Source organism: Mercenaria mercenaria, chromosome 3 (assembly GCF_021730395.1).
Source record: "Mercenaria mercenaria strain notata chromosome 3, MADL_Memer_1, whole genome shotgun sequence".
NCBI lineage: Eukaryota > Metazoa > Mollusca > Bivalvia > Venerida > Veneridae > Mercenaria > Mercenaria mercenaria.
This window is the reverse complement of record NC_069363.1, coordinates 85,354,060-85,498,238: the sequence shown is the minus strand read 5'-3', so window position 1 is coordinate 85,498,238 and position 144,179 is coordinate 85,354,060. Positions and strand designations below refer to the sequence as shown.

The 144,179-nt window shown below is 37.1% G+C and overlaps 2 protein-coding genes and 1 long non-coding RNA gene across 4 annotated transcripts; 2 read left to right on the top strand and 1 right to left on the bottom strand.

The window, feature by feature from the left end:
• The first annotated feature begins 12,218 nt into the window (after positions 1-12,218).
• Positions 12,219-13,580, top strand: LOC123525631 (uncharacterized). The gene has a single exon (XM_045304778.2). It carries the CDS (start codon positions 12,219-12,221, stop codon positions 13,578-13,580), a length of 1,362 nt encoding a protein of 453 aa, XP_045160713.2.
• An 18,151-nt stretch (positions 13,581-31,731) lies between these two features.
• Positions 31,732-90,435, top strand: LOC128555755 (uncharacterized). Of its 2 annotated transcripts, none has more exons than XR_008370327.1 (3): positions 31,732-31,891; positions 52,746-52,796; positions 90,300-90,435. It is a non-coding gene; the product is annotated as an uncharacterized LOC128555755 (long non-coding RNA). The 2 variants fall into 2 exon arrangements; XR_008370328.1 differs by lacking the exon at positions 31,732-31,891 and adding an exon at positions 44,741-45,271.
• A 7,706-nt stretch (positions 90,436-98,141) lies between these two features.
• Positions 98,142-126,488, bottom strand: LOC128555753 (cysteine-rich protein 2-binding protein-like). Its single transcript, XM_053539109.1, has 5 exons — positions 126,451-126,488; positions 124,054-124,153; positions 109,861-109,972; positions 106,604-106,735; positions 98,142-98,325 (listed from the first exon to the last, which is right to left on the bottom strand). The coding sequence occupies exons 2-5, from the start codon at positions 124,151-124,153 to the stop codon at positions 98,157-98,159; spliced, it is 513 nt and encodes a 170-aa protein (XP_053395084.1). The 5' UTR covers positions 126,451-126,488; the 3' UTR covers positions 98,142-98,156.
• Positions 126,489-144,179: the final 17,691 nt, after the last annotated feature.

Sequence of the window (144,179 nt, the reverse complement as noted above, 5' to 3'; positions counted from 1 at the left end):
CTATCACTGATATCTTAAAATCATTTTAATACCATACATTAATTTCTATTTTATGATATCATTAAACGCATTGATTGATATCACAAAATGAATAAGTGATATCAATAAATGAATAAAATTATCGTATATTATAAAATGTATATTACGAAACTAATCAATATTATTACAAAATGAATTTTGTATATCACAACATAGTGAATAAATAGTAAAACGGCAACCCGAACATCTATAAAGAGAAACATCTTTTTTCCGACGCCCTCGAAACCGAAGGTTCCCTCTATCTCTTTCTTCTTTCTTTTGACTAGTCATTCGGCCATACTGTTTTGTTTGTTTTGGGTTTAACGCCGTTTTTCAACAGTATTTCAGTCACGTAACGGCGGGCAGTTAACCTAACCAGTGTTATGCAATTATTGGCGGGCTCATCATTCGCGGAATAAATACGGGTGTGATCAATTTAGTCAATTAAATTTCATTTTTTTGAGAGCAAATGTGTTTCACTGTTTATAAAAGTATAGTTTTTTCTTTGATTTCAGATTTCTATTCTATATACATGATCGTTGGCACTCTGTTTGGTAAGTTTATTTCATGTACACGTAAGTTTATTTCATGTACACGTACTAAGACTGTTTATCACTATTCTTATGTTTTCTATAAATGCTGTTACTTACCAAAAAGCTGAAAGTCTGTTTCATTCCTTCATCCGGTTTTGTGATAATATCTTAAAATCCGATTGTAGTAATTCAGTATTTTACTTCAATTTGATGTGTTTTTCTCGTTATAAATACATTTGTATTTATATTTTGAATTTGTTAATCCGAACTTCTCGTATAGGAGTAACACGATTCCAGAAGTCCAAACACAAACACTTCGCGTTGTGATTTATTCAATGCACCAGATCGTGTCATGTTTATCAATTTTTAAGCTATTTCTGCTGGTGCTACATACAAGAAAGTGTCATTGCCCGAGAAACTAAAAATTGTTTTTGTTTTTGTACACAATAGTATATTATTATAAACTGTGCGATAAATCCTATACAAAACAGGTCTGTCACTGTATTTCTCAGTATTGTTTCCTCATAATTCCCTAGTAAGAGCACGTAAATCCATTTTAAACATGTCTTAGTCACACTTGGCGGAGAAAATTTCTTCTATGATTGGACGCAGAAAGCACAATTTGAAAGATGGAAGCGCTATGTCATTTCCTCTCTGAAGTGTTGCGTGAAAACTAGTAATCTAAATCGTATCCAGTGAATATTCAAACACTTCTGAAAACTTTATACATCATTACTTCTAAAACGTGTCTTCGTGCAGCGAAATGTTTTTGATATTGTTACGAAAATTGATTCTAAGAATAAAAAAATTACCATTCATGTATATACCAATCTGTAGCATTCTAACATTTTGACTGTTTAGGAAAATGAAGAAATCGATTTTCTGTCGTTCAATTGGAAGATCGGCATTCTGCTACAACGCCTCGAGTGATGTTCCATTACATGCGGTAAATCATTAAGACTGTCACAAGATTGTTAATTAACATAACGAAGCCGCAGAGCAAATTGAAAAACAGAATGGAGACAGATTTCGAAGATATGGAACGAAGAGGTTGTTCCTGTATAATATGCATCTAAAAATAGATTCAAATGTCATTTATGGCCTGGTTGCATACGTTGTTTACTTACATGTTTTATGATTGACCTTATTATTCAGCTATCTTTTCGAAACTTATATCTTCATCCAACTTTTGAATACTAAATGAGAAGAGATTGTTGACACTGTTAAGATACTGGCAAGGACTGAAATAACATTAAATGCCAAACATATCAAATCTTTTATGTCTAAGTAGTTAAATATTAAATTAAAATTTGGGTAACCTTGATAAGAACGACTTTGTCCGTCAAAACCAGGTATGATCTCCAAATAGTTGGAAAAGGACAATTTTATGGCGGCAACTGTCAATTTTTAAACGAAATTATTTGAAGTTATGAACATATTTGAAACAAATATTTTGCACGCCTTGGTCAAATTTAGTCAGTGGGGAAGTTTGACAGTATATTCCTGCGGATAAGTATGTATAAAGAAGGGAATTCTTTGGCGCTTGGGTCTATTCTACGCGCTTTTAAACTGCCGAAATTCCATCCGTAAAATGTGATCATGTCATAAATATTCTTACGTACCACCACGTCTAGTCTATACTAGGTTATATTTTCCGAAGCGTAAGCTTAAATAACATTTTCTTTCATGATAGTGAAGGCGAAGAACAGGACAAAACTATCACTTTTACCAAGGACAAGATAACACGACGACGTCACCCTTAAAGAATTGAGAGCATAATTGCATTTAATACAAAATCAAGCTCAGCTGAAGTGTCTAAAATTACATCATGGCAACATCAAGAAAACATGTGTTTAAACCACGAACTCTGACAATGAGTACAAGACATGTTTATGTATACATAACATATTAAAGAAGTTTTCTTATAAAGTCAAGTACGTTGATAATTATATTTATTTATTTGTTTATTTACTTTGTAGGGTTAAGTGTCATATCGGCACAATTTAAATCATATGGCGACATTTCCAGCTCTGTTGGCGGAGGCAAACCCCTTGTGCCCCTCAAGGTTTTGTTTTAGGCATGGGTGGTTACCTGGGTAGAATCACAAGCCTTCCGTAAGCCAGCTGGATGGTTTTCTCACATGAAGAACCCCAAGCGAGGTTTCGAACCAACATCAGTGAGGGGCAAGTGATTCCATGTCAGCGACCTTAACCACTCAGCCATGAAGGTCCAACGTTCATAATTATATGATAAGAACTACTTCAACTCGTGATGTAATTATCACTTTCATTTCATTTCAGTCTGATATCTGTGGACGGGCCGTCAGGGGAGGTAACTAGAATCATGGTAGGGCGACAATTAGTCCATTCAAAAAGTTTAACCCGGACCCAATTTTTAACAAGGCAAGTTATATACCAAAATGTTCGTAAAGGTCTGAAGTTTATAAGGCTGCCGATAGTGGCGATCTGAGAAATCCATGATGGCGTCCAAGATGGCCGCCACAAAAGTAGTGATGACTACAATGTTTAAACATGCCATCATGTCTACATTTTCAAATAAACTTTGAATATTTTTCTGTTTAAATTTATAACGATATGTCAGATTTTATAAGTATCATTTTAACGTAAATTGCCTAAAATTATTATGCAGATTAAAGGACAGTACTCACAGTACCGTGAATACTACTCCGGTAGCAGTACTCACGGTAATGTAAACACAGCTCAGTGAGCAGTACTCACAGTACCGTGAATACTACTCCGTGAACAGTACTCACGGTAATGTGAACACTACTCAGTGAGCAATACACACAGAAACGTGAATACTACACGGTGAGCAGTACTCAGGGTAATGTAAACACTACTCAGTGAGCAGTACTCACGGTGTCGTTAACACTACTCAGTGAGCAGTACTCACGGTGCCGTGAACACTACTCAGTGAGCAGTACCCATGGTGCCGTGAACACTACTCAGTGAGCAGTACTCACTGCGCCGTGAACACTACTCAGTGAGTAGTACTCACGGTGCCGTGAACACTACTCAGTGAGCAGTACTCATGGCGCCATAAACATTACTCTGTGAGTAGTACTCACGGCGCCGTGAACACTACTCAATGAGCAGTAGTCACGGCGCCCTGAACACTTCTCAGTTAACAGTACCCATGGTGCCGTGAACACAACTCAGTGAGCAGTACTCACTGCGCCGTGAACACTACTCAGTGAGTAGTACTCACGGTGCCGTGAACACTACTCAGTGAGCAGTACTCATGGCGCCATAAACATTACTCTGTGAGTAGTACTCACGGCGCCGTGAACACTACTCAATGAGCAGTAGTCACGGCGCCCTGAACACTTCTCAGTTAACAGTACTCATAGTGCCGTGAACACTACTCAGTGAGCAGTACTCACAGTTTCGTGCTACTCAGTGAGCAATACTCGGGGTAATGTGCACACTACTCGGTCAGCAGTACTCACGGTAGCGTGAACTCTACTTAGTGAGCTGTACTCACGGCGCCGTGAACACTACTCAATGAATAGTACTCTCGGTAGTGTGAACTTACAGTGCCGTGAACACTACCCAGTAAGTAGCACTCACAGTGCCGTGAACACTACTACATGATCAATGTTCTGTTAAAAGTACTCAGAGCTGTGATCACTCCACACTCATTAGCAATGATCACTGAGAAATTGTAACCCCAGCACTTCTCACCGAACATTTCTCACCACACTAAAAAGGGACAGGGTTGCAAAAAAATGTGACCGTGCAACCACATACACGCATCACAGGACCAATGCCCCTTTCTCTAACGAAAAAGGGGCGACATTGTTGTCAATCCCCTTTTGGGATAGGTTATCATTCAACTATTCAACAAGGGTTTGAAGAAATAGTTTTCATATGACATCTTTCTTACCTTTAAACAGGGTAATAGTGTCAATTTGTTTTAAAACCGAATTTGATTATATAATTCTTTTGAAAATATGACGATGTTTATTTTTTTTCAGCTCCTGTAAAACTGATTTATTAGACTTTTAATTATTTAAGTGACATCGTCGAAACGTTTCAAAACGTTTGATAATGTTCTATCAAAGTGCATATATTTCAAGTTATGCAAAAATATAAGTTCTATTTTTGTATGCATATCTTTGCTTGAGGCAGTATGCGCACAATAATTGAATAGCATTGAACACCTGTCTATGGATAATACCACATTATCCGTGCCCATGATAACAACTATAAATAAATGTACTAATATACTGAATTTAAAACAATGGACCAAATATGTAGCTATTCTGATGTTCTGACCTCAAAATGGATCCCTATAACACAACATATTGCATAACTTTAGGAAGAAAATTAGACACATGTGTCCATATGTATCAACTTCTACAAATACTCTTGTCACATTAGTATGAGTATCTTTTACAACAGTTTTACTGTTAACATACGACAGTTTTACTGTAAACATACGACAGTTTTATTGTAAAACATCAATAATTGTCATTCTTTATATCAGATAATCCTTTTATGCTGTTCCTTGAATTCTTTCAAAAGGATTTGTAAGTTCTAATTTTCAAAACGACAAATTAGTGATAATTGTAGCAGGAATTTGACCTTTTGACATATTTTTTTACCTTTGAATGTAACAATTTAAATGTTTTACAATTCATGAAAGGTGCGTTGCAATAATTCTACGAAACAATACAAGCCAACAGTTTATTTCATCAAAAGTGAATGAAGAAAACCATATTTTTTACAAAAAAGACCTTTTTCATTTTATGGCGGCCATCCTGGATTTCTCAGCCCGTCGTCATTTACGCCAATTTATGCCGGAGTAACATTAAATATTGACCCCGTTGAAAAGTGACCCCATGGGTCCTTTTCAACGAATGACTGATCCATTTTCAACGATAAAAATTGACCCCGCCCGTTATTTAATGACCCATCCACGCGTGAAAATTTGACCCTCGTTGAACACTGATCAACGGGTCATATTTCAACGTTGATAACTGATCCCATCTGCTATCTCGTAATTAGGACTTCGTAACTCCTAATTAAAAATGATAAAATATTTCAAACCTGGCACTAGGACGCTTCCATACTTTAACTTAAAGAGATATCTTTATAGGAGAGATCGCCCTGACGTCACGCATCAACACCTGTTTATAACTTCTTCGTTCATTTATGGATTTTAAAAATTAAAAATGTTTTGAAATACTTACGACTTTCGTATTTTCTTATTCAAATATCTTTTGAAAAAGAATAACCGTTTTAAATGACATATGATTTTAATAGCGGCGTAGCGATGCTCCAAACTTTTAGAAAAAACACTGGAAGTTAAGCGTTCATAATTAATCCGTTTTATCTCGAAATAATGATTAAAAGTTATCAATAAATTGCTTGTTTTATATCCTTTCCATTGATCAAAATATTATTGATATTATTTGTATTTTAAGAAAGTTTAAGCCGTTAGAAAAACATCACTGTTAACAAAAAAACATGGACGCTGCCCACCCGATCTTTGTCTTATCAGTTCTAAAAATAGAATATACACCGGATTTGTGTACAAACGATAAATGATTTACAGAGATATCCCTTATAAATATCGTACTTCCTGTGTGGAAGTCTTGATGCGCCTGTCGAAGTCCAACCTCACCCTACCCACATGTCAAAAATCATTGGTTAACTTTCGTTAACAGCTCCTGTTCAACATATAGATGATCTCGCCTACCTCGGGGAAGTTAGCGGTTTGAGCCCAGGCTCGGCCTTGTGGAAATATTTTTAAAGAATTAAGCTGTCCAGGAAGTCTGCGATAGTTTCTGGTTCTTTCCATTGTGTTTCTCTTCTACAAAGAGGCGATCTCCGACGTTTAACTTAAATTTAGATTAACGTTAAAAAATGACCCCGTGACTGATCAAAATTTAACGACTGATCAGTTTTCAACGACATTTTGATCAAAATGTAATGTTGAAATTTTGGCCGGGTCAATTCTCAACGTTGAAAAAGGACCCGTGGGATCAATTTTCAACGGGGTCAATATTTAATGTCCGGTATAACATTAAATACTGACCCCGTTGAAAATAGACCCCACGGGTCCCTTTTCAACGTAGAGAATTGACCCCGTCAACATTTCAACATTACATTTTGACCAAAAGGTCCTTTTTCAACGTTGAGAATCGACCCCGTCAACATTTCAACATTAAATTTTGATCAAAAGGTCCTTTTTCAACGTTGAGAAGTGACCCCGCCAACATTTCAACATTAAATTTTGATCAGTGGGGTCAATTTTCAACGGGGTCAATATTTAATGTTACACCGGCACTTTCAGAATCTACAAACTTTTACAAACATTTCGGTATATAACATGCCTTGTTAAAAATTGGGTCCGGGTTACCCCTAGAAATAGTGGACTTTCTTGGCCGAAGTCACCCTACCATCACGGATTGGGACCAGATTAGAATATTTTTCATAAAATAACACGAAAATAACGTGTTGGAAAAGTTCTGAACGCGTTGTTCAAACAAAGAAAAATGTAAAACTGTATATATTTTTTGTTTTGGGTAAAACGTCGTTTTTGTACAGTCTTTCAGTTATGTAACGGCGGACAGTAAACCTAATCAGTGTTCCTGGATTATGTACCAGTACAAACCTGTTCTCCACAAGTAACTGCCAACTTCTCCACATGAATCAGAGGTGGATGACGAATGATCGATCATCAAATTGTCACGGGGAACATACGTCCCGCCAGCGGATCTAACTCGCTACCCCACGGTTCATAGATCTGCGCTTTTCCTATTAGTAGTATAGGCTGGTGATATGGTACCGGTACCATATCACCATGGGGCCGTTGCTATGGACCTAGGTACCATATCACCATCCAGCCCATCCGTTGCTACGGACCGGCATTCAGGGTACCATATCACCATCCATGGTACCATATCACCATCCATGGTACCATATCACCACCCAGGGTGCCATATTGCCATCCCCGTCCGTTGCTAGGTGCCAGATCACCATGTAGGGTACTATAAAACTTTACCAGTAGACAATAAGAGAAAAGGTACTTTCTTTTCTTAAAAAATGGAGTGGCCCTGAAAAGGGCCGTTGTGTTTTATTTGTGTGTTTACTTCTTGGTCTTCTTGTGGTTGTTGATAGATTTCATGTGTGCACCTCTCCCTGTTGATCCAACTCGATTGTTTGGCACTGTCTCATTCTGATCATCCGATAGAGGCCTTTTGCTCGACTGTGTACTGCCATCCTGCTCTTCACCATTAATGTTCTCCTGCTGGGTCGTTATTGGAGAAGTGAAGAGGATAGGTACCGTAAGTTGATCTGCCTTGAACTTCACATCACATTCCGTCCGATGATGTCTTCGGCTCTCCTTGATAGTAGAGTTGAGTCTGACTAGATTAATGTTGACCGTCTTGATTTCTTCCAGTATAGATGTTCCAACCTTACTGAGGTACGCCATATGTGACTGCTGGTGCTGTGACTGTTGCTGAGCTTGTTGCTGTAGTTGTTGTTGATACTGTTGTGTAAAATTCGCCTGTGGTGAGGTATAATATGAATCTACCCCATTCTGCATGGTATTCTGAGGTACCGATGTATACACGGGTTGATGATTCGGTGTATAAGTATTCATCTGTGGTACTGTATACGGTTCAATGATATTTGTTGCCTCCATGACTTCTTCAAGTATCGATTTGGTAGAAGGTAAGATATCCTCCATCCTTCAAAAAAAGTGACCTGGAAGTAGGATGCACCTCCTATATATACCCTGCATAGACCCATGATGCAGATGTAACATGTGTTTTCATTGGCTGATCAAAGACTTAAACATGAGCTAAGATCCACGTATTTTTTACATTTTCTCCTACAGTTTTTTTTCATAGTCAACATTTCCATCATTACATATTAGCATTGTATAGGTAAGGTCTAGACCTTTCTAACAAGGGTCTATTCATTAAAATCGGACGACTAATCAATGAGCAGTCAAGAAAAAACGTAGCGTCAAGAAACACAAATAAGCCATTTTAACGTTACATTTAGTCGTACAGAAAATGTATCGATGACGTCATTTATAGTGCTCTCTATTAGGTTCGCGCGTCTTATATTTATATAGCGCAGTGCTCCATAGGCTTCATTGCACTTTTTGGCAGTACACGATACAATGGAATTCGAAGCCAGAGTTTCTTTCATTGAGCAGAGCTACGACAGGTTGGGGATGGACATCTCGTTACTCCGGCAAGCCATCCAGGAGGCTGAGGCTGAGCGTCTGCAGAGACTGCGAAGCACGGCAACCCAGACCGAGGATAAGGAGGTGGAGGAATATACAGAGATGAGAGTGGAGGAGCCAGCCATGCCAGCAGCGGGTCCAGGCGACAACCCGACCAACCCCATTGTTATTAATGGGCCAGGGAAGGTGGAGTAGGCGGACCAGAGCCAAGCTGCCGGTGAAGGTTCGGACTGGGAGGCGGATGATGAGCCGGCCTTCACGTTCCAAGGCGGTCCTTCCAAGAGGAAGGACCTTCAGTACTGCCCAACCTGTTGTGGGATGCATTAGGTTTTTGGAGATTATTCTCTAAAACCTAAAACAAACAGCCCTTTTCAGGGCTACACATATCTTTTCAGAAAGATACCTTCATTATATTGTCAAAAACGCCTGCTTGTCGAGTGGGACATTTGTTAGCGTAATGTCCTAATTCGTTACAGTTGTAACATCTCAGATTCTTCGTGTAGCTTTGCTCGTTTGGACACTGACTAGCAAAATGTCCTTCCTCCTTGCAATTATAACAAATATCCTTTCCATTGTTGTAGATCAACCAGTTCATAGCTCTGATATGCTTCTTTAATTTCTCCAACAACACATCCTTTGGCTGTTGATAGTAGATGGTATCAGCCCCATCAACTTTCTCTACTGGTGTATAAGTTTTGCTTTCTATCTTGTCTCTTCAGATTTCAGAGATCAACTGATGTTGATGTGCTGACAGTCCCCGTATTTATAGGATTTTTCAAGGTCATCAAGACAGCTTGGTTTCTGTCAGTATAAAAGGACTGTCATCAAGGGATTTATATAATTTCTGCCTAGGCAAAACATGGCATCACCACGTAAATTAGTTCCTTACTCGGATACTTCGAGTAGCAGTGAAGATGATGAAGAAGAACTAAAGAAGCATCGTTTATCATTAACTAAAAAGAAACAAATCTTATCTAGTAGAAAAGAACGGCGTGAAGGTTTAGAGGGAAAACGTAAACAAGCAAGGCAAGATCAACACGATGAGAAACGACACGACCTGGCAAGCAACTACTTTAACATTACACCCAGAATGGAGCGAAAATCAAGAAAATTCAAGACGCAAAGTAAAGTGTACGATGTTACATTCAAACCCTATGACCAGCCGTATGACTTTACCTACGACCTATTCAATGCTATGGTAGACAAGATGAAAGAGGAGTGTCAGACCAAGCCAAGAGATAAAGTTCGAGTCTCAATTGATCATCCCGGTTTGAAACTTGGAATACACGTCCCATTTGACAATGCGTCAGCAGTGACAGGGGAAACTTTGCTTCAAGAAATTGAAAATGTCATGCAAAGCAATGAAGATTTCAAGATTCATGATGGTCAACTGCATGCTGAAATTACTCATATTTCCATGCCCGAAGGATCCGGCAAAGCCAGACGAAATATGCATCATGGATCGCATGTCAGTATAGAGAACATGACTCAACTTAAACGGAGGGTCATACAAATTGACAATCCTAATGACAGCATGTGCTTGGCACGATCCATTGTTGTAGGTATATGCCATGCACAAAAATCAAATACCTAGGAATGGAAAAAAAGATGGAACATGATACGACAATCCAAGAAATCTTTACAACAGAAGGAAGCTCAGACGTTATTGGATAGTGTTGGAATCGGACACGATCAACCGTGCGGAATAGAGGAGTACCAGAACATCCAGACCAAACTCTACCCAGACTACATTATCAAGGTTCACACTCAACATGGTAAAAGTGAACCTTTGTTTACCCCATCCACCATGAGGAAAGGGAGTAAAGTGATACACGTATACCACCACGAAGGACATTATGACACCATCACTTCGATCAAAGGATTCTATGGACATAGTTATTATTGTGAATACTGTAACACTGGCTATAACAATCTGGAACAGCACAAGTGTGAAAACATTTGTCGGTGTTATTCAACGGAACTCTGTGAACCTGGCAGACAGGTTACATGTAGTGACTGTAGGATTACTTTTAAAAGTGTTGAATGTTATCAAAAGCATAAGCAAATCACAGGACACAAAAAGAAAAGTATTTGTGAATCTGTATGGCAATGTCAAACATGTCATAATATTGTTGTAGGTAGGAAGAAGAATCATGTTTGTTCAGGGTCTAAGAAATGTCGATATTGTAAGGACATCGTAGGACCAAACCATGAATGTCACATACCAAAATATGTTTCGCCTGAATCCTTCAGATTACATCTTTTTCGATTTTGAGAGTCGGTTCGATACAAGTGAGCAAATACCAAATTTTTGTTGTGCTCAACGCTTTTGCGATGAATGTATCCGTAAAGACATCACTGAACCGTGCGATCACTGCGACACGTTACCTGAACCCAGGGAAATGTTGTTTAGGGGTGATAATACCGTGGCTGAATTTTGTACTTGGTTATTTAAACCCAACCACAAAGGATCCACGGTCATAGCACACAATTTTCAAGGGTATGATGGTCAGTTTATCTTGTGGTATATTGTCAGGCATACCACAACCAAACCCGAGGTCATCATGAATGGAAGTAAACTTATTTCCCTGAAATGTCATGGACTGAGAATGATTGATTCCTTGAGCTTTCTCAGTATGCCATTGTCAGCTTTTCCCAAAACGTTTGGTCTTACTGAAATGGTCAAAGGGTATTTTCCACATTGGGCTAACAAAGCTGAATTCCAGAACTATGTGGGACATTACTTAGACTCAGAGTACTATCATCCTGGCGGTATTAAACCCGAAGCCCGTGAAGCCTTTTTAGAATGGCATCAGGAAAAGTTCAACACACATTCCATCTTTGATTTTCAAAAGGAGATGGAAAAGTATTGTCGATCAGATGTAGATCTTTTGAGGAGGGGTTGTGGCGAGTTTCAACATCAGTTAATGGCCAGTGATGGTATCAATCCTTTTACCGAATGTGTCACTTTGGCTCAAGTCTGTTATTGTGCCCATCGCAAAAACACATTGCCAGAAAACAGTTTAGGTATCATTTCAGATGCAGGATATCCAAACAAGACCCGTTATTCCATTAAAGCCATACGATGGTTACAGGCCGAGGCAACTACCACGGGAAAACCCATTCGTCATGCACTGAACGGTGGAGAAGTCCGTATAGGTCCCTTTTTTGTTGATGGGTACAATGCAGAGACCAACACAGTGTATGAGTTTCTAGGGTGTTGGACTCATGGGTGTGAAACATGCTATCCAAAGCGTGAGGTCAAGAATCCTTACTCGTTAAAGACCATGAATACATTGTATGTAGAAACCTTTTTTAAGATTTGAAGCTTTGCAAAACCAGGGGTACCGCATTGCATACATATGGGAATGTAAATTTGACCAAAAGTGTAAGGAAAACCCAGAGTACAAGAGTTTGATTGATCGGTTCTATCCCCATATGGAACCGATCAAACCTCGAGATGCCCTGTTTGGTGGACGTACCAATGCAGTCACTCTCTACCATGAAGTAGACGAAAGCACCAATCAAGAGATCAAGTACGCTGATATTTGTTCACTGTATCCGTATGTGAACAAATACAAAGAATATCCCCTCCATCACCCTGTCATTCTAAGTCAGGAGGAAATTGATATGACAAACCTTAGGAAATACAGGGATTTGCTCAAGTGTAAGGTACTCCCTCCTCAAGATTTATGGTTACCCGTCCTACCCATGCATTGCAACAAGAAAATGGTGTACACCTTGTGCCGTACATGTGCAGAGAAAGAACTTGAGACCTGCTCACACTCACAGGAGGAAAGGGTCTTGGTCGGGGTTTGGACTTCAGTGGAATTGAATAAGGCTTTAGATCTAGGTTACAAAGTCATTGAAGTATATCAAATCTGGCACTTCAAGGAATGGAGCGACACTGTCTATAAGGAATACATCAATAAGTACTTGAAAAGAAAACAAGAGGCCAGTGGTTATCCCAACTGGGTTAAAACTCAAGCTGATAAAGACAAGTTCAAAAGCGACTACTTTCAGGCCGAAGGTGTCCTCCTTGAAGATGTAGAGAAGAATTTTGGCGAAAGGGCCATGGCCAAAACCATGCTGAATTGTCTCTGGGAAAAGAATGCCCAAAACAATGTTTTGCCAAAATCGGAATACATTGACAAGTCAGCCAGGTTATACGAGATCATGGCTGACTCTCAGAAAAAAGTCCACTACTTTGACTTCTTTGAACATGATGAGTTTTCTCTGATCAATTATTCCGATTACACGGATATGTCAGAACCCCATGCAGCAGCCAGTCTGGTAGTTGCAGCGTTTGTCACTGCCTATGCTAGGTTAGAACTGTACTCAGTCCTGGAACGTTTAGGGGATCGGGTCTTGTACTTTGACACAGACAGTTGTATGTACATTTACGGCCCGGATAAATACAACATCCCCATTACAGACAGTCGTTTGGGAAAGTGGACGGATGAAGTACCCAATGGAAGAATTGTCAAGTATGTTGCCCTGGGTCCTAAAAACTACGGGTACGAGTACATTGTCAATGGGGAACGCCACACGGTGTGCAAGGTCAAAGGAATTACCCTGGATTACAATACCACCCAAAAAGTCAATTTCAACAGTATGATACAAGCTGTCCAAAACAGGGAATCCTTTTCAGAACTCGTTGAATATCCATACCGTATCAAAAGACACAGAGATAGAAAGGTCACCAGTGAACTCCAGACCAAGACTTTCCGTTCGGTGTATACAAAACGTGTCGTGGTGGATCTATATAAGACCGTGCCTTACGGATATGTTCAGTCGTAGACATGATATCAAATGAGTCGGACGTACATTTTTGAATGAATCAGAATGTTGTATTGATAAAGCTTGGTATTTACTTAATTGAATAAAATGGTATTGACAACAACAGAAGAGGTTATGTTATTACTTAAGACAAACGGATATAATGAAAATATTAGGGTTACAGAGGAGATGATATTCTTTTATGGAAGAGAAACTCTTTTCAGCAACATGTACAAATCAAGTTTTTCTGGCAACAGTTCAGTTAATGTATGTAGTGAGCAATATTTTCAATTTACAAAAATGATGCAATGTCAAGGAAAGGATCGTGCTATGTGTATCATGAAGACGACGAGATGAAGCGTTTGGGAAATATGAAATCAGAGAACTTTAATGCAAAACAATGGGATCAACAATCTAGACAAGTGTTTTTCAAAACAAATTGGCTGAAGTTCACACAGAATGAAAATCTTTGAAACCTTCTTCTGGCCACGGGGTCTAAAATCCTAGTAGAGGCCAACCCACGAGATAGTATTTGGGGTATCGGAATGGATATGTGGAATTCAAATGCAGTCCATCCTAACAAGTGGAATGGAAGAAATAGATTTGGATCCATCCTAATGGATATAAGGAGTTTGCTCCAACAGACACAGTCATTCGGACTTTTGCATTCTAACCATAAAGATGGAAAATAGCTCGGAAGTATTCGAGAACATGACAAATTCCCTCACTGCTGAACTGAAGGACGTGTCGCGAGTACATCACAAAGTATGGGCGTATGAAGCACATTACAGTAAAGTACATCTTGGCTTTTCGTCAGAAGAATTATTCAAAGACTATGTAAGAAAAGAGAGGCCGGATTTAAAAGTAGACTTCTCCATCGTCCACTATGGTGATTCGTATATGGATATGTGGGATAATTTGCCAGAGAATTTTTTGGTAGATATGAAAGTTGCAATTTTTGATTTTCTACTAAAAACGAACTATCTCTGCGTCAGCTACAAGGACATATCAAAAGTAAGGACAGAGTTGGATATGAGTTTCTCTACATGGATGTACATGCTCCGAAAATACATGAGTAAATATTATCCTGAGATCGAACTCGAGTGGTGTGAACACACTTTGCAACCCAATTCGTTTTGTGAATGTGAGATCAGGACGGAACCCAAAATGAAGGATGAAGATGCTGCTGATAAAGTCTACATGCACATTATGACTATGTTGTGTGATCACCATGCAGATCGACAATGGTAAATAGGAGTCACACAACTGACGAAGCATCATTCGTAATCATGATGTCAAACAAGGCAGCTGTGTTGTCTCTCAAACTCAAAGAGTTGATGGAATTGCATGGGGGTGACATTACTCCTAAACATCACGATAAAACATTGGACATAGCATTGATGCCAAAGCATGCTCGCAGTACATTATATCAGTATGTGATGAAATGGTTGTTTTGTCAAGCCAGGGTAAATAAAGAATTCAGACATCACCAGGTCATGCATGGTATCGTACAGATTGTCAAGAAATATTTATTTGTTGGCAAGTCGGGACTATTACCGCTAGCACTTCGGCAAGGAGCAGTCATACAGGGTTTGAACAACTTGACGGAAGATGAAAGAAACGATCTCCTTCACCAAGTGAATCAAATATTGGAACATTTACCAAAGATCAAGTCACTTTTGTGGGTGCATTATATGGTAGCATCAGAATTGCTGTTCCTGAATGACCAGTACAGATTACAACAACACGTCAGACAGTAAAGAGAAGAAAGTATACCAAACGTGTCGTGGTGGATCTATATAAGACCGTGTCTTACGGATATGTTCAATCGTACACATGGCATCAAATGAGTCGGACGTGCTTTCTCCAGATATCTGTCAGCGGATATATCGAGATTTTGTAGAAACACCCTGGATTTCATTGTATCATATTCTAGATTTTGAACTTATGCTGTGGTTTTATTTCACATCCTTTGTGAAGAAGAAAGGACCGGATCAAACCGTCAGATACGTACATGGTTGAACGAACCTGACACATTTCAACGTTTTAAAACTATTGTAACAAAAGCAGTAGAACAAGGAGAAGTGAACATTAACATGGAAGCTATTAACAGCACTGACTGGAAAAATTTCGTTACTGAGAGTGAAAGAGTGCTTTTACATATAGACGACTGGAGAAGGGGCGGTACTTTTTCACAAGAAAAACGTTGGACATTTTTGAATGAATCAGAACTGACTTGTGGTATATAAATGACAAGATAGAAGACATGTATTTGTTAAACAATTGTTAACTATTGTTTTTGTTGTCAACATGGTTATGTATAAATAAACATGTGAAAAAGAATATGTTGTCATTATTCTTGAAACCATCATGGAAGAAAGTAGTTTACTATTTCAACATCCTTGCAATATTTTTATTTCTGGACCAAGTGGTCCTGGTAAAACACAATTTGTCAAACAATTGATTGAGTTTAAAACGGATGTGTTTCAAACTGTAACACAACAAGTGGTGTGTTACAAAGAATGGCAGAGTACCTACGCTATGTTGCAAGAAAGAGAAGGATCTTATATCAAGTTTATCAATGGCATCCCAGACGACGACGAGGAGATTGTCAGCGATACCAGTATTCCTCATTTGGTGGTGTTTGACGACATGCTCGGCGATAAAGATGAAGAAAAAATCAAACTTTGGTTTACAAGAAAAGGACATCACCGTAATGCCAGTGTGATTTATATCACCCAGAACATGTTTCAACAATCCAAAGCAAGTAGAACAATGAGTCTGAATGCGCATTACATGATTCTGCTTCAAAATACTAGAGATAAAGGACAAATCAAAGTATTGGCAAGTCAAATTCAATTGCCACATTTACTCCAAGCCTATCGAGATGCCATTTCAGTTCCTCACGGATATTTAGTGATTTATTTTTATCCAAGAACTCCCGAGTCTTACAGACTGAGAACAGATATCTTTCATCATTGGGTGGCTGGAGGAAATCGAGAACCTGTTGTATACACGGGACTAGTATAAAAGAAATAGACATAGGAAGAAGGTATTCACTTCAAGACAATTCGTCATGGATTACACACCAAAAGCTGTCATCAGAGCCTTGGAATCGCTCAGTCAGGAGAAAAATCTTCAAAAAAGACAACAGTTATTACAAGCGGGTCTGCATGAAATGATCAAATGGTTTACGTTAGCAGCTAAGATCATCATACAGAAAAAGATTCAACTGCCTAAACAGACTTTGAATTTCATGAACAGAAATCAACAAGAGATTCAACAGTTAGCAGACGCCAATGTGGATGCCGACACCAAACGTAAATTGATACTGAAACCAGGAGGTAGTGGATTTCTTGGAGGTGTTATGATTCGAAGTCTACTTCGTTGGGACGGACAAAAGACTTTGAGAAAATTTGACAAGGCTGTCAAGAAAAGATCAGTGCCAGCAGCCAAGAAAGGTAAAAAGAGAACTGTGAAATCGCCAACAGTCAAGAAAAACAGAAAGAGATCTGTTAAAACACCAGCTAAGAAACACAAATCACCGTTGAAAGTCAAAATACAAGTCAAGAAATCATCGGGCAAGACCACAGGCAAGACACTTCCACCACCCATGAGAAAACTCGATGATCGGTTTGTGACTGTCAGACGAAAATCTTCACCAAGACAAAGCTCGCAAATGAGACCACTCAGTCGTGTCTCTGCTGTGATTGATCAGACAACACCAGTCAGATCACCTCTCTCACCTATTAGTATCATGTCTGGATTTCAAACTCCAAGCCCCATGCAATCGAGATCAAGGAGTACGACCCCATCCTCTGTTCTTAATACTCCTAAATCAAGATTTGATAACGTGGTGGTGAATCAACATGGTGGTTTAACCTATTTGACTCCAACCGGTAAATGGACAGCAAGCAAATTAACACCAGGAGAAACTTCGTTCTCGTCTCCGTCCCGAAACTCAACCCCAAGATCGTTCTCGTCTCCATCCCGAAACTCAACCCCAAGATCGTTTCTGTCCAGTACTTCGTCTGGAACTCCATCTTGGACAAGCTCACCATCTTCCTCATTTACAGGGTATCCAAGTGGAATGTTAGCCCGATTTTCACCCCTCAATCGACAAGTATCTACTCTAAGATCAGGTTCGATCAGTGATGCTGCAAAAACAGCCTTTGATGCCCTGTCGCCTATATAAACCCAAGTATTCACAGAAACAACATCATTTTGTTGTTGGGACAGTCACGAAGATGGCATGCAAAAGAACTGCAAAACGTAAAACGCCGTTGATCAAGAAACATGGGGCAATGATGTTAGCTTTAGGCAAAGCACAGCCTCAGTTCAGGAAAAAACTAATCAAGAAAGCGCCTAAAGATCTGATCAAATGTGTGGGGGAGTGCTGTCAAAATGTTTTAAAAGGGAATGTATCTCTATCAGAAGCTCAGAAGAGCCAGTTGCATCCGAGGCGTCAACAACTTCGGGACTTGGCAAACAAAAAGATTCCCATCCAGAAGAAAAAACAAATTTTAAATCAGAAAGGAGGATTTTTACCACTGTTAACTTTTGCGCTAGCACCTGTGCTCAGCAACAGTCTTGGAAAATTGATAGATAAAATATGAAGAAAATGGCCATTGTTCCGTTTAAAATGCTAGAAGAGATGAATCGCTGGAAAAGCAGAGCAACAGCAACGTCCAAGATTACCACCAAACCCTAACATCACACAAACATCGGACCTGCAGAAAGACATGGGGTCTGTACTTCATCGAGAGGATTTGTCTGAAAGTGAAAAAGCTCAATTATACGGGCAAACGTTACAGAAATTTCAACTGGCTCATAAAAAAGCAGTGCAACCGTCATCAAAATTTCAGCAGCAACAGCAAACTGTACAAACAGAGAAAAAGCCTGAGACTTTGCATGATCGTATTATTGATAGTGTGCCAGTTACCATGCGTCGTAAAGCAAAACTTCTTCTTCAAATGTTGGAAGACCATCCGAGCATGAGTTGGAATGCTCAGGGAAATTTAGAAGTCAATGGAAAACCTATTTCTGGATCTAATATGATTGATTTAGTCAATGATGTCCTAAGACAACGTAAAGGATCCAACCCCAGAGGATGGCAAGAATTTTCTCGAGGTCTGAGAGAATCTAATGTCCCTCAGGAATATGTTGGCAACAGACAGCGCTGGTTATGGATGCAGAGAGACGGGTCCGAGGATGAAGAGGATGGGGATGAATTTTTTGAGACCAGTTCCTACTTACCACCTACACCAGCTAAGTCTATAAAACGTGAACCCAGAGCTTCAACGTCCCAGTCGTGGGAGGCTTATTAACATGGACAGTAAAAAGGAGGTAGTGCTTCATAAAACTTACTACGATCCAAAACATCCTGCAGGATTTTCGGGCATACAAAAACTGTATCGGTCAGCTCGAAAACAGATAAAATCTTTATCTTTAGATCAAGTCAAATCATGGTTGCAGGAGCAGAAAACCTACACGTTGCATAAACCTATCCGTCGAAAATTTAAAAGACGTCAAACAAAGGTGGGAGGTATTGATCATCAGTGGCAGGCGGATTAGCAGATTTACAGAGGTTAATGAAGACAATGATCAGTTTCGTTATTTGTTGTGTGTCATTGATGTGTTTTCAAAATACGCTTGGGTTGTTCCAATTTATAATAAACAGTCAAACTTTGATTCAAGCGTTTGATCTATTTTGAAAACTCAGGTCGATCCCCAAAATCCTTGCAAACTGACAAAGGGTCTGAATTCAAAATAAAGACTTTCAAAGTTCTTAAAGTCCAAACATATTCATTTTTTCACTACAGAAAATCCTGAAACTAAAGCAAGCATTGTTGAAAGAGTTCAAAGAAGTTTGAAAAGTCGCATGTGGAAGTATTTCACACATGAAAAAACGCGACGTTACATCGATATTTTAGATGATTTGGTTCATGCCAACAATCATAGTTTCCATCGGAGTATTCAAACAACACCCGCATCGGTCACTGAAAAAATAGAACCTGAAGTATCACAACACTTGTATGGATCAAAAACAAAATCCAAACCTATCTCGGTCAAAGTGGGTGATTTAGTTTGCATCAACAAAACAAAGCGAACTTTTGACAAAGGATATCTCCCAAACTGGACCAAAGAATTATTCAAGGTCATTCATATTCGCCGTTCTTTGCCACCAACAGTTCAGTTAGAAGATTTGGGTGGGGAAAAAACTGAAGGATCCTTTTATTTGCCTGAAATCCAGACTATAAAAGACAAAGATATTTACGAAATTGAATCAGTCCTTGCTCGTCGCACAAGGAAAGTGGGTGGAAAAAAGATCAAAGAAATTAAAGTTCACTGGGAAGGTTATCCAAAGAAATTTGACAGTTGGATTCCAGAAAGTCATTTGGTATAAAAGACACTACATATTGACAGGATGTCTCAGTCAGATTCGGCTAGCGTGGAGGTGACAGACAATACTACGACGCTTTGTAAAACTCGTGAACCAAAAAATCGTCTCACTTACATGTCACAGATTGTTGCCATTTATTTTGTGCTGGTGGTTTCCATCATTCAACTCTGTCTGAAATCTGAAGATAGAATTCGGTTAATTCTGCTCAGTAGCACACTTGGTTACATTTTACCCACCCCAGGTTTGAAATTCATAAAACAACCTACGTTGCAAAATCTAGCTATTGGTCACCAGCGATGAATTCGTTTTACATAACGGTGCTCAGTGACAGCTCTATGAGCATGTTTTCTAACAATACCCAGAGTGAATTCAGGACAAAATTACCCAAACCCATTTATGTCTATAAAGATGATCATGAAATGGCTTTGGTCGAACTCATCATTCCTTCTCAAATTGTCAATGTGACAGAGGAGGAATCTCAATTTCAAGTTGTTACCACCCATGTCAAACTAGGCAAGGAATTTAGTAAATTTCCTTCATCTAATTGTAGGAAAATCAATGATCAGTACACCTTTCATTGCTGTATCAAATCTGGGGTGTATTCTTCCCCAGAGCATCTCATTACTGAAATCGACAATACTATTCAAAGAGAACTTGGAGACATTTTCCATAAAATGTCCATGGTGTTTCATATAGGTAATTCCCAACCAAGGAGACGTATCAAATTCAATACCGATACACAGCATGTAGGTATACATTTCCATCCTAGTTTATTACTTAAGCTAGGGGGAAAAAGTCAACATCTGGGAGATGTTTATCCAGGGGATGAACATCCATTTCCTTACGGTGTGGATTTGAATGTGGGCACTAATCATTTATTCATTTATTCTGATCTGGCAGATTTTACTTTTCTGGGAGATATTGAGGCACCCATCCTTCGTGTGGTTCCATTTGAACCGAGCAAGAAAGATTCAAATCATGTTCATGAAGAATTTGTCAATTTGCATTATGTCCCCATCTCCAAATCCGGTTTTGATGAAATAGGTACTAATATAAGGAGTGACACTGGACAAACCGTTCAGTTTGTTGGTGACAAGTCTATGGTGAAGCTGCATTTTCGAAAGAAATCACGACTAAACTTATGATCACAATGTATCCCGTGTATCGTGGTGTTCCTCGCCAGTACGGTCATGGACTTGGGTCTGTCTTTAAAGCAGCTATCAAAACAACATCTCCTTTGGTGAAACCCATGGTTAGATCAGCACTTAGGGCCATCAAACATGAAGGCCTTGGTGCAGTCAAGGATATCATGTTAGGAAGAAATCCAAGAAAGGTGATAAAGTCTCGTGGAGTGAGGGCGTTGAAGTCTGTTTGAAAAGCAGCAGCTTTATCCTTGGGAAAATCTTTGATCAACACTATAAAAGGTTCAAAACCAAGGCGTTGTCGTCAGTACTCATTCCGCCATCGTGGAAGAAGGGTGGTGGCGATACCGTAACGTGGTCGTGGAAAAAAACGTTCACAAAGAAAATCTAGACCTCTTGATATTTTCGACTGAAATAAATATGATGCAACACGGTTCTTGCGAGTGTAGCAAAACGGAACTTGATGTTTCTGCTGTACCTCCGACCATGTCAGCCATGCAAGATGGACAATGGACGGAACATTATCCGATTTCGGCTTTGAATAATTCAGCGCCCATCGAATTTATTATTCCTCCACAAACAGAAAAATGGACAGATTTGAATCAGTCCTATTTGTAAATCAAATTCAAAGTGACTAAAGCTGATGGAACAGACCTGGAGGCTGGCACTGAAACTTCTGTGGTCAATAATTTTTTCCACAGTATGTTCAGTAGCATTGATCTGTATTTGAACAATAAACTGATTGAGACCAACACACACACCTATCCGTACAGAGGCTACATTGAAAATCTCTTATCCTACAACAAAGAATGTAAAAACACACAACTGCGGGCGTTTGAACTCTGGGATAAAGATACATCCGGTCATATGCAGGCTAATACACGAGGTGGAGCTAATAGTGGATGGAAAGGTCGCAGAACTCGTATTGCTAAAAGCAAATCCTGTGAACTCATTGGAAGATTACATCTGGATTTATTCCTACAAGAGAAATACCTCCCCAATGGAATTGAAATACGCCTCAAGTTGAACAGAGCCTCACCCAACTTCTGTCTCATGGGCACAGCCGAAGGAAAAGTTGATATCCAGCAAGTGGGATTCAACGTGAGGACGGTTGAATTGCTTCCTGTGGTGGCCAACGATTTGAATCAGGCCATTAGCCAGCATAACATGAAGATCCCGATACGACGCGCTGTAGTGAAAACATTCACGATCCCCGATGGACAGAGATCTAAAATTGATGATCACTTGTTTCTTGGACAACTTCCAAAACGACTCATCATTGGTATGGTGAGAAATGCAGATATGAATGGAGATCCCGCCACCAACACGTTTGATTTCAGACATTTCCATTTGTCTAAACTAGAAGTCAGTATCGACGGGAAAACCATTCACAACAAAGCCTTCCAACCAGATTTTGAAAATGGAGAATGTATGCGATCCTACATGTCACTCTACCAGGCAACATGAGCTCTTGGACTCAACAGGTCGATTGGATTGACTATGACAGAATATAAAAGTGGTTACACTCTCTGGGGATTTGATCTCACCGCAGATCAAGGTTGCGAGGAAGGTCAACTTCACCCTATAAAAACGGGGAATCTGAGGATAGATCTTCAGTTCGCACAACAACTTCCTAGCGTCGTGAACGTGATAGTGTACGCAGAATTCGACAATCAAATTGAAATCAACGGATTGGGAGAAGTCGTCACAGATTATTAAACATGGATGGTCATGCCTATGTCAGACAACTCAGAGAAGATGCTGAGAAAGTAAAATACCAGGAACCGATATTTAAAAGAAAACTGAAGAATTTGCGAGACACCCTAAACGAATGTGTTGTGGACGAACTTCAAACACTCATCTTCGATGAAGTACATAAGAACTGTTATGGATGTATTGTGGATCATCCCAGTCAGTTACAGCATCAACTGTGTTTGTTCACATCTACGGACGAGTGGGTGGAGTTGTACATTGAAAAAGCTCTCAATCAACTGAATATTTACAATGTCATGGAAAAATGGTATCCTAAACTAGAGCTTATGGACGTGCATGGCAGTGAGAAAGTACAAGCCCTGCATATGTGGGTAGATATAAGGGACAAGTTAGCCCGTCATCAATCAGATCTACGGGAAAGCTGGATGAGTATATGGGCAGATCGAGTGAAAGACGCCTGGAATCATGAATACCCATGAACTTCAATACATCTTGGATAAATCGTTTTTATTGAGAACACTCAATGGAGAAGTGTATCCTAAGGATCATCTACCGAAACAGAAACCCTGTCATGTGAAAGCTTTCATAGTGAACACACATGACTCAGATAAACCTGGAGAACATTGGGTGGCTATTTACTTCAGAGAAAATACAGCCATCTACTTTGACTCTTATGGATTACCACCCTTAGAGGAAGCTATTCGACCCTTCTTGGACGACAATACCCGAAGCTGGACTAGGAACAACATACGACTTCAAAGTGGAAGCAGTGCCATGCGTGGTGTTTACTGCATATTTGCTTTGGACGCTTTAGCCAGAGGATATGATTTAGAGACTATATTGACTATCAAATTTCGTTCAGAGCCAAGATATTGGCATCTCAATGACAAAGATGTAGGAACTTGGTTCAAACAGTTATATGGACACTTGTATGCAAAAGCTAGATCACTAGCTAAACCTGAACATTGCCAGTGATCAATCTGATAAACTTGCTTTAGCTTTGTTTAAATTGTATGTGCTAGACCATGATTATTTGTATCCTTAATGTTCTTTGTTAATACAGTTACTTGTTCAATAAAAAATGTGTACGCAAAATATTCTTTTGTTATTTTTCCCTATCTAAGTAGTAAAGGTGCCATAACCCCATCCCTCAAAAAGACCAGTAGTCTTGGTCTTTTTTCAACTTAGCCATGTAGATGTTGGTCCTCCATGTAAGAGCTAATCTCATTGGCTAATATATTGATTCTCTATCCGGTCCGCGCGATCCCTATATAAGCAAGTACATTGGCCTACATTCCATCATTTGTTCACAATGGAGTCCATTGCCGAGCAAATTGAAGAGCTACAACAACTCGAAGCCAGAGCTGCTGTTCTTCAGAACAGTATCCTTAATACACTTAGGAGGGAAAAAGAGAGGTGGAGGGACACCCAACGTCGAACGAATGAGGCGTTAAGAATCATCCGATCCTTAAGAGATAGAGAACAGTGGAGGCGGGCGGAAAGACAAAGAATGGTGGAGCGATATATGGGTCGGCGCTATGTCAGAGTGGTCAGGGTTCACCCTTATGTCCAAAGGGCCTCTGCTACTCAGAAACACAACGGCCCTTTTCAGGGCCACTCCATTTTTTAAGAAGGGAAAGTACCTTTTCTCTTATTGTCTACTGGTAAAGTTTTATAGTACCCTACATGGTGACCGGGCACCTAGCAACGGACGGGGATGGCAATATGGCACCCTGGGTGGTAATATGGCACCCTGGGTGGTGATATGGTACCATGGATGGTGATATGGTACCATGGATGGTGATATGGTACCCTGAATGCCGGTCCCTAGCAACGGATGGGCTGGATGGTGATATCGTACCTAGGTCCATAGCAACGGCCCCATGGTGACATGGTACCGGTACCATATCACCAGCCTATACTACTCCTATTGACCTAAGCGGGCGGGCAGCCCGTGTTTAACGACCATTGAACAGAAATTGGAATGGTAAAATATTTAGGTCAGAATGTTTTTCTCTCTCTTTTGTCGTTAAATATTGCGTCTGCGTTGTTTTGCAGCTATAGGATTAAACTTAATTAATTTGCTATATCATCTATTGTATATTGTGCTAGAAAAAGGAATGAAAATGAACTAAGTTTACGTAATACTTCGGGATTTAGGTTAGTTAAGGTCTCTACAGTAGTAAAGTACGATCATTATTATATGACCACGTTCCTGATAGAATTGCCAGTTGCAAATATTACCGATCCTTTCAGACAGGAATAGACTTTCGTCAATCTTCCAGGAGTGAATTCAATTCCGTCAAGGGGACCGAACAAATGTCCCGGTCACATTAGGGTCCACCGAAAAATGCATATACAAAGTCCTTATAGGGAAATTTCGTGGATTCGCGGATTCCCGAAATTGATTGCAAAAATTAAAATTCCTTAAGCCATGTGACATTCCCCTTTTTGACTCCCAACTGCCCCAAAATATTTTAATACTTACTTTGACAGACTTATGACGCTTGCAATACCTCTGGGAATCGAGGGTGTTTTCCAGTTTCTGGTAGAAGGTGGGCTCTGAGGAGTGGGCAGGGAGAGGAGAGTATCACGGTACTCCTCGACAAACGGTGAGAATATATGTAGGTAACCGGTTAGCTTTGTCGGCAGAGCAAGCACTCGCCCTGTAAGCGTATGGTCCCTGGTTCAAACCACGTACTGACTGCACATTTTCTCACCAGGTGGCATAAACATGTTAAAGAAATCTATCGGTGATATTTGGAAATTGAAATATATCATATTGTCGCAGAGGGTACTGGAAATATATTCTACTGAGTAAACAATCATATATATCTTCTTTAGCATTTACACCTCTATTTTGCATGATTTTCCAAAGTGATCGAGAGAAAAATGCTAAAGATTTACCAGAAATCTGGTAGCAACGAGTATGCCACAATGGCGGGGTCAAACTTTGCACTGTATATGTATCATTCTTTGCATTATTTTCTAAATATGAGAAGAAAAGATACTAGTACCCGCCCCTTATGGTCTTAGATCATACATAACTGATCCGATGTCTCAAATTAACGATTCTGTACACAGTCGTATACAAATATTTAACGGCAGTCCTATCTGGTAGGTCTGACTCTGTCTCTGTCTCTGGAAGTAATACATAGTTTCTCTTCATGAATCAGAAATGGAGAACAAATTACTTCAAACATATTACAGTAAGTATGCTTGTTATAGACATACATTGTATTTCAAACATACTTTCCTACATATAAGTCCCATGCAGTTGAATACTTTTATACAGATACATTTTAATGAACTCTATAATCTCCAAGGACCAGATAATGTAACAGAACTGAGTCCAATCCAAGTACGGGGAGCGTTTTACAACCGCCCCACTGAACTTATAAGGCTGTTTTTGAAAAAAAACTAATGAAATCTATCAGACGATTCTTAGGGAGGCAAAATCCGAAATCAAGCAAAATAGCATCAGACTAAGTTGGATTAAATCTGTTCGTAAGAAGTAATGAAATGTGCACTATCAGTAAATATAACGACATAGAGGTTCAAAGGTTCAATAACTACCTGTAATATTCTTCAAGACATTCAAGTGTTTGGTTTACCTTCTTCGTTGATCTAATAGACTTACACAATGTTATTTTACGTATAATTTTAACACCTATTCCCTTACTAAGTAACTATAAATTAAAAAATCTATATATCACAACGATTTGAGAAAATAAATTTCACGGTTATTCAATAAAGTATCTAAGTCAGGTTTCTTCCTTTACTCTTCCATTTATGTCTTGCGTTCAAACTGAGTCCAAGTACATATTAAACAAAGCTATTTTACAACCGATATATAGCCTACAAACCAAAAAATGGAATGACACACTATGAAAGTAATGACCTGTTAAGTCAGTATCGGCATAGTTTCCAGTCTAAATATGCTCTTAACAACCTTAGAAGTACAATAAAATACAATAAAAGAAGATACATCAGAACAAAACGGTGGTTTAAACTACTTTTAAGTCAACAAATTGATGTTACTGTTACAGACTTTGGTAAAGCATTAGGAATGGTTTATCACAATGATTTACAATCCTATGAAATAACGGTGGATTTAGTCGTTCTTTTATACAGTCAAATGTTTTTACGGGTATAAGTAGACATTGGTCAAGGTTGAACACAATAAAACAATTGATAATCTAAATGATAATCCTCTGGCATCACGGTAGATAAGTTCATTCTTTAAGGACCACACTTAAAGTGTTGTAGTAGATGACTGCAGTTCCGATATCTGTCCCATCAGTGGTTCCCCAGGGCTCTGTGCTTGGTCTCTTTAAATTGCTTTTCTGTACAAAAGACCTTCTTATTTCAATAAAAAGTAAAACCAGACTTTTCACAGGTGATATTATTTATACCTTACATTCATGTCACTTCAAACACCTACATTATGATTTCTATTTGCTTTGAATGTGAAGTATTTTTATGCTAAGCAACCCTGCCTATCTGTTGACAAGCCTAATGATAGAGCTTATATAATTGTGTTTAGATGTTTAGTTCTTAAACTTAAATACTTTTTAACCATAATATATCAATCTGTAATTCTCATTTGCCCTTCAATGAATGATTATTGAATTACTCTGTGAATTAGATGCTAATTAGGTCATTTCAAAGCAGATTTGAGTGATCTTTTATTTTTAAAGATACATATATTTTTCTAACTATGGCACTTTTGTCCAATATCCCTGGTCACCTTGTAACTAATTCTTCTTTTAAGTCGTTTTAAACCAAAGTTGGTAGGATTAGCATGTTTCTCGTAGATTTAATGTTGTAAATTATCATTTCTTATTTCTAGCCTATTTACTTTTGTTAACTACACTTGTTACATAATCGGTTAAAAAACTCATGCTTATGTTACTTGTAAAAATTGTCTTGCTGACTCAAAATAAATCTTCTTCTCTCTTCTATGCGCTCTCTTAAAAACTGGGAACAAGATTAGTCTATGGAATTCAATCCTGACTGGTATGGCGTACTGTGTACTACTCGAAAAACAAATCCTGCCATTTTGTATGTCATACATAGCACTGAACTAAGAACCAGCGATGCCAAAAGTGAACTCTGCAAAAGTTGCTGTTCCTTTGTTGTGGAAACCGTAGCCTGAGCACTTACGAAATTGTTCCACTTTTAACCAGTTCAAAACTTTATATATAATATCTTCTTGAATGGTCAAAACTGTAAATATTCGGTATGTAATACCGGTAGCTCATGAAAAGCCAACAGATCATTTAGCTATTTTACAGTTTCTTATTGTGTAAACGTTTCTTATACATTTTACATCGGCACAGGCAAACATATTTATGTTTTAGTTTGTACCTTTATTTCATTCAGTGACTAGTTTGTGAGTGTATCCCGGATGGTACCAGTGGATTACTGGTGAGGACTGGACCAATCATTCGGTATGGCTGCGAGAAATGGGAACAGGAATGGCAGATGTCATTTCATCCGGAAAAGTGTACTGTTATCAGAACACGCACCAACAAGAGTAGAGTGATCAACACTACATACACTCTACAAGGCCAAGTCCTGCAGACCACCGACAGCAGCAAGTACCTAGGATTCACACTTAGTGAAGATCTGAGCTGGCAGAAGCACGTGGACATCACGACCATCAAAGCCAACAGAACCCTAGGTTTCATTTGCCGCAACCTTGGTGACTGCAACAGCACTGCATACACAGCTATGGTCAGGCCAACCCTTTAGTATTCATTCACCGTTTGAGACCCGAAGACCCAAACATTGAAACACAAACTGGAGCAGGTCCAACGTAAAGCCGCCAAATGTGTTTATTCAGCATACACGGACCATACACCAGGTTGCCTGACAAAGATAGTGCAAGACTTAGACTGGGCGTTACCTCGCAAGACTCTCAACGCTATTCAAAATCCATTATCATCTGGTAGAAGTCTCCGGAGCACTTCAGCTTAATGACAGTAGATCCAGAATTGTGAAGCATAATTTTATTAAATTATTTTGACAATGCAATCATGATGCCTGTCCTTGAAACAGTTTTCTTCAATTTCTAAGCAATTTGAAATATTCGGAGTGTCAAAAGTTTAGCAATAATATAATACATTGTCATCCGTGACAGCTATCAATGTAGCAGATGTGACACCCTAGTTCTCTAGAGTAATTAAGCACATGATGTAGTTCTTTAGATAATGCACTAACTTTTGTCTGCCATTTACTTTACCCTAACCCCTGTAATCTAGGTGCCAATTTATGCAAGTGTACCTACAGTATATTGATCTGGCATGTTGGTTTTGGTGTTTGTTGCCAGACTTGATTTGTGAATGTTCTATGTTTGCCATGTTGTAATGAAACTACAGTAAAATTTAGTTCCTTTTATTTTTGCTAGAAGGAAAATATCACCTGTGGTCGGAAATAGGTTGTACATTTTCAGCCTGACTTCCTACTGACAGCTTTCAAAATCATCATGCCAGGGAATTGATCAGTAAGAAACTTGAAACTTAAATGGTGTACTTTTATATCATTTATGCTGATAGAAAGTGTGAGACAACAAACCAAAGACTTGGACTGCATCCGTCCAAAACTGTACAGAAAACTTGTTAACTGGTCGAAAACTGGTTGTGCCGGGATACATATATATTGAATATGTAGGAAGATCAGGAAGGTCTAATACGGGGAGTAGACACTCCGTATAAATCAATACATTTATCTGTATTATGCTGTCGTCCATACCTGTAAATATCGACCAGTCGTTAGCGATCGATATTTTGTTTTCGCCACTATCGATTAGCGTGTAATTAGCATATTACCTCATGTTAATCATGGAGCTATAACACTTTTTGTTCAAAGGGTTTACCAGGCACATGTTAAGTGGCGATAATTAGATGATCCGAGATTGATCTAAAGGGATTCTGAAGGAAAAACAGCATGCGACTGCATGTGATGATATGCTTAATTATTGTGAATTAACTCGAGCTCACTTCCCTGAAGAAATATTTTACCATGTAACTTCAAACCTTTATCAAAGGACCGATTTTTGTTGGATTTGAATAAATAAAATGGGGGAAAAACCAGAAAGCTGACACTTTTCTTAATCTTATAGAGCCATAATTATAATTATTGTTTATAACGTCAGATTTTTACATACAGAAACAAACATTCTTCTTGAACGCAGAGAATGTTTCAAACGAAATTGTTGTTTAAACTCCAACAATTAGTTTGATAAATTCAATCTTAAAACTGATGTGTGAAAAATACAATGTATTTAAATTAAAATAACAATAAAAAATTAAAAAAAGGCCGAGAACGAAGTTACATTTAGTATTCCGAACTTTTAGATAAAACTGCAGAAAATCACCTAGGTTTAACACGCATTTAAGTGGTGAAGAACATAGCAATATCATAAACAAATATTTTCAGGGAACAGTTTACAGTTTCGACTTGCTATTTTCATTAACATATGTCCTAATTTTATTGTTCTAAATACTCTGAATCAACAAGGCAAATATCATGTAGAAAACGACATCTTTCTCTCTGGGTAAGGCAAGCCTAGATTTAGCCATTTTCACAGGGCGAAAAGTAACATTAATGTAGATATTTTCCATTTAAAAACAGATGCAGGCAATAATTTCATGGCAGAACTTTTGTTTTCAACAAAAAATTCAACAAATGCTTTCCCAGATTTTCACTGAAAGGACGAGTTAAACTGTAAGGCGTAAGTGTGTGAGTAATAGCAGAATAACCTACGGCATACGCTTCGATTGGACGACAGCATAAGATAAGATAAATGCCGCTTTCCAGTCCCCGTATCAGTTGTTTCAGGGTAGATGTACCCGCTTCTTAGAGTCAGTAAAAGTAACCCACTAACATTTTGGCTTTGACAGACAGAAAAACGTTCAAATTTGCAGATAGAAAGGCAATTAACTGTACCAAGAAACATATACCTGGCACAAATGCTCCTCTGTAGATCTGCAATTTGTTTTCCGCTTTTTATTTCATTTCGGTTCTTTGGACTAAATATAATACCCGGAAATTTTCGGTATGACTGAATAGCGAAATCTAGTAGATTTCGCGAAATCTAGACATAAAATTTAAACTAATGAATATTTTTAAAAATCGTTTAAAGCTTTTATTAAAGATATAAATTTACGTGTGTATGCCAATTTTCAAGAAAAAATATTTATATTTAAGGTGTTTTTGAAGCGAAAAACGTATACGGGTCTAGATTTCGTCCGATTCTACATGCGCGGAAATCTCAAGTGTCAGGCAAAATCAAGATATAAAATCTATAGTGATGAATTTTCTTTCTAAATCTTTTTAGGTTTTTATTAAGAATATATTTATAAATTTGCATGTCAATTTTCAAGAAAAAATATTTATATATAAGGTGGTTTTGAAACGAAAAACGTATACGGGTGATGATTTCGCCAGAGTTTAAATGGGCAGAAATTTCAAGTGACAAGTAAAATCAAGACATAAAATTTAAAGTAAAAAAAAATCCTTTAAAGCTTTTATTCAGAATATATTTCTACGTGTGCATGTCAATTTTCAAGAAAAAATATTTATATAAAGTTTGGTTTTAAAACGAAAACGTATACGGATGTTGATTTCGCCAGATTTTATATGCGAAGAAATCTCAAATGACAGGCAAAATCAAGACATAAAATCTAAAGTGATGAATACTTTTTAAAATCCTTTTAAGCTTTTATTAAGAATATATTTCTACGTGTGCATGTCAATTTTCAAGAATTTTTTTTATACTAAGTATTAATTAGAAACGAAAAATATATACGGATGTTGATTTTGCCAGATGGTCAGTGACATGCAAAATCAAGTCAAATTTTAGCTTCAATCCGTTTATATAAACCTGTCGTATTTTAACATATGGAAAGTCCCAATCTAAAAATAGCCGAATTCCCGGAAAATTTGCAATGTGTTGATGAAATACAAATAATTAGGACAAAGTGACACGTTTACTTGATTCTTAACAAATGATATGATTTTACAGAGTTTTGTGTCAGAAGTTTGGCATGCCAGAAGTTTATTAAAAGGTATGTTGATTTTCAAATAATATTGTTTACTTAATATTTGTTTACCTTTGATTCGGATAAATTTTCGAAGATTCGTATCAATTCTTCTCGTACTGAACAAAGTCAGTTCGTACCATGTGTGGTTTTTCCTGTTACTGGTACTGATGATAAACCCGGACAGATGATAAAGTCGAACACCTTGGAAATATTCGATTGCAATCGGTTATTTATAAAATTGAACACACCATCTAATAGTTTCCACTTACACCACCAACTGGTGTAAACAAAAACAAAATTGGTAAATATTCTGTATAAATAAATGGCTTACATAAATTTGTATAAAAAAATTATCCAAAATTACTGGGGAAGAGGGTGTTTTTTGCGCATGCTCACTGTCGAAACATGAAGGCCTGACATTTGTTAACTTTTCATTACTTGATCAGGAATGACTGTTGCAGCTTTTTGGGGAAAGTTTCAATATAATAATACCAAGAAAATTTTGTAAATGACAGAGGGTTCGAATTTATCATCAGTCAACGTTCATAAAGTCCCCTTTTCACATAGGAAGTGGCTATTCCTACGGTCCCGTAAGAATAGCCTCACAGGCTATTCCTACGGCTCTCCCGTAAGAATAGTGAAATAGCCCGCAGGTGGCTATTCCTACGGCTCTAAAGACAGTTTTGTATGTCCACCTTGTATTGCATTGTACTGAATTAATTCAACTGGTATATTTTCGAACAAATTGTTTACTTTTCTGTATCACATCCAGAGGAAGTGAGTTCGAATATAGGAAAAGGCTAATTTATGTCAAATGGGCAATATTGTTGTCATCACATAAAGTGTATTAGTTACAGAAATAATAATAGCTATAGCTGAATAACAGTTTTCAACTCTATCCAGTTGAATAGCTGTATTCAACTACATCCAAACCTTACCTCGGGCAGGCGCTTTCAATCATGTATGAAATATGAAATATTAGAATACATATAAGATAAAGATATGCGTTAATGAAATATAGTATATAAGATACGGAAGGATACGTGAATACAAACATGTAATATAAGTATGAAATATGAAATAATGTAATATATAACATACAGATATGCTTTAATGAAAGATAGTACATAAGATACAGAAGGATATGTGAATAACGCACCATTCACTGCATATTCTAACGCATGATGTCCACCAAATAGTTATCACTAATATACGATGTAAAAAACGTATACGGGTCTAGATTTCGCCCGATTCTGCATGCGCGGAAATCTCAAGTGACAGGTAAAATGAAGACATAAAATTTAAAGTGAAATTTATTCTTTTTAAATCTTTTTATGCTTTTATTAAGAATATATTTCTAAGTTAGCATGTCAATTTTCAAGAAAAAATATTTATATATAAGGTGGTCTTGAAATGAAAAACGTATACGGGTGTTGATTTCGCCTTATATTCTATATTAATAATAATTTTTAAAACCCTTTTAAGCTTTAAACAGAAATATAAAATTACATTTGTATGTCAATATTCAAGAAAAAATATTTATATTTAGGGTGGTTTTGAAGCGAAAAACTTATACTGGTAAAAGCTTAAAAGGGTTTTAAAAATTATTCATTACTTTATGACTTTATGATTTTGCATGTCGATGACCATCTGGCAAAATCAACACCCGTATATACTTTTCGTTTCTAATTATGATACTTAGTGTAAGTATTTTTTCTTGAAAATTGGCTTGCACACGTGGAAATATATTCTTAATAAAAGCTTAAAAGGATTTTAAAAAGTATTCAACACTTTAGATTTTATGTCTTGATTTTGCCTTTCACTTGAGATTTCTTCGCATATAAATTCTGTTCAAATCAACACCCTCAAACGTTTTTCGTGAATAAAAGCTTAAAATGATTCTTTAAAAAAGTAAACAATTTGTTCGAAAATATACCATTTGAATTAATTCAGTACAATGCAGTTCAAGATAGACATACGAAACTGCCTTTAGAGCAGTAGGAATAGCCACCTGCGGGCTATTTCACTATTCTTACGGGAGAACCGTAGGAATAGCCACTTCCAAATTGTTATATATAACTCTTTTTTCTTGAAAATTGACATGCAAAGTTCTCTCTCGATGTGATACTGAAAAGTAAACAATTTGTTCGAAAATATACCATTTGAATTAATTCAGTACAATGCAGTTCAAGACAGACATACGAAACTGCCTTTAGAGCCGTAGGAATAGCCGCCTGCGGGCTATTTCACTATTCTTACGGGAGAACCGTAAGAATAGCCACTTCCTTTCACATACCCCTTTCAGGCCCTCACTTCGTGTAGTTTGCTTACTAAATATAAATTTGAATTATGTAAAGTTTTCAGCAAAGGTTAAGCTTTATTTTAATACCGACCATTGATTACAAATTGCAGAAATAAAAAAGTTACAGGTAAAAAACCTCATTTTCTGTTCGGGTTTATCATCAGTACCAGTATCGATTAATTTGACTGATTATGAAAAGTATACGTCATTGTCAGTATGATAAATCCTTTCAGAAACTGGTTCAATTTATGAATTATTTAGGCATTGGCTAGACAAGCTTACTGTCGCTGAGTGGCTGCTTTTTAATTTCTGACTTTTGCAGCCACCGCGTTTCAGTTTGACCGTCACAATATAAAACAAACTGTATACGTCGGATTAGTTCGACTATGGCTAGAGTAGAGAACCGGGACAGAGAACTTATTCATATGGAACCGGTTCTCTAGTCAAAGTACCGTGCATAGATTAGGAAACCGGAATTTTATTTCTATGCATAAAACCGCCGAAATTCATTTTGTTTCTTTTGGTAAGTATCATCAAAGAACAATAAAAATAAATAGATCAGCAACTTGAAAGGCATATAGAGCAAATCTCGCCAAAAAAACGACAACTGAATGAGATCTCGTTTACCGGAAGTGACACGTTCTCAACGCGCCATTTTATATGTGAAAGCAATTATTCATTGGTAAATTAATTATCACAGTATGACCACGCTTTTTGATGGTAACTTGTTTTTACTAAGATAACGCCGATTCACGCTCTGACACGAGATCACGCGAGATTACAGCCAGTTGCCATTCTGTGTATTTTATACTTCTTTGGTATCATGCATGTTAAATTAATTTTACCATTTCAGCAAGCCATGCCCTTTCATTTATCTGTGTTTACAATAGTGTAATCACCGCATACTGTCCGCCATGAATATTGGAATGATAAAATAAACTAGTACGAATGAATGCAGAAATTGTCAGCATTGAAGCAAGCTGAAATAAACTTGAAATTTAAACTTAAAAGGTACAATAAAATAAAAGAAACAATTGAAACAAATTAAGTAATTTCTGTTTATTTGTATTGATCACATATCTTTGAACATGAAATGTCGCGGTGTTACAAACCAGTATTTAAAGTCATCAGAGAATCTGCATGACGTTTTAATGGGAATTGAATTAGTTTGTACATCTATAAACAAGTAATGATGTTAATACAAATCAATATTATTTTATATTTAAACAATTTAAACATAGTACATGTTTAAAGCAAATAACATTTGAAATGGCAAAGTAGTTATTTTAGTTAGAGAACCTGTTCCAGACGAATAAGTTCGCTGTCTAGGGAACCGATTCCAGTTCTCTAGCCACTGCCAATTATTTATTATGCCAGCTACTCACAGTATCACTTTCAGTTTTGAGAATGAGTTTGTGTACTCCAACGTTTATTAGGACTTCATGATACTTTTGACTGTTGCTAAGGGATGGCAACTGTAAAATATCAGATCATAGAATGAGCCATCCCGATAAGCCGCATGAGACAGGCTAGGGTTGGTGCACTTTTGACAAATATGATGCAGGGTAGGCCAAATAATAGGATGTTTCAGGACAGCTTGATAACTTTCGGGGAGTGACTGTGGCTGTCCAAAGGGATGACATCCATCATGACAACTATAAAATAACAGATCATAAAATAAGTCATCCTGATAAGCTAAATAAGTAAGGCTAGATGCAGGGCAGAGTAGTCCTTAGTCCAACAAATCTGACGCGATCCTAGGAAATAGTGAGATAATTTTTTCATATGGGCAATATCTGCACTGGCGTCACTCTAAAGACTAAAAATAGTGGAGGAAATTTGATGCTTTAAATGCAGATTATGTCACGAACTGGCCATAAATTCAAATAAAACATGTTTCAAAAGGGGATTCAATTCCTCATTGATTTTGTAAAAACTATCAAATTGACTGTGTACTGTGATTTATCCTCCATTATTTTGGCCCTTCGAAGCTTGACGTTTACATTGCCCCGTCACAAATATAAAACAATCTAAACGTCGAGTAGTCCTAAATACGAGGCCTTAATGGTGATATAACAGGTGTCATCTTAAAAGACATCTGATGAGAATCTTGTATATTTGACCGAACATAATTATGTCTCCAAAATTCATCAAACTATGCTCCAAATAAACTTGCGAAAAAAACAAACCAACCTTTTGAGCTGGTAGCTTTAAAATTCAATTTCACAAAGATCATGATTAACAGATGCACATAAGTTGCTCTGTTATGTCAAGATTGTGTCACCCCCACCCCTTGACGACAGCCCTTAATGAAACCATTGAGCTTCAAGTTCAAAGTAAATGAATATATAGGACGGTGTAGTCTACTTGGGTTATCCAAATTGATGTAAAACACAAGTCAGTCTAAACAGTTGCACAGTTTAATGAAACCATTGAGCTTCAAGTTCAAAGTAAATGAATATATAGGACGGTATAGTCTACTTGGGTTATCCAAATTGATGTAAAACACAGGTCAGTCTAAACAGTTGCACAGTTGATGACAATGAATACTCCCGACAAAAAATAGGAAACAATTGTAACGATTACTGAATGCATAAAGGGAAGTAATTCCATTAATATGCAAATTTGTAAACCTGTCATTTGTCATTGGAGTAAAATGACAATATACAGGCGCAATAAATCACCTTTGGTGATGAGCTAGCTTTTCACCGACGGGATTTGTGTGTGTCTGTCCGTGTGGATGCCAGTACTTGGCACTAAAACATTACACAATTACTTTTTGTAAATGTTAGCTATATGTGATCTTTAACTCTTAGCTTGCTGACGGCCAGTGATTCTGCTTTTGCGACCAGTGCAGACCAAGATCAGCCTGCACGTCCATGCAGTCTGATCATGGTCTGCACTGTTTGCTATTCAGTCAGTAAATTTTCAGTGAACACCCCTTTGATAGTCAAGTGATACTGCCCAAATTGAAAGTTGGACCAGTCCATTTTAGAAATTTAGCACTCATGGGTTAAGGTTAAAGAACAATCTTATAAAATTTACCGAAGTATTTTTTCAAGCAAAAAAGGCAATATATTAAGTATGTTGTATTAGTGGCTGGAGTTAGATGAAATAATGATATAGCTGCATGCTATGTCCAAGAGACTCTTTATTGTGTCATGATGATGTATAGTGCATTTTATTTGACCTGGGGCCGTATTCATAAAGCATCTTAAGTATAAGTATAAGAAATTGATTATTTACTTAAGTATTACTTAGGTTAGAAATTTATTTTACTTAAGTATATTTGTTATTCATAAAACAACTTAATAAGTAATTCTTGTTTTTTATTGTGGACGAAAACATTAAAAAAACAACATTAATTTCAGACAGATACAACATGCACAATTATGTTTAAAGTGCTTTTATCTGAAAACAACACTTTAATCGTACTCGCCACGCTATTTTATTTTCTTAGTCGTTGGTTACCGAAGATTACGGAATTAAACAATTATATTGCTCTACCTATTTTGCTTGTTTTTTTTTAGATAACCATTATTTGCATAAGTCAAAGAGTAACTCCGCCCCGCCAGGTCGAATAAAACGCAAAATATGTATGTAAATAATAATGGATACACCAATCGCACTGCACATATATAAATTTTTAAAGTTAACATTTTTGATACATTGAGTCAAGTCCACTGTGATTTCAAAGGTCAACAGTCATAACAAAAATATTGACACACGAAATAATTTCAAAAGAGTTGCCATCAAATCTGCTTGTTAAAATTCAATTTGGGTGGGGGGGTGAGTATACTGGTTTCAGGTTGTCTGTCTGTCCGTCTGTCTGTCTGTCTGTCCGCAGACACAATCTTGTGCGCACCATCTCTCCTCATCCCCTTGACACAATTTAATGAAACTTCACACAAGTGATCAGTAACAACAGTAGTTGTGCATGGGGCATGTTAGGTTCTTTCAGAAAAAAAAATTGCAGAGTTACGGAACTTTGTTTTTTGTTACTTTACTATATACATAGACACAATCTTGTGCGCACCATCTCTTCTCATCCCCTTGACACAATTTAATGAAACTTCACACAATTAGTGATCGCCCATGCAAAAACAGGGCCTTTGCAGAATATACTTTTTATCTTAATTTGCCAAATATTTGCCATAACCTTTGCAGAACAGTTGCAGCACATGATTGCTGAATATATTCCACAGACGAGTAGAAATGGAACGAAATGTGCAACTATTCTGCAAAGCTTTCGCAAATATACACTACGCACACAGAATGCAAATACTTCGCAAATAATTTACAGTTCGCAGCTGAAACTTCGGCAAATAAATCGCAAAGTGATAGCAAAGTATTTGCAACTTGCATGCAAATAATATGCAAAGTATTCGCAAATACGTAACAAATAGCATAAAAATGAATTTCTGAGGTTCAAAGAAAAGGACTTTGTTTAATATCTGGAAAACAGATGTAAATTCACAAAACCATTTGCAGTTTAAATAACTATTAAAAGTCAATCATTGCAGTGATCATTCAGTAACAATAACTAAAATCATGTAATAATGTAAGTTTCAACAATTGCTTCAGTAAAAAGTGTTTTATATAACTATCATTGATTAACATTACCTTTCCACATGCTGCAATATTCTTTGGTTCTTGGAAGTCTTATTGCTTAACAACATGGTATTGCATTATCCTTATTCAACAAAGTGTATATCCAGAAAAAATAATTAGAATATAATAATATGTTTAACACAAGTTTGCATCACCAAAATATTTCTACTAACTGATGTGTAAACATTTCCTCACAATATTTTCAAAAATCCTGCCATTTGAATATAGACCAATCAGAAAACAGAATGGTTAATTACTTCCTGTACCTAGAGTCTACCAGGAAAGCAAATTCATCTACATTAACTATTTGCAAATGCTTTGCTCTTTCATTTGTGTACAAAGTGTTTATTTGCAATACCTTTGCTAACTAAATGAGCTGTTTGTTTGTTTGCAGATGCTTTGCTGTCTGCTAATTTAATAAAGTATTTGTTTGCAAAACCTTTGCAGTCTGTAATTTATCTAAGTGTTTATTTGCAAACCCTTTGCTACAGTGTGATACGTTTTGCAGACTGTTTGGAAAAGTCTGACGCAAATACTTTGCAATCACTTGGAATATAGTTTCTGAGAAAACAAATATTTAAAATATATTCTGCAAATACATGACAAAGGGTTAAATGTGTATGGGCAGTAACAACAGTAGTTGTGCATGGGGCATGTTAGGTTCTTTCAAAAGAAAAAATTGCAGAGTTAGGGACTTTGTTTTACATAAACATACTATGTACATACAGTCTACATATGCAATCTTGTGCGCGCCTAATCTTCCAAACCCTTGCACAGTTTAATGAAACTTCACACAAGTGATCAGTAACAACAGTAGTTGTGCATGGGGCATGTTAGGTTCTTTCAGAAAAAAAAATTGCAGAGTTATGGGACTTTGTTTTTTGTTACTATACTATATACATAGACACAATCTTGTGCGCACCATCTCTCCTCATCCCCTTGACACAATTTAATGAAACTTCACACAAGTGATCAGTAACAACAGTAGTTGTGCATGGGGCATGTTAGGTTCTTTCAAAAAAAAAAATTGCAAAGTTATGGGACTTTGTTTTTCGTTAACATACTATGTACATACAGTCTACATAATTATGCAGTCTTGTGCGCGCCTAATCTTCCGAACCCTTGCACACAATTTAATGAAACTTCACACAAGTGATCAGTACCAACCCTAGTTGTGCATGGTGCATGTTACGTTCTTTTAGATAAATACTCTGCATAGTTATGGGACTTTGTTTTTTGTTACTATACTATATACATACAGTCCACATAATTATGCAATCTTGTGTGCGTGCGTCAGATTGCAATGTACTATGTCAGTGCATGCAGGGGGTACATTCATCACCTTTAGTGATAGCTCTAGTTATATAATACATTTTATTTGACCATAAAATAGTAGATTTATTTACAACTGAAAAGTTAATATAAAAGATAAAAGATATTATATTAAATTAATATATGTTTGTATCTAGATTGAAAAGAAAATTTTCTTTTCTTGAAAATGCCATCAGAATTGTGATTTTCCCAATTATTAAACTCCTGTTAGGAAAACCTGCATGAAATGCATTTTTTTTAAGTCAGTGTAACAAACAGGTTTAATAGCACACAATTTATATAAAATTTGCTAAATATTTTCATAGTACTGTGTCTATTCTGAAATTTTGTAATTTCAGGGTTTAATCAAATTCCACATTGTAGAAAAGAAAATGATTTGTATGTGCAGAACTGTCTTAAAGGCACAGACCTCCAGGGCCCAGTTGTCCGAAACTTTAACCAGCTGTTAAACTTAACGGCCTGTTAAATTTTGATTCAAAATAATAGGCACGATGGGAACCACTTGTATGATGTTTTTAATTTTACGGTTTACTGTTTTAGTGTTAATAATTCTTAAATTATAATATGTTTTACTAAGTCTTCTGAAATGTCGAAATGTAACTGAGACTAAAAGTTAATAGATATAGACTGCTAGCTTAACTGCCTGTTAAAGCTTCGAACAACTGGGCCCAGATCGTACAACAACAAAAAAACGAAAATTTTTTAGATACATGTATCAGAAAATTATTGCTACACAACAACAAAAAAAAAGGAAAATTTTTTAGATATCAGAAAATTATTGCTATATTTCTTAAGAAGGCTTTAAAACTGAGTTACTGACAGATTATATGTTATGGAAACACATTAATTTAAGAATTATATAGTTGGTTATTTTGTGCCCCCCCCCCCCCCATGAGTGGTGGGGGGCATATAGATTTGCTCTTGTCCGTCCGTCCTTCCGAGAATGTTGTGTCGTGCCTAGCTCCAAAAGTATTTGACGTAGAGTCACAAAACTTTACAGGAATGTTGGTCAGCATGTGTAGTTGTGCACCTGGGGTTTCGCGTCCGGATTTATTCAGTCTTGTTATGGCCCCTGACTTTGTAAAAATTGGTCATTTTAGTGTTGTGTCGCGCCTAGCTTGAAAAGTATTTGACCTAGAGTCACAAAACTTTACAGGAATATTGGTCTGTATGTGTAGTTGTGCACCTGGGGTTTCGCGTCCGGATTCATTCAGTATTGTAGGAGTTATGGCCCCTGACTTAGTAAAAAATTGGCCATTTTGATGTTGTGTCGCACGTAGCTCCAAAAGTATTTGACCTAGAGTCACCAAAGTTTACAGGAATGTTGGTCAGCATGTGCAGTTGTGCACGTGGGGTTTCGTGTCCGGATTCATTCAGTTATGTAGGAGTTATGGTCCCTGACTTAGTTAAAAATTGTTCATTTTAATGTTGTGTCGTGCGTAGCTCCAAAAGTATGTGACCTAGAGTCACCAAAGTTTACAGGAATGTTGGTCAGCATGTGCAGTTGTGCACCTGGGGTTTCGTGTCCAGATTCATTTAGTCATGTAGGAGTTATGGCCCCTGACTTATTTAAAAATTGGTCATTTTAATGTTGTGTCGCGCCTAGCTCCAAAAGTATTTGACCTAGAGTCACCAAAGTTTACAGGAATGTTGGTCAGCATGTGCAGTTGTGCACCTGGGGTTTTGCATCCAGATTCATTCAGTCGTGTAGGAGTTACGGACCCTGACTTAGTTAAAAATTGGGCATTTTAATGTTGTGTCACACGTAGCTCCAAAAGTATTTGACCTAGGGTCACCAAAGTTTACAGGAATGTTGGTCAGCATGTGCAGTTGTGCACCTGGGGTTTTGCGTCCGGATTCATTCAGTATTGTAGGAGTTATGGCCCCTGGTCTAGGAAAAAATTGTCATTTTAATGTTTTGTCGCGCGTAGCTCCGAAAATATTTTACCTGTACAGTCATTATTTCACTACACAAGACCTGCAGACTTCTTGTCCAGACTTATTCAAAAAAAAAGTTTGTGAAACGTATATGTTAAAATGTACTTGACCTTAGAATCATAAAACATTAGCAGATTGTTTTATAGCCTGTGAAGTGTTCTCTTTAGGATTTTACTCAGCTAGGCCAGAGTAATGGCCAACTAAGTGAAAAATACACATAAGGTTCTTAAAAGTTTGTGTTGCAAACATCTTAAAAATTGTTTAACCTGAGTCATTAAACCATGTTACAGTGGCAGGAGTGGGGGGCACCTGTGTCCTATGGACACACATCTAGTTTTACTTCTATTTTTCCATTCAAAATTGAAAAGCATTTGTGAAGGAATATAGGAGGTAAATATATTAATATATGTATTCCTCAGTGGTGTATTGATGGAGAACACAGGAAAATGTTTATTGCTGCAAGTGACTGGGGTTTGATTCCTGACTCGGGCATGTTTTTTTTTTTTTCTCGATTTCTCGATTCAGCATTTTTAAGACACTTTAGAAACAAAAACTAATGTTTTAATGTTCATAATACAAGCAAACCTCTTTTTTCTGTTTTAAAGAGATCATTTTTAGCAAAAAAAATCTGGAGGTCAGTGCCTGTAATGGTCTTTTCATGAAATTAAATGTATAAAATTTAATGTTGAAGCAGAAACAACCTGTTGTTTTTTTCTCCCCTAGTAACCCCCCCCCCCCCCCCCCCAAATCCCACCCAGTTTTTGTACACCAGTATGTTTTATTGATTTTTATAACATTTCATAATTACTCGCCCCCCCCCCCACCTCCTCCCAACCCCCCCACTTCCCCACCTCTTTTATGTGAAAGTATATAAAAAGCTGAGTATTTTGTTTTAGTTAGATATATAATTTTGCAGTTGGTTGATCTATAGCTATAATTACCAGGATATTTTGACAGTAACCTGAAGATAGGAAAAGGGAGGTAATTTTTTACAAATTTATTTCAGCTTAAAATATATCAGTCATTGATGCAAATCTTTAACAAATATACTACTACCTGTTTTATATATATAGGATTTCTAATACTGGTAAAGAATTTTATTCAAATGTATCAGTATAAACTTTAATGCTAAGCATCTTTAACCAAGATAGGAAAAGCAAATTTTAAAAAACGTCCAATGAAATTTAACTTGTATTAGCCCTTATCATGCTGAACATGATTTATTCCGTCTTTGCGACCAGTGTAGATCATGATCAGCCTGCACATCCATGCAGTCTGATGATGATCAGCGCTGTTCGCCATTCAATCAGTATATTTTTGGTAAGCATCCCTTTTAACAGTTAATGGTACTGTCCAAATTGAAAAATTGACAAGTTCATTATAGAAATTCAGCAGGGTAAGGGTTAGATATGCCAGATGAATACAGAGAAGTGTAAAATTTAATGATGACTGTGTTTTTGAAATTTTAACAGTTGATTAAACAGGTGGTGGATAAAGTTTTATGGTTACATAAATTACAAGAATTTAATGCATGAGTTAAGGATTATGAACATTAAAAAGTCTTTTCATCTAACTAATGTTTCCCACCAATCAAGACTAATATTTTGAATCAAAATTTAACCAGAGGTGGGATAGTTTAACATTCAGTTAAAAATTCAAACTGTTGAACTAGGCCCTTACATGTTAAAGTTTCTAACAAATTTTACTTGTCCCATAATAACCAAAATCTGCCTTATAACCACTTAATTTTAACCTTAAATTAGCCTGCTGGTGGTAAGTGATTCTGCCTTTCCAATCAGTGCAGACCAAGATCAGCCTGCACATCTGATCTTGGTCTGCACTGTTTGCTAAATATTCAGCCAGTAAATATTTAGTGAACACCCCTTTGAATAATAAGTGGTACTGACCAGATTGAATGAAGGACCAGTCCATTTTAGAAATTTAGCAGGGTTAAGGTAGTTCTGCACGTTTGATAAACCGGAAGTGATGGTGTAACGTCATTTATCTGGAAAACGTAGAATAAAGCCTGGATTCGGCGTACGAAAATGAAAATCATTTTTATGAGTCGCAACCTTTGAGTAACTTTATCAAAATGGCGCTGTTACTATATTTCTAAAGTCAAAATATGATATCAAAACATATATATGTCACGTTAAATAATTCAAAATAATGTCTTAAAATTAGCGTGAAATATTCGGTTCACTTTAATCATGGTCAAAATTTAATATCTCAAAAATAAGCATGTGGACCTATAAATTTTATTTCACCACATTATAGGCTATATGTTTATTTACATCTGTGAGAAGTTTCATCACAATCTACATTGAAGAAAAATTTCTTTTCGCAAAAATGTTTTGAAAGTTATGATTTTCCCATAGACTCCCCATTATGAAAAATTGTGTGAGCTAGGTCCAAATTTTTCAAATCAGTCTAGCAAAAATCTAGCACACAACCCTATCCCTTTTATATGCTGAACTTTCTAGGTATAATCTGATGTTTTGAAAAATCAGAGTTTAATCAAATTCTACATTGTAGAAAAAATTCAGATCCAAACGTGCAGAACTGTAACCTTAAGTGGTTAAGTGGTTTATCTCATAATCTCAATCGTCTTTGAAAGAATTTAAAAACTTCTAACGAACATTTCAACAAAAATAACAAATGTTGAACCTGAAATAAAATATGAGATCAGGGAATGGCCTCCCATTGTTGTTGGTTGACAATTAAGCTATTATCTTTTTTACATCACATTGTGACCAGGAATGTATTTTTATAAAACAAGACATTACAGGTTTGAAAACTTGATATTTTGATATGATTTTTGGCGTCTGCTGTGTAAAATTTCAGTGGCAAAATTTATATACCTTCATTGGCATTCTAGTTTCAAATTTCTTTTTTGAAAAAGTGTACAAAGAACTCCTTTTATAAGTTTGAATAAATTCACTGCTGCTAACAACTGAAATCTTAAGAGCGTCTCAAATACGGATGGTATTGACTTTGTATAAGCTTGTCATGTCCATCGATCAATCAGTTACTATTTTACATTATATTTTTACTTCCGCTAAATAATGATCAGGTATTTAATAGTTTAACACACCTGAAAGGAAAAAAAGATCACTTAAAAATTGGATGCCTTCAGAAGTTATCAATAAAATACCTATTGTTGACTGTGTGCCGTAATCACAACTTTTATAGGAAAGTTTATGTGGTATATGCCAAGTCAGGTAAATTTTTGTTATACAAATAATTAATGTAGGAAGTTACATAATTAAAGTTTCCTATATATTATCAAGTTATCAGTTGCATCGTCACGGTTTTATTGTTGGCGTAGTGGACAATCATGCAGTGAGAAAGGTTTTAAGGTTCTGCACATTTGATTAACTGGAAGTGACAATCGATGTAACATCATTTAATTATCAGAAAAAATATAGTCTTATAGACTAATACTTTGTAGCCATTGTACGGATAAAATATTATTCACCATCATTTTGAATTATTTTAATCAAAACCTATATATACTGGCCGTCATAAAAAAGTACCCACTTAGTAATTACTGTTGGTATAAAATAAACTGCCTCGGTAGCCTAGTGGTAAAGCGTCTGCTTCGAGTGCGGGAGGTCATGGGTTTGAGACCCGGCCGCGACATACCAAAGACGTGAAAAATGGTACCAGTAGTTCGGTTGCTTGTCGCTCAACATTAAAAGGGAAACTGGCCTCTAAATTCTCTCATACTCTTGTGGCGATGGATTCCATCAGGAATGAGGTGTCGAGAGTGATTAATATAAGTTGTAGAACTTCCTTCACATAGTCAACCTAAAATAGTGTATAAACTAAAATAAACAAAGCACAAGTAATCCAGATAAATTCCATTCTTGTGTAGATAAAACATTTTAGAATATTGATTAGCACCAAAAAAGTGATTTGATTCAATACTAAAGTTCTCACTGCATGTATTGAAATGTGCACAAGGTGAAAACAAAAGTCACAGACTTTAGATATAGCAAGTGTGTCCACCTCTAACATCAATACATGCTTGGCATCTTCGGCACATACTGCGAATTAGATATTGTATACGATACTGTAGGATGGCATTCCATTTATTTACGAGAATTTGAATCAGCTGCTGATGGTTTTGGATGGGATTACCGCTATTGTAGACCCTGCGACCAAGTTGGTCCCGCAAATGCTCAGTTGGACTGAGATTTAGTGAAAATGCAGGCCATTGTAACACGTTACCGCTTTTAGCTGCCAGGAATTCTGAGGTCAGTCTGGCAGAGTGTAGTCTTACGTTATATTGCTGGAAGAATTTTGTAACATCAGGGTGATTAGCAAGAAATAATAGCACTTGCAGTTGCAATACATCATCGGCTTAACGCCGTGCCGTAAGACTTCCACTGACAACGCTGAGTGGTGTCCTATAGTTCCATGAGATTCCGCCCCATACCATAATACTCGCACCACCCCACCGTGGTGCCTAGTGAATGAACACGACGGCAGGCGTAACGCTCGACGGCGGCATACTTTAAGTCGTCTGTTCCGCATATCCAAGACGTGTCTCGTCCGTAAACAAGACATATATATTGCCATTGACGCTGCGTCCATCGCAGATGATGGTGACACAAAATGACACAATTTCCCCGATGTTCTTGTGTTAACATATTGCCTCGATATGTGTCATAGCTACGTAATCCAGTTTCATAGAAGCGGCGACGTATAGTTGACTCACTGACATGTTGTCCATGGACACTTACAGTCCCTCAAGCAACACGTGCAGTGCAAAACCTGTTACGCAATTGTGAAAGCGTAATATGCCATTCCTGTTGATGTGACGTATTTCTCAGACATCCAAAACGTTCCCTGTCACTCACAGACCCGGTTGCAGTGTGCCGTTCTACAAGTTTTCTTAATTTACGATGTGTGCGATTCATTCGACGTGCCTCCTGCCGATATGACAATTACCACTCTCCATCATGCCAACGGCTTGGTTACATTGAATATCATTCAAACGTGCCATTTCAGTGCAGTAATTAAAAAAAAACTATGGCGTTTTTAGCTCTACTATTTGGAGAATAGGGGGGCTATTCTACTTGCCCCGGCGTCGGCGTGGCATCACAATGTCATGTCTCAGCTTTCTTGGTTAAAGTTTTTCGGCAACCTTAGTTTTTCTGTCATATCTTTGTTACTTTTGCTTATATCTTACTGTAACTTCACATAAACATTGTTCAGCATACAAACAAAGTTACATGATATGCAGGGGCCTGGACCATTATACCCAAGGTCAAGATCACCAAGGTGTTATACTTTTTGAGGTTAAAGTTTTTCGGCAACATTTGTTTTCCTGTCATATCTTTGTTACAATTGCTTATATCTTACTGTAAGTTCACATAAACATTCTCCAGCATACATATAAAGTATGTGCAGGGACTGGGCCCATAATACCAAGGTCAAGGTCACAAAGTTGTTATACTTGGAAATATTTTCATGTTAAATTTTTTTGAAAGCTTCGTTTATAGACATACCTTTAGTACTTTAAAAGATAATTACTTGAAATTAAAAAAGTTTCTTTATAATCATGATCTGCATGTGTGGTTACAATCCCCATAACTATTATAATATTGTATTTTTGACAGAATTATGCCCCTTTCATACTTAATGTTTTTTGGCAATCTTCGCTTTCTGGATATAACTTTAGTATAATATAAGATATTTAAGACTTGAAACTTAAAATGTATCTTTATCATCATCATCTGCATGTGTGGTAACAATCCACATAACTCTGATTTGTATTTTTGACCAAATTATGCCCCTTTCATACTTAATTTTTTGTTGACAATCTTTGTTCTCTGGACATATCTTTGATGTTATATAAGATAATGACTTGAAACTCAAAATATATCTTTACCATCATCATCTGCATGTGTGGTAACAGTCCCTGAATAACTCTAATTTGTGTTCTTGACAGAATTATGCCCCTTAGTTTGTCTTCGTTTTAAAAGTAGAGATCTCATATTCATTTTACTGTCAAATCGCCGAATTGTGGAGCGCACTGTCTTACGGACAGCTCTTGTTCTGTAATATCCTTGCACTGATTGATAACGCACAAAAAACTTTGTATGAACTCTTGTGCTACAGTTACTCATAAAAAGGCCTATTTTGCATGTGCACCACAAGCAAGCCATATTTTGGCGACCGTTATATGCCAAATATTTAAGCTTAATTAAAATCATCCAGTATTGACCATAAAACCCTAGTTTATACCATTTAAATTTCAAGTTCGATTGCTAAAGGCCAAAATAAAATATTTTTCAGAGGGGGCACTTCCTTAGGCCAAACTTAAAATATTCTTTTTTTCCCCATCTCGACCCAAGCAGGTGAAGTCGACGCCCCAGAATTAGAAGGGCGTAAGTGTTAGTTACGCCCTTTTATGAATCATACATTTTTTGAAACTACACACCAAGGGCATATTTCTGTAAAAAAAAATTTCGTCACAAACTGCTGTGTTGACCAAATTCACCAATAATAAAAGGACGTAAGTGAAAAGTTTTTCAGAATCCTAGTAACAGAAGGGCGTATCTGCACTTAATTGTTGTACCAGAAAAGTCCACTTACGCCCTTAGAATTAGAAGGGCGTATCTGTCATAGACAGTTTTTTTCGTTTTGCCGAAAAGTATGATTTTCAACTTACGCCCTTCTAATTCTGGGGCGTCGAAGTATGGGTAGGTAGGTAGGTAAAATATTTTTTTTTGAAATTTGTAGGAATTACCAACACTCTAAAATTTAAATAGGTACCAAGTTTACAGGTATTCAATCTGAATGTCTTTCTGCAAAACGACCAAGTGATTCTTGTGAAGCACATACTATATTTTTCTTTCACTCCTTGCCTGTTAACAATAAGGTATTTGGTTGCAATGTTTCTACATTGTCAATAGTAAAGGGTTCACTATTTTCGGTGGTGGACAGTTTTACGCTAAACTGGCTGTTATCAATTGCTGCATTTACTGTGGTTTCAATTTCTCTATCACCAACAGCTTCGTCAACAATGTCACACATTGTCAACTTCGTCGACAACTTGCAAATTTTCTTGTTACCAGCGAACGATTTGTGTTCCCATTTTTTATAGTTACGGAGATGCAAACTGAATGCTCCGCCATTTTCTAATTTGTCATCTCCAAGCGTCTTTTTACCACCGACTGTTCTAATACTTACTTGCGCCAATGCGATACAGATCAAAAGATCGGTTTCGTACTCAAACTAATTCGAAATATGCATTTTTTGTCCCAGGGTTTTACGTACGAATTAAAAAAAAATTTCATTTCTGTTTCGGCGATAAAATTTTTCAGGTCGCCCCAATTTTTTCGAGTCGGTCGTGGATGGGGAAACAAACAATATTTTACTTACGGCCTTATAACGGCGAGTATAATATTATATTCACTAGAGCACTGAAATTTATATATCGTCAGAAAATGGGTAACAAACTGTAGATCATGCTGCTAATTGTTTCTGACATAAATAGCATTTAATTACCTCCCTTTATATGAAAAAAAAATGGAGGTTTTTAATATTTCATTACTTATTCTGTCTATATGAGTTTTTATACTCTTGATACAGATAATTGAAAATACTTTCATTCTTTCCTGCATTCACCTCAAACAATTTATTTAAACCAAGTAATCTGTTGCCAGTAATGGCCAATTTAAATGCTTAGTAGCAGTCAGCGGGCAGGTTGCTATACTTTTTTAACATTTTATTTGATTAAATCTGTCCACTTATTATGCAACTCATATCTTAGGCAGAGTTTTCCAACACCAATGAAAACACTGGTAGCTTAACTGACCTGTCCCATGTGCAAGAATAATTTGACCCCCACCTCATATTAATTGGTCAAGAATCTAGGAACTGTCTTTTAGATTGATTGGCTGTTATAATGTAAGTTATGTTATGGAAAATGATGTTTAACCTATATCATATTTACCCTTACCGTGCTTGATTTCTGTAATGAACTTGTCCATTTTTTAATTGACAATGGAAAGTACCTTTATTAACTGCTAAAAGACTGACTGAATGGCAAACAGTGTGGATCATGATCAGACTGGCCGGATGTGCAGGCTGATCATGATCTACACTTGGGTTGCAAAGGCAGAACAAGTTATGTCCTAAGAAAGGAAAGGCTCAATAAATTACACATTAGTAATTTTGTAGTCAGCCCAAGGTTAATTAATGTTATACAGTTTTGTTATTGTGGTCATACGTAATGCATGCATATTATGCATGTTTATAATCACTGTTTTGGGTGCAATTAATGCACAGCATGTGATGCATTATATAGGTGAATTAATCAAACAAAATTGAAAAAGACCTGTGAACAAAGATATTCTGCATACCTGTGTAAACAGTTTGAAGGAAATTTAAGATAAAAATGATCTTGACTGCTGATCGAATTATTTTGGACAAGATCAGACCTATTTTGATTCTTGAATAAATACATAATTAAAATAGAAAATGAATATTGTATTTGAATATACAGTGAGTGTCGTATTGACTGGTTTAATAGGGAATAATGAAGTGCAGATCAGACCGCTGAAAAACAGGGAGTCAAATTCAGAACACTTTTATCTAATAATTTATATGTTAGAAAATGTTTAGTCATGATCAAAATACAAGTTTTCTCAAGTGTTAATCTAGGGTATAGAAATAGAAATATTGACTCACTCACTTTTAAATTGTTCCCAGGGGCGTAGCTGGCTTTTTATAAGTTGCAGGCCCGGTAGATAGAGAGCCGAAGGCGCAAGTTTGGTAGGGGAGTAGGGGGTACCCTCCCCCAGAAAATTTTGAAAAATTAGAGTGTCTGTGGTGCAGTCTGAGAGATTCTGGCAGATTAAAACCAATACTAAGCGAAGGACTTCAGGTCAATAAAAACACTTATTACATACTCGTTTCCCTCCATATTGCATACTTCTTTAAAATGTAAAAAAAATTGCAAGTCGATACATCAATAAATGAAAAAGGAATTAAATTTTAGTAGTCAGATATACTCTTGATTTTATTTCTGTCCATTTTTAACCTCACATGCAGTTTTTTATAGTCAATAATCACCATGTTCAACCATGGTCATGGACCATGGTTGACTGTGGTCCCCAACCATGGTCGACCATGGTGATTATTGACTATCAAAAACCGTGGTGCCATTTAACAAAACGTGGTCGACCATGGTCAACCATGGTCATATGACCATGAACTACCACGATAGACCATGGTAGCCCATGGTCATATGACCTTCATTTCGCCTGGGTCAACATAACAAAAGATCTGTAAAAATAAATGTACTTCTTTGACATAACGCATTTACAAAGAGGCCATTTACTGTTAAAATGTGACACTTCTAGTCCATAAATTTTAACGTTAATCCATTGACCAGACTGACGCCTTTTGCCGTTAATTGCATCACATTGTACTAGTTTTAAGCATTTTATTATTATTCTAACACGACCCGTCATATTATATATAAATACATAGAGGAACCATCTACACGGTGTGTATGCATATCACATGCCTGCCTGTGGTAAATGAAAAAACGGATGTGGTAAACAATGAACTCCAATTCGCCGCTTTGTCAGGGAGCTAAAAAAATCGATGTTTTCGTCCTGGACAAAAGCATTTGAACCTCGGGAAGACGTAGCTGCATACCCTTTCTTATTTATCGTTATGTTTGTTTTATCACTTGACAAAAGTTCAAACAAAGATGGAATGTAACACTAATATTCTGATGGATAATCAGTGGTAACTACAAATAAACTTGGAGAGTACTTAATAAGCCTTTACCCTGCTAAATTTCTAAAATGGACTGGTCCATCATTCAATTTGGGCAGTACCACTTATTATTTAAAGGGGTGTTCTGACTGACTGATAGTTTACAGGTTGAACAGCCAACAGGCAGACCACAGTCAGCCTGCACGGATGGTCTGCACTGGTCGCAAAGGCAAAATCACTTGCCACCAGTAGACTAAAGCTGGCCTTGACACTTGAAGCAATCAAAGTGCATTTGTTTACATGCGTTCAACACTGCCCGGTTTTCAGTCTTTACCTGCACAAAAAAGCTGAATAAGAAACAGACTAATTTGTACGGGTGGCTTTCATTGGCTGACTAATTAACCTTTAGCCAGTGTTGGCGGCAAGTTAGATTCTACCTTTGCAACAAGTGCAGTCTGCACTGTTCAGAATTCAGTCAGTAAATTTTCAGTGAACACTCCTTTGATAAACAAATGGTACTGTCCAAATTGAAAGATGGACCAGTCCATTGTAGAAATTTAGTAAAGTGAAGGTTAAATGCAGGAGTACCATGCATCTGTATACCTAAACAGCAAACAATTTGCAGGTAGCAAAGGTCAGATAACTGAAGTAACGCCTTAGTTTACCTAACCTTCTCCATTGTCAGTTAATTTACCTATGCCCAAAAGTCCTGTATAAGACCCTGTAATTTTTTCTCGAGATACATAAAAGTGTACATACATACATACCAGGATACACACATACAAGGATACATACAAACAGTTTATGATATACATTGCATTATAGTCAGTCATGTAATGCAAAAGTACAGTGGTCTTTTGTCTTCTGCAGAAAAAATCCATAATGGTGAACTTTGAATATATTGTACTTTTAACTTGCATGAACAGTATTTTTTGCCTTTTTTTTTTGCAGAAGAAAGTCAAGTTGACAACTGCAACTGCACTAGGAACGTGGGGAGCTGAGGTAGGTCAGCTAACATTTTAAACTACAGTACATGTATAGACACTGTCAGTTATGACTGAAAAATTGTACACTCTAACTGTGACAACTGTTTATTGTTTGATATTGCAGTTCATAAAATAGCTACCCCCTCAAGGTTCGATAGGGATGGCACAGATCTACGGACCATGGGGTTCTGAGTTTGATTCCCGGGCAAGGCATAATGTTCTCCATGTCAATTTGATAAAAGACATTGTGTCTAAAATCATTCAGCCTCAATTTCTGATTCATTGTCAAGCCTGCTTGCTGAAAGCAAAGACATAGTCGTCCCAGTGGCTGTTTGGTGTATGACTGCATTAGTGCATGTGTGCGTTTGTCCGTATTGTTTTGTCTGGAATGAAATTTGACATGCAATGAGCAATCTTGTTTATATTTGACTTGAATGTTTATCCCAATGAGATGGAGTGTCATGCGCAAACCCCAGATTCCTATCTCAAAGGTCAAGGTCACGCTTTGGTTTCAAGAGTTGTACCGTAAACACATGATTCAGCGGTAGCTAGCTGCTTCGTCATTTTTAGCTCACCTGTCACATAGTGACAGGGTGAGCTTTTGTGATCGCGCTTCATCCATCCGTCCGTTCACAATTTCTTGTGAACACGATAGAGACCACATTTTTCAAGCAATTTTGATCAAACTTGTACAAAACTTGTATTGGCATGATATCTCGGTTCCTGCTGAAAACTGGCCAGATCCCATCATAGGTTCTAGAGTTATTGCCCCTTAAAGGGCCAGAATTTGCTGTTGTGCGTGCGTCAACACTTTCTTGTTTGCATGATAGTGGTTTCATTTATGATTTTATTTTAACCAGACTAGCATACAACTTGTATCACCATAAGATCTTGGTTCCTATCTTGAACTGGCCAGATCCAAGTATGGGTTCCAGAGTAAGGGACCCTGAAAGGGCCAAAATTAGCTATTTTGACCTTGTCTGCACAATAGCAGCTTTATTTATGATTTGATTTTTACCAAACGTGCACACAACTTGTATCACCATAAGATCTTGCTTCCTTTCTTGAACTGGCCAGATTCCATTCTTTTATGGGTTCCAGAATTATGGCCCCAGAAAGGGCCAGAATTAGCTATTTTGACCTTGTCTGCACAATAGCAGCTTCATTTATGCTTTGATTTTAACTAAACTTGCACACAACTTGTATCACCATAAGATCTTGGTTCCTTTCTTGAATTGGCCAGATTCCATTATGGGTTCCAGACTGATGGCCCCTGAAAGGGCCAGAATTAGCTATTTTGACCTTGTCTGCACAATAGCAGCTTCATTTATGATTTGAATTTAATCAAACTTGCACAAAACTTGTGTCACCATAAGATCTCAATTCTTTTCTTGAACCGGCCAGATCCCACAATGGGTTCCAGAGTTATGGCCCCTAAAAGGGCCAAAATTAGCTATTTTGACCTTGTCTGCACAATAGCAGCTTCATTTATGATTTGATTTTAACCAAACTTGCACACAGCTTGTGTCACCATAAGATCTTGGTTTATTTCTTGAACTGGCCAGATTCCTTTATGGGTTCCAGACTTATGGCCCCTGATAGGGCCAGAATTAGCTATTTTGACCTTGTCTGCACAATAGCAGCTTCATTTATGATTTGATTTTAACCAGAGTTGCACACAACTTGTATCACCATAAGATCTCGATTTCTTTTTATACGCCGGAAGGGACGTATTATGTTATCGCCTCAGTGTCCGTCTGTCTGTCTGTATGTTGGTTAGCAATTTCCCTTCTGCTCTGTAACTCTTGAACCCCTTGAAGGATTTCAAAGAAACCTGACACAAATGTTCACCTCAACGAAACGACCAGCAGAGCGCATGTTTTGGGTGGCTCACTTCAAGATCAAGGTCACACTTAGGGTGAAAGGTCATATGACTTTGTTTTGTGTGATATTTCTCTGTATTTGCGTTGCATTGCAGTGCTCTTGTTCTTATTTGGCAGATCGTTCTTTTGTTCACTTACAATAATTCTTTTTTAATTACTTCCCTTTTATGTTACTATAAATAGCTTATTTAGTAACTTTTTTATTATTGGCCGTAGGGAAAAGCCGAGACCACTTTTCTGTGGTACAACATGGATAGTACCTCCAATTTTTAGGTGTATTTTGACATATCTCTGCCTTGTAAGAATTTTTTTTTCTTTTTAACAAAATAAATACCAGAATGTTGAGTCCACGTGAGATGCAGTTTGTTGAATAATTGTCTGCTAGATATTAAGTACGCCAACATTCAATCGCCCCTATTGGATGTACCCAGGTATTGAGTGTACAGTTTACTGACTGAAGGTTCGGGTTAATCAGGTTTAACATAGGTTTAATAGTGTACATTCAATGCATGCTGCACTCATTGCAGGAGATTTAATGCCGACCATATTAAGTATGATGAAAAAAGGGTGTTAGGTGAAGGAGACTTCATGGAGATAGAACTACTTTTTGGTACTATTTTGTTAGTTTTGTTATACATTAAGAATTGGATGATTTATCTAGATTTTGTTACCTCTGGGTAACTCCTCCAAAGAATAAATTATTATTTACCTCTTGTTTAAAAGGCAGAACTAAAGAAGAAAAGTTTTTTCTGTCATGTGGCCTTACAGTTTGATGATTTAAAAGTTCATACTATTTTAAATGCAAGGACTTTTAACTGCAGATACATAATGAATAAGAACATTGATTTTACTGCAAGCAGTTATTAACTCAGTGAATAGCATGTTTGAATTAAAATATGACAATTCCAAATGTCAATAAACCTTAAAATTTGTACAGATAATTTATCAACTTGGTGCAAACTAAAACAGGTAGTTTTGTATGTTATTCATTATGATGTGTCTTAAGGCAGAATGCATAATTATGTCTCCCCCAGGAGACATATTGTTTTTGCCCTGTCCGTCTGTCCGTCCGTCCTTCTGTCCGTCCAACCGTACGTCACACTTCATTTCCGAGCAATAACTGGAGAACCATTTGACCTAGAACCTTCAAACTTTATAGGGTTGTAGGGCTGCTGGAGTAGACGACCCCTATTGTTTTTGGGGTCACTCCGTCAAAGGTCAAGGTCACAGGGGCCTGAACATTGAAAACCATTTCCGATCAATAACTAGAGAACCATTTGACCCAGAATGTTGAAACTTAATAGGATGATTGGTCATGAAGAGTAGATGACCCCTATCGATTTTGGGGTCACTCCGTCAAAGGTCAAGGTCACAGGGGCCTGAACATTGAAAACCATTTCCGATCAACAACTAGAGAACCACTTGACCCAGAATGTTGAAACTTCATAGGATGATTGGTCATGAAGAGTAGATGACCCCTATTGATTTTGGGGTCACTCCGTCAAAGGTCAAGGTCACAGGGGCCTGAACATTGAAAACCATTTCCGATCAATAACTAGAGAACCACTTGACCCAGAATGTTGAAACTTCATAGGATGATTGTACATGCAAAAGAGATGACCCCTATCGATTTTGGGGTCACTCCATTAAAGGTCAAGGTCACAGGGGCCTGAACATTGAAAACCATTTCCGGTCAGTAACTTGAGAACCACTTGACCCAAAATTTTGAAACATAATAGGATGATTGGTCATGAAGAGTAGATGACCCCTAACGATTTTGGGGTCACTCTGTGAAAGGTCAAGGTCAGAGGGGCCCGCACATTGAAAACCATTTCCGGTCAGTAACTTGAGAACCACTTGACCCAGAATGATGAAACTTCGTAGGATGATTGGTCATGCAGAGTAGATGAACCCTAACGATTTTAGGGTCACTCTATTAAAGGTCAAGGCCACAGGGGCCTGAACATGGAAAACCATTTCCAATCAATAACTTGAGAACCTCTCGACACAGAATGTTGAAACTTCATAGGATGATTGTTCATGCAGAGTAAATGACCCTTATTGTTTTTGGGGTCACTCCGTTAAAGGTCAAGGTCACAGGGGCCTGAACATTGATAACCAGTTCCGATCAATAACTTGAGAACCACTTGACCCAGAATGTTGAAACTTCATAGGATGATTGAACATGCAGAGTAGATGACCCCTATTGATTTTGGGGTCAGTCTATTAAAGGTCAAGGTCACAGTGGCCTGTTCATGTAAAATCATTTTTTGGAAATAACTTGAGAACCACTTGACCTACAATGTTGAAACTTAATAGGATGATTGGACATGCAGAGTACATGACCCCTATTTATTTTGAGGTCACTTGATCAAAGGTCAGGGTCACAGGAGCCTGAACAGTGACTTGAGAACCACTAGGCCACGAGTGTTGAAATTTAGCGGGATGACTGGACATGCCAAGTAGATGATCCCTATTGCAGCCAACCACCAGTGTCTCTTTGACTTTCGCTCCTGACCCCTATTGACTTCTTGCCTATAGGACTTTGCATTGGGGGAGACATGCGCTTTTTTACAAAAGCATTTTCTAGTTTTATTTGACCTTGCTTAAACTTTGAAGTATCTTTACATTTGAAGAGAGATTTTATGATTAGATTTATGAGTATAATAGAACAAGTTTAGTGAAGTGTACTTTTCCTATTTTGAAATCTACATTCGTTATCTTTATGATAGTAATCTATATTCAGGTTGATAGAGGCAATGCCTAAGTATGTAGGACACTTCTGCATATTTAATATTCAACATTTTTTTAACCTTTAGGCAGCTGGCGGCAAGCTATTCTGCCTTTACGGCCAGTGCAGACCAAGATCATGATCTGCACTGCTCGCTATTCAGTCAGTAAATTTTAAGTGAACATCCCTTCAAATAATAAATGGTATTGCCCAAATTGAATGATCGATCAGTCCATTTTAGAAATTTAGCAGGCTAAGAGTTACAAATTGATATTGACAGCAGCATTTATAAAATACCAAGTCTTTTAACAGTAATATATAGAGGATTTTTGTGTTGGTCAGCATGTGTAGTTGTGCACCTGGGGTTTCGCGTCCGGATTCATTCAGTCTTGTAGGAGTTATGGCCCCTGACTTTGTAAAAATTGGTCATTTTAGTGTTGTGTCGTGCCTAGCTCCAACAGTATTTGACATAGAGTCACAAAACTTTACAGGAATGTTGGTCAGCATGTGTAGTTGTGCACCTGGGGTTTCGCATCCGGATTCATTCATTCGTGTAGGAGTTATGGCCCCTGACTTAGTAAACAATTGGTCATTTTAATGTTGTGTCGCGGGTAGCTCCAAAAGTATTTGACCTAGAGTCACAAAACTTTACAGGAATGTTGGTCAGCATGTGCAGTTGTGCACCTGGGGTTTTGCGTCCGGATTCATTCAGTCATGTAGGAGTTATGGCCCCTGACTTATTTTGTTTTTTTAAGTTTTTTCATTACACAAGACCAGACTTCTTGTCCAGACTTACTCAAAAAAAAAAAAAGGTTTGTGAAACATGTATGTTAAAATGATCTTGACCTAGAATCATAAAACAAATTAGAGGATTGTTTTATAGCCTGTGAAGTGTTCTCTTTAGGATTTTACTCAGCTAGGCCAGAGTTAAGGCTAACAAAGTGAAAAATACACATAAGGTTTTTAAAAGTTTGTGTTGCAAACATCTTAAAAATTATTTAACCCGAGTCATAAAACCATGTTACAATGGCAGGATAGTGGGGCGGTGGGGGGCACCTGTGTCCTATGGAAACATCTAGTTGTTTGTTTCAGTTTAAGATTGAATAAGATTGAAATATCTTTCACTTTAAATGAACACCAGATGCAAAACATTTTTGTATTTTTACAAGTGGCTAAACCACAACTGAAAATGTAAGTTTTGGAGTTCTTTAAAGTGAAATATATTTTGATTTTTAATACAGGTTAAACATTATGTTAGGTTTTCAATAGTATATTTACCAAAGGACTTCGGACACTATCGTATGCTTCTAGCCTACATTTTAAATGCAAATTTCTCATTAAGTATTTGAACAATACCCAAATCATTTCAAGTCAATGATAAACCAATGTATTAGTTAATTTATTACAGCAGAAACTGATTTGTATCTGTTCCTATCAACATGTTTTTCTTATTTTATGTGGGCCACGGTATATTTTCTTGAAAAAAATAAAATGTTTAATTTCCGTAAAAATATAATGTCATCACTTTACGGAAGTTTTAAATATATGAATTTCAGTCGAAAAAAGTGATAAAATCTGTTTATTTAAGGAAAAAATAACATTTTAAGATTAAAACCCTATAAATAAATAAAAAAGAGAACGATATTTTTGCAAACAACCTGTACTTGATTTATCTATACACTGTTCGTAATGTAAAGTTATTGATGCATTACATATGTGAATAGGTATACATGTATAAGTGACCGGTCAGTTTTATTACAGTGGTTCAGGTAGTTATTTAAGTACATGTACATGTCTGTATAGCTCTGTTATACGTGATGGCAGATATTTGTGTGCTGTATAACATTAATACTAAGAAAAGGCAGTACTCTTATCAAGGCCGTAGGGTGCGTTCTTGCTTGGGATAAGTACCAGTGGCACAGATAATATTTGAGCTGCGTCATGAGAAAACCAACATAGTGTAATTGCCACCAGCATGGATCCAGATCAGCCTGCGCATCTGCGCAGTCTAGTCAGGATCCATGCTGTTCACTAACAGTTTGCCTAATTCCAATAGGCTTTGAAAGCGCACAGCATGGATCCTCACCAGACTGCGCAGATGCTCAGGCTGGTCTGGATCCATGCTGGTCGCAAAGCCACTATGTTGTTTTTCTCATGGCACGGCTCATTTCGCTTAAACATGTAATAAAAATGTATCCGAAATGACAGTTCTTTCTGAGGCTTGCCTAAGGAAGCTGGATCGGTAAAAGTTAAATCGGGATAAGTCTGACAACAACCTATCTATAGATAATGTTATTTATTCAGGGCTGAAGTTGTGGGCAAAACATATTCGAAATGTGTCATCTGTAGGGCTAAAGTAGAAGCAGGTCTCTGCATAAAAAGTCCACCTGAAACTCGGCTGGACCGTTTAGTTTGTTTTTGCATCTAGCCGTATTTGTATATGCCATCTGCATGGAAAGCGACTTGACACATCACTTTCGTGGCATCACACTGTGTGTGAAACCGTCACCGATATGACCTGCCAAGAAGCTAATGTTCTTGACCTATGCATGATAGGCATATCAATGCCAAGCGTTATTTCTGTTGGATAGACTATAGTCAGGATCAGATTAACTGCTGTGCACATATTGCCTCTTTTTTGTTGTGTTTAGGCCTAGTCCGCCGCAAAGAACAATCTTCAATTCAGTTTTCACAGTAGGAAGAACATGTAGTAATGAATGCGTGTGACATTTAGTATGTGTCTAAAAGAAATAAATATAAATGCACAGAAGAAGATGAAGAAATAAAGAAATGAAAAATATATAAAAAATACAAAAAATAATAAAAACAAAATGGAAAACAAATTACATCATCGCTAGTGGCGTGCGTGTTGCGAGGAGGGCATGCAGAAGATTACCTAGTGTGTTGCTAGTATTTTACAGCACACATTTGCCGATCTACTGCAACAAACAACCAGGATAAGCCAATGAAAATTTAACCCAACGAATAATAATGAATTCACAGTAATTGCTTCTCTCACTACTATACATGTATAACATGCCTATATGTGCCCTTTCAAACATTTGTATAGTATTTGAGTTACAAACAGAAGTAAAAATATGTGACTATCAAATTATTAAAAATGAATATAAAAAGTATTGGTTACTTTACATTTGGGAACACCCTGTAGTTATATTTTTTGTTTAAAAGTACTGCTCCACCCCTTGCATCAACACAATAGTCACAGATAATGTGTATAATTAATATCTACATATGCTGGCCAAATATGGTTTTGATGCACGGTGGGGAACAATGTTTAAAGCAAAATAGCTTTTATATGTATATAACAGGGTATGTAATTCTATTCAGAGCAAAAATTACCATTTTATGAAACAAATATTGAAAAATTTGACTTTAAGAAATAATCTCAAATATGTATTTTGATGGTATATGTAATTAAATACTTATTTCTCAGTGGTTTATTTTTCACTCTTGGAGTAGGCAAATTCATATAGAAAGTGTCCGAAGTCCTTATTCCTATACCCTGTAACATCCATGTGGTTTTGGACATGAAGTCACGAAAAAGTGTCTTTCTTGAAGAAAAGTTATTAGTTTTACAATATTTCTAGATATTTTTAGTTCACCTGAGCACAAAGTGCTCAAGGTGAGCTACTATGATCACCCTGTGTCCGTCTTCAAGACAGTTTGAATGTTAACACTCTAGAAGTCACAATTTTAGCCCAGCCTTTATGAAACTCAGTCAGAATATTACTCCACTAAAGTCTCGAATGAGTTCTTAACTGAGCCATCTGGCGTTTTAAACTAGGTCACTAGGTCAACTAATAGAAAAACCTTATTAACCCTGTAAAGGCCACATCTTCTGTTTCATCTTTTTAAATCGTTTGTCGAATGTTTGTCTGAAATTTACCCAGTCAAGAGTTCATGTACTTTCATGAAAAGTTAATGAACACTTCATAAGCAGAATTGCTCATGATCTGTTCATGAACAGAAAAGAGTCCTATTTTCAGCACATGAAAAGTTCATGACTTCTTTCATGAACATTTCATGAAAAGCTCATGAAATTTTCAACAGGGTAGATTAATTCAAAACTGAGTTACATCAGATATTCAAGAAACTAGGTTAAATCAGGGTAAGAAATTGTTATAGTGGATGCAACTTGACCCCGATGGTTGACCTTTGTATTATAATACATAATGAGGCACAACCTATTATTGAAAAGGAGACTGTACGTAATACGCTTCATCTCTTTGCATTCATAAATTCAGAATTGACGAACCTATTACTATATATATATATATATATATATATATATACACATGGCTACCCTAAGCACCCCTTATTTCTACAATGAAATAATCAGAATGAATAATCAGCCTAAGAGGTCAACCATTGCGGTCAAGTTGTGACTACTATATATAACACCTTAGAGGCCACATTTTCTGCTTGATTATTATAAATCTTTGGCAGAATGTTTGTCTCTATAAAATCTAGACCAAGCTCAAAACTTGGTTTTCCAGGGTCTTTAACAATGTCACTTAGGGTTGGATCATAGAAAAACATTGTTAACACTTTAGAGAACACATTTATTACTTGATCTTCATGAAGCTCTGTTAGAATGTTTTTCTAAGTCAGGTTCAAAACTGGGTTACATGAGGTCTTGTTATCATTCACAATGCCATGTGTTTTCATTATAAATGCTTTCCAGAACGTTTGTCTCTATGAAATAGGTCATTTTTCTAGCAGGTTTATTTTGTCCAGCTGTTGTCACTCATTGAATAGCTGCCGGGACTCATTGGATAGCCGGTTATCCAGTGTGCTTTATTGTGAGGAATTAAATGTGATTGTACATACAAACTTTAAAGTAACAAGGAAGTGCAGCATATTAACAGTAATGTCAATGCATTTTAATTTTGGGCATTTTGCATTAATAACAGGAAGGTTGAGAATTTAATAGCAGCTTTCTGCACACTTTCTCTGCATCTTTATATTTTTGCATTAAATATCCAGATAATATCAGATTGTCTTACTGTATGTGAAAATGTAAATGTAATGTGTTTATGTTAGTTACATAATATAATTATGTTGTGAGTATTTTTAGCTCGTGCTCAAGGTGAGCTTTTGTGATCGCCCTATATCCACCGTCCGTCGTGCGTCCGTCGTCTACAATTTGACTGTTACCACTCTAAAGGTCACAATTTTGGCCTAATCATAATGAAACTTAGTCAGAGTGTTACCCTCAATAAAATCTTGGACAAGCTCAATATTGGGTCATCTGGGGTCAAAAACTAGGTCACCAGGTCAAATCAGAGGAAAGCTTGTTAACACTTTAGAGGTCATAATTTTGGCCCAATCTGAAAGAAACTTGGTCAGAATGTTACCCTCAATAAAATCTTGGACAAGTTGGATATTGGGTCATCTGGGGTCAAAAACTAGGTCACCATGTCAGATAAGAGGAAAAGCTTGTTAACATACTAGAGGTCACAATTTTGGCCCAAGCTGAATGCAACTTGGTCAGATTGTTACCCTCAATAAAATCTTGGACATTTTGGATATTGGGTCATCTAGGGTCAAAAACTAGGTCACCAGCTTAAATCAAAGGAAAAGCTTGTTAACATTCTAGAGGTCACAATTTGGACCCAATCTTAATGAAACTTGGTCAGAATGTTACCCTCAATAAAATCTTGGAGGATTTTGATTTTGGATTATCTGGGATCAAAAACTAGGTCACCAGGTCAAATCAAAGGAAAAGCTTGTTAACACTGTAGAGGCCACATTTATGACTGTATCTTCATGAAACTTGGTCAGAATGTTAATCTTGATGATCTCAAGGTCCAGTTTGAATCTGGGTCATGTATAATAAAAAACTAGGTCACCAGGTCAAATCGAAGGAAAAGCTAGTTGTGGGTCTAGAGGCCACATTTATGACCATATCTTAATATAACTTAGTCAGAATATTATTCTTGATGATCAGTAGGTCAGCTTCGTATCTGGGTACGGTGGGATCAAAAACTAGGTCACTAGGTCAATCCGAAGGAAAAGCTTGTTAACATTCTATAGGCCACATTTATGACCATATCTTAATGAAACTTTGTCAGAATGTTAATCTTGATGATCATTAGATCAATAGGTCAGGTGAGCAATACACCAAGCCTTTATGGCCCTCTTGTTGCTAATTTTTATCTTGCTTTGTGAGAAAAATTAGAAAGCTGTACTCTGGTAAGTTTTGTATAGATTCAACAGCTTACACAAAACACACAGTTCAACAATTTATTGAAGGACTGTTACAATGCTAAATTGGCTTCCTTGGCCGAGTGGTTGACTGGTAACTAACTTAAAAATCACTTGCCCCTCACCTGTATGGGTTAAAAACCTTGCTTGTTGAATTCCTTATGTGATGAAACCATCCAGTTGGCCCATGGAAGGAAGTAGCTCTAAGTATATATGATCCAGGTGCCCATGCACTCATGCATGAAACAATCAACAGAGGGGCACCTGGGGTCTTCATCCACCATGAAAAGCTGAAAAAGTCACCATATGACCAACTTATGTCTCTGTGACTCTAAACTCAAAATAAATACTGAAGATACCCTAACTCACTACAGATCTTTTTAACCTTTGATCCCCGGATGCGTCATACCGAAGACATAAAAATATGGTACTAGCAGCTTCCTCGATCGCTTGGCGCTCGGCATTCAGGGGATAGTTTTAGGAGTGGTCAGCCCGGTGTCAGTATAATGTGACTTGGTGGGGTATCATGCCACGTGTCTACGGCGTATTCCAGTGAGGCACAACTATAAAGGTGAGCATTTTGCTCACTGCTACAAGTAGACACCGTCGTTTATATGACTGAAAAATTATTGAGAAAGACGTTAAACCCAAACACACACACACACATAACCTTTACCCTTCTATAATTATTTTAAAAAAAAAACTTTTTTCTTAAAGATAACTAGGGATTTTCAGGCTGTATAATTATATATTTCAATATGAATATAATTTGAATATATATATATATAGGGATTTTCAGGCTGTATAATTATATATTTCAATATGAATATATATTTATATATATATATATATACTGTATTTCACTATCCAGCCTTGAGAAATGACAGCTGAAACTATTTTTAGCCAGGCAGTGCTTCTCACAAAAGAATGAAATCAGTAAACATATTTTGACAAAAGAATTTTAGACAATTATTATTACAGATCATTCAGTAACATTTTCAGAAAGTGGAGGAAATGAATAGATTTTTTGAAAAGGTTTCAAAAAGTATAATTATGTGACAGTTGAAACATTTTTATTACCTCCCTTTTGTCTGTCTTTATTGCACAACCAAGAGTGAATTATGAGGTCAAGAACAGTAAAACGATCTGGTATAAAATGTATAGCTGCTGTCAGAAGGAACAGTAAAGTTAAAAATTTTGTTGAATGTAATTTAATAAAAGAAATTCTGGCTAGTAATTATATTGTCTTTACAGGGAGATAATAAGAAAAGTTAACAAATTTGGATAAAAAATTTTTTTTATGCAGTTCAAATATTTATTTAACAATGTGATATTAACCTGCTGCAATGTATGAAAAACTATAAAATATGTAAATATGTTATAAAATTTGAAGAATAGCTTGATCTAGGACAAACAGAACTAATTCTGGCCCGTTTGTTTTGTGTGTGTTTATTCTAAATGTTACGACAACTGCTGTGGCTTGCTCGAGGCTATTATGACCAAAAAAACATTTACAACTAGGTCTTACAGTGTCATTGACGTAACATGAATATGATAAATAAATTAATTGTTTTTATTACCATCTCTTTATAATGAGTTTTTTGCCTATTAATTTGATGTGTAAAATTATAGAGTTTGTAACTTTCCATATACGTAACATTTTGGAGTTATTTTAATGTTTTCTTTCCTCGTATAAGGATATAATATGTGGATATTCATATAAAGTGTAGGTTTAATTATGTATGGAAATCAGTGTTCCATATCATAATATATAATTTTCACCATGGATTATTTTGTGATCATATAATTTAATGAAAAATGCCATATGCCATATTTCGACATGTAACTTCGTTGTAAACAGCTGGCCCTATTTGGTGGTTCAGATAAGGTTATTAGGAAATTTTTTTTGGTAAACAGGCCCCAAAGTAAGCTCATAAAGATTTTTTTTTTTTGTAAACAGGGCCAGAAATTCTATGGTTAAGATAAGGTACTTCATAAGGAATTTTTTGTACTAAAGAGGGCCAGAATGTATGGTTCAGATAAAATCATCAAGGAAGTTATTGTTAATTGCCAATCTTGTAAAGATGCAATTATTCTATGCATGTTAATTGGCTGGTCATTAAGATGTAGATCTTACAACTAAAGTGGGTTTTCTTCGAAAATTTACAGTGTAATGAGAAGAAATCAAACAGTTAAGTGTCTGGAAGTAGAATTATCTTAGATTTTATTACTGGCAGTAATACTAGCTAGTAATATAATACAAATTGTTAATTTTCTAAGTTTTCTGGCTTCATATCTATTATAATTTGATTTGTTTTAATTACAACCATAAGTAACAATGTTAAGTTATGTTTGTTAATAAACCTGATGGTAAAAGGTATTGGTTGGATTTTGTATGGGAGCTCAGCTGGTAATTATATGCGTAATTACATGGTTTAAAATAAGAAAAGCACTTCTTTTAATATTGCACGTGAACTGTTATAGTTAGAGCCATAAAGGGAGGTAATAAAAACAATATGTGCAATTGGTGGCACTTCAATTGACCTGTTACATGTTTTTTTATGCCCCCGAAGGGAGGCATATTAGTTTTCAACTGTCAGTCCGTTCGTTCGTTAGTCACAACGTTAACTTTTAGCATGAAGGCACTTTACCCGTGAACCGCTGCACCCAGGACCTTCAAACTTGACATGCTGATAGTACTTATTGAGTACATCACCCCTACTGACTTTGGGGTCACCAGGTCAAAGGTCAAGGTCACAGGGGCCAACGTTAAATTTTTGCATGAAGGCACTTTACTCGCAAACCACTGCACCCAGGACCTTCAAACTTCACATGCTGATAGTACTTATTGAGTACACCAACCCTACTGACTTTGGGATCACCAGGTCAAAGGTCAAGGTCACAGGGGCCAGTGTTATCTTTTTGCATGAAAGCGCTTTAGTCGCGTATCACTACACCCAGGACCCTCAAACTTCACGTGCTGATAGTACTTATTGAGTACAGCAACCCTACTGACTTTGGGATTACCAGGTCAAAGGTCAAGGTCAAAGGGGCCAATGTTAACTTTTTGCATGAAAGCGCTTTAGTCGTGAATCACTGCACCCAGGACCCTCAAACTTCACATGCTGATAGTACTTATTGAGTATACCACCCCTACTGACTTTGGGGTCACCAGGTCAAAGGTCAAGGTCAAAGGGGCCAACGTTAACTTTTTGCATGAAGGCACTTTACTCGCGAACCACTGCACACAGGACCTTCAAACTTCACATGCTGATAGTACTTATTGAGTACATCACCCTTACTGACTTTGGGATCACCAGGTCAAAGGTCAAGGTCACTGGGGCCAATGTTAACTTTTTGCATGAAGGCACTTTACATGCGAACCACTGCACCCAGGACCTTCAAACTTCATAGTACTTATTAAGTACACCACCCCTACTGACTTTGGGGTCACCAGGTCAAAGGTCAAGGTCACAGGGGCCAATGTTAACTTTTTGCATGAAGGCACTTAACTCGCGAACCACTGCACCCAGGATCTTCAAACTTCACCAGGTCAAAGGTCATGGTCACAGGGGCCAACATTAACTTTTTGCATGAAGGCATTTTACTCGCGAACCACTTCACCCAGGACCTTCAAACTTTACATGCTGATAGTACTTTATTAGTACACCAACCCCACTGACTTTGGGGTCACCAGGTCAAAGGTCAAGGTGTTGCTGGGGCATTTGTCACCATTAGTGACAGCTCTTGTTTTTTATATTAAACACAGTTGTTACCATTGATGATCTGGTGTACCATATAACATATTCAAGGGTCAGGTTAGTGACTTAGGGCCACTTTGGTCCATTTGTTTTTTTTATATGAACACCCGTGGCGGTGGGCAGTCGGCGTCCAAAGCATGTCTGCTCTCTAAGTCAAACAGTTTTCATCCAATCTCCACTAAATTTACTGACAATGATTGTTGGCATATTATCTCGGCCAAGTTCGATAACCAGTTACTCTTGGATTATGGCCCTTGAATTACTTGAAAAACTGCAAATTTAGCCTTGTCTGCTCTCTAAGTCAGACAGTTTTCATCTGATCTTCCACCAACTTGCTGACAGTGTTTGTGGGCATAATATCTTGGCCAGGTTCGATAACCACCCAAATCCCCCCAGGCACTCTTGGATTATGGCCCTTGAATTAGTCCAAGTTCGATGACGGGCGTATTTTGTGACAGTCTGGCACTCTTGTTTGACCTTCAGGTTGACTGACTGCTTAATTAATATAGGTTTGACTGTGTTTTCGTATAATTTTATGCTTTTATTTCCATGTTTTAACCATAAGGCTAAAATTGGTGCACTTGATTTAAATTTTGCAGAGTTTAAACTCATTGTGAACATCTTTATATAAAGTGGCATATTGTTGTAAAGTGAGCGCTACTTGACTCACTTTCAGTTACACATGTCACCCTTCAAGTTGAGTGTTATAAAAGACATTTTTTTAAGAAGATCAATTGTTATACAAAAACCTGTTTCAGATAGATATCTTCTTCTAATTAAATTTTTGTAGTGCATTATTGTAGAGACTGAAGACTAATCGTATCTCATAGGAAAATTAATTGAAGTAGTTAAAAAAAGTGTCAAGGGCGGTTAAGTTTCATATTTTTTGTCTATTGTCAAAAGTGGACCCTCGACTGTTGTAGTATATATATATTACTGCTGCCAAGAACCTTCAGTGACCTAAACAAAGTTCATTTTCAATGTTTAAACTTCCATTAGGCTTTAGATATTACTGTAAAATCATTTAATTTCGTTGGTTTGAAATTTTGTGGTTTTGGTCAAAATAACAATTTCGTGGGGATATGAATTGGTGGATTTCAGCATTTAAACATAAAATGAATGGGAATTTTTGGTTACTTATTTGTTGGGATTAAATTTCGCGAATTGACTCAACCACGAAATCCACGAAAATTAGTCCCCTACGAATATTAATAATTTCACAGTATGTGAAAACAGATAAAGCAGGTGAGGGTACAAAACTTCACATGTTGTTAATAAATATTGATGGAAAATAAAAAATGAAAAAAAAAATTGTTGTGGGGGAGGGATGCATGATTGTGGGTGGTGGGGGTGACTGGGTGGAGGAGCGAGGTGGGCGGAGGGTACAACTTTGCATTTTGATAAATATTCATTGACGGTTTGAAAAATAAAAAATGAAAATTTTATTTGGGGAGCGGGGAGTAGGAAGGGGTATGACCTGGGCAGTTGGGGTGACTGGGTGTGGGTACACCAATCATGGTTAGTTTGTTATGTACAAATATGTGGATTTTTAAACAATTAAAGGGCAATAACTCTGAAGTTACTAAAGAGATCATGATGACATTGTGTGTGCAATACTACATTATGGTGATCTAAATTCAGTTTAAGTTTCAGAGTTCTAGGTCAGATATATCACAAGTTATGAAGCAGAAATTGCCATATTTTTAGTACCTAGTATATTAAGTTAACACTAGAAACTTCCAAGGGCCGTAATTCTGGTGTTACTTGGGCAATCTAACTGAAACTTGAAGGGCCGCATTTTTCCATAGTGATGAACATGTATATGAAGTTTTATTTAAATATTCCCAACCACTTTCTAGATATGACTCTGGACAGACAGACGGAGGGACAGTGCCAAAACTATATCCCTCTGCCTTCGGAGGGGGATAACAAAGGTATCATGACTGCTGCCTTTAACTTTCCTTGGGAGAATCTATTTTCAGGAAGTGTATCTAATTTGTGTGATAATTTGATGTGAATTATTTTTAATAATTATGTATTATATATTCATATCCATCAGTCAGAATAGGAGGGGCATCTATGGCGCAGTGGTTAAGATCACTTGCCCCTCACTGATGTGGGTTCAAGCCTAACTCGGGGCATTGAATTCTTCATATGAGGAAATCATCCAGCTGGCTAAATGGAAGGTCAGTGGTTCTATCCAGGTGCCCACCTGTGACGAAATAATGCATGGAGGGACACCTTGGGTCTTCCTCCAACATCAAAAGCTGGAAAGTCGCCATATGACCTATAATTGTGTCGGTGTGACATTAAACGCAACAAAAACAAAACAAATATCAGAACAGGAAGTTAACTGTTCCTTTGTTTATTGTTTTGAAAAACAAATGTCAAGTTATCATCTTATCACTATAAGAACAGTGAAGGTCATCAACAACACTTGTATACCAGTCAGTTAGGTTAACCTGTCAGTTGATCAGGTCAATAGTAAACAAGTTGATTTGATATGTTTGAACATGAATTGGTAGAATTAGTAAATAAAATAAAGACAGTAAAATGGGTTCTTATGATTTGCCCAAAATGTGTTCTAAAGTACTAATCCCCAATGATAACGTGATTCCCGCCGAAACGCGAGGACGAGTCTAAATCATGATAACTGATGAAATAATCATTCATAATGCTTGCACATTACTTGACAAGCAAATATTAGTATTTCTTTCATTTCAAATATCCACTAAGTATATGGCAACATAGCTCAGTTGGCTACAATGCAGATAATATTTGGGTGTAAGCAGATCGTTTCGTGGGTTCGAATCCTCACAAGGGTTGTTCTTTTTTTTCATATTTTTTTTTTGTTTTCCCTATTCGTTTTCATTTTTGATTCCGTATTTTTGTTTCTTTCTGTGATGGTTTGTTGTCGAGCACGCTTGCGGTGAGCTCGATATAGTCGCCACTTTCGGTGTATGTGCGTGCGTGCGTCCGTCCGATTTTGTCCGGACCATAACTTTGACATGCATGGACCAATCTTGTTTATATTTCGCATTAATGTTTAACTCAATGAGAAGGCGTGTCATGCACAAACCCCATGTTCCTATCTCAAAGGTCAAATTGAAGTTTGTCCGGAGCATTTCTCCTTCATGCATGGTAGGATTTTGATGTAACTTGGCATGAATGTTCACCATTATAAGACGGAGTGTCATGCGTAAGAAGCAGGTCCCTAGGTCCAAGGTCAAGGTCACACTTAGAGGTCAAAGGTGCTGTTAGGCCCGACATTCTGCTCATGGGCATACTTGTATTTGTATATATGTCTTTATATAACACACTAGTATGTTCATTATTTGCATGGCTAAGTGAAATAAAAATTAAAAGAAAAATTAAATGTCGATGCCGAGTTTCGAACCCACACGGCAAAAGATCTGTTGAACTTGGACTGTATGCTTTACCACTGAGCTAATTCATAATTGGTATAAAACCTGGAAATATTTAGATTGTAACATGTTAGGAAAATGTTGAATTCTCTATGTTCCATTATAATCTATTTATAGTCATGTTTGTAAATATCAAGTTATCGTTGGGGCATAGTATCACCCAATTTTATATCTACCCAACATTTTGATCTGATGAGCTGATAGGTTATCTTGAATCATAAGTAAGTGGCGTTCAGTATAGGGACAGACAATGAGTGACTATGTCTAATCATATAATGCACCTTCGATGTTTAAATTTTGCCCCATTTGCTGTTTTTGCATACTTTTCATCTGAATTAAAAATAACTGCTTAATATATTAATACTAATTTAAAATTAAATGTCGTTGGCTAAATTCTATTTGCCAAGTAGTAGATGTCGCTTACTTCAAATGACTTGCCCCTCATAGCAGTTGGTTCAGACCAAAATTTGGGTGTAGAATTCATCCATGTGAAGAAGCCATTCTGCTGGCTAAAATAAACTTTGGTCCTACCCAGGTTCCGTCATATTCCTAAAATATTGCTTGAAGGGAGCTAAGATCTTCCTAAATCATTAAAAGCTGAGAAGTCTCCATCTATATTTGTGACCATGTGACGCTTAACAAAAAAAATTAAGTAATTGGCAAATACCTGGCTGCTGTAATTTTAAGCAAGTTCCAGGCAAGTATCCAACTGCTTAAAGCAAGCACCTGGCAAGTACCATCTACTTAAAGCAAGTACATGGCTTGGTACACTTTTGGTTGCTAATGAGAAGTATCTATATTCCAAGCAAGTACCTGGCTGCTAAAATAAGCACCTGGCAAGTACCAGGCTGGTTAAATAAGCACCTAGCATTAAGGACCCGATTGCTAAAGGCATTTAGCATCAAGCAAGTACCTGCTGCTTAAAGCGGAATTATGCGCATTTTTCAAGTAAAAATCCAGCTGAAATAGATGTGTGTGTAGAAAGGGTGGAGGAAATTATGGCTTTTAATCCAGTATACCAAACTCTTCTTGTTACAAGTAGGAAATAAAAATATGGCTTTTCTTATTTTGACTGGGGCAGTCTTTTTAAGAAAAGTAAAACTGCGTGCAGGAGTTGCTTCCCTTCAACTTCAGAAAACTCTTCCTATAGGTAAGGGAGATCACTGCATAGAAGATTGAAGAATATAACTATTATTGAGACATATTGTTTTTGCCCTGTCCCTCCATCCGTCCATCCTTCCGTCCGTCCGTCTGTACGTCACACTTCATTTCCGAGCAATAACTCGAGAACCATTTGACCTAGAACCTTCAAACTTCATAGGGTTGTAGGGCTGCTGGAGTAGACGACCCCTATTGTTTTTGGGGTCACTCCGTCAAAGGTCAAGGTCACAGGGGCCTGAACATTGAAAACCATTTCCGATCAATAACTACAGAAGCACTTGACCCAGAATATTGAAACTTCATAGGATGATTGGTCATGAAGAGTAGATGACCCCTATTGATTTTGGGGTCACTCCGTCAAAGGTCAAATTACAGGGGCCTGAATATTGAAAACCATTTCCGATCAATAACTAGAGAACCACTTGACCCAGAATATTGAAACTTGATAGGATGATTGGTCATGAAGAGTAGATGACCCCTATTGATTTTGGGGTCACTCCGTCAAAGGTCAAGGTCACAGGGGCCTGACCATTGAAAACCATTTCTGATTAATAACTAGAGAACCACTTGACCCCCGAATGTTGAAACTTCATAGGATGATTGGTCATGAAGAGTAGATGACCCCTATTGATTTTGGGGTCACTCCATCAAAGGTCAAGGTCACAGGGGCCTGAACATTGAAAACCATTTCCGGTCAGTAACTTGAGAACCACTTGACCCAGAATGTTGAAACTTAATAGGATGATTGGTCATGCAGAGTAGATGACCCCTAACAATTTTGGGGTCACTCTTTGAAAGGTCAAGGTCACAGGGGCCCGAACATTGAAAACCATTTCCGGTCAGTAACTTGAGAACCACTTGACCCAGAATGTTGAAACTTCATAGGATGATTGGTCATGCAGAGTAGATGACCCCTAACGATTTTGGGGTCACTCTGTTAAAGGTCAAGGCCACAGGGGCCTGAACATGGAAACCATTTCCAATCAATAACTTGAGAACCTCTCGACCCAGAATGTTGAAACTTCATAGGATGATTGTTCATGCAGAGTAAATGACCCCTATTGTTTTTGGGTCACTCCATTAAAGGTCAAGGTCACAGGGCCTGAAAAATTGATAACCAGTTCCGATCAATAACTTGAGAACCACTTGACTCAGATGTTGAAACTTCATAGGATGATTGAACATGCAGAGTAGGTGACCCCTATTGATTTTGGGGTCAGTCTATTAAAGGTCAAGGTCACAGTGGCCTGTTCATGTAAAATCATTTTTTGGAAATAACTTGAGAACCACTTGACCTACATTGTTGAAACTTGATAGGATGATTGGACATGCAGAGTAGATGACCCCTATTTATTTTGAGGTCACTTGATCAAAGGTCAAGGTCACAGGAGCCTGAACAGTGACTTGAGAACCACTAGGCCAAGAGTGTTGAAATTTAGCGGGATGACTAGACATGCCAAGTAGATGATCCCTATTGCAGCCAACCATCAGTGTCTCTTTGACTTTCGCTCCTGACCCCTATTGACTTCTTGCCTATAGGACTTTGCATTGGGGGAGACATGCGCTTTTTTACAAAAGCATTTTCTAGTTTTATTAGTCCGATTTCTTTATTTCTAATTTAGCATCAACTTCAAATATTTATGTTGCATATTATCGTTAATTTAACACATTTAAATGCACAGCAATCGAAAATTGCTTTTATAAAACATTCACCAAAAACACACTACATGTGCAGTAAGATGCGCATAATGTCACGCAAGCATGTGGCAAGTGCCAGGCTGCTTAAAAGCAAGTACTTGGCAAGTACCTGAGCTTCTAAATTAAGGCAAGTATAGTGTCAAGTAACTCGGCTGCTTAAGGCAAGCACCTGCTGAAAGCAAGTACCTGGCAAGTACCCAGCTGCTTAAGGCAAGAATATGGCATTTAGTAGCAAGGCAAGTACCTGGCAAGTACCCAGCTGCTTAAGGCAAGAATATGGCATTTAGTAGCAAGGCAAGTACCTGGCAAGTACCCAGCTGCTTAAGGCAAGAATATGGCATTTAGTAGCAAGGCAAGTACCTGGCAAGTACCCAGCTGCTTAAGGCAAGAATATGGCATTTAGTAGCAAGGCAAGTACCTGGCAAGTACCCAGCTGCTTAAGGAAAGAATATGGCATTTAGTAGCAAGGAAAGTACCTGGCAAGTACCCAGCTGCTTAAGGTAAGAATATGGCATTTAGCAGCAAGGCAGGTACCTGGCAAGTACCCAGCTGCTTAAGGCAAGAACATGGCATTTAGCAGCAAGGCTAGTACCCGGCAGGTACCCAGCTGCTTTAGGCAAGAATAATATTATAGCATTTAGCAGCAAGGCAAGTACCTGGCAAGTACCCAGCTGCTTAAGGCAAGAATATGGCATTTAGCAGCAAGGCAAGTACCCAGCTGCTTAAGGCAAGAATATGGCATTTAGCAGCAAGGCAAGTACCTGGCAAGTACCCAGCTGCTTAAGGCAAGAATATGGCATTAAGCAGCAAGGCAAGTACCTGGCAAGTACCCAGCTGCTCAAGGCAAGAATATGGCATTTAGCATCAAGGCAAGTACCTGGCAAGTACCCAGCTGCTTTAGGCAAGAATAATATTACCGCATTTAGCAGCAAGGCAAGTACCTGGTAGGTACCCAACTGCTTAAGGCAAGAATATGGCATTTTGCAGCAAGGCAAGTACCTGGCAAGTACCCAGCTGCTTAAGGCAAGAATATGGCATTTAGCAGCAAGGCAAATACCTGGCAAGAACTCCAGGTGACCAATTCAGCCAGGTTCAACTGTAGTCATATTTATAATGTTTTAGGGAAATCAGTACAATTAAGTGATACTTTATTAATTGTCCTTGATTATCATTAGGTTAAATTGACAAATAGAAGTTTGCTAAAAAAAGATCTAGATTGGTTCAATGGCTAATTAAGTGTTTTTATGGACTTAAAAGATATAAGATACAAATTGAAACTCTATGATGCTGCTGGTGGATACTGGCAAATAGCTCCAAACAGCCAGACAGTCTGCATCCTTTATTCGATAATTGTGAAGGAATAGATTGGAAAGAAGAAACAGTAAGTTTATTTGAGATAGTTTTAAGGAAAGGCAGAAAGATAAGGAAATGGTTTAATTTTCATTTAATAGACCTTCATTTTAGTGAATTAAAGGTTATATAGGGGTGTAGAATGGAGCCCACCCTGTGGGCACCCTTCCTGAAATTTGTCAAGCATAGTGACAAGGTGAGCTTTTGTGATCACCCTTCGTCCGTCGTCCGTCGTCAGTCCGTCCGTGCGTGCGTCAACAATTTCTTGTCTGAACGATAGTGGTTTCATTTATGATTTTATTTTAACCAAACTTGCACACAACTTGTATCACCATAAGATCACGGTTCCTTTCTTGAACTGGCCAGATCCCATTATGGGTTCCAGAGTTATGGCACCTGAAAGGGCCAAAATTAGCTATTTTGACCTTGTCTGCACAATAGCAGCTTTATTTATGATTTGATTTTTACCAAACTGGCACACAACTTGTATCACCATAAGATCTTGGTTCCTTTCTTGAACTGGCGAGATTCCATCATGGGTTCCAGAGTTATGGCCCCTGAAAGGGCCAGAATTAGTTATTTTGACCTTGTCTGCACAATAGCAGCTTCATTTATGATTTGATTTTTACCAAACTTGCACACAACTTGTATCACCATAAGATCTTGGTTCCTTTCTTGAACTGGTGAGATTCCATCATGGGTTCCAGACTTATGGCCCCTGAAAGTGCCAGAATTAGCTATTTTGACCTTGTCTGCACAATAGCAGCTTCATTTATGATTTGAATTTAATCAAACTTGCACAAAACTTGTGTCACCGTAAGATCTCGGTTCCTTTCTTGAACCAGCCAGATCCCATAATGGGTTCCAGAGTTATGGCCCCTGAAAGGACCAAAATTAGCTTTTTTGACCTAGTCTGCACAATAGCAGCTTCATTTATGATTTGATTTTAACCAAACTTGCACACAACTTGTATCACCATAAGATCTTGCTTCCTTTCTTGAACTGGCCAGATTCCATCATGGGTTCCAGAGTTATGGCCCCTTAAAGGTCCAAAATTGGCTGTTTTGGCTTTTGCAGCCATATAGAGACTTCATTTATGGTTTTATTTGATACAAACTTACAAAATGTCTTCAACGACAATAAATCTTGGATTCCATGACAAATCAGATCCAATCGTTGGTTCCAGAGTTATTTTATATCTGATTACCTCCCCTGATTGTAATCAGAATGGATTTATATCAGTAAATACTTATAGGATGTATTTGAAATTTCATTATTGTTATTAGTTGGAGTGAGACAATCAGGGTAGATAACTATGGACTGATTTTATGTCAAATTACCTCCCTTTATTTCAAACTAAAATGGGTATATCTCCGTAACTAATGAAGATAATGATCTGAAATTTCATTTATGTCAACAGATTTATTTGGCAAATCTTTCTTTTGTTCACTTACAATATATTTTTTTTTAATTACTTCCCTTTTTTGTTACTATAAATAGCTTATTTTTAGTAACTTTTTAATTATTGGCCATAGGGAAAAACCGAGACCACTTTTCTGTGGTACAACATGGATGGTACCTCCAATTTTTAGGTGTATTTTGACACATCTATATCTTGTAAGAATTTTTTTTTTCTTTTTGTTTAAATTCTTCCCTTTGTTGTTCCTGTCCTTTGGATTTAGATATTTTTTCTGAGGACCTTCTTGTCCTCAAGTGCAATGATAACAGGTGAGCGATATAGGGCCATCATGGCCCTCTTGTTAAATTTTTTTATGCAGTTCAAAAGTAAAAGAATGAAAAATGTTCCCAAACCAAAATGGCAAGCTTAATTAAGCTTGCATTAAAGTTGCAGCAAGACTGTAGTTGCAATCTTAACAAGTGTGCGGCAAACTTGTTTCAGCGTGCAGCAAGATTGCGATTGGAACCATCGCAACCATTATTTAAGCTGGAACAAACTAATTCGCAGGCTTCCTACAAACTATTTAAAATCTTGCAAGCTTGTTAAGGTTGAGCATGCTTGCGATTGGAGCCCTAGCGATCTTAATTGTGACCTTGCAAGTTTGCACAATCATAATAAGCATGCTTGCGATTGGAGCCCTAGCGATCTTAATTGTGACCTTGCAAGTTTGCACAATCATAATAAGATTGCAAGCTTGCGCAATCTTGCAAACTTACACAATCATAACAAGATTGCATGCTTGCGCAATCTTGCAAGCTTATGCACACTGGTATGGGTGTGGACAAAAACACTTGTTATGATCGCGCAAGCTTGCAACATTAACTTCCTCAACCATTATTTAAGCTTGAACAAACTTAAATTCGCAGGCTTCCTGCAACCTATTTAAAATCTTGCAAGCTTGTAAGGTTGTGCATGCTTGCAATTGGAACCCTAGCGATCTTTGTTATGACCTTGCAAGTTTGCACAATCATAATAATTAAGATTGCAAACTTACACAATCATAACAAGATTGCATGCTTGCGCTTGCAAGCTTTATAATGCACACTAAGTCTTATATGGGTGTGAACAAAAACACTTGTTATGATTGCGCAAGCTTGCAACACTAACTACTGTTGTCAGAATTTGTTGTCTGACCCTTTTGCCCTTTGATACTGTTATTGTTATAACTTCAAATCAAAGAGTAATAAAATATGATTAAATAAAATTTCATGAGAAATGCTTTTAGAAAAAATTCTTCAGGATTAGTCAGCCAGTTTAAATTGCCAAGTTGAATTAAATGCATTGTTTCAAGGTGCGCTGACTTTCATTGTTCCCTTACGAAAATTTTCAGTATTGCTATTGTAATGCATTATCAGTGTATGATCAGTTTGTTACCAGTTTAATGTCAGTCTATCATCACTTTAATGGTACGCTGTTATCAGTTCTGGATATTTAAAACCTGTGCATTGCCAGATTAATACCATATCTGACAACAGAGTGGTAATAATCTGGCAACACAGTGGAAATAAGCTGGCTACAAACTGGAAAGTGATTAAAATGCATCATAATCAGACACATCATCAGAAAAGACTTTTTATTCAAAGAGAAAGATGAAACTTATCATTTTCCAGTGAAACAACTGACATCAAAATGACTTTAAACTGCCTCTAAAAAAGATCTGACAAAAAATGTCCAATAAGCTGACAATAGGGGTGTTTTCGAATTTTCCAGACTACTGTCAAATAGAATATTTCTGGTACTAAACTGGCAATATATCCAGTGTGTTGCCATTCTGTAGCCAGAAGCTGACAATTAATACATTAACACTAGTGCCAGTTTATTGCCAGAAATGGAAATTGTAGTGCCAGTATCATACCATGTTGTTGCCAGTTTTGTTGTCAGTGAGGCCATCCAATAGCCAGTCTGTTTCTAACTTCTGGCCAGTGTGTTGTCATTGTTATACCAGAAACCAGTTTTGTAAGGGTTTGATGGTGCACACATAAGGTCTCTATGCACTAATTAATGTTTAAAAAGAATATATTCTTGATATGCAAAGTGTAACATTTTAACTATGATGACTGTAACGAATTTGGTGAAAATTGTTTTAGAGTTTTTAATTTGAAACAAATTTTGTGCAAAAAATTGAACCTGATTTGGTAAAATACAAGAAACAGTGTGTAAGTTGAAAATATTTGTAAAGATGTTACCCTGCTGGAATATTTTTATGCCCCTGGCATCTACTGATGCGGGAGGCATATAGTGATTGTCCTGTCCGTTCGTCCGTCCGTATGAGGTTAACCAAATGGGACCGTTTCGTCTAGCATCAATACCCCTTATTAGAATGACTTGATACTAATGCAGATGTAACCTGTGACCATTCCTCATCTTCAGACATCACCAGACCTCAGTTTGACCTTGACCTTGACCTTGACCTCATTTTGGACTTAAGTTGCTTTGTATGGACAAGGATGCCACCAGGGGCATCAAGTGTTTATTGAAAGCAGCTTCTTGTTGTAATAGCTGGCAACCAACATATTTAAAATATATATAGATAAAGCAAAATTGAATGTTTTCTGTTCACAACTTGAATGCAAATTATTTTCAATATGAATTTGTTTTTTGTTATCTAGATGTAATTTTTTGCCATTTTTGACATCTAATTATGCCATTATGTGCTTCAATGCATGGTTGCAATAATTACAGTTTTAATTATTGACAACTTGTAATGTTGACGGGGAAGCTAAATTATAATACCTTCACCGCCTTCAGCACTCCCTTTGTCCTGCAGCTGTATTGAGAAACCAGATTTATTTTCTCAAATTAGATTATTATTTAAATCTGAAATCAAGGTCCTTTCATCTGTTTCTAAGACATTATATAATTGGCTGGGTAGTTTATATAATTTAATATATGCATGGCTAATTTAATTTAATGTCCGCTCGCTAATTAGCTCAATAAGGGTCTGATTGCGGGTTTGTGAGTTCGATCCTCAGGCGTTGTGTAATATATTCTCAGTGATGATTTGATAGAAGACATTGTGTGTGATATAATTCGTCCTCCACCTCTTGATTCATACAATGTGGGGATATTGGCAGGTATACTTGCAGAGAATAAGGTTATACTGGTACAGAATGAGTAACACTGGTTAGGTTAACTGAAATAGTCTGTTGAAAAATGGCGTTTAAAACCTAAACCAAACAAACATTAGTTAAATTTAATAGCTGGCTGCGCTTCTCCCAGTACTTTAAATCCTGTTACAATTTACCAGTTTTCTTTTAAACTTGTACTTTAGGAAAAACAGGGAAAGCTTAAATTCTGAGTATTAATTATATTACACGTACTGTATTATTACTTTGCATGATTCCATAATAATATTGTATGCTGTCATTTAGACAGCTCTTGTTTTTAAGAATGCTTATTTTATAGCTACAAGATGTATTTTTTTCCTGTGTAAAATTTGTTTACATATGGGAATGATTAATTATGGTGGCCCAGTTACCTTGAACATTAGATATTGAGATGAACATGATAAGATAAAAAAAAAATAAAGACAGTAGTAAAATTTTTACAAACGGCATGAAATTTATAATGGAAAACACCCCGTCAAATTGATCAGTAGCGCCCTTATGAAAAACCTTCCCTATTGTCAGTGTGTGGTCAGTTTATGTCCAGTGTGTTTCCAGTCAATAATACTCTAAAATCCAGTTACTTGCCAGCCTATTTCCAGAGCTGACAATAACTGATCCAGTGTGTTGCCACTTAATAACCATCAGGGTTCCATGTGCTTGTCAGCTGATTTCCAGACCTGAAAACCAGCTGTAAAATTTAACTTCCAGTCTGCTGTCAGTTTATATACAGTTTGTTGTCAGTGATGTTTGTAATGACGTTTTAACAAAATTTCATTGATTTTTCATATAAAACTTTTTGAAGGAGCTAAATTATATAGAGGTATCTGGAAATAAACACTGACAACAATCTGGCAACAAACTGGTATGCAATGTCAATCTGGCAACACACTGGATACACAACTGACAAAAAGCGGCTTTTTGGACTTTCCAGTCTGTTGTCCTTGTATTGTCAGTGCACAGCCAGTCAACTGGAAATATTTTTCTGACAACACACTGGCATATTGCCAGTGTGTTGTCATTGTATTGTCAGTGTATAGTCAGTCACAACATGCCAGGCTCTCTTACATGGACAAGAGAAACACTTTAGCAAAATATCATTATTTAAAGTTTTAACTAAATTCCTTTATGCAGTACAAAGTTATGAGCACTTATACATTAGTGTTTTTTTGTTTTGGGTTTTAACGCCGTTTTTCAACAGTATTTCAGTCATGTAACAGCGGGTATACATTAGTGTGGCAGATGGACTAGTTTTGTTTGTTTGTTTTGGGTTTAATGCTGTTTTTCAACAGTATTTCAGTCATGTAACAGGGGGCAGTTAACGTAACCAGTGTTCCTGAATTCTGTACCAGTATAAACCTGTTCTCCGCAAGTAACTGCCAACTTCCCCACATGAATCAGAGGTGGATGACTAATGATTTCAGACACAATGTCATTTATCAAATAGTCACGGAGAACATAAGCCCCGTCCTAAGATCGATCTCGCGACCCCATGATCCGTAGATCGACGCTCTAACCTACTGAGCTAAAGATGGACTAGTATCCCAATATATCGCTTACTACTCAGTGTTACTAATTTTTTTTATTTCCCCCTAGGAAAAATTGTCTTTATTACCATTGTATTGTCATAGCATTGTCAGTGTAGGGGAAGTTTGTTTCCAGTTTAGTGTCAGTATATATTTTTTTCTATTTATCCTTATTAATGTTTAATATGAATTTTAATGCGATTTAAAAAACCTTCATTTGCTTGTGACTCAATTTTAATACAAATTAAGATTTGCAATATTTCAGTTATCAATAATATAATATTGAAACCAAAGGAAATTTGACAAAGATTATGGTAAATCTGCAAGTTTAATTTTACAGGGTAGCGAAAATACATGACTTTTAAAATTTCTGTATCTGTTTAGCAAAAATACTTGTTGCGGACAGAATCTGTGTTACAATGAAAACAAGTAACTGTAAAATGATGAAAAAGTACCTTTACAATGTGACCATCAGTGCTGGAAAACTATTGAAAACTGAAAATAGTTTTGGAGGGAAAAATGCAACACTCGGCTATTTTGATAAGGTGTCTTGTAATATTTGTTTTGCTGTGAAAATTGCTAAGATGGGTATATTGCCAGTGTATTGCCATTGTGTAGCCAGTGCATTGTCAGAATCTGCTCTGAGTAAATTTATATCCAATGTACTGTCAGACAGACAGAAAATCCATACAATATTGTCACTTATGTAATTTTTATCTCGATTATTCAAAGAATAGAAGTTATTGGACATGTCCCTATGTTTTCTTTTCTTTTTTTTTTTTTTTTTTACAAAATTATAGATTGAAACTAAAATTACACACTTGTTCAATGTCATGACCTGACATGTACTAAGCAGGTCCCATAACTATACTTTTTTCCAAATTAAGCCCCTTTTCCACATAGCATTTTTTGCTTAAGTTTTTGTATGCAAGCTGGTATCTCAGTACTCATTCAATTCGATTATAGAAATTATGTTTTTATTTCCAGTTTCTTGCCATTTTCCAGCCAGATTTCTTCCAGACACTGGGAAACAAGCTGACAATATTGTCAGTGTGGTTTACATGCTGATTGTTATGAGCCAGTTTATTGTCATATAGTTTGCAGATTATTCCCAGAAACTGAAATAATATGGAAATAGTGTCCATATTATTTTCAGCTAAACTTTTTTTCTTGGAAGTTTGTTCCCATATAGGAGTCAGATTATTTCCAGTTACCTTTTTTTTTTGACAGACTGTTGCCAGATCATTGACAGTTTCCTTGCAGCTTAATGCCAGCTTGTTTCCATATTTCATTTTCGTAAGGGCAGTTTCTGATGATAAATTCAAAAGGAAGAAAGATATTTTGAAAGTCAAAAAAAGAAATGCTCATAATTACCTCCCTTTAAGTTCTTTAAAATGAAGTTTAGTATTGTCTTATAAAGGAAAAACCTGGTTACGTCAAATATTGATCTGACAGTTATTTACTGACAGTTGAAATCATCTCAGATTTTGACCAGTTTTTGTAATATTGAACAAATCAAAACTTGTTTGCAGATGTTAAGTTTTACTTTAGTTGTGAACTTTTAGGAAATTAAGAACTTAATTGGATATAATTTGAGAGTGTAGAGCAAAAGGGGGCTAATCTTCATGCAGATAGCCAACTTTTGCTCTGCATCTTCATATCATTTCATAAGGAAGCTATATAGAAAGTAAGTTAATAGAGTTTTAATAGTTGTAATATTAATTTGATCTTGACTACAGTCAAAAATATAACCTATATAGATATGATAACAAATGAAAGTTATTTTCTCAAACTTACAGAGGGTCTATTTGGCCAATAGGTTAAGGTTCCTCGCTCTCTGACTTTGAATCGCTTGCCACTCACACTGTTGTTGGTTCGAGCCTCGGTGTATTGAATTCTTTATGTGAGGAAGCCATGATTTCAGCTGGCTAAGGTAAGGTTGGTGGTTCTTCTACCCTGGTGTCTGTACATGATGAAATAATGCATCGGGTGTCACCTGGGATTTTCCTACACCATCAAAGCTGCCCGGAGTCGCCATATATGACCTATAATAATTGTGTTAGTGCAATGTTAAACCCAACAAAACATGTAAAATTAGCTGACCCTTGAGAAAATGTTAACTGCGGTACTGTATTTTTAAAAAAATGCAGGTTAGATGCCAGCTCTCTCAGGTAGTATTGCCATCTTAAAGGCACTGACCTCAGATCATACAACAACAGAAAAAAAGAAAATATAGGATATTTGTTGTTTCAGTGAAATATCAATTTTATTTCACAAGTGAGCATCAATAACTGATATTTTCACGAGTGGCGTAGCCACGAGTGAAAATGACTTTTGGTGCTCACGAGTGAAATAAAACTGATATTTCACTGACACAAACAAATTTTCTTTTTATTTCATGTGTAAAATCTGTACTTTTGTTGGCATAATTTATAAAATGTCTAAAATTGCAGGAAGATCAACAGAAAGCATAACACAAATGACGTCATTTTTACAACGTCATTGTCTTTAGGGTCCCCGGTATTCATAACGCTCGGTATACAATTTGACTTCAGTCGTGACGGAGGACCGGAACTGGTTCGGCAAAACAGTGAAAATAAAATGATAATCTACTGTTTCAAAACTGTGGATTATCACTTTTATTTCACTGAGAAAACTCTATAATTCACTGGAAAACATGAAATAAAAACTTTTTATATCAGAAAATTTTTGCTATATTTTTTAAGAATGCTTTAAATCTAATTTACTGACATATCATATCTTATGGAAACACACGAGAATATTAGTTGTGTTTACAATTTTTTCCATTTAAAATTAAAAAGAGTTTGTATCCGAGATACTGGGTAAAACTGCCTTAATTATAAAGCTTTTTATTTAGCAACCACTAAGTATGTATATTCCTCCGCAGTGTATTGGTAAGAACACTGGAAAATTTTTATTGCGGCAGCAACGTTCCCGTGGGTTTCAGATTCTCCAACTCTGGCATGATTTTTATGCCCCCGAAGGGAGGCATATTAATTTTCAACTGTCCTTTTGTTTGTTCATGTTCGTCACAACGTTAACTTTTTGCATGAAGGCACTTTACTCGCGAACCACTAAACCCAGGACCTTCAAACTTCACGTGCTGATAGTACTTATTGAGTGTACCACGCCTACTGATTTTGGGGGCACCAGGTCAAAGGTCAAGGTCACAGGGGCCAACGTTAACTTTTTTGCATGAAGGCACTTTACTCGCGAACCACTGCACCCAGGACCTTCAAACTTCATGTGCTGATAGTACTTATTGAGTACACCACCCCTACTGACTTTGGGCCACCAGGTCAAAGGTCAAGGTCACAGGGGCCAACATTAACTTTTTGCCTGAAGGCATTTTACTCGCGAACCACTTCACTCAGGACCTTCAGACTTCACATGCTCATAGTACTTACTTAGTACAGCAACCCTACTGACTTTGGGATCACCAGATAAAGGTCAAGGTCACAGGGGCCAACGTTAACTTTTTGCATGAAGGCACTTTACTCGCGAACCACTTCACTCAGGACCTTCAAACTTCACGTGCTGATAGTACTTATTGAGTACACCACCCCTACTGACTTAGGGTTCACCAGGTCAAAGGTCAACGTCACAGGGGCCAACATTAACTTCTTGCATGAAAGCACTTTACTCGCGTACTACTTCACCCAGGACCTTCAAACTTCACATGCTAATAGTACTTACTGAGTACAGCACCTCTACTGACTTTTGGGGTCACCAGGTCAAAGGTCACGGTCAAGGGCCAACGTTAACTTTTTGCATGAAGGCACTTTACTCGCGAACCACTTCACCCTGGACCTTCAAACTTCACATGCTGATAGTACTTATTGAGTACACCACCCCTACTGACTTTGGGGTCACCAGGTCAAAGGTCAAGGTCACCAGGTCAAAGTCAAGGTGCTGCGGGGGCATTTGTCACCATTAGTGACAGCTCTTGTTTGTTGTTAAATAATTGGCATTTTTTAGACAGTTTAGAAAAAAAAACTTATGTTCATATGTTCACAATATGACGGAACTAAGATCATTTTTAGCGAAAATCTAGCGGGGGTGTCGGGGGGGGGGGGGGGGGGGGGGGTCAGTGCTTGTGGAGATATTTCTGTACATTTTGTTTTCTTTAAATGTTTATCAGGACAAATCCTTTAGATTTGTTTACCAGATTGTTTATCTGATAAGTTGTTAAATATGCGAGTGCATGAAACAGAAGTTGTGTTGGAAGACAGATAGTTATCGGTAAAGCACTTCATATGAGATTTCATAACGCTTCATGAACAGCATAATGTGAAACTGTATTGACATTTTTTTTGTAGGATGGTTAAATACTTTTGAATGTGTCGAAAACTATCAATACATTGTAATGGATTAAGCTTTTATTGGGTACGGATTTAATTATCGCCTGGACAGGTATATATTCACTTCTAACATTCTTTAGCACTGACAAAAAACATCACAATCAAGCCGGGCTTGCGAAATACGTATAATATCAAGCCCAAATTAATGTTCACTGGCCCTGTTTACAATTTATATCATTATGCTAAGATGTGATGTTATCAGATTTTGGTTTAGTAACAGATTAAATTGTTTGAAAATTTAACATCTGAACATTATTTTATTTGTGTTTGCTTATATAAGTGCTTCTAACCCTTTCCCTTCTAAATTTCTGTAATAAACCTGTCCATCTTCAAATTTGAACAGTACCATTAACTGTTAAAAGGGGTGCTTAAAAAGATACTGACTGAATAGCGAACAATGTAGATCATGATCACTGACTGCATGGATGTGCATGCAGGCTGATCATGATCTACATTGGTATCAAAGGCAGAACCAATGGTGTCCAGCATGGTAAAGGTTAATACAAGTGAAAGTTTTCACTGATGGTGTTTTTAAAATTTTGATTTTCGTATCCTGGTTGCTGAACCAAAATAGAGTTATTTTAGCATAGCTAAGTTAACTGTCTGCATAATGGACGGAAACTTCACAAAATATTACTTCCCCGTCTGCCCTGCTTAAACAATGCAATCAGATTACTCTTGATATCTTGATTGAATTTAATGTAAATTATTGCCCTTTTAGACTCTGGGCTTCCCCTGCTTGCCAATGTGGCCAAATACTAAGTACAATTTCAAACACTGGCTACAGATTTTTGAAAGTGGCTACAAGAATTTTATTAAAATGTGGCCAAATTCCAGCAATTCGGATTCAATTTGGCAATTTCTCTCAAAAAGGAGGCTACAACTTTCCGAGGCCAGGGAGACCAGTGAGACTTAAATATCAGTTAAAATCAGTTAAAGTTTTAATTGCATGCATTACTATCTATTTAGCTGTATCTCAGTACAACTGCATGACTTTACACAATACTCCATTAATTTTATGCCCATTTTTTGTCGAGCCCGCTTGTGGTGAGCTCGATTTAGCCATCACTTTTGGCGGGTTGGTGCATGTGCGTGCGTGCGTGCATTCTTGGGTCCGTCCAGTTTTGTCCGGACCGTAACATTGACAGCATGTACCAATTAATCTTGTTTATATTTGGCATGAATGTTGTTTAACTCAGGAGAAGGCTTGTCATGCGTGAAACCCATGTTCCTATCTCATAGGTCAAGGTCACAGTTGGAGTCAAAGGTCAAATTGAAGTTTGTCCGTAGCATTTCTTCTTCATACATGGTGAGATTGTGATGTAACTTGGCATGAATGTTCACCATTATTAGACGGTTGTGCATTTTTAGAACCAGGTCCCTAGGTCTAAGTCAAGGTCACACTTGACAGCTGGCAGGCTCGACATTCTGCCATGGGCATACTTGTTTACTTAGAAAATTTGTTTTAAGTCTTGGATGTAGTTAAATGTAACCAAGCTATTTCTCAGTAACAGCTACATGATATTCACTGGATTAAAACTTCAAACATCCATTACGCGTGATACTGCAAGTACTTTGGTTGAATTATATCAAATTATGGCCCTGATTTGACTTAGGTTTTGCCAGCACATTTAAATTGTAATCATTGCATGCTATGATAAAATGATAATGTAATTTATTAAAGATATCCATTGCCCATCTTTTACTAAAATATTTCATCTCAAGATATTCACATGCAATGTTACAGTAGAAAATCGATCCTCATCAAATGTATTCATTTATAAATTACTAAATGTATAATTGATTGTGTATGTACAGCTATATTCATAATTAAATGTAATGCAATAACACTCGAGTTTCTTAAAAAAAAAACTTTCATTTATTTAGTGGTAGTACAAATGTATACCGGATTACACTATAATACACATACTGTTTAAGAAATGAATGATTTTTTTCGTGTTCTTGCGAAATGAACGACAGAATAGGATCTGCAAATCCATGAATCGCACTAGCGATTCATGTTTATTTGCCGATCCTGTTCTGTTATTCATTTCGCATGAACACCGAAAAAATTAGTTTCATTTCTTATATTTTACATCATTTTCCTTTCCATTAATTTTGTAAACTATATAAATTATGAACTGCATACAATTTATAGCATTTAACATTAAAATCAGCCTCCTGGCCATTCTGCTCACCAGATGGAACAACTGCGAGTCATCTAAGGAACTTTCTCCCTGACATACGCGGACATCATCAAAACAGCGGTCAGTTATCACTAAGCAGCGATGACATAACTTTTAAGCACCTTTCCTTTTCCTGTTCATACAAAATAAACATCAAAAGTTTCAATGGAAAAGAACAGGGCGAATATTAGAGCGTATACTATACTGGTTGGGAACCTGTTTCTGGACAGGACCAGTTTCCGGACACATGTAATATCCGCTTCATTTCGTTGTTATTCATGTAATTGTTTCATCTAGATCAATTAGATGTTTATTCTTCATATCTACAACAAATCACTATATAACAAGAATATATAAGGTAGGTTTAATAATGATAACTCACTTGTGTTTAAAAACAACTTTCTGTCTTACGGGGCATGAAGATAGCATTGCGCATGCGCAGTGTTCACACTTGCCAAGGTATCGAGTGGGAGAAATAATTAAACTGCATAATGATTGTCTGCTGATAACATGCGCTACTTTTAATTTTACAGAATAGTTACATAAAATGCAGGGCTGTCAATTTTTGCACTATTTTTAGCTCACATGTCACTTTGTGACAGGTGAGCTTTTGTGATCACGCAGCGTCTGTCGTCCGTCCGTGCGTGCATAAACTTTTGCTTGTGACCACTCTAGAGGTCACATTTTCATGATATCTAGGTCAAGTTCGAAACTGGGTCACGTGCGGTCCAAACTAGGTCAGTAGGTCTAAAAATAGAAAACCTTGTGACCTCTCTAGAGGCAATACTTTTCAATGGATCTTCATGAAAGCTGGTCAGATGTTCAACTTGATGATATCTAGGTCAAGTTTAAAACTGGGTCATGTGCCGTCAATAACTAGATCAGTAGGTCAAATAATAAAAAAACCTTGTGACCTCTCTAGAGGCCATATTTTTCATGTGATCTGTATGAAAGTTGGTCTGAATATTCATCTTGATGATATCTAGGTCAAGTTCGAAACTGAGTCATGTGCGATCAAAAACTAGGTCAGTAGGTCTAAAATAGAAAAACATGTGACCTCTCTAGAGGCCATTCTTTCAATGGATCTTCATGAAGTTGGTCAGAATGTTCACCTTGATGATATCTAGGTCAAGTTCGAAACTGGGTCACATGCCGACAATAACTAGGTCAGTAGGTCAAATAATAGAAAAACCTTGTGACCTCTCTAGAGGCCATATTTTCCATGGGATCTGTATGAAAGTTGGTCTGAATATTAATCTTGATGATATCTAGGTCAAGTTCGAAACTGAGTCATGTGCGATCCAAAACTAGGTCAGTAGGTCTAAAAATAGAAAAACATTGTGACCTCTCTAGAGGCCATACTTTCAATGGTCTTCATGAAAGTTGGTCGAATGTTCACCTTGATGAATCTAGGTCAAGTTCGAAACTGGGTCATGTTCCTTCAATAACTAGGTCAGTAGGTCAAATAATCAAAAACCTTGTGACCTCTCTAGAGGCCATATTTTTCATGGGATTGTATGAAAATTGGCTGAATGTTCATCTTGATGATATCTAGGTCAAGTTCGAAACTGGGTCAACTGTGGTCAAAAACTAGGTCAGTAGGTCTAAAAATAGAAAAACATTGTGACCTCTCTAGAGGTCATAATTTTGAATGGATCTTCATGAAAATTAGTCAGAATGTTCATCTTGATGATATCTAAGTCAAGTTTGAAACTGGGTCAACTGCGATCAAAAAACTAGTCAGTAGGTCTAAAAATAGAAAAACCTTGTGACCTCTCTAGAGGCCATACTTTTCAATGGATCTTCATGAAAGTTGGTCAGATGTTCACCTTAATGATATCTAGGTCAAATTCGAAACTGGGTCACGTGCCATCAATACAGGTCAGTAGGTCAAATAATAAAAAACCTTGTGACCTCTCTAGAGGCCATATTTTTCAATGGATCTTCATGAAGATTGGTCAGAATTTTTATCTTGATGATATCTAGGTCAGATTCAAAACTGGGTCACATGAGCTCAAAAACTAGGTCACTAATGTCAAATATAAAAAAATTGATGTCATACTCAGTTCAAAACTTGGTCATGTGGGGACAGGTGAGCGATTCAGGACCATCATTGTCCTCTTGTTATTATATATCTTTGGAATTATCAATAATTTGTGTTAGACGAAATTTGAGTTTTTATAGTCAACCTCAGTTTGCTTTCGTAGCTGCTATTGAATGCCGGGTTATGTTTCATGTGCATTTTTGAGAGATGAATGATAAAGAAAAGAGTAGAATAGTTTAATTACTTATTTCGACATCAAATTAACAGCTAAACACCATCAAAATATTTGTCCGGCTAATGGTTTACCTCCATTATTTTTACAAAGCATTTTCTAGTTGTACACTGAACTTGGCCCTGTGAAAGCTGCCAAATTGGCATCTTACCATTTATGCGAGAACCTCACCTGACAGGCTTGTTTGTCAACTGCCCCGTTCATTTGGGCCCAAGAGAATAGCTTCCAAGAAGCTTTAGAAAAGCTTAGAAGAAATCCCAATCAAACAGACGTCTGCCGGAAGTGGAAAAAATATATCATTCTCATTGTCCATACATATTAGGTTTTTGTTTCTGTCTATATATTTCAGAAGCTTCAGAGAACTAAGAAGATATGGATGAACTATAACAGTTTCCTATAGGAATATTTCAACATGAGTGCCATGTATACAGTAACAGTCTGGCTAGCATATACTGTGTCATGCTCTGCTGTGTTTGGTTTCTTCTTCGAAGGTAAGTTGACTTAAATTTGAGTATAATTATACCCGCAGATACTAGTATCCAGGGGCTATAATACTGGATTCTGTCTGCACTATTTCTCAGCAATTATTTTCCGGATTTCCAACAAACCTTGTAATTATCATTGGTATATGTACCAGGTCAGGTTGTGCATATGTGAAGTGGGTTCCCTTTGGATTTTTTCACTTAGTTATGGCCCTTTATTATTTTTTTTAATCCCCGCCGATGAAATCGGGACGGGGGTATTGAAATGGCATTTGCCGTCCGTGCGTCCGTCCACAGCCATTTTTCAGTAACTAGCAGAAGAATTTCATGAAACTTGAAATAAACATGACCAACATACTGCAATGATGCCCGTCAAGTTTGTTCTTTTTGATTGGTCAATTTCCCTTAGAGTTATTGCCTTGATTTAATGAAAAATGCCCAAAAATGTCCGTCCGCAGCTGAACATTTATTATAACATGTGAAGTTGTGTACCCACCCTGGTCATCACCTTGCCTTGGTCACACACCCCCCCTCCCAACGCCCCCACCCACCCCTCCAGCCCACCAAAAAAAAAAAAAAAAAATTTCATTCCTTTTTTTTTTTTTTCAAACCTTCCATGAATATTTATCAACATGCAAAGTTGAACCGTTCCCCCACCTCACTCCTCCACCCAGTCATGCTCACCACCCCGATCATGCCTCCCCCCACCCCATTTTTTTTTCTTTTTTTTTTCTTTTTCATTTTTAATTTTCCATCAATATTTATAACAACATGTGTAAGTTTTGTACCCTCACCCTGTCACCCCTGCTGCCCTCCCCAACCCCCCAAAAAAAGCATTCATTTTCTGTTAAATTAATTTTGACTAATGAAATTTATTGCTTCTTATAGTAACACATCCTTAACTTTTTGCCAGATATAATTTTTTGCCGTTCCTCACCACAAACCCTTTCAGCGGGGGATACCAATTCATCGCATTTGCTTGTTCTTTATATATGTATGGAAAAATTTGTGTGCGCTATTCTCGGTTCTTATATGTCATACTTAACTGAAACTGAAACTGAAACTGAAACTGGTTTATTTGCTTAAACGCCTATTTCTACATTTAAAACATATTCAATGGCGTTGTACATTACAAGTTGAAATAAATAAATTTCTATCACTGTCACTAGCATCATTGTTTTAAAACTCCGTCAAAACTTAGAATAATGCAAAGTAGTCTCTGAAGAAATGTGTTTTCAACATTTTCTTAAGCAGTCAATTGAAGAACTTTGTCTGATGTTCAGCGGGTTTAAAATTTTTCCACAACTAAATTTCCATACTTATCAACATTGTATTATTATCATCCGTACTAAGTGTAGTTGTGCATGTCCGAAGCACATTCCATTTGAATGATTTTATGCTTCCTGAAAGGGGGAGCATATAATCACCTTGTCCGTCCGTGCGTACGTCCGTCCTTCCGTCCTTCCGAGAATGTTGTGTCGCGCCTAGCTCCAAAAGTATTTGACGTAGAGTCATAAAACTTTACAGGAATGTTGGTCAGCATGTGTAGTTGTGCACCTGGGGTTTCACGTCTGGATTCATTAATTTTTGTAGGAGTTATGGCCCCTGACATTGTAAAATTGGTCATTTAGTGTTGTGTCACGCCTAGCTCCAAAAGTATTTGACGTAGAGTCACAAAACTTTACAGGAATGTTGGACAGCTATGTGTAGTTGTGCACCTGGGGTTTCGCATCCGGATTCATTCAGTCTTATATGAGTTATGGCCCCTGACTTTGTAAAAATTGGTCATTTTAGTTTTGTGTCGCGCCTAGCTCCAAAAGTATTTGATGTAGAGTCGCAAAACTTTACAGGAATGTTGGTCAGCATGTGTAGTTATGCACCTGGGGTTTTGCATCCGGATTCATTCAGTCGTGTAGGAGTTATGGCTCCTGACTTAGTTAAAAATTGGTCAGTTTAATGTTGTGTCGCTCTTAACTACAAAAGTATTTGACCTTAGGAGTCACCAAAGTTTACAGGAATGAAATTGGTCAGCATGTGCAGTTGTGCACCTGGGGTTTCGCGTCCGGATTCATTCAGTCATGTAGGAGTTATGGCCCCTGACTTAGTAAAAAATTGGTCATTTTAATATTGTGTCGCGTGCTCCAAAAGTATTTGACCTAGAATCACTAAAGTTTACAGGAATGTTGATCAGCATATGCAGTTGTGTACCTGGGGTTTCGCGTCAGGATTCATTCAGTATTTTAGGAGTTATGGCCCCTGACCTAGGAAAAAATTGTCATTTTAATGTTTTGTTGTGCGTAGCTCCGAAAATATTTTACCTACAGTAGTCATTACGAAGAGAAATGAGTTAGTTGATCTGTGTCCTTAATTGTCATGTAGTGGGGGCACATTTGTCCCATGGACAAATTTCTAGTTTTTTTAAATATTGTATATTAATTTTGACCTTTGAATTACGAACGTCATGTTTTCATCTACAATATGCTTGAGATACATTCACGGCTCAGTACTAAACAGGGAGGAGTAGAGGAAGAAGATTATCATTTTAATTTTTATTGTTAAATGATGATGATGATGACGACGACCACAACGAAATCGTAAATGCAGAGCCGGAAACTAAGTTTATCATGAAAAATGTTTTATAAGCATGCAACCAAAGTGTGGAGTTGTGCATTAAAAAGATCAAACGAAAAACAACAATGAATCAAATTTGCAGACTTTTCATTCAGTTAAACAGATAAACAGACGATACCATTTACGGATACATAATTGTTAAATATCACCATACTGACGTTAATTGTTTTTTTTCTGTAAAATCAAACAAAGAAAAGCCCCAACAAATTATGGCAACAAAAAAGCATTTACATTGGCTAAATTTGCAAACTTTCATAAAAACTTTACAGCTGGATTGCTTGTACATATAAAACAATCTAATGATTAGTACAGCTTGAACCCACAGTGGTAAGGAGAATGCGTGACTGCTAGCAACAAATGACCAAACATGTAAGGTAAAGGTAACCCCTCGGCATTATTACTGTGAAATCATTTAAATTTACTGGCTAAATTTTGCGCGAATGTGAAAAAGGACAGTTTCGCGCGGGCTTTAATTTGCGCATTTTCAATTTTAGAAATGAACAAGAGCTGTCACTAATGGTGACAAATGCCCCCGCAGCACCCTGACCTTTGACCTGGTGACCCCAAAGTCAGTAGGGGTGGTGTACTCAATAAGTACTATCAGCATGTGAAGTTTGAAGGACCTGAATGAAGTGGTTTGCATGTAAAGTGCCTTCATGCAAAAAATTAACGTTGGCCCCTGTGACCTTGACCTTTGACCTGGTGACCCCAAAGTCAGTAGGGTTGGCGTACTCATAAAGTACTATCAGCATGTAAAGTTTGAAGGTCCTGGGTGAAGTGGTTCGCAAGAAAAGTGCCTTCATGCAAAAAATTTACGTTGGCCCCTGTGACCTTGACCTTTGACCTGGTGACCCCAAAGTCAGTAGGAGTGGTGTACTTAATAAGTACTATCAGCATGTGATGTTTGAAGGTCCTGGGTGCAGGGTTCGCGAGTAAAGTGCCTTCATGCAAAAAGTTAACGTTGGCCCCTGTGACCTTGACTTTTGACCTGGTGACCCCCAAAGTCAGTAGGGGTGGTGTACTCAATAAGTACTATCAGCATGTAAAGTTTGAAGGTCCTGGGTGAAGTGGTTCGCGAGTAAAGTGCCTTCATGCAAAAAGTTAACGTTTGCCCCTGTGACCTTGACCTTTGACCTGGTGACCCCAAAGTCAGTAGGGGTGGTGTACTCAATAAGTACTATCAGCACGTGATGTTTGAAGGTCCCGGGTGCAGTGGTCCGAGAGTAAAGTGCCTTCATGCAAAAAGTTAACGTTGGCCCCTGTGACCTTGACCTGGTGACCCCAAAGTCAGTATAGGGGTGGTTAACTCAATAAGTACTATCAACATGTAAAGTTTGAAGGTCCTGGGTGCAGTGGTTCGCGAGTAGTGCCTTCATGCAAAAAGTTAACGTTGGCCCTTGTGACCTTGACCTTTGACCTGGTGACCCCAAGGTCAGTAGGGGTGGTGTACTCAATAAGTACTATCAGCATGTGAAGTTTGAAGGTCCTGGATGCAGTAGTTCGCGAGTAAAGTGCCTTCATGCAAAAAGTTAACGTTGTGAGTAACAAACGAACGAACGAACTAATGGACGGACAGTTGAAAACTAATATGCCTCCCTTCAGGGGCATAAAAATAAGGTTAAAAATAATAATAGCGTAGTCTTTAATTCACGCATCGGTCCTAGCGCGAAATACGCGAAAATTCATCCTATGCAAAACAAAATGATTTCACAGTACTTGTTTTAAGTCCTACAAAGAAGAATAGATCAGATCTGAAACTGTTTTAATACTTAGATTAGATGCCAATGTGCGACATTTCCAGCCCGTCCTTTGCCCCTGTGACCTTAACCTTTGAGATAGGAACCTGGGGTTTGAATATGACATTCTGTCTCATTGAGTTAAACATTCATGCCAAATATAAACAAGATTCCTCAATGTATGTCAAAGTTATAGGTCAGACAAGATCTAACATGACCTTTGACCTCCTACTGTGGCCTTGGAACTTTGAGATAGGAATCTGAGGTTTGCGCATGACACTTGTCTCACTGTGGTTAACATTCATGCCAAATATACACAGGATTCCTCAATGCATGTCAAAGTTATGGGCCAGACAAGATCTTACATGACCTTTGACCTCCAGCTGTGACATTGACTTTTGAGATAGAAACCTGGGGTTTGCACAAATTACTTCATCTCACTAAGATTTGCATTTATGCCAAATATAAACAAGATTGCTCTATGCATGTCAAAGTTATGGTCTGAACAAGCAAAACCAGACAGACAAACCAAAGCGCATATGGATGTACACGCACACACACCAAACAGCCATTTGGACAACTATGTCTATGGGCTCAACAAAAACAAAGTGTCTGTCTTACATATTTTTGGTTGTGGCAGTAAGCACAAAGCTAAGGGGTGCACATTTTGACAGACACATTCAAACAGAAGGGTCATGATGACCCTGAATAGCTCACCTACGTAATATGAGCCACAAGTTTCAAATGGCAAACTGATGTTAAAATATTAAGAAACACATTCATGGTCACTGAAAGTCAGTTTTAAGACCAGTAGGCAAAACTGGTATTATGCCACACAAATTTCAAGAATGAATCTTAAAAACAAGAAAGTAGGTCAGGGTCACTGTCAAGTGACCCTAATCACTTAGGGTCATCAGGAAATTACAATTAAACAGTCTAGGAAATATGATCTGATAATTTTTGAAGTACTTTTTCCTATGTAACTCATACAAGCAGTGACCCCAGTGTGGGGCCTCTTTTCACCCCAGAAGCATAATTTGAACAATCTTGTTAGAGATTCACTAGGCAATACTACATACCAAATATCAAAGGCCTATGCCTTGAATGTTCAGACAATAAGTCTATGTAAAACTTGGACCCCCAGGGCAGGGCCTCTGTTCATCCCAGGGGCATAATTTGAACAATCTTCATAGAGGACCATTAGCTGACCCTAAGGGGATAATCTGAACAATTTTGATAGTGGACCACTAGATGATGCTACATACTAGCTATCAAAGCTTTAGACCCTGTGGTTTTGGCCAAAAAGATTTTTAAAGTTTTTCCTTTCGGCTGCCATTGCAAACCAGAGTTCTGCATGGAATTTGATTCTTTGAAAATTTTGAAAGGGGGCAACCCAAGGATTATTTCTGTGAAGTTTGGTGTAATAATGCCCAGTGGTTTTCAAGAAGACTTTTTAACAAAATGTTGACAGACACATGACACATGTCACATGACGCACAACCGACACTGAGCGGTCACAAAAGTTCACCATAAGTCTTTGGCTTGTTACAAAAGCTCACCATGAGCCTTTGGCTCAGGTGAGCTAAAAACAAAAGGGCTATGAAGGACCTGTATCTCTCACCTGACCTACTGACCTAAAAATCATCAAGATTAACATTCTGACCAAGTTTCATTAAGATATGGTCATAAATGTGGCCTCTAAAGTGTTAACTAGCTTTTCCTTTGATTTGACCTGGTGACCTAGTTTCTGACCCCACATGACCCAGAATTTGAACTTGACCTATAGATCATCAAGATAAATATTATGACTAAGTTTCATGAAGATACAGTCATAAATTAGGCCTCTTGAGTGTTAACAGGCTTTTCCGTTGATTTGACCTAGTTTTTGACCCGAACAGACCCAGATTTGAACCTGACCTATAGATCATCAAGATTAACATTTTGACCAAGTTTCATGAAGATACAGTCATTAATGTGGCATCTACAGTGTTAACAAGCTTTTTCTTTGATTTGACCTGGAAACCTAGTTTTGACCCCAGATGATCCAATATCTAACTCAAGCAAGATTTCATTGGGGGTAACACTGACCAAGTTTCATTAAGATAGGGCCAAAATTATGACCTCTAGAGTGTTAACAAGCTTTTCCTTTGATTTGACTGGGCAACCTAGTTTTTGAACCCAGATGACCCAATATCGAACTCGTCCAAGATTTTATTGAGGGTAACATTCTGACAGTCAAATTGTTGACGACGGACTACTGACGACAGATGGCGATGGACACAGGGCGAGCACAAAAGCCCAACTTTGCACGAAAGGTGAGTTAAATTAATGTTAACTTCATTTTGCTGTTCAAAGCAAGTACATTCACATATAGCAAGATACTACAATAATCTAACAAATTTATTTTGGGACTGCTCTTTTATTTTTAATATCAGTTCATTGTAACTTTCATAACATTCTAGTAAAATAAAACAGTTTCGGTTGAACATTCTTTTAAGTACAGGAAAGTTTCTTTTTGTTTTAATAGCTGGCAAATATACAAAAAGCAAATTTAAATTATATAATCTAGTTATCATTATAAAGGTGAGTAACAAATGACTGACAGAATTTGCTTAAATATCAGAGTTATCTATCTTCTGAAACAGGAAAGAGAAAATAAAGAAAAACAAAAATCCAGAAACCTACCATAACTATTTAAGATAAATTTGACAACAATGGAGACTTTATCAATCTATTTGACAACTAGATAAAAAAACAGAGACTATTATTCTATTTTTTACAACTACATAAAAAACCAAAGGTATGTACTTTCACTATACATAGAGTTGTGTTGATGAATAAATTCAGTCTTATTCTTGAATATATTCTGTTAAACATTTTCATTATTTTATCATATTGGTAATCTATGGCTACCAAGTAATAAATGCAATGCTATTTCACACTATACTCAAACACTGTGAAATCATTCCTTGGGGACTAATTTTCGTGGATTTTGTGGGTCTATCAAGGAAATTTAATCCCAATGAACAAGTAAACTTTCCAATCATTTTATGTTAAAAAATTTGAAACCCACAAATTCAAATTGTTGACGACGGACTACTGACGACAGACGACGATGGACACAGGGCGATCACAAAAGCCCAACTTTGAGCACTTCCTGCTCAGGTGAGTTAAATTAATGTAAACCTCATTTTGCTGTTCAAAGCAAGTACATTCACATAGCAAGATACTACAATAATCTAACTGGGTATTTTAAAGCAGACTTTCATTACTAGGAATCTGCTAATATAAATATAAAACAGTATACACTTTGAAATCAAACATGATACTAATTCAGGTTTAATATATTTCAATGGTTTAATTACAATCAATGAATATACTTTGTTTATGAGGATTTGGGGGCTGCAATTCCTTCAGTCGCCACCACCCACTTTCCTTCAGTTCATTGGCACCAGACACAAAGATTGCTGGACATCCCTGGGATAACACACCAGCTACAGTACCATGCCATAGTGAGGTCTTCTTTCTGTAACATCAATATAAATCAGATCACTTTAATACACAGAAATTGTAAAAATAAAAATTTCATAGATCATTTGCAAATTGAAAACATTGTTGTGTTCCAGGCATACCTGAATGCCATATTTAGCTCAGTAACTGAGTGTAAACCTAGTGTTAAGTTGGTCGAAGGTCCAAAACCAAGCATAAACTCTTTTCACATACCCTTTACATCATTCACTTCAATGTTGGCCAGACGTACTGGTCAGAATTCAAGCAAAGCATACAGGGAGCAGTAACACCATATACCCCACACACCCCTATAGGAAGCTGTGGAATTAATGCCTGCTTCCATAACAGAAAGTAAAATCACCATAATTATGGTTTAATTTGGACATACTCACCTCTGTGAAAAGTAAGAGGAGGAAAAGTCTAGTATTTCCATGAAATAATCGATTGACCACCCAGTCAGCTTGGCCTGTTAGTTTGGTAAGTTATTGTTAAGGTGGTAGTGGACTCAAATCATGTGTTAGGTGCACTGAAGGCACACACATTTTCACCTTATTGTGTTGTAATTACTTTTCAACACTCCTTTTTATAAAAATTACATAAGAGCAATTAATTTTGGGACTACTCTTTTATTTTCAATATCAGTTAATTGTATTTATAATAATTTATTAAGTAATGGAACATTATTTTTTGTTTAAAAGCTGGCCAATGTGAAAAACAATAATAAAAAATAAATGCTCTTATCATTATAAAGGTAAGTAACAACTGACTGCCACAATTACCTGATATGTCAGAGTTATCTACCTTCTGTTAAAACAAAAAGAGGAAGTAAAACAAAAAAGTCCAGAAACCTACATAGAACACAAAAAGATAAGTTTGTCTAAAAATGAGATAATTATTCAATTTGACAACTTCATACAAAAACAAAGGTATGTACTTTCACTATACACAAAGTAGAGTTGATTAATAAAAGAAATACAGTCTTATGCTTTAATATGTCCTGTTAAACATTTTTATCTTATATTCAGAAGGAAAACACATTGGCAGTCCATGGCTACCAAGTAAACAAATGCCCTCTATTGTGACACTTCTTCAACTGAAAGCTCAAGAGATTAATATAAGGGACCTTAAAAATATTTGCTGGAGTATTCTGCAAAATTCTATGAAATGATCAACGTATATATTAAATTTGTAGGTTACTCTATTTTTAGAATGTTTCAAGCAACAGAATATACCAGAACAGTGTCAATGAGATTGTCAGAGGTCCTTGCTGATATTGGAGTGAACGAGAGAATTATACTGAAGAGAAGGAGAACAATGATGCTGATAGAATCAATGTATACAATATCAAACAAACTAGATTATAACGATTTTTCAGTATACCATTTAGGAAGTCGGTCTGAAGGCACAACAACACTGGGACTTAATTCAGATGATGACAGACTGATCTGTCTTAATGCCTTTAATTTGATACAAGACTGGACTGACTGGGAACCTGGTATGATAAATCAATTGATGATCCAGGGTGAGACTGTATCACCTGGCTATTGTCTGCTACAACTTCTTAGAGATGATACTCCACTTCCCCACAATGATGTACCTAATGAACATTTCTGCAAAGACAGAACAGGAAGAATACTGGTAAAGAATACAATTGTAGCTAAATCTGTAACTAAAATCTTCCAGGATGGAGTAATACATGGTCCAGCATATACAGAGAAAGGAAAACATGGGATTTTGGACACAGACTTTGTTAGTGCCTACCCCTGTAAATCATGGCCTCTACAAGGTAGACAATGGTTAGACTGGCAAGGTGTAGGTCAGTGGCCTTCAGATCACATGAAGAGATATTGCAGAAACACTGGGTGTTTTGTTGTTGCCGTTGGAAGCAAAGGCAGTGAAAATGAAGAGTTTGAATGGAGAATATCAACATCTCTAGCTGAAAGGTGTTTAATGTTTAATCTCAATATTACACAGATTCACTGTTATATCTTGATGAAGATGATATTAAAAACCTTCATCAAACCACTCTCTGAAGACACCATTTCAAGTTATATGTGTAAAACAGTTCTGTTCCACTGTATTGCAAATATACACTCCAATGTCTGGAGAGAAAATAACTTACTTGTTTGTGTATCATTGTGTATATTTGTCCTATACGACTGTATTTTGAATGAAAACTGTCCTCATTTTATCATACCTGGAAACAACTTGATGAGAGGACATATTTCTCATGAATATAAACCTTACATTCTTCAAATACTGCAGTATATTATAAACAGCAAAGGGAAAGCATTACTGGAGATTAAATGTGATAATCTTGGTACAAGGATTCAGCTGAAGTTGAGTAATTTACCCTCAGTCAAAACAAGTGCCCTTATTTCAGGACATTTATTAGGAACAACTGCAAAGGTCATTGATGACAACATACGGGACTGTCTAACTGTAATTAGAAACAGCAGTTATGAAGAAGCCATACAAACACTGCTGATGTTTATTTTCAAACTAGTTTGTATATCTAAATACTGCCAAGGACTGGACAAAAAAGCCTGCTGTCTTCTTGTACCACATCTATGTACAACTCTGGGATGTGTCCTTGTATCCCTCAATATTTGTTGGTACAATAACTTATGTGCTGAAGCCCTCACCCGGATCACACTGGGTCTGAACACCGATGTTGCATCTGGTAAACTGAAGCTAGCCTCCATATTATACTGTACAGGTGATATTCAAGGTACAGACAATTTTCTCAGAGATATTGAAGCAAACTATGATCTAAATATTGTTGAGTCAATTTGTAGATGTCATGCTGTCATCCATCTACAAAAACGAGGATTTTGTGCAATATCTGACAATCACAATGAAGAAGCTATACAGTCAACTACTGCATTCTGTGTCAAATTTGTAATATGTGAAATTAACTGTGTTCCACATGAATTAAGACATGAAATGTTTAGATCTTCACAAGAAGACCTAGCTTTCAGAGGTGTAGAAGACAAATGGATGGACTTGGCTGTTGTTGATTCTCTACCTTACCTCTACTTCCTACAATACAAGACCTACAGCTTTCTTAGGAGATATGAAGATAAACAAAGAGCCCTTTCCAAGCTTGCCAGGACCATTGACCAGGAACCAAAGCTTGGACACAGGGAAACAGCCTTGAACCTACTGGGACAGTGTATGGAACAAGAGGATCGAGCTGTAGATGCATTACACTGTTATTTATTATCCCTTAATAAAAGGGAAAGAAACAATGCTGCCAAGATACATATCTGTAGACTGCTTTCTACTATGGTAAATGCCAATTAGTTTAAAATAAACAAAGACATTCTTTGAACAGTAAGTGAAAATTTTCAACACAAATCAATATCATAAGTGTTTAGTTTTAGTTTAGTCATATTTTATTGTAATGTCACACAAGAAACAATAATAAATGTACCTCAAGACATGAATATACAGATACATATACATGTATATATATACAGCAGCGAACCAACAGTACATCAAGACATGTATACTGGGTATACCAATTACCGGGATATACATATTACCGTGAATGTCCTGTTTTGACACTTAACATGAAAATTGCTTTACAATTTTTCTCTCATTATTCACGTGCTTAGATTTTTAGCAAAACTATTTTTGAAAATTGGAGTGTCTTTCTTTTTATTTCACACTGATCCCAGAAATTAAGGAATTTAGCTAAGCTACTGGTCATTATGGTTAAACTTTGCAAATTTTCTCTGCAAATTTTCAATGAAGTTGCTTATTTCTGCCATATCTTTTTCTTATTTAGTTTGGCCCATTATAAAAGAGAAATGCTTTCTTTGTCTTAGATCAATTTAACAACTTCTTTAGATTGAAAGTTGAAATTCACAGTAATAGGTATATGCCAGAAAATGCTAAAATTCCCCACCTCTGTTCTTTGAATGACAGTAGTGGAACTTTTACCTGGTGTTTTGACGATTGTTTTGCCAAAAGTCTAAAGTTAAAATATAAATTAATTAAACAGAATAAAATTTATCCTTTCATACAATCATTTTGTTATAAATAGAGTCCACTGAATATAAGACTCCCGGTAATTGGTATACCCAGTATAATACTACAGTAAATCAATATACAATCATCATGTATAAGTAAATTCAGTAACTTTCTAATGGTAAGATAATATGAAAGGGTTTGACCACAAGATTTACTGACAGTAAAATTCAGTCCATCCCTTGGTGTCAAATTAATACAATTTGCATTAGATTAAACTAGACAGTCTGCATCGCATAATTTGGTCCTTTGATAGTTTAATGATACTACATAAAGCCACAGAAACCTAGAGATTGTTTTTCATGTAAAACGTATGTTTCCCACATTCTAACACATGAACATTGTAAAATGCCATGAATTAGGGGCCAAAACTCCAGAGAAAATAACTGAACCATAACATTCAAACGACATACACAACTTGGCCTGGCATTTACCGCTGCTTTGAAGTTTGGTGGAATTCCAATCAGTGGTATAGGGGACAAATTAAGGGTCATAATTCTCACAATTCAAACAATCTTGGTAGAGAACCGCCAAAAGAAAATTCCTGACAAATTATTTTCAAATCTAGCTAGTGCTTTCTGTGAAACTTTAAAAAGTTTTCCTTTCTATTGCCATGGCAATTTGAGTTCTGCATGGAATAACAAAAGTGTTAGACTATCACAAAATACGCCTGTCATAGAACTTGGCCTAATTCAAGGCCCATAATCCAAGAGTGCCATAGGGGATTTGGCTGGTGATCGAACCTGGTCGAGATATTATACCCAAAAACATTATCTGCAAGTTTAGTGAAGATCGGATGAAAACTGTTTGACTTAGACAGCTGACAAGGTTAAATTTGCAGTTTTTCAAGTAATTCAAGGGCCATAACCCAAGAGTGCCTGGGGCGATTTGGCTGGTTATCGAACTTGGCTGAGATATTATACCCACAAACATTGTCACCAAGTTTGGTGAAGATCCAATGAAAACTGTTTGACTTAGAGGGCGGACAAAGCTAAATTGGCAGATTTTGTGTAATTCAAGGGCCATAACTCAAAAGAGCCTAGGGCGACTTTGCTGGTTATTGAAATGGGCTGAGATATGGCCATGAATAATATCATCAAGTTTGAGATTAAGACTTTTTGATTAAGAAAGTGGACATGCTTTTGGACGCCTTCCGCCCGCCCACCATGGGTGTTCACATAATACGCCCTGCTCTATCAGAGATGGGCGCATAAAAGTCATCGAACGGCTTTACTAGAAGACTATCCAACCAACATCCAGAACACGTTTTATCATCAACTTCTGCCAAATGGTATCAAAGGCGATGCTATTTGACGGAGTGTTGACAGACAGACAACTAGTGATCACAACAATTCAACCGAAGCACTTTGTTCTTTACCAAGTCACTAAAAACAAAACATTCCCATCAGATTTTATATAGATCCTTGGAATAAAATTATGCCTGTACAGTGTTAACAAGGGTTTCCTACGTTTTGACCAGTTAACTTAGTTATGATCCCATATGACAAAGTTTCAAAACTGACATACACTTTTGAAGACAAACATTCCGACCTGGTTTCATATAGATCATGTAGAAAATATGACTTCTGCAGAGTTAACCAGTTTATTTCATAATTTGACTTAGTTTTTGATTCCATTATATATAATTAGAAAGAAACAAACTTTATCTAGGTTTTATGAAGATTTCTTTCTCACCATAAAAATGTAGTTGAAGATCATTAAATTACATTTAGTATCTAATTTGTACCGAACATTTGGAGAAAAATACAGACCTACAAGAATCTATAAAAACTGTGTGTTCAAAAGCTCAATACCTTGTTGTCCTCCAAATATTAGAAGAAATACTGCTGTTTATAAATACATATTTTTTTAATTTACCTTTGTGTGATTCTGGGACAGTTTAATATGAGTGTTATGTTTACGGATTTCATGGACAAGCATATCTTGTATACTACTGTTTGCAGATCAAATTGCCCCTTCAACATTTTTGAAATCGATAGAGTTGCACGTTTACGTCACAAAAATGGTGTAGCTGAAGCTATTTTTGGAGTAATCCTGACAGGTTATCCCCGCCTCATCCACAATAAATTATTCATTCAACTTGTCGTGAAACTTCTTTTCTTTAACTTGAAGTCACACAAAGCGCGCGCTCTGACTCTATCTTTAAAGTATCGCCGTACTTGCATACATTGTGAAGTGCAATAAGGTGGTATTAGATATGTTGTTTTAAAGGTAGAATATAGAATATTTCAACTATGTTCAAATGAAAACAGCGTTTTTTGTTTGTTATGACAATTATTATCGACGAAATTTCCAACCACGCAAGGTATACAAGGTTTTATAGAAAGGTAACATTGAACCTTCAAGCTGCGCAACACTTGTAGATCTAATTGTCATATCCATAAAAACTGATTTATTTGATATTTAAACTTTTGCAGTCTTCCGTAGCTTAACTATCGCAAATCTAACTCCATTATGTATCTGGTTTTTTTTTTGGTTTTTTGTTGTTGTTTTTTTATATATATATATTTTTGACGGTCACTCTAAAAGGACCAAAATAATTGAGGATAAATCACAGTACACCGTCATGTAAAGTTATTTGTTTTATCGCTTTTAAGGGGAATTATGATAATTTTCACATAAATTAATGAGAAATTGAATCCCCCTTTTGATTAGTCTAAATAATGAGACCTCGGGTAGACCGATTTTACATTGTGATATTTTACGTTGTCTACTTGAAGGGGATATCGACCAGTCAAAAATATAACGATATTAAACTCTTGAGTATAATTATTTGGACTACCTTTAGATACATGTATGTTTTATTTGAATTTATCTCGTATTCGCAACAAAATCAGCATTTAAACCCAAATCTAGCGATGACAATTTCTTTCGAGTGGAGAAAATAACTCGTAACTGTTCCCTAGGATCGCGTAAAATTAGTTAGACTAAGACTAACATATTTCGTAAGAAATTGCCGACTTTTTTCAACTAAAGAGGCATGGTCGGTTCCGGGAATCTAACTTATGCCCTTCAATCAATGATGAGCGAATCCAACAACTCGAGTCAGTCGCGTTTTATAATTATTGTGAAAAATAAACACGAGATACATTAATTAAAAGAAAAGTCTGCAGCAAAAGGTACTGAAATTTAGGCAGAAAAGGCCTGTAATGTATAAGAGGGTGTCTTTTTTTCACATCCACGCTACCTAAATGTAGTTAGACTTACAAAGTCTGCTGAGATCAAGTTATCTGTAATAAAGTTAAAGTTTATTCTTTCTTCATACTGACACTGATATTTTCTAAGAAAACCATTTTCTCTCTAGGCTCATCTCAACAGAGTCAGAGGTTAGAGATATTGTAAATTTTTTCAGGAAGTGCCATCAAAGAGGATTGATTTTATGGCCAAGTGCTTTACATGTAATGACTCTAACGGCTGATGCCAGTCTAAAATGTAGTGTGCATTGTGGCAAAATTTTAAATGAAGATTAGATCTAGTACATCTGTTATATTCCGGTTAAACACCCGTTCCAACAGTATTTAAATAGCATTTCTCGGTCATGCAGCCAATGTAAACAAGTTCATTCAGTGTATTTTACGCGTATCGGAAAGGCGGAGATACCTGTATAAACGAGATCCAAAAATAGCTTCAGCATGGCTGCTTTTGTGACGTAAAGGTAAAAGTCTATCGATTTAAGAAAAGGCGAAAGGGCAATTTGATCTGCAAACAGTAGTATGTGTTAGAAATTATATACAAACCTATTTTCTCAAAAAATAAATGTGTTTTACTGATATGAATGATATAATTACTTAACATTTACTTAGATATCTCTTATATTTAATAATTGTTGTTTGTAAATGGTATATGTGAATACATGTTTAATGAAGCATGGGTCTAAATCATAATTAAGATTTTATTTAATTTAATTACCTGTCTAAAATCTTAATAAATAAATCAAGAAATGAAAAGCAATTACATCATTTATTTAATATGCTTCTGACTGGCTTCATAATCATGATAACCGTAACTTGAAGAAATTAAAAACATTTTTATTTACCTATCTACTTACACAAAGCTAAACAGATTGGCAGGTAAAGGAAAAACAGACTTCATTTAAATTTCAGCCATTTTGTAAGGAGTCCAGTCAGAAATCATGTTATATCACTCTGTTAGTTTCTTTTTATTCTAATGCTGTTCTTCAATCTTTTCTCCTAAAACCCCTCAAACCCATATGTCTTTTTCCTGTGTCATTAACTTACCTTTGAGATCCAAAGAAAGTAGTCCAGTGATTGTCAATGAATGTACAGATATGTTCCTTCCATCTGAAATATCCACACATTCCTGACCCCGCCAGCTGTAGATTGTACAATGTTAGGTGGACTACTTGCACCCTAGATAAATACATAAACATCTTCTTAAAGAGAACAAGTGAATGAAGTATTGCCATGCAATACAAAGTCCCCTACTGGAAGGCACCTAATTTTCTCTACTGCAGTATAACATAATGAACTGATATCTGTCAATGATGTATAAACAATATTGTACTACATATACAATATGTTATAACAACACACTTGGATTAAAATGTGCATATCGAGGGCATAGAGCGAAACTGGTCTATCTGTATATAGAAATAGAAGCAGATAGACTAGTTTCTCTCTAAGCCCTCGATATATAAAAACCCACAGTTGTTTTCATATTGAATTTTTTTGGCTGATTATAAAAATGTTATCATGTAAGTTATTTATAGTAACAACAAAGGGAAATTAATCTTTAAAAAAAAAAAAATCTCCACAAGAAACTCTTTACCAGGTAGAGATAGGTCAAAATACACCTAAAAATTGGATGTAACAAGCATGCTGTACCACAGAAAAGTGGTCTCGATTTTTCTCTACCGCCAGTAATAAAAAAGTTACAATAAAATCTATTTATAGTAACAACAAAGGGACGTAATTCTAAAAACAAGGGTGCCTCATGGTGGTGAACATTTGGTCCAAGTTACATCAAAATCCCTCCATGCATGAAGAAGAAATGTTTCGTACAAAGTCATTCTTGAATTTGACCTTTGACCTCTAAATATGACCTTGACCTTAGACCTAGGGACCTGGTTCTTGCGCATGACATGTTGTCTCATCCAGGGGAATTTTTGTGCCAACTGATATCTAAATCCTGCTTTGCAAGACAAAGTTATAGACCGGACAGGAAAAAAATCCTCTTGACCTTTGATCTCAAAGTGTATCCTTGACCTTTAAGCTAGGGTACTGGGTTTGCGCATGACGCGTCGTCTCATCATGGGAAACGTTTATGCCAAGTAATATTGTAATCCCTTGATGGATGACAGAGTTCTGGATCGGACAGGGAAAAAACCTTATTGACCTTTGACCTCCAATTGTGACCTTGACCTTTGAGCTAAGGGTCTGGGCTTTGCGCAGGACATGTTGTCTCATCATGGGGAACATTTGTGCCAAGTAATATTAAAATCCCTTCATGGATGGCAGAGTTATGGACGGGACAGGAAAAAAACTCTGTTGACCTTTGACCCCCAATTGTGACCTTGACCTTTGAGCTAGGGGTCTGGGATTTGCGCATGACACGTCGTCTCATCATGGGGAACACTTGTGCTAAGTGATATTAAAATCCCTTAATGAATGTCAGAGTTATGGACCGGACACGAAACAGACCCTGTTCATGCTATGATAACATTTGACTGCTAAGTTTGACCTTGACCTTTGAGCTAGGGGTCTGAAAGTTGTGCATGACACATCGTCTTATTATGAGGTACATTTGTGCCAAGTAATATTAAAATCCCTTCATAGATGGGAGAGTTATGGACCGGACAGGAAAAAAGCCTTGTTGACCTTTGACCTCCAATTGTGACCTTGACCTTTAAGCTAGGGGTCCAGGTTTTGCGCATGACACGTCGTCTCCTCATGGGGAACATTTGTGCCAAGTAATATTGAAATCTCTTCATGGATGGGAGAGTTATGGACCGGACAGGAAAAAAGCCTTGTTGACCTTTGACCTCCAATTGTGACCTTGACCTTTGAGCTAGGGGTCCGGGATTTGCGCATGACACATCATCTCATCATGGGGAACATTTGTGCCAAGTAATACTAAAATCCCTTCAAGGATGGGAGAGTTGTGGACCGGACAGGAAAAAAGCCCTGTTGACCTTTGACCTCCAATTGTGACCTTGACCTTTGAGCTAGGGGTCCGGGTTTTGCGCATGACACGTCGTCTCATCATGGGGAACATTTGTGCCAAGTAATATTAAAATCCCTTCATGGATGACAGAGTTATGGACCGGACACGAAATTGCGGACGGACGGACAGACGGACCGACGGACGGACGGAATGACGGAAAAGTGCATTCCTATAGTCCCCGAAACTGGTTTTCAACCAGTAGGGGACTAATAACTGTGAAATCATTAATATTCATGAGGGACTAATTTTGTGGATTTTGTTGTTGAGGCAATCCACAATATTTAATCCAAACGAAAAAGTAAAATGTCCATTCATTTTATGTTCAAAAGTTGAAATCCATGAATTCATTTCCCCATGAAATTGCCGTTTTGACCAAAACAACAAATTTAATGCCCAAGAAATTAAATGATTTTACAGTATGTCATAACAGTGTCTTGACAATGTTTGTAAAGTTTTTGTACCTAGATTTCCTAGGTTTTAAGCCACAACACAATTTACAGGTATGTTGCACCATGTCTTTCAAGCTTGACTAGTGGAAGGTGATTGGTACACATTCAGGCATTAGTTCTGGCAAAGGCTTTTACCTGTGTGCAAGCAACAAGTCAACTGGATGGCTTCTTTACCAGACTGCATACACCCAAAGTGAGATTCAAAAGTAGTCAGGGACAAGTGATTCAAAGTAAGCAACCTTAACCACTTATACATGTAGCTATTGAGATTCATCTGTATACAATTTTGAATAGCTCTGCTACCAAGATATCTTTTCAACAAAATGCTGGACTGCTTGCTACAAAGTCTGTGGTACAAGTTTTAAGTTAACTGACTGAATATTTCGAGGTTTGTTGTCTATACACTTAAACTGATCTGAAAAACACTGAACAAGAGGTCAGCGGAAAGTTTTTAAATTCTGAGTTGAAATATTGAATGAAATGTTGACAGCAAACAAATTTTTTTCGAAAAATTAATACTGAAAAACACACCACAAAATATACTTGAAATGAGATACTTCACATTCTTTACATTTCGACTAGGACTCAGGAACAATTACTCAGTTAATCGGATCTGATTTGATTACTAGATGAAACCGGTTTCAATTTTGCAAAACCGCTAATCGCTCTCAAACAATTAACATCATGAATCGTACCTTTTCTTTATAAACATTTCTTTGACCAGCACATAGACTCGCAGTATATTTCCGCTAAAACACATTGAACATAGTCAATTTAGTGTGTCTATTTATATTCTTGAATGGTAAGATGTTATGTTTTGATGACAAGCCACAATTACATTATATAATGTTATATTAAGTTACCATTGGAGCCTCATGCGTGTTAGTTCTTCCTCGCCACCTCCACACATCTCACATTTGAAACGATACAGGTAGTCTCCCTTTAATGCTGATGCTGGACCACTCTTCAAACATTCTGAAATCGTTTTATATGAAAGATGCATTAAGCAAAAAAATAATTGTTTAAAAATACAGTCGACATTGTATTAAGAGACTACCCAAGGGACTGCTAGTCAGATGAAAAGGAAAGTTATTTTTAACTGTTTATGTAACTGAATTTATTATGAACATGCATGTATGGTTTCAAAATCTGTTTTAACATAGTGAACACTTTTCCAAGTCCACAAACTGAAAATTATGACTAGATTATTTGTCAGTTTGATTGATATAAAGGTTAATTGCATTCAGTCATGTGCAAAACGTTCTCCCTAATTACATAGATGAAGAAATGCCCGGTAGGATTTTGGTACCGGGCAGTCGCTTAATAGATACTTTTGTCAAATATTTTACCTGTCAGGACTGCATTAATGTGGTCGCTAGTGGTTTAATAAAAAAAGCTGTTTAATGGAATGAATTTATATAATGAAAAAGTTCGGGAGGGATTTTGACTGGTCGTTTAATATAAACAAGAGGGCCATGATGGCCCTATATCGCTCACCTGTTATCATTGCACTCGAGGACATGAAGGTCCTCAGAAAAAAATATCTAAGTCCAAAGGACAGGAACAACAAAGGTAAGAAATTTAACCAAAAAGAAAAAAAAAATTCTTTCAAGGTACAGGTATGTCAAAATACACCTAAAAATTGGAGGTACCATCCATGTTGTACCACAGAAAAGTGGTCTCGATTTTTCCCTACGGCCAATAATAAAGAAGTTACTAAAATAAGCTATTTATAGTTACGTAAAAGGGAAGTAATTAAAAAGAAAATTATTGTAAGTGATCAAAAGAAGGATCTGCCAAATAAATCTGTTGACATAAATGAAATTTCAGATCAGTATCTTCATTAGTTACGGAGATATACCCATTTTAATTTGAAATAAAGGGAGGTAATTTGACATAAAATCAGTCCATAGTTATTTACTTTGATTGGCTCAGTCAAACTAATGACAACAATGAAATTTCAAATAAGTCCTATAAGTACTTACTGATATAATAGGGATTATCTAGAATCTTGTATTCGATAATCCTTCTTAAATACATCACTTAGTGGGTGGGTCGGTGTGTTTTTGGTAATGGTACGGTACGGTACGGAATTTAGCAATGCCGTAGATACTCTTCAAAGGAGGCGCAATATTATCACAATCCGGGAACTTGCTGGAACAACCAAAAAAGCGCTAAACAATTGAACGCAATAAAAGGCATTTACAAGTCATTTCCAGTCTTTTTCACTATGCCTAGAAGAAAGTGCACCAAAGCGGCGTCACGGCCGGACAAGCGGAGACGATCGGAGACAAGAGTTTCTTCACCTAGAGCGCAGGACGAGACTTACGAGAGGCCGAAACGGGGCAGACGTGATGCCGACGTCGGTGTCTCAAACACGAGGGACACAGATAAAGATAGCCATGGCCAGTTAGAAGGTATAAATACGCCTTCCTTCAGTTTTCCTGAACCTCCATTACATTTATTTCAATATGAGCCTTTTGACACCTTGATCGATGGTACGTCTCGCCCACCAGATTCTGACGTTTCGGATACCTGCAACAATTTAGGTAGTGGCATACCATTGAAAATAAAGAAAAAAATCTGGTCAGGGGAATTTATAGACTTGGCACTATTGTTAAAATCCACACGCCAGTTACAAGAATACTGAGAAGACGGTCCATTTGGGGAACTGCAGTTCAGAAGTGGCAAACTGTTCATCACCAAACCGAGGGGGTCATCTTCAAAATTGTCAATCGAACAATGGTCATCGGCCTTCATCATATTTATAAGTGTTTTTCTCGAACGTTTCCCACACAGGTCCCAGGAGCTGTTAAAATACCTCCGGGATATCCGCCTAGCAGTAACAAGGTCAGATTCATGGTGGAAATATGATGAACAATTTCGCCAATTGCAATCATCCAAACCCTCCAGTTCATGGGGCACCATTAACTTAGAACTTTGGTTACTCAATGTTAATGGTCAACCCGCTAAAGCACCTGTTTATGTTAGTCAAACCCCCTATCATGCTTCACCTTACAGCATGCAACAACGACTACCCCCTCAACCATCCGCTGCTGCCTTAAGGGTAAATAAACAACATGGATCTGTTCCCAATGCATTAACATGCAATCATTACAATTCGGGATGTAAATGTCTTTTTATTCCTACTTGTAGGTACAAGCATGCCTGCAGGCTCTGCGGAGGCAAACATCCAAAGACAATATGCCACACTGCTCAATAAAACGCCACCCCTGCACCAGACAGGTTACACACCTTTGAACATTTCTGAGTTGATTAAAGCTTTGCAGTTATATCCAGACAGCACAGCAGAAGATCTAATAGCAGGTTTATCAAATGGTTTCCCCTTGCAATATGAGGGCCCCCGGGAACACAGAGACTCCCCAAATTTACTAAGTGCTAAACAATTACCAGGGGTCTTACATAACAAAATAATTAAAGAAATTCATGCCGGCAGGGTGGCAGGCCCATTTCTAAAGATTCCCTTCACAACCTTGCAAATTTCTCCTGTCGGTTTAGTTCCTAAGAAAGGCGGTGACTACCGCCTTATCCATCACTTATCATACCCCAGAAATAAGTCGATAAATGACTTCATTGATGAACGTCTTTGCTCAGTATCGTACTCCACCACTGATCAGGCTGCTGATATGGTCGCCAGACTTGGCCAGGGGGCCCTACTCAGCAAATCTGATGTTAAGTCTGCTTTCCGCCTTCTCCCAATTTCCCCAGCAGATTTTGATCTGCTCGGTTTCAAAGCATTGGTCAACTTTAAAGGCAAGATGGTTACCTATTATTTTTATGATAAAATGTTGCCTTTCGGGCCTTCAATTAGCTGTGCTCTCTGGGAAAAATTTGCCATTGTTTTACACTGGGCAGTAGTCGCTGCTAGTCACAATTCTGACATTCTACACTATCTCGATGACTTCCTTTTTGGCGAGTCAAATATGTCGTGCCAACCAGGGCATACTCTGCAGTCCTTTAAGAATACTTGTAAAAAATTTGGAGTCCCGGTTGCACTTGAAACAAGAGATCACAGAGTGATCTTGGCGCCCACCAATGTGCCATTTTTGAGAATTCCAAATTTTAAGACTTATTGACTAGCTCAAGGTCAAATTTCATTTCCGTACAAAACACTGTGCATGTGGTCAAAATTCGAAACCTGTAGCTTGAGAAATGTGAAAGTAGGTCACTATATCAATTTCAAGGACAAAGTGGTCCAAATTTGAAGGCTGTAGCTTGAGAAATGTGAAAGTAGGTCACTAGGTCAAAATCAAGGTCAAATTTTATTTCGGAACACAGAACTATGCATGTGGTCCAAATTTGAGGCCTGTACCTTCAATAATGTGAAAGTAGGTCACTAGGTCAATGTAATGGTCAAAGTTTGTTTCGGTACACAAAATTATGCATGTGGTCCAAATTTGAAGGCTGTAGCTTGAGAAATGTGAAAGTAGGTCACTAGGTCAAAATGAAGGTCAAATTTCATTTCGGAACACAAAACTATGCATGTGGTCCAAATTTGAAGGCTGTAGCTTGAGAAATGTGAAAGTAGGTCATTAGGTCAAAATCAAGGTCAAATTTTATTTTGGAACACAGAACTATGCATGTGGTCCAAATTTGAAGCCTGTACCTTCAAAAATGTGAAAGTAGGTCACTAGGTCAATATCAAGGTCAAAGTTTTTTTCAGTGCACAAAACTATGCATGTGGTCCAAATTTGAAGGCTGTAGCTACAGAAATGTGAAAGTAGGTCATTAGGTCAAAATCAAGGTCAACTCATGTCAAGGTTCATCTTGCCACTCAAAACCATACAGGTGGTCCAAACTTGAATGTTGTAGGTTATTGACAAGAAGATTTTAAAAGCTTTTCCCTATATAAGTCTATATGAACCATGTGACCCCCAGGGCGGGGCCATAATTGACCCTAGGGGATGATTTGAACAAACTTGGTAGAGAACCACTAGATGATGCTACATTACAAATGCCAAAGCCCTAGGCTTTGTGGTTTGGACAAGAAGATTTTCAAAGTTTTTCCCTATATAAGTCTATGTAAACAATGTGACCCCCGGGGCGGGGCCATATTTGACCCTAGGGGAATAATTTGAACAATCTTAGTAGAAGACCACTAGATAATGTAGCATACAAAATATCAAAGCCCTAGGCCCTGTGTTTTTGAATAAGAGGTTTTTCAAAGTTTGTTCCCTATATAAGTCTATATAAACCATGTGACCCCCGGGACGGGGCCATATTAGACCCCAGGGAAATAATTTGAATCATTTTGGTAGAGGACCACTAGATGATGTTTCATACCAAATATCAAAGCTCTAGGCTCTGTGGTTTTGGACAAGAAGATTTTCAAGTTTTTCCCTATATAAATCTATGTAAATTATAGAAATAAACAAAGGGCCATAACTCACTAAAGAATTGTTGAACCAGTCTGATTTTCAGGGGGACACAACTAGGGTACCAATACATCATTCTGACAAAGTTTGGTCAAAATCCCCCTGGTAGTTTCTGAGGAGATGCGATAACGAGAAATTGTTAACGGAAGGACGGAAGGACGGACGTCGGACCACGGACGCAGAGTGATTTGAATAGCCCACCATCTGATGATGGTGGGCTAAAAACTTGTTCTCCATCAACATGTATAGTCTACTTAGGGGTAGAATTTCATACTGTCCAGATGACAATGCGACTACCTAGCGACAAGCTCGAAGAACTGACGCAAAAAATAATCTAGGCTATAAATGCAAAAAAGATTTCCCTAAAAGAGATGCAGTCCCTACTAGGCTCTTTAAACTTTGCGTGCAGAGTAATTGCACCAGGGCGCGCATTCTGTAGAAGGCTTATTAACTCAACAATGAGCATCAAAAAAACCCACCACAAAATACGGGTTTCAGTTAATATGCGAAAAGACCTTAGTCTTTGGTTACACTTCCTACAGTCCCACAATGGAATAACCTTGATAGCCGACTCTACTTGGCTCTCAAATGACACTCTTCAATTGTATACCGTCAGTGCGGGTGGCAATACTGGGGGGGGTTTGGAATCTATTTCGCCGGCCATTGGTCACAGGGATTATGGCCTACCCAGTGGGTAGAAGAAGGCCTTACCCGGGATATGACCCTGTTAGAGTTATTTCCAGTTGTGGCAGCTATTGTCACTTGGTCAGAATCATTTCGCAATAAGAAAGTTCTATTCCACATAGATAACCAAGCTGTCATACATATTATTACATCCCAAACGTGCAAATCTGACAGAGTTATGAATCTAGTCTGGCATCTAGTTTTGGTTATGTTAACTCACAATATTTCAGTTAAGGCTACTTTCATCCCTTCAAGTAAGAATGTAATCACAGATGCACTTTCTCGTTCACAGTGGGGCAGATTCAGACAGGCAGCGCCAGACGCAGACTGGCAACCCACACAGATTCCACCCCACCTCTGGAACATCTAGATAGCCTTACGCAATTTTTAATTACCAGTTCGGTGGCAGCCTCTACCCGTAAAAAATAAGCTACAAGCATTCAAAAGCTATCCAACTTTAGGGTAAATTAGCATTTACCAGACATATGGCCTGTTCCTCTAAAAGATCTGTTACTTTTTATCGCTCACTGCACCCATCAAGGTCTATCTGCATCTTCCCTTTCCACTTACATTTCGGGAATCAGTCATGCCCACAAGGTACGGGGTCTTATGGACCCAACAAAATCTTTCTTGGTGGTTAAAGCAGCTGAGGGCCTAGGCCGTATTCAAGGAGGTCAGGTTAACGATCTAAGGGCTCCAATAACACTTCCCTTGCTTAGCAAAATATATTAGGCAGTTTGAAGTTCATCTGCAGCAATACATATATGAACAAGCTTTGTTCACTGCAGCTTTCTCTTTGGCATTTTTTGGATAGTTACGTGTCAGTGAGTTCACTGCACCTAGCATCACGTCAAGCAGTCAAAAACAATTGCTAGTCAGCGATGTACATGTGTCCAGCAACATGGTCCTCTTACAGATTAGATGGTCAAAAACCGATCAACTTGGTTTGTCAGTCACTCTACAAATTGAAGCCAAAGGTGGCATCTATTGTCCTGTTGATAGTTTATCTAAGTATTTAAATATCTGCCCTAATTCAGGCAGCAGTAATCTTTTCATCCACTTTAATATGAAACCGCTTACAAAGTACCAATTTTGCTCGGTTTTGCAGAAAACCTTGCGTTTCATAAATGCACCAGGTCACGTCAGATCGCACAGCTTCCGTATTGGTGGAGCGACCTATCTTCACAATGAAGTTGTGTCCGATGAAAGAATTAAGGTCATGGGTCGGTGGAAGTCTGAGACTTTCACTCGATACATCAGGTTAACCCCCTAAGCGCCTTTCCCATTCCACCTTACCTCATTATAATTATATCCTATTTTTCAAGCCATTCAAATTCTAACCGTCCCCAAGTTATTTCAGGTCATCAACGTCTCTGGATAGTGGGGTCCTCAATTGTACATTGGGCTGAACGGGCAGCAAAATAAGGTGACCCACAACTTGGACTCGGGAGGTTGAACATGTCAGTTAAGTGGATAGGTCGCAGAGGCATCAACATGGATGAGCTCGATAATCTTATGGACTCTATGTTGAAAGAGATGCCAAAGCCACAATTCATAATGATCCATTGTGGCTCTAACGATTTGACATTAGACGGAAGTGAAGTGAACTTATTCCATACAGATGAGACACATCTGTCTAATTCGGATAACATTATCCAACTACCAAGGTCGGTTAGCCTCTAGGGCCAGTGCTTGACCTTTCAGAAACCAGTGTCAATTAACATAACTTCGCGGTGAACATTTCTTTATTCTTGTTACCTTACATATACAAGAACAGTTATCCAGTTAAAAAATCTTAACTCACAGGTGTGTGTCTGTCAGTAAGGAATCAGTGTCAAGTAGCATAATTTCTAAGTGCACATTGCTATTTTTTGTTACCTTTGCATAAACAAGGACAGTTATCTATTTTTAAAGGCTTAATTCTTCATAGCTTGCATGATGGTACTTATTAACCTTATTTGTTAATCTCTGTTGTAAATTTTATAGTGGGGCAAAATATATCATTTTCTGTGGCGGCCCGGGGAGACGAAGAAGGGGGTTACGGGTACATCAGCCTGGCTCTTTCTCCTGGCCTGACTTGCTTGAAGGCATGCAGGTTCATTGTGTGTATTAGTTTTGTGTGTTATGGTGGGGTGCACTCCAGGGTAATGTTGGCACCCCCCTCCACCTCTATGTATGGAGGGGAGGCCCAGGGCAGGGTTACGTCCGGGACCGCAGTAGCTCAGGAGTCAGATGTAATCCGGGCTGTCCAATAACAACCGTCCACATCAGGGTGTGCAACTGTTGGGACTGACACCAAGGTTTCCAACCTGGGTCACTGACTTGCCAGTGTACCATTAAGGGAAGGCAGTTAGTTGTCTCCCCGGGACTGTATAAAATTTAGGGATTTAGCCCCCGTCTGCAGCCAATATTCCGCCACAAGGTCTTTTTTAGCCTGAATAAAAGTATTGATGTCAAACAATTAAAATCTTGTTTATTTGTTGGTTCTGGTTGCACACATATGTGCCTGTGGGACACACTGTGGAAATCAGTCATATGATTGTCAAGAGTCAGATTATAGACATTGTTCACAATTACTATATATGTGTATTCTCCCTTAGTCTAGTAGAGAAATCAATGTATAGTGATCCCTCTTTGTCCGTCCCATAGTTTTTGATACTAGAAGTATGGAATTTAAATCCATTTTGACTACAATCAGGGGAGGTAATCAGATATAAAATAACTCTGGAACCTACGATTGGATCTATTTTGTCATGGAATCCAAGATGTATTGTTGCCAGGGCACCAGACAACTTTTGGGGACAGGTACCCATACCCTCAGGAAGGGGAATTTTTCTACATTTTAAGACGAAAAGGGGAAGTTTAAGCCATGTATATGTAACTACTTTTCACAATTATTAATACTGTTTTCAATCATTTCTAACTGATGTGACAATATTGCAACAGTAATCTTCCTTAGAGGCACTATATAATATCAAAAGAAAGAGTTAATATATCGATTTGTGTCAAACAACCTATCATCAGGGGAATTTTCTTCTGAGAAAGGGGAAAAAACATATTATTTTAGGAGGGGAATGGTACCCATATTCAGCCCCAAAAATGGCCAAACGAGTGCCCTGGTTGCTGAAGATATTTTGGAAGTTTGTATCAAATAAAACCATAAATGCAAAAGCCAAAATAGCCAATTTTGGACCTTTAAAGGGGCCATAACTCTGCAGCCCATGATGGAATCTGGCCAGTTTATGAAAGGAACAAAGATCTTGTGGTGATACAAGTTGTGTGCAAGTTTGGTTAAAATAAAATCATAAATGAAATTGCTATTGTGCAGACAAGGTCAAAATAGCTAATTTTGGCCCTTTCAGGGGCCATAACTCTGGAACCCATTATGGGATCTGGCCGGTTCAAAAAAGGAACCGAGATCTGATGGTGATACAAGTTGTGTGCAAGTTTGGTTAAAATAAAATCATAAATGAAGCTGCTATTGTGCAGACAAGGTCAAAATAGCTAATTCTGGCCCTTTCAGGGGCCATAATTCTGGAACCCATAATGGGATCTGGCCAGTTCAAGAAAGGAACCAAGATCTTATGGTGATACAAGTTGTGTGCCTGTATGGTAAAAATCAAATAATAAATAAAGCTGCTATTGTGCAGACAATGTCAAAATAGCTGATTTTGGCCCTTTCAGGGGCCATAACTCTGGAACCCATAATGGGATCTGACCAGTTCAAAAAAGGAACCGAGATCTAATGGTGATACAAGTTGTGTGCCAGTTTGGTAAAAATCAAATCATAAATAAAGCTGCTATTGTGCAGACAAGGTCAAAATAGCTGATTTTGGCCATTTCAGGGGCCATAACTCTGGAACCCATAATGGGATCTGGCCAGTTCAAGAAAGGAACCACAGGGTTTCAGAAATCTGCAAATTTATTTTAAAATTTTAATCTAGTAGCCCGGACATTTAAGTTTATATGGCAATTGCCATTTCGGTTTATTTACTATGTGCTTCTACACTACAGTGGATGGACTGATTAAATTATTAGAAGTTTCATAATTTTAGCCATATGCACATTGTTATAAATTTTGTTCTCTTAAATAGCAATTATCATTACTCCTTTTTCTCCTTTTAAAAGATAAAACCGGTACATGTATTTAAACTGAGAAATATTACAGCGTTCGACACTAACGGTGTCCCGGGATCCCGAGGACACCAAAAATCCGCAAGGGATCCTAAAGTTCACAATTTCGGTGTTCCGTCGGGACTCTTGATTTTCAGATAAAATATGATTCTAAAAACATGAAATTCCCCAGTCTTGTTCGCTCAAACATCGGCCTTTTGCTTCAGTTGACCCGAGGTCCCGGGTTTTGACCTGCGAAAATCGAGAAAAACTCGTATTTTACCCGCATAAATTATGGCACGCGCGTCGGCTTGACTCGCGGAAATTTACTTAGATGTGTTCCAAGTTCGATAGTTCTGCCCCCTGTCAATCAAAATCCCAGTGAATTTCAATATTGTTCGCCGGCACAAGCGGAAATATGGCAGTAGGCGGAGCGTCGTATGTTAATTAGCTACCGACAGATGTCAGTCACGCCACGCGCCAAATGACACGTGCTTATCTCGCGGTTTGTATTTAGTACAATATGCCTTGTCATTATCAAAGGTGTTTATTGATCAATGTTTACAAGTTAATTGATAAACAATGCAGCCTTAGATTATCGTGTTTGTACCATTATTTTGTGTGCTCGATACGATTACATGAGCCGGTCGGCCGTTACGGTCTATAACAAATTTATTATCATTGCCGAGGCTTTGTTTGGGCAAAACAAATTAAATAAGCAGAAATTATACGTGGTATGATGAGAAAATAAAGTTAAAACAGTTATCTTTTCAAGAACTTTTAACTGTTACTTTTGTTTTTCGTTACTCGTTTTCTAGACCGACATTTTCGAACATTTTTATCATTTCTTACAAGATTTTTCTAGTACAAACTAAAATAAAAAGCCAATAAAACGTCTTCATTTACGAAAAATATGATCACTGTTGCCAAAGCAGCTCTTATTTAGAAGAATTTGCTGATAATAAAAGCATGCAAACACTAAACCCCACCCACTTTTAGGCAATGTGCAAAATAAAACAACTGAAATATGAAATGTTTAAGAAAATCTGTTATGACCAATGTACTAGTTTTAGATAAAGTCTGTTGGAGTTGCATTAATAAGGCCTAAAAAATCTTTGTATCTGGTAACATGCTCAAAAAATTAGGGTAGGTAGGTCGGAACATTTCTTTTTTTTTGAATTTTTTTTTTATTTAAGTGAGACTTTTCGGAATTTTTTTTTATGTCAAAAAAATGATTACAAATGAGGGGGTTATAAGGGGGAATGAACTAGGCCGCATACATTTAGACGAACTACAACAAATCGCAGAGGAGTGCGATGGTAGTGAAGATGAGGGGGAAGAGGACTTGGACAGAAATGACATTATTCTTTTACAGCAAAAGTCATACAAGCTATTGTTGTCATTGATGTAAAATGGAAATAAAGTGGAAATAAAATACATGTAGTACTGTAAACAGTTGTGTTTGTTAGATTTTAGTTTTTTCATGTTCTAACCACATTTTGTTATCAGGGACTCCTAATTTTCAGCAGGGATTCCTAAATTTCCCAGCAGGTATTCCTTTGGGATATCTGGCAAAAAAGTTAGTGTCGAACGCTGAAATATTATCAGGAGTACTCCTGATAGTTGTTGCAACATGGCAATATAAAGGGAACGCAAATCAATTTTTATAAACTTGCAAATTCCTTAGAGCTGTATAAATTGTAATTTATCTCAAAATTGTTTAAAGTTGACATAATAATTCTGTCTAATTCTAAACATCTGTCTGGTTTAATAAACGGATAACCGCGTATATAACGTCACTCAGATTCTTGGCACTGTGTATTCACTTATCCGAATTTATGTTTGTCCAAAATTCTGTATACTTTCTGATATTTTGCTAAATCATGGTCTATTTGTTTGCATGTTAAGCAAGTATTTAAATCGAAAAGTATAAACAATCAGTGTAGGCACTAAACTGCCTCAAAATCAAACATCTGTTCTTTCTGAGGTCAGGGAAACCGATAGTACACTTTTTGGCAGGTGGCGCTAAAATGACGTAATTTAAAGACTGGTTTGCATATTGTTTTAAACAATACCGATCAGCGACTTTGGTGTTATTGGATCAGTCTAAAATCACCCGTGCACATGTTTTTGTAAACATTTGCCTGCGGGTACGATTTAACGGTTAATTGTTTGACAGTAGGTGATAATAATTAAAGTCTTGGGCGTGTATCTCTTGATAAACAAGGGGATTATAGACAACTATCAAAATTATATTTGAAGACTAAATTCTTGATTTCCGGGCTACTCGATACGAAGTTTCAAGGTAGCCTGGAGGGCACGCTCTGAAAAAAATTAGTAGCCCGGCAGAATTTGGGATTTCTGAAACCCTGAACCAAGATCTTATAGTGATACAAGTTGTGTGTAAGTTTGGTTAAGATAAAATCATAAATGAAACAACTACCGTGCAGACAAGAAATTGTTGACAGACGGACGCACGGACGGACTGACGACGGACAAAGGGTGATCACAAATGCTCACCTTGTCACTATGTGACAGGTGAGCTAAAAACGCTTAATAGAGGTGGTCGCAAGTATGATGTCGACTGCATAGTACATACTACAAGTGTACAATCACAGATCTAAACCTAAATCAACATAAACAAGAAATTATTGGTAAAACTGATGGATGCTCGCTGAAATATGATTATTGCATTAACCCTTACCCTGCTATGTTTCTAAAATGAGCTCGTCCATTTCATTTGGACAGTACCATTAACTGTTAAGAGATGCTAATACTGACTGAATGCCGGACAGTGCAGATCATGATCAGACTGTCCAGACGTGCAGGCTGATCATGACCTACACTGGTTGCAAAGGCAGAAACAGTTGGGTCCAGCATGATAAGGGTTAAAAGCCCAAAAAGTGGAATTCACTGTCTGGGCACATATAGTTTACAGATGTTGAATAATCAAAAGGCAAACATTTAGTGAAAAATCATCCAACCAGAACATAGAGGCAACTCCTCTAGGGTGTGAAGCTTCCAGATGAAGTTCTGATGAATTCTAGCTATTGGTTGCTGAAAAATATTCTTGATAAGAAATGTTACTATAGTAAAGCTTCCTATGAAGTTTGGCTATTTAATTCCAACCAGTGCTTAATCATGAAAAATACCCCTGACAAGATGTGTACCTTGTACTACATTCATAAACTTCTTTTGAGTAATCAAAGTGAAAATATCATTCGACCAAAACATGGGGACAATACCGGTATGCCCATCTCCTTTTGATAGTGAAGCTTCCAATGATGTTTCCACAATTCCAACCAGTGGTAATAGATAAATACTCCTGACCAGAATTATACTATAGTATACTGCTGTCAAATAATCAAAGGGCAAAAACTCATTGAAAAATCATCGACAGAAACACCAAGACAATATATGCATCTCCTAATTGTGAAGCATCCTAGTATAAAGTTTTGCTAAATTCCAACTAGTGGTTGAGAAATACTCCTGAATAGAATTAACAACAGTATGCTACTGTTGAACAATCAAAGGGCAATAACTCACTAAACAAGAGCTGTCCATAAGACATCATGCTCGACTTTTCTGAGTGCTTGACTCAGAATAAGAGCTTTGACTGCAAAAACTTTATAAAACTTCAACAAAAAAGATCTAAGTTAAAAAGGGGCTTAACTCTGTCAAAACTCAAATCAGAGTTATGGGAATTGTTTTTCCTTGTGTAGAATTAGATAGTAAATAACTATTTCAAGTTACAAGTAAAAAGCTTTGAAAGTAACAAAGATATTTTACTTAACAAAAAAAAATCCAAGTTAAAAAGGGGCATAAATCTGTCAAAATTCAAGTCAGAGTTTAACCATTCTTGGGAGTAATTATTTCTCCTGGTATAGACTTTGATAGTAAATAACTATTTTATGTTTCAAGTCAATAGCTTTAAAGTAACAAAGATATTTGACTTTATCAAAAACTTAAACCAATGGCGATGCCAAAGCCAACACTGGAGCGAGTGCAATAGCTCTACTTAGTTAAAAATCATCAGACCGAAACACCATCTCCAAACAGTAAAAATTCCTATAAAGTTTTGCTAAATTCCAACCAGTAATTGCTGAGAAATACTCCAGACAAAACTTGCACTACTGTTAATTAATAAAAAGCAATAACTCTGAAAAATTACAAGAGCATGAAGACAGAATCTGCATCTCCTTTTGATAGTAAAGCTTCCTAAGAAGTTCTGCTTAAGTTAGTTCTGCATGTTTAGATTGAAAATTTTTCTACTATGTAGAGTTTGATTAAACCTCTAATTCTCAAAATTTTAGACTATATCTAGAAAATTCAGCAAATAAAATAGATAGGGTCATGGACTTGATTTTTTGCTAGACTGATTAATTTTTTTTAGACCTCACGTAATTATTCATAATGAGAGTCTAGTGGAAAAACATAACTTTTGTAACATTTTTGCAAATAGAAATTTTTCTACAATGAAGATTTTGACGAAACTTCTCACAATTGTAAATAAACATATATATCATGACCTATATGGTGATGAAATAAAATGTATATACCAGTATGCTTATTTCTGAGATAGTGTGATCATTCGATTAAAGTGAACCAAATATTTCATGCTGATTTTGAGACATTATTTGGAATTATTTAACGTAAAAATGATGTTCATATCCGTACGCCGAATCCAGGCTTTATTCTACATTTTCCGGATAAATGACGTTACACCATCACTTCCAGTTTATCAAACGTGCGGAACTACCTTAATTCTAATCAGTGGTTGCTGAGAAATACTCCAGACACTTATTTACCTAATATATCAATGAGCACTAAATGAAATTCGTAACTTAACCACAAGATGATTACCTTCATGAAACTTTCTTTTACATTTCTCACAGGAGAAGTAGTATGTACTTGTAATATCCGGTATTCCACAGTAACAATGTCCTGTTGCCTCTGCAGACATCTAGAAAATGCAAATATTTTTAGCATAAAAGTAACAGCATACATGTGAGGCATGTAAAATCAGAGCTAGGAAGACACTTTGAGGAGTTCATGGGTCTGTTGTACAGATATTTATTGGGTATAACACCCATGAATTACACTGCAGTTCAGTTTCAATTCAGCATTCAAGTTTTTGTTTCTTTTTCTCCCTTGGCTTGCATTGGCTTCACACTCACTATCGAATCCAATAGAATATATTCAATATACCTATTACTATATTTTAGGGGATCATTTTTTGTTCACTTAAAGAATGGCTAGAGCACTTGTTCACTTTTTACATTTTAGAAAGAGAGTGACTTACATTTCTGTTGTTTACTCCGCACCAGAAGTTGATATTTTAAATCAATTAAATTAACACTGCATTAAACTACACTACCGTACCATCAACATTCCCATCTATTTGATTTACGCACACTTTGAGTGTATAATATAGTTTTACCTAGGTTTATAGAGTGCCATTCAATGCATATATCATGTACCTTCAATGTGGGAGAATGAATGCCGACCGTGCTCTGTTATGTAAAGCATTCAGACAATTCAGATTTTGTTTACACTAGTAAAAAGTCGTTGTGTGCAGCTGACATCTACATCAGAATGTGATGCTGTCAAATTTGGCCATTATATCATGGTGCGCAAAAATAAAAGATAACTGAAAAGTGAAGTATGAAAACAGCAACCACAGCTGATTTTTCAAAGTACATTGTACAGTGCTTTAGGGTATAGCGGATAGCTAACTAATTTTTCCTGCATTCCAATACAATGAAATGAAAATAGTAGTTTTTTTTCAGTATATCAGACAGAAAACATCTATTCTTCTTAAAACATTCAGCTTTTAATAGAAATTCATTAGTTTTTTCTCTCCATGCCACTGTTTACATATGCGCTGATTTAGGGTGTACAGGATAGCTTTGGTCATTTTTTCCATTGTTAGTTTAAAATCCACATCTTAACAAACTTTCCAAGATTTCTTTACTATAAATCAGAATAATAATGTATTCTCTTTTCAAAAACATTCAGCTTTTTAAATTTATATCAATTACCTTTCATTCACTGACGTTTTTTTTACATATACACTGATTTAGTCTATAGGGGATAGCTTTATTTCACATTTGACAGTCAGGGGTGTAACTGTTTTAAGTTATATAACCTATTTCAGTTACTTTTTCAAGCATTTTATAACCTGTATTAGTTATAAAATATAGTTAACTCAGGTAAGTTATTCAAAAAAAGTCTTTTTGCTGTTCTCACAAAGTGACCTTTAAAGTGAAATTAGTAGCAAACTGAGGTTAATCAAATTCTCTTTTAGTGTGAGCATGACCTGATAAGCATAATGGGATAATAATGAGATATTAAGAGTTTTATAGCTTTAAAGCTTTTGCGTAAAACTTTATCAGCCTTGCGTAAAAAATTTTACTGCATAGCTGGAAAGATAAAAGGTCAAGGATTCAGGAAATAATTGCATTAGTCTCATTCAAAATGAGGAATTGGCACAGGAGGGCTTTGTAATATTTCATGATAACTGAAACAAGTTATGAAAGTTTAACCAATAACTCAAATGGGTTATAAAATGCGATAACTTGAAACAGTTACACCCCTGACTGTTTGATGACATATGAAAAATAACACAACAAGCAAATATTTAAAATGTATGTCAGAATGTCTGTTTGCATACCTGTAAAAGAATGATATGAAAATTTGTACAATAATTCAAGTCTAAATATAAAATTTATCAATCTATCCTCTATACCCTAAAATCCGCTATACCCTAAAGCACTGTAGCTTAACCAATGTTTTAAGAACATATTCATATTCTGCTTAAATAATCAAACAAAGAAAACGTCCGAGTCCGAGAAGTGGAAATAAGGAAGTAGAAGATTGCCCAGTTGTAATATTCTTTAAAAGACTACACATGCTGACCAGCAAGGAAGTGTCCCCGCCAGCGCAGCTCAGGAGTTATATCTTTGGAAGTAAACCACAACTGGAGGAAACTCCCTGACCTCATGACATTTACAAGGGTTTGGTGGATAATATATTCCTATTAATCAAGGGGGACGAATGATCAAAATGGGGACGAGCTGACTAGAGTAGGGAACGAGTGGACTGCACGCATGGAACCCCAATGTGCATTTGCAAAATATCGGCTATGCTTTATAACAACTTGCATATATTCGAGGTCACAATCAAGTGCATTAAGAACAATATTTCTATAGTATCTGGGCAATGAAATGTCTTAAAATATTAAAAAAATACCAATCTTACTTTCACTTTGCGTCTGTACAGTTCGTCTAATTCTCGTATAAAATACGGTATAGCTACCGGTTTTCTTACTGCGGTCATACACGACTAAAAGTTAAATTTGTGAAAAAAAAAAAAGGTAATCCACTTAAGAGGTTAAATATTTAAAATATATTGTATAGATTCTTGATGTTAATTGATAAGCTTATTGTAGATTTCACTTCAGAGGTTTTAGTGTTAAGCATTGTAAATCTGAGCAATAGAAAAACTCATTTTTTGTGAAAACTATAATTGAATGGAACCACCTGGACGATAGGGTGGTCCGCGCAGAGACAACAGAGGGCTTCAAGTCTGCCCTTCTTCACGATTAAGCGCCTCCCTCCAGTGTGCGAAGCTGTAACAGGCCCTACACTGTAAAACATACAGATACAGATACAGATACTTGCCAAGGTGACAAAACCTATTAAGGTATTGGACCCGTAATAGTAATGTTTAAAAAATGGCATTTGCTTGGTATATTCTTAAAGTTGACCATGTTTCACACTGTGTTGCAAATTTTAAACAACTTAAATTGCTTTTTGTACTTTTAGCATGTGTAAATGTTGAGTTCTGCTCAACCCGTGGCTAGAGGACATGGACGGTAGCATGCATTTCCGCTACCGTCCATGAACAGGCTCAATCAATCCGAGCCTGCAACATTTTCGTTTTTGTCGTGTTGAGCGACCTGTGACGTTTCCACTCTTCTCTACTTATTTACCATGCCGTTTTTTGTAAATTTTGTATAATTATGGTATTTCCACACGCTCAAGATAAGACAAAATTCAATATGATGGCCACTATCTAAAACGTTTGCAGAGAATTCATTACAGCATTAATTTTGATAAAAGAAACATCAAACTATTATTAAACAATTATAAAACAAAAAATAAAACTTTAAAAATCATTTTTTCTAGGGTGCCGCAAGTAAATAGATTTAATGAGACAGAATTCTAACTCCAACATTGAAAAATTAAGGTCGAATCCTGTGGGTCTGTTTTGAATTTTGCTCACTTCATTTAAAAATAACATTGGGACAATAGTAAAACCTACCTGCATTTTTTCCACAAAACGTAATCTAAAGAATGAAGGCAAAATAGAGAACTTTTACCGCACGTAACTCAGTATTTTTAAAGATGTCTAACTCTACCCCTCCTGATTCAGAGGTAAATTCACATTGAACAGCAAAAATCGCTTATAAAAAATGAAAATTTTCCACTTTTGTACAATGCACCCATAATTAGTCTTTAAAAAAGGAAAACATGGAGAGAAAAATTTTGGTCACAGTGGGGTTTGAACCTACGCTCCCCTGAAAATTGCAGTCAAAGTAGGTTTATGGTAGGCATTGAATGCTCTTCAAAAAGGAGATACTCTATTAAGGGTCCAATACCTTAACGTAACTGCACAAATAACCAATCTGCGGGATTTACCAAGCTCGCAGCGCATGGTCTCTACTCCTTCTAAACAGTTGATTGCATGTACTGTTTGAGACCCGATAGGGATAGCCGAATTCGGAGCTCTATGTATATTCCTAGCAGCGCATATAGCGTTAAACCTTGGTTTAACATTATCGGAGGACCTAACTTGGTCAACTCATATCAACAAAATAACTAAGAAAGCAAATTCTACTTTGGCTCTACTTAGACGGAATCTGAAAAACTGTCAGATGCAGTGTAGAAAGACAGCATATCTAGCACTGGTTAGGTCGTGTTTGGATTATGGTGTGATCATTTGGGATCCTTACTTAAAACGTGATGTTCTAAAACTAGAAAAAATTCAGCGTCAAGCAGATCGTTTCATTTGTGGAGATTATAGATCTAGAGAGGACGGATGTGTTACTAATATGTTAGAATCCCTGGAATTACCAACACTTCAGGATCGCCGCACAGCAAGCAGATTGATTTTCCTGTTTAAAGTGGCCGAGGGTTCGGTCCCTGCCGTTCCAGCATCGGATTTCCTCCAACCTGTTCGTGTAAAGAAGCAAATTAAACCTAGGGAATTTAAGGACTATGTGTCATCTAACCTAATTGAAAATCATGCAGTGTATCATGTCAGAGGCTTTAAAGTAAAAAACAACTGTAGAACCGCTCAACTAAGAAATTCTTACTTCGTAAAGACTGTAGTGGATTGGAACCACCTGGACAGTAGTGTTGTTCGCGCAGAGACAGTTGAGGGCTTTAAGGCAGCCCTTGATTTCGATTAAGGGCACCCCCAACCCCTGCACCGGTGTCCATGCCGTAACAGGCCCTACATCGTAACGGATACAGATACAGATACAGATATAACAAAGTTTTGTCCTTTGGGTTATCTGCGCGACGATTTACCAATCTACAGTGCAGAAAACCTCCGAAAATGCATCAGTCACTATTGACAATATTTTCTACTAAAGAAAGAGAAAAGAAATATCAATAAGACGCTTTAGACATGAAATATAGTTGAAACATCGGCGACATTTCAGGAGATTCTGAAAGTGCACGGCAGACATCACGTACATGTTACAAATTTGATTACATATACAGTCCAGCCCCAGCTTGATTCTATTCACTGAGAGGCTGTAACTTTCTAATCTATATCCATGTTTTTAATTTTAGAAATTGCAGTTCTTTATAATATTGAACCTACTGAGCCTTCTCATCTTTTATCAGCCTGCCCCTGACAAGCGCCTCCCAGATCAAAGCTTTAGTGTATAAAGTGTCACCTCTGATAGCAGGGTCTCCATATTTTGCAGACATTTTATCAGATTGCAGTCTGCAATTTTTTCCTAAACTGCAGACTTTTTTGCAGCCTGCAGTCTGCAAGCAGATAAGATTATATAGGGCAAATAATGTTAATTTCCTTAACTGCAGACTATTTCTGCAGACTCTGATTACAGGCTAGTGTAATTATATAAGAGATACCCCCTATTAGGCTAGGCTCATTATCTTATTTACCACCTAGTGTGTCCTTCCTGACTAAATAAATGCTGAGTAAGACATGTTTTTTTAATCAGTTTCATATATACATGTATAATTATATACGCGTCATAATTCAAGTTTTTTAGAGTTAAAGAATATGAAAACTAAAAATAAATAGCAATATTAAACATAATAAGTTTATATAGATTGTCATTAACTTTTATGTCATTAAAATAGATTGGATGGATCTATTTTATATAAGTCAAATTATTTGCTCTAGACATAACCTAGCAAAAATTGTTACTGTCTTTTTGTCCCGGACAGATACATTTAAAGTCAATTAAAAAGTTTCAGTTAAATAAAAAAGAAAACAACATGATATAATAGGAAATGATAACAAGAGTGCCAAACTGTCACAAAACTTATGCCCGACATCGAACTTGACTTAATTCAAGGGTCATAATTCAAGATTGTCTGAGGCGATTTGGGTGGTTACTGAACTTGGCCGAAATATTAGGCCCACAAACATCGTCAGCAAGTTTGGTGAAGATCAGATAAAACCGTTCGTCTTAAGCGAGCGGACAAGGCTTAATTCATATCTTTTCAAGTAATTCAAGGGCCATAATCCAAGAGTGCCTGGGGTTTGCTGTGTAAATTCTCAATCCAACAAAATCAATTGTTATTGCGATATGAGCTAGCATGCAAAACTTTAAAACAAGGTGTATGATGCCTATGCAGGTGCTGCTGCCCATGCCCGGTTAGTAGAATGTCTCCGATTATTCTTCAAATAGTCAGGCTAGGAAGTGGCATCACTTATATTCAGTCAATAAATGCATTCTGTGTCTTTTAGCACCAGCGTCATAAAAATCTTTAATTTTAACTCATAAAGTCAGACTCCGAAATAGGATTATTGATTTCATTATAATTCAGCTTCAGAATAGATAGACTTTGTAATTGATAGTATCTTATAAATCTGTCTTACAATGGTCTTGCAGTTTCGGTTGTTGTTTAAAATTAATTTATATGCAAGAATGAGACTTTAATACAATTAATATAAATATATATACATATACAATTAATACAGTAATAGGGAATTAAAGGTATATACTTATATACCTATGGAAAGGTCAAGGTCAGTAATACAGTGAAAACATGGCTTTTACATGCTAACAAAAATAAATGGAAAATATGTGTAATGAATGGGCAGAATGCTCTAATAAGGAATTATATCGGATTATGATCTATCGCACTTATGTCGGAAAAGGAAAATCAGTAAAATTCGCAATCTGGGACTAAGAAAAAACGGAGGAAAAAGCGCTAAGCTAGCTCACCATTGAACAATAATATCGCGCCATTACGCACGGGTATTTGTGAGAACTGTGAGAATATAAATTGACAATTAAAAAAAAAACACAAACCGGATTATAATAGTGATACACAATACACAGTGAGTAATACAAATGATTTAAATCATTATTATCAAACTATGTATCAGCAAGGCCCATACCACATGTCACAACCTGGGTTCATTCAGACACCAAGTACTTCACCCCCACCCACGCAGTTCAACAGTGGCTTATTCGGTTTTCAGGCTCCTCCATCTTCATGGGCAAATGAACTTTTAGAGGAAATAAAACAAATTAAACAAAAGCTCCAAACGATTGATAAGATAGAAAAGTTAATTCCATGAACTACAAATAGTCGGATTTAGAAACAAAAAATGAAAAGTTTGGACACTCGTGTATGTGAAACCGAGAAAGCCTGTGATTTCGCATCTACTGAAATTGAAAAATATAAAAGGGAGTTGAAGACGGCAAAAGATTATTTGAAACAGGTAAAAAAACATGCCAAAATCTGGATAAAAACTATGAATCACTAAATGAACAAAGTTAAATCATCTGGATGGTTTGCTTCACAAACTAAGATAAAAAACAACAAAAAAAAAAAAAAAAAAAAAACAAAAAAACCAAAAAAAACCACCAAAAAACACCAATTCATACCTGAAAATAGGTGATGAACTTCGATGTCAGAAACACGTCTGAACTGTGCAAAGCCGAGCTGAAGAGAGAGCAATCCGGAAGTCAGAAAACGTAAATCGGAAGTTGGACCCAATTTCGTCATCATGGTTCCCGGCAGTTGACAAACACAACACTCTCCCCAACTTTAGAAATAACCCCTCTCGGGAGAAAATTTATTTTGAGACTTATAAACTGGACAATTTCCATATCTACATGGAAAACTAACTAAAAAGTATAGCTCAAAATCTAGGTATTCCTAACCAGTACAATACAGGAACAAGTTTATCCCTTTACAAGTATAAAATGAATAAGTTTATTCATATCTCATTAATTATTCCCACATGTGTTGGAATTTATTAAATGATCATACACAAAAATTCCAAAATTAAATGAAATATAAACCCTATTGTGTAATTGTTTTATACATAGACTATAATGGAGTACCTTTAATCAGATTCCCACAGGTGTTGGAAACTAGTTAAAGCACTTAAGCATGAATTCCAAGTAAATATGGAATAACATAATCAGTCCATAATAATGATTTTAACCTACAGCTTTAGTTAAAGCTAACAAAAAATGTAAGTGAACTGAATTATTTAGGTAAACCGATACCATTGTCCACACTGGCCCTAAGCAGTCGGTCAACGGCAATGGCCCTCTTTGAGGCTACTATCCCAGCCACATCCCCAATTTATGCCGGAGTGTTAAACAAGGGAGATTTATCCCGGTTAACCTTTTAGGGCATATAAGGGGAGTCCGTTTCAAGAAGCAAACGAGCCAAAGAAATGGACTGCAAAGCCGACAGCTGCTCGGACCCGAAACTTGACACAGTAGCCGTAAACCCGAAGTAGCAATCGGGAAGAAAGGCACTGGACCATGCTGATACTACCTGGCTGTTTCCTCCGAAACAATAGAGATGAATAGGCTGTCTTACAGCACAAAATTCTTTGACCATCTCCAGTCCTTTATGTCATGGCTATTTTTCCTTCTTAAAAGTAGAACTAATACTCTACCCTAACAAGCATATTGGAGAAGGCGCCTGAATACCTCCTCTTGTTTGTCCCAGGAGCTTTCAGGCTCAGTCCAGTCCAATCCAACTTCACCCAGACCCACTGCCATTAGGAAACCGAGTAATCTCTGAAGATCATTAAAGTGATCCTCGCAAAACGACTTCGCATGCCTCAGGTGGTATCCCACTGCAACTCTAACCCTGTTGTCAGTGGTTAAATGTCTTGGGTAGACCTTCGGGTCACAATAAACAGCCACCATTCCAACAAGATCAACCGGGTTATGGGGTGTGGGGGGGGAGGGCACAGACTGCTTGTGACCAAGAACCTTAGGTAATAATTCCAGGCCCATAACTCCAAAGTAGATGCTGGAGTATCATGGACCGCAGGGGTCTTAACTCCCTTAACATGAGAACCTAAACTACCCAGAGTCACAGTAAACTGGGTTTTACTCTTTCCTTGTTGGCTCGGAGAGCCCACTCCAGGGGAAGAACCCACCGTGACTGGGACGTTAACCTGTTCAGAAACTCGTTTCCGCTTGTTAGCCTGGGTATCCTCCGAGGTTAACTTATTCCCTTTCTTGCACGAGTCTGTACTAGGGTCTGAGACAGAGACATCAATCACCATAGACTGATGGGCAGATTCTTCACCAGGGGTTCCCAACTCAATATTGGGATCCTCCCCAAATCATAAGGATCTTTCCCTTTCCCTATCTTAGCATCCAACATCATTGGATCTTCTTTGGTACTGGCATCAGTGTCCAATATAATTGGACTACCAGAAATAGAGGGCGTGTTGGCGTTCAATGAAATTGGACCAGCTAACACCTGTTTGTTCTCAGTTTCCAAATTGGTTGGATTCACTGGAACAGATGAATCAGAGTCCAATGTAATTGGACTATTGGAATATAATGACTTGGGGGAGCCAGATCTATATTCCAGACGGAAGTCTTTCGACGCTTGACTACCCTGGCCTTGGTAGTCATGGGGTGGTGTGACCTTGCGTCGAAAGGCCTTACCAGACTTGGTTGAGAGAAATTCACTCAACCAATTGTCGTCAAAGAAATGCATATCATTTTGTCTGGTTTCTTTGACCTACTTAAAGTTTTTACGGACCAAAGCTATCTCCCCCTGTTCTTTAACCAGGCGTTTGAATTCATCCCCAGGGAGCCCAGGAATCCTCTGGAGCATGTCTATCAACTGATAGGGTCTCAGAAGTACCCTCCTTCTGATGTTGTCTTCGACAAACCTGATTGTCTCATCGATCCCAGCGGCCATACCTGAAATACTGTTACTGTTTTTCTAACCTATTTCCTAGGATTTACATACCGGGCAAGTATACTTGTCAATATCCATTGCATCCTGTGAAGAGACATTCACACAGGACCCATGATACCATTCTTCACACTCATCACATTTTATCATGAATTCCCCTGCATAAGGTCCCCTACACAAGCAATATGGGACATCTTGTTTGCCCTGATTAGCTACTGGTAAACTTTCTCTAAGCAATTGGAAATTGTCTTTGTATTTCCTGAGTCAGTTTGGTAACAGCATTGCCTTACAGGGAACCAGCCTGTCATGGTTCGTTACAAACATGGAAGTCGTGAGTTTAATCCTATAGAGATACGGGTCAGTTTATTTACAATGATTCCTAGACCTTTCCAAGGTGGGGACAGCTTCTTACATTTCCTTTTATGGAAGCAGTATCCAAAATATAAAATAGAGAAAAGTGGAACTTCACAGGTCGCCCAACACAACAAAAACGAAAATGTTGCAGGCTCGGTTTGATTGAGCCTGTTCATGGACGGCAGTGGAAATGCATGCTACCGTCCACGCCCTCTAGCATCGGGTTGAGCAGAACTCAACATTTACACATGCTAATAGTACAAAAAGCAATTTAGAGACATCCGCAGAAGTATTCAAACGGCGGTGAACATGGAACCTTCAACGATACACGTGTTGAGGCGTGTAATTCCATGAAGAGCGGCGTTTGGTCCCCAGATAAAATAATGGGTTTGCCCCAAGCGAGAAAACAATGGGCAGAACTAAACAAACTGGAATTTAGGAAAAGGATCTGAGGTTTAAGAGCCTGCGTATCACAGGAACTGTCAAAAGACAAAATTAAAAAGCAGGCACCATATCCAAGGGGTGATTATACAATAACCAAGGCTATGAAGCGGGAGTATTGGAACCACCCAGGCCGAAATGGTCATCCCCGGGTTTATAGGATTTCACATTTACCCGTAAATCAAAGTCCCTCTTCATTCTACTTTGTGTGGTTTTGAGGGTCTTACGGGCCACATTGTGAGCTACTTTAATGGATTGTTCAAGGTCTTGAACATAAATGTCTGGACTTTCACTGGACTTTTGGGAATCAATGGAATACATGAGATCTGCAGGATGGTTAACCTCTCTTCCTAACATTAATTTGTTTGGAGTGAAACCCGTACTGCGATTTACACAGGCTCTCATGGCACTTGCTATTTGAGTTAGATATTTATCCCACTGGTTTTGATTCTTACCAATGTAGCAGCGTATGACATCCATCAAAGTACGATTGAATCTTTCGACTTGGCCGTTTCCAGAAGACGGTAGGGGGTTTCTTTAATTTTCTTTACTATGGAATTTGCCAGAAAAAGTTCACCCTCAGAAGGTACTATATTTGTTTTGAGCCAAGCCAGAAGAATATTGAGGTCATTGTCTTTAGCTTGTGCCTCTTTAATATATTCAACAACATGCCCCAAATAGATTTGATGCTACTTTGGATGTCCCTGTCACTTGAGGATACCCCAGATTGTTGAATGCTCACAACCGGATCTGAACCTGCAAACACTTCAAAATGTGAATGCAACAGATCATCCGGATTTGGAACCTCAAAATTCGGTTCTGCTGATTCTGTTCCATAAAGCATGGAATCTGACAGTATGGTTTCAGGATCAATTCCAATTTGATTGGAATTGTTAGCTGAAATTCAGTCTACGATTGTGTTCCATACAGCATGGAATCCGACAAAATAGTTTCGGGATCTATTCCCACTTGATTGGAATTGATCCCGGACACAGTTCCATTTGAAATGGAATCCTTGTTCTCATACCACTGTAGGGCACATGAACAAACAGACCTATTGTCTTTGGAAGCAAAACTCTTCCATGTTGCTAATGGAATGATGTCATCTACTTTCGTAACAAACTTATTCCAGTTATCATGGGCTCTTTTGCATTTCGGGCAACCACCACAAGGTAAATTTTCTGGATTGTAACCTAATCTATAATTGTCGCAATTATCCAAATCTGGGATTCTGGACAGAGCGTCAGCATTGCTATGTTTGTGACCTTTACGACGCTGGATTGTAAGGTTATATTGGCTTAATTCCTCAATCCACCTAGCAAGTTGACCTTTAGACTGCTTAAAGTTGAACAACCACGAGAGAGTACTGTGATCAGTTCGAATAATTACAAGATTTCCTAATAAATAGTGACGGAATTGTCTTGTAAATCGAATGACAGCTAATAGCTCTTTCCTGGTGGCACAATACTTTCTTTTCTCAGGTGATAACTAGAAAATGCTTTTGTAAAAAAGCGCATGTCTCCCCCAATGCAAAGTCCTACAGGCAAGAAGTCAATAGGGGTCAGGAGCGAAAGTCAAAGAGACACTGATGGTTGGCTGCAATAGGGATCATCTACTTGGCATGTCCAGTCATCCCACTAAATTTCAACACTCTTGGCCTAGTGGTACTCAAGTCACTGTTCAGGCTCCTGTGACCGTGACCTTTGATCAAGTGACCTCAAAATAAATAGGGGTCATCTACTCTGCATGTCCAATCATCCTATTAAGTTTCAACATTGTAGGTCAAGTGGTTCTCAAGTTATTGATCCATTTCACACATGTCTGTTCCTTTGGTTACTAATAGGAAGACTTAGGAGATAATTGTCACAATCGTTTATTTCAGTCGTGTATGTATATTTTTTAGTAAAAGTTTTACCGTTTCTATCATATGAAAATGCACTTTTGCTTTCCACTTTACACGGGGATTTACACGTAAGCTTATACCTGACTGGTTCAAAATATTATTTAGTTAAAAATAAAGAGAATAACCGTAAACCCGTCCTATGTTATGTGCGAGAAGATGAGTGGATTTACTTCCCCTGTCTGTCCTATTTTTTTTATCCTCTCCGCAAAATGTGTTACCAATCAACAAATCCGTATTTTTTTAAATGTAGAATTAACCCTTTTGTTTTTTAAATTTGTTTTCAATCTATCAAAAGATTAGAGGGTAGTATGCCAGTATAGTCGTTTAAAAATTGAATACGGTTTCCCGTTTGACTGTGACTCAATGCAGACTTGGAGCGCCGGTATTAATTACAGACTTCGGTACATACCGGATTAACTAAATTTGAACGAAAATATCTTAAATGTATACATTTTGTAACCATGGTGATACTAACCATAACCTTTAGTCAGTATTTTATGCATATTGTACACTAAATGCGCGCGGACATGCAAAAAATGTGCATATTTTTGCCGTGCGCTACAATTGATAATCACTTTCGGGCATGCGCAGAAGACCGCTTCAACTCTGCAATGAGTCACATCGTTCCCGTTTCTAATTTTGTACTTTACGGTTTCTAAATATAGTATCGTATTGGTTTTATCATTTCTAATTATACGAGGTCACTACATCTAAATAAGTCACTATGTTTTTGAGGGAGATTTATATACAGTATTTTTAAAGACCCACCACGACATAGTGACCTACTTTTTTCACTCACAAAAACTTCATGAACATCATTCTTGAAATACAGGTAATATACAGCTATAATACAAGTTTTCAGGCGTACGAATTAGGCCATTCCTGAATAAATGTGTTTTGAAAACTTCATCTGCAAACTTATTCAGTCAATCTCTTTTCAGCATAGTTTCAAAAACATAGACGAATAACTAACTTACTCTGTAGAAAAAAACTGTAATTGAAATTTCACTAAATACACTTATTTCTGTACATACTATGTACAATTATTCAATAAAATGTTAAGACATTACACACATTGTCTTGGCCTAATATATGTCACTGTCAATCTGTAACTAGATACTTGTTTGTTCTCATTTTCTTCAAGCAAAGCATGTATAATTACCATCATGGAAACACAAAAGAATACAGTTATTTTGTGGTGCCTCTTTTTAAATATGTGGCAGGGGCCAGTTTCGCATTTGGCCCCGGGTACGTTTTTTAAATAAAAAAGACTGATGCACTTTAAAGGCATTTATATTCAACTGGTTATTTACGATGTTTATAGAACTGAGGATTCCTGCGTACGAGTAGTTATTGTGTAAAGTACATGTACTTGAATCGATTTTCCTAGCTCCGTGTAGACGGCCGGGTCTAAAGTCTTACCTGAGGTAACGGAATTCAGACGAAATGGAAACGGTCATCCATCCATTAAGATTCAACTCAAAAGTGCGGAAAAAGTAAACGGTTATGAGATACTTTTCTCCCACCATTATATTCGTCTGGCCACATGCTTTAAAAGTATACAGTCATGTGTTTTAGGTCAGTCATACGGTACAGGTCTGGCAAGGTGGGCATTTTGGGCCATTTTTGCCTCAAAATTTAGCGTCCTGAAACCTGCGTTTTACTCGTTTTTACCACAGAAGCAACGGAATCGGCAGGCTGAAAATATCACATACTGAAGTGTTAAATCTATGCAATATATTCGCTCAAACTTGTCTTGAATTTATCAAAATTGGATTTTTCATGATTTTCTTTTCGCACTGGTATCAGCGCAGATTTCTTGAATTCTCAAAATCTACTGTCCCTTGCCCACATAATTGTAAGTTTTCTCCTTACTTTATGAAAAACACTTTGCTTAGCAGGACTTTGTATCTATATGAAAATAAGGTATAAATATACCAAAACGTACAAATATTAGAAATAAGTGGAAAAAAGCCAAAACCTTACTTGATTAAAAAAAGGGTGGGGTTAGGTTTTGGTGCTTTTTAATTCAAGAGGCGATCCCAAAGATGAAAATTAATAGATCTAGTGTCAATTTAAAGCACACATTACTACCATATGATAGCACAAGTGCCGCTTATTGTGAGATTACTATTATTTATATTAGGACATTAATTTCAATATATAACAGGTTTTTGGTTTTTTGTCTTTTACGAATGGTTATAATCAGGGGTTCCACTAGACCTGAAAATCCATGAGTCCCAGTACCCTTGGGTCTAAATTTTAAAGGGTCTTTTTCCAAAAATACAGGAGTCCGGTCCCAACACGTCGATACAATTGACTATATTTTCTTATATATACTGGGCGTCATTGAAAAGTTACCACTTAATATATACCTCTTTACTTTTTTTTATACAATATCGACGTCACTTTTTCATGGCCTGTGCGCGGTCTATTACTCATAGACCCTGTCTGATCATGTCTCCTAATCCATTTCATGACTGTCAGGTGAGAACAGCACATACGACGTGCAATTTCACGACATAAAAGTTCCGCGTCAACCATTCAAATGGCCTGATTGGGGTTGATCATACCTTAAACGTGGCATTCAGTGCAAAGATATTCTGTTTTTTTGTTTAACGTATTCTTTTTAGTCTGTCGACTAACTTTCAAGTACGATGAATGATTTGCAATAGAATTTTCGTACATGTCGACATTGCTGGAAAAAATCATTTTGCACGTGCAGCCCATGTCTCAAATGGGGTTAATCGAATTTGACAAATCTTTACACCAGTGACGCCTCAGTTGCGTCAAAAATGTAGTCGTGTTATGCTTTTAACACAGTCCAATGCGATTTTTAAAATATAAGAGTCATTATTGTGGTAACTTTTCAGTGACGCTGAGTATAGTAATACGTAGATCTCTAGCTAATAAAACAATAAAACAATAAAACCAAGATCATGTCTGTTTTAGGTCATATAAGGTAAACCGGAGATAGTTCCTCAGATAATTATGCTACATATCATTAAGAAATGCATTGAAAGCCAGTATGTAATTAGAATCGTGAACGGACATTCTAAACTTATTAATGCTGTCGAAATTAATTAAAATTTGTGGGTTTAGTTTATACATAATTTATTTTAGGTCGATTGTGAAGGAAGTTCTACAATTTTTATTAATCACTCTCGACACTTCATTCCTGATGGACTCCATCGACACGAGGGTATGAGAGAAGAGGCCAGTTTCTGTCCTTTTAATGCTGAGCGCCAAGCAAGGGAACCACTGGTACCATTTTTCACGTCTTTGGTATGACGCGGCCGGGGATCGAACCCACGACCTCCCGCACTCGAAGCGAACGCTCTACCACTAGGCTATCGAGGCGGTTGATGGTCATTAGCCCCCAAAATGTGTGGGTTTTCTTGTTGAAATTACAGTACAATCACTGGTCTAATTTAAAGTTTGCATAAAGAAATCTTACAGGGCACTTTTCACATGCTCGGCAATCAGTTGGTCGCTTTAAAGGCCTAGATTTTGGCAGTGAGCCAAGAGATTACTGTCTTCACCAGCACAGTTGGGGGCTAATGACCATCACCGTATGGTTCCAATAAACAAGGATAATTTTTTATTGGAGAGTCAGTCTACCTTACAAGTGTATTAATTAGTGAGAAGAGGAAACAATGTTATTTGTTTTAAATTAATGAATAATTGATAACTTATAAAGTTATACTAGTTTTTTTTTCCATTTTTATGTAAAGAAAAAGTATTTGTTGATCAAACACAGCAATAAAATAATCAGAAACTTATTTCCACAATAATGCAATAATGAAAAACTTACTTAAAGAAATATGCAAGTTTTTATTTTTTTCAAATTCTGTCTAAAGAATTGTGATATTTCAGAAAAATGTGACATTTACTCATCTAAAGCTTGCAGAACACTGTAAATAACATTTGTCTAAAATTGAAAACAGAATGTGTATTTCAAAGTTACAAAGCAAAGCATGAAAAAAGTCTCTTTTGGCAACATACTGAAAATGAAAATTGAGTATAGATGGAACACAATAATTTTATATTCAAATAATGTTGATTATCATTCCACATTCACGGACGGAAGAAAAATTAATTTCTTTCAACTCCACTGCACACATCTTCATGGTCTAGTTGGGGTCCCTGCTGTGCTAATTGCCCTCTTTTCAGTTCATGTTACATAATCACTGATAAACAGCAGATAAGATGGGAGTTGTATATTGGATTGGGGGGAGGGGGTGCACTTATATGGTAGTGAATCTAGGCCTTTAATACGGGTAATTTAAAGATCAACCACAACCTAGTGACCTACTTTTTTCACCCACAAAAAGTTCATGAAAATCATCCTTATAATACCAGTAATATACAGCTATACTTCATGTCACGTGTCTGCAGCGCGATATTCCAGTGAGGCAGCACTATAAAGTTGGACATTGTGCTCACTGCTTCAAGAAGACACCATCGTTCATATGACTGAAAAACTGTTGAAAAAGACGTTAACTCGGAACAGACACAAAATTATAAACATTGAAAACATGACGCAATGTAAAAGTATTTTCTGAGAAGGTAGGTTGTGATACTTTACCATGTACGTCAGGAACAGATATGAAGCAATAGTTTGATATTCACGTAAAAAACTCAAACGTAAATCCTATTGCAAGATAAAACTCCAAGACATATCTGATTAAAATTATAACTCACCATCTGAAGACGGTCAAAACTACCCACGAATGACAAATATCCATTTAAATGTCAATGACATGGACAAGCTCGTATAAAATTTTAACCTTCATAATGCATGCGGGCCAAACAAGATCAAGCCCATTATTTTCAAAACATTTTCAAAAAAGCTTTTATTTCAGAAATCCATTGATGAGGGGTGTTGTACCTGCCCAGTAGAAAAATGCAAATGTAACCCCCGATCTACAAGTAAGGCGACAGATCAGACTCAGCCAACCATAGTCCCATATCCCTTACATGCGTACTTTGCCAAACCCTGGAGCAGTTAGTGTCCTCATCAATAGCAAAACACTTTACGAACTTAAGCATTTAGTACCAACAATATTTAGTTAGACATTTTACAAAGTGAGCCATGAGAAAGTTCCGTGTTTAAAATGCACAACTACGGTATACTTGGCGAAACCCTGAAATGGATTAAGAGCTTCCTCGACACCCGGCTTCAATTCGCAATCCTAAACACCCATACCTGTCTTTTTTGAGTTCAACTGTGGTCCGTGCTTGGGATCTGCTCTTTCTTGCATACATAAATGACCTCCCACAAAATGTCCAGAGACATACATGTGAAATCTTGCATATGTTAAATTAATTAAAATGACACATACAAACATTTTTAACTTTCGTTTGAGAAGTGGTGATTAAATAAGATAATAATTTAGAAAATGTCAAAATATCTATAAAGTGTCCATTCCCTGATATATAAATTGTTTGTCATTCGGCGCTTTCAGGGACTAAAATGTTGTATAATTTCATAATCTTTAGGGAGCCTCAGTTTTGTACCACATAGCGCAGGATGTTTTATTTAGCGCCAGTTTTGTATCCTTTAACAGTCTAACAGTCAACTCTAACATTAGGACCGTAAAGATATGTGGTATTGAATTGTAAAAAAAAATATAGTTTTCCTCTAGTGAATTACATATGTTATACTTAAACAAGTATCAAATTAGTCCCATGTTCCTCAATTTGTTAACAGGTATGAAATAAATCTGTTAATAAAAATTGCCAGATGATACAACTTTTAACACAGTTTCACCTATAAAGTGACTTACATGCTTATGTGTATTTGTAACTTCGATGATATTTTTGTCTATCCACTACGTCGAAATTTTTGCGATCAAATTTTACTCAGATGGACTATAAAATCTCACTGTATAACAGTGACTATGAACAAATACATCCATTGTACAGGCACACCTAAACTGCCTTACTGGGCCTCAAATTTTGCACTCACTCATGCTTATCCGTTTATTAACGAGATACCAGTTTGGCCTTGCTCAGATAAAGCAGGAAGTCTTTTTTATATAAAAGTACTGTAAACATTGACATATATGTTTTTGGCGATTTCTGTTATGCCGTATATTTATTTTGTCTATTAGTTTAATCATATCTTATTGCAATTATTACACAATGTACATCAAAACATGAATATACAGATACATTCAAATATATATACAACAGAAAACCAACAATACATCAAGACATATAATACCACAATACACTAAAATACATTCGGTAACTGCGATAGTGTGATAACACAAAAGGGTTGGACCACAAGTTTTACCAACATTAGAAATCGGTCCGTCCTCGGGTGTCATATTAATGAACTGCAATCTGACTAAAGTATATCTCCTATTACGCTACGATATTTTGTCTATTCACCGATAATCCATTCAATAAGTGTATACAATTATATCGTAAAATAGTAACGAACTATATAGTCGGTCGATCTGTACGATTACCCGCAATTTAACCAGTTGAAAATAGAATGAGCCATGTCATGAGAAAACCAACATAGTGCGCATTGATCCAGACCAGCCTAAGCACCTGCGCAGTCTAGTCTAGATCCATGCTGTTCGCTTTCAAAGCCTATTGGAATTAGCGAAACTTTTAGCGAACAGCATGGATCCTGACCAGACTGCGCGAATGCGCATGCTGGTCTGGATCCATGCTGGTCGCAAACGCACTATGTTTGTTTTCTCATGGCGCGGCTCATAATTATCTGTTGAACTTCAGTTTAAATTTTTTTTTGTTATTGATACAGAGATCCTAAATTTATTCGTGTTTATAAAGCGTAAAAGTCTGTACTGATTGTACATGAGGATATTAAGAAAATCTGGTTTGAGGGTAACTATTCCGGGCGGTAAAGAGAGGCTCTGCATCTACAACCTGCGGTCGGTAATTTTCTTTCATACCGAATTATAAGAAATACAGAATAAACAAAGCAAAACAAATATGTTTGTAGCACTCCTTCTTAGAGTAGCGTAATTAAATTAAGACCGGGAAATTAACGTCAGTAAACAGAAATGACGCCATGACGTTTCAAAGTTCCGGTTCCGATTTATCATTTGTAGCGTAACGTTACGGGTTTTCGTGTAATAAACTTTTTTTTAAAATCGAGAAATATACTATTAAGAGCAACTGTCAAAGTATGTGATTTTGGTCGAACTTTACATAAATGATATCTTATTTTATAGCAAAACCGTGTTTTAACAACATTTATACACGATAGGCGGTTATGCGTCGGGCGTAATACAGTAATTATTTCGAACTACGTATAACCGCCCGAGTGTATTAATAGAGTTCAAACGCAGGTTTTATATAAATTATTTCGATTATATTATGTCTTATATTGTAAAAGTTTAGAACAAATATGATAGAACTGTTTCTTCACGCATTCATGGCGCCATATGATAGGTCTGTTTATATGTGTTGTAAATTGATCAAGACGCTTGTGAAATGTTACTTTTAAACATGCTATCAAGTACGATATTTGATCAAATTTTCTAGATTCATACATGACGCTAAATGTCACATCGACGTGACGTCAACATGATATCGTTGTGATGATTTGAAGTTGCCATTAATAGCAGAAGAGTCATCTGGCATGAGGGGTGCTAGATGGCTTTTGTCGGCATAGGTAAATTCACTGGAAATCCCAGTCTGGTGTGCAAGATTATATAATAATAATAATAATAATAATAATAATAATAATAATAATGATGATGATGATGATGATGATGATGGTGGTGGTTATGACGACGACGATGATGACATCGATGATGATGATAATGATGATGATGATGATG

Coding starts and splice junctions, on each gene's coding strand:
- LOC123525631 (XM_045304778.2), top strand. CDS start 12,219: ATGGAACCGATCAAACCTCGAGATGCCCTGTTTGGTGGACGTACCAAT.
- LOC128555753 (XM_053539109.1), bottom strand. CDS start 124,153: ATGTCTGCAGAGGCAACAGGACATTGTTACTGTGGAATACCGGATATT. Junction 109,973..124,053: donor TAAAAGAAAGTTTCATGAAG/GTAATCATCTTG, acceptor AAACGATTTCAG/AATGTTTGAAGAGTGGTCCA. Junction 98,326..106,603: donor ACTTTCTTTGGATCTCAAAG/GTAAGTTAATGA, acceptor TTGATGTTACAG/AAAGAAGACCTCACTATGGC.